General features: G+C 39.3%; 1 long non-coding RNA gene across 3 annotated transcripts; it reads right to left on the bottom strand.

Annotated features, from left to right (window-relative positions):
* Positions 1 to 34401: 34401 nt before the first annotated feature.
* On the bottom strand, positions 34402 to 120601 carry LOC119516876. 3 transcript variants are annotated; one of them, XR_005213395.1, is made up of 11 exons: positions 120309 to 120601; positions 78744 to 78916; positions 68298 to 68880; positions 66387 to 66463; positions 57165 to 57318; positions 53504 to 53610; positions 46977 to 47228; positions 44831 to 44935; positions 39061 to 39167; positions 37826 to 37952; positions 34402 to 36410 (listed from the first exon to the last, which is right to left on the bottom strand). It is a non-coding gene; the product is annotated as an uncharacterized LOC119516876 (long non-coding RNA). The 3 variants fall into 3 exon arrangements; XR_005213393.1 differs by having other exon boundaries at positions 44831 to 47228; XR_005213394.1 differs by lacking the exons at positions 34402 to 36410; positions 37826 to 37952; positions 39061 to 39167 and adding an exon at positions 41879 to 42592 and having other exon boundaries at positions 44831 to 47228.
* Between the last annotated feature and the right edge of the window lie 23578 nt (positions 120602 to 144179).

Raw genomic sequence — 144179 nt, 5'->3', positions numbered from 1 at the left:
CACTCCATCACTAATTCCATGACACGTATGGAGAAATAAACTCTGGCCATTTCAACATTTTTAGTCACTGAAAGATAAACAAATCAAACTCGGGATCTACTCCACCCAATCCCCTTCAACAGCCCCATTTCTTCCCCCAGGCCTGGCTCTGCTCTTGCAGGGAATGTCCACGAGTGGAGCCCACCTCCTGAGCTGGGTGGCTTTCCTATTGATGACATCTTTTTCTGAGATTTCAGACTTACGCTTTCAAGTGGTTTGGCCATGATTAGAATGAAGTCGATGGGGATAAGAGGCGCACTGCCGCTAACACTGCTGAATGCTCGTTAGATTGCATGCCAGGACTCCGTCTGTGAGGACACACTATTTTCTCGTGGAAACCCAGGCACACAGCTGTTTGGGAGGAGAGACCACAGCTTACAGACTCGCTCTCAACAAATCAATTTAGCAACCCAAAATATCCAGCAAGGGAGAATGAGTTTGGAGATTATGAGTAATAAAGGGCCTGTCTTCCTTTGCCAAGGCTGTTGTGACAAATTCCATACCAAGGGTTTGCGCAAACAACAGGAATGTATTATCTCACATTTTTTGAGATTAGAAGTAAAATGTCAAGGTATAGCAGGCCTTACTTTCTCCCCCTCTCCGTGTGTCTACTTCTCAGATTTCTGCTGACTTTTGGCTTCTACTTCAGTGTCCAATTTCCTTCACTCATAAGGAATTCAGTGACATTGGATTAAGGCCCACCGTGAATAAATTTGGCCTCATCTAAACAGGAATTTCAAAGATCCTATTCACATTAACCGATAACATCTCCAAAGGTCTTATTTACAAATGGATTCACACCCACAGCCACATGAGTTAATAAATGAGCATGACTTTTGAGAGAACATTAATCAATCCCCAATGACACCTTATTAGAAGAGCAGATTATTATAGTATTTAGGACCATGGTCCTAGAAATAGGATTCCTGGATTCAAATGTTGGGTTTATTATCTACCAGGTATTGCTTAATCTATTGTGTCTTAATTTTAGTATCTATAAAATGGGCAAAATATCAACAATGCCCTACTCATTTGGGTTAGATAATGCACATATTTTGCATTATGTAAGTATTTGCCAATACAGGGAGGAGCTCTCTGATATAAGCGGGAAAAGTTGCTTTTACAAATATATAAATTATATAATTTGTAGTAAAAATGAAAGAAAACCATCTCTTTATCTGGAAAACCTGTGTTGTGTTTTCTCCAAATTTTCTTATCCTGCCATCCCCCACAGCAAGCGCCTCTGGAAAACTGAAGTTGGTCTGTACACGGGTTGCTTGACAACAGAACCACATCTTATATATTGCTTTCCCCAACTCTGATCTGTACAATGAATATCTTTTACTCTCCCTTCTTTCTATTATCCTTGACTTGTAACTGCTGTGATGACCAAGATAATGGTACATACTTTAAGAACTGAGACTCAGAAGACCGAAGTACCACTTAGGTTGTACATCTTTCTGTAGCCACTGTAACTTCACCTGTGTGTTTCCTTATGAGGAAATTGAATTGATAAATCTCTGCCCTGCTTATTTCAGTGAGCCTTTAATGAAGGAACATGTGAAGTTTCTTAGAAACAATGTGCAACAATAAATAAATAGAACAGATAAACTTAGGGAATATATTTACTTAGTCATAAAGACCATCCTAATGCAATTTTGCTGTGAGTAAAATTAGTTATACACATAAATTGTGTGATTTGAGAAACATGGAACAAATGTTTAAACGTATCTTAAAGAGCACATAATTTAAGAGGTACCACTCTGAGTTTTTCTCTAATAAAGCTACCATATTATTACATTATATTTTATTTAAGACAGAGGGAAAATATGAGAACATTTTTAAATCATTTTTAATGAACATTGACCATTATACTACTAATGGCCAAATCTTGAATTCATCATATATTAAAAATTCCAAGGGCCCTTTCTTCCTGGCAGCATGGAAAAAACAAAGTGGAAAAAGGGCATATATGGGCAAGGCTCTTCACATTTTTATCTTCTGCATCCTTAAAAGAAGACTATGGCATGGTTTGAAAGGCATCTTGTAAGCAGGGCGGTATCACAAAAGATCAGGAGAAGTTTCCTGCATTTCCCACTGGGTTTAGGGACAGGAAAGTGGGAAAGTTCAGAGTCTTCTGGTGATGGTATATTTGATGGCATATTATTTGAGGTTGAATTGAAAATGGCAGTAGGGCTGTGACAATAATTTTGCTTTTGTGCATTTCCTCTGTGTAGCAATCTCAAGAGTCAGAAAAGATCAGGAATCATATATTTGTTATCAGCATATTAGAGTTTTTCCATCTAAAAATCCTGTTCTTTTGCTTCAGTGAGAAGCAGCTGGAGCCTGAAATGGAAAAGGTGCCCTTATTTCTCACGAAGCATGGTATAAAATTGAGACACTCTTAATAGACAAATTGGAAAGGTCACTGGAGCTAGACAGGTGCCTGCACAGAGACTTTAAAGACAGAATACCAGATTTGAATTTTAGAATATAGGATTCAAGCTTTAGTCTTAATAAAGGTACTATTTGTTTGGCTATGGAAAGTCACTTAACATCTTTAAGTTTAAATTCTCTAGCTTAAAAAATAATATTAACTAATACATATACAATACATAACCTATAGCAGGCGTCGGCAAACTAAGGCCTGCAGGCTAAGTCTGGCCTTCTCCCTGTTTTGTAAATAAAGTTTTATTGCAGCACATTCATTAAAACATTGTCTCTTGCTGCTTTCATGCTACAAAGCAGAGTTGAGTGGTCATTACAGAGATGGCATCATCTGCAAAGCCTAAACTATTTAATATCTGTTTCTTTACAGAAAATGTTTGCTGAGCCTTGATCTCTAGAATACTAGCTCATCTATTCCTTGAGACAACACTTTGAGGCAGTTACTATTATTATCCATGTTTTATAAATGAGAACACTGGGGCCCAGGGATGTGTGATCACCAAAGTCACCAAGCTATGGTGTTGAGGTGGTATTGTAATACCTCAACTCTATGATTAAAAAATAACATTATAATTTGTGGGGAAGTATGTATTAAAGCATGAAAGACACATGAATAAGCTCCTGTTCCCTAAAAAAATAAATTCCAATGCCATGTAGAATTGGGCTCAAATCCTGGTTTGTCCATTTTCATCTCTATGACCATGTGCAAGCTATTTAAACTCTCTCAGTCCCAATCTCCTTATTTGTAAATTGGGGTAATTATATTTCATAATTGCTGTGGGAATTAAAGAAAAAGAATGTAAAACACCCAAGAAAGCATTGTACCTAGTGAGTCCTGCTATCACAGATTTACGTAACCTTCCTTTTCACAGTAATTTTACTCCATGCATTACAATATTTAATGCCATGTTTTATTTCCTTCCCTAACTTCCATTCTTGTTCACTGAACTATGAGCATCTCAGAGGGAAGGAGCATTTCCTACCTGTCTTCATGTTCCTGGAATCTTGCAGAAACCTTGGTACAAAGTAGGAGACAGTAAATATTTGCTGGCTAGCTGACCAGTTTCTAAAGCACAGAGGTAATCGATCTTGTCACACTCATTCTTTGCTTGGCCACGTTAGAGAGGAAAAAAGGATGTTCCTTTTGTATTCTAATATTTTTAAGATATATAGAATGTTGCTTCATTTATTGGTTCTGCATTATGGGTAGGCCTGGGATTTATTGCTGAATTGGATAGGCAGCTTATTATAGTCATTTTTGTTCCTTCTTGGTAGAATCAGTTAGACATTAAGATGAAAAATGTGTCTATGATTGAACTCAGAAATGTACCATATTATTTCTTGCAAGACACTCCTAAATCATCCAAGAAGATGCAACCAATCAGAATGCTTAATTGGCTGAACCTGATTCCTCTCACGAGGAAAAAGCTGAACTCCTGCTAAGGGTTGTTGCATGATTCTCAAATACTTCCCCAGTGAAAATTTCTTAAAATAGTTTCTCCCCTATCACCTTCAGGCTACTCCGTGCACGTCAGAGTGACTGCTTCTCTCCTGCTCGGTATGTATTTTCTGGGTTCCCTAGACTTTGTCAAGGCTAGTGAGGTATCCTTACTCTGGATGTTTCCATCCACGAAATGGAAATTGCAGGTCCTCCCTCCAGGACTTTTTGGAAGGTGAATTGAAGTCACAAATGTATGGCATCCAAAGAGTACCTGGGGAAACCATAGGCCACAGAGTTTCGTGATCCCCTTCCATTGCTTTCCTTTTTGCATCAGAGATCAGGATGGATGTATAATTAATAACTGTACATAGTAATCCTCGCAGGGAAAGCAGACAGATGACAGAACACAACAGAACAAGTAAAGGTATACTTTGGGCTTCATTTCTGTTAGTCACACCTTTCTTAGTTCTGGCTGCTGGTTTTCAATCTCAACTCTGACAATGATTAGTCTATCCTCTCAGGGGCTATTGAGGAAAAGTAGGTAGTAAGGCTGGCAGGGAGTACACACTCAACAATTCTTATCCTGAGTTATTGATGTATTTAAAGTATTACCGACTTTCTTAAGCTGAGGCTCTTTTTCCTTTCGTTCATTTTTCATGTTTCTTTTGTCTTTTAATTTTTCTCCCTCCTTTCTATCTCACTTGAAATGTGGTTAATTTGCATGGCTTAAGTAAAGTAAGACTGCCACCTGAATGAGGTGTTGCTGGGAGCAAACCCTTTCCAAGGAATGACAGAGACTACAGAAACAATTGGCTGCAGGGCATGCTGAGACAACGGAATGCTGTTAAGCAACACCTGGTGATAAGCCAGTTTTGGTCCAGTAGAGATAGTTGATCAGAACGGACAAGCATCATAGTAATCAATGTTCACCTGCTCTGCACTTGGTAAGATACCCCCCGCCTTGGCCCATGTAATAAGGAACTTCAATGTTAGCCAGTCCTTGGAACCCCCACTTGGAAATTCCCTAAATGTATTTACAGGTAGCTGTGACCAGCAGCCACTGAGACTCTCACTGCATTTTGGTTTGAGATCTCCATAGTCGAAACAGTTTTCTCTCTCAATAAACCCTTCTAGAACTTCAATTTACAAATGGTAAATTGTTTCTTTTGGCACACCATACATACATCAAACACTAATACGGGAACAAGAGTTACAGAATGATTGTTATAGTTCTTGACTTCAAGAGATGTGAAAATTAGTCACCTCAAATACATTTCAGACAATAGCAGAAGTAAGTATAGACAAAAGAATAAATAAATAAATTATTACATAGGCTACTTACTAAACAGAAGAAAGTAGATAAATCCCAGTGATGTGAGAAATGCTATTGTATTTTTAAACAAGTAGCTTTAATAGTGTAAAATATAGATTGAGAGTTAAGTGTCAAGAATTAGCACCAATTTGGTAAACAGGATCTTTTTTTTTTTTTTTTTCCCAGATCTAAGGATTTCAGACTTGATCCTGTCAATGGAGAGCAAATGAATAATTTTAGGCAGTGTCATGGTCTGGTTGCATTTACGTGATGGAAACATGATTTCAACAACAGGAAAACAATTATACTTGGAGGACTTCAGGATAAAAGCAGGAGGAGTCGTGTGGAGATGTTTGTAGTGACTGGTGGAGAGCCAGTGGAGACTGGAAATGATGGTAAATGGACACGGAGGGGCATTCAGTAGTCTGAGAGTTTTCTTTATGGATGACCATTAGTAGATGTGATGACTAATTAGACATTGAGGTAATGAAAATAAGGCAGGTAAGACTCTCTGGTTTTTGATCTCCCTACCAACTCTCAAAGCCCTTATACCCTACGCGGTACTAGCAAGTTCAGGTAACTAACTTTCCTGCTATCTGTAAGCTTCTTCCTGGTAGCAGCTCCATCTCTAAGGTTTTCCATAGTGCCTACTGCCCAGGGGTGGACAATAGATACTGGCTGAGGGGATAACCAGTAAAATTTGCAGGGGTAGGTAATGCAGGAAAGGGTAGGTTTATGCCTGAGAAATAATGAGTTCCATTTTGAAATTATATGATATGCCTGTGATCCATGTCGTAGATGCCTGCTGCTCTCTCTTGGACGGAGAGCTCAGGGGAAAGAACTGGTCTGGAGAGAAGAGTCATTAACACATAAGTGATGATTCAAGGTAGGAGAGAGTTGACCATTTACAAGAAATGTGCACTTTCTCTCTTATAGTCAAACTGTTCCATGGGTTTGCGCCTTACCCGCCCCCCTCTCCTTTGCTTCCTCCAGCCTGGCTTTCATTTCACTCTACCTGAAGATGAGCTTGTGAGTAGAGACCACGATCCAGGACAGGACATTATTATTTCATCGCCATCTCACTCCTTTTCCAGTGGCAGTTGGCGTCCTTAAAGCCAGCCTTCCAGGAGAACTGCTGTTCACGGTGAGATCTTCTTGTCATCGTTGTTAACACCCAAGATCTTACCCACAGGAAGGAATGGAAAGAACCCCATTGTTTCTTCAATTCCCTTTACTTTTCTTAACTCCTCTGTTGTGTAAGTCCATAGAAGGAACAATTTCTTTAGGATTTAGGGTGCAATGATTTACATTGAAATTTTTGGATCATCAGTGTGTCTAACCGAGGATAAAATTAATGCTTCATGCAATCATTTCTTCATTTCTGAACTACTTTGTGGTCAAATAGCAAAGAACAATTAAATCAATTACTTTTTACAGTGCTTTAGGAACACATTCATTTACATTCATCATTCCATTCAATGGATATCTAATATTACAGGTTAGTTTTACAAGCAATGGTAATTCTAAACCAATCAGTTAGACCTCCCCACATTGAAATCCTCCTTTATTCATAGGTCTCATTATTGCAAAATCAAGGAAAATTATACCAAAACAATTAAAGTAGTAATAAAATATCAACCATTTGCAAAGTACCTCACATTCATTCATTTTTTTCATAAGCCTCACAATAGCACTGTTTTATGAAAAAGGATTATTTCCCACTGGAGATAACTTTGAGAGTCAGTGATTTATTTACCCAATGCACAGACTTAGTAATTGTGGAGCGTGTACTCTAATAGACCCACGTGCTGTATTCTGTTCTTTTCGTTTATAATGGAGCCTCTTAGTAGAGATCTGTGCAAGTTTGAATGTATTGTGTCCCCCAAACACCATTATCTTTGATGTAGTCTTGTGGGGCAGACGTTTTGGTGCTGATTAGATTTGCTTGGAATGTGCCCCACCCAGCTTTGGGTGATGACTCTGATGAGATATTTCCATGGAGGCGTGGCCCCACCCATTCAGGATGGGCCTTGATCAGTGGAGCCATATAAATGAGCTGACTCAAGGAGAGGAACTCAGTGCAGCTGTGAGTGATGTTTTGAAGAGGAGCAAGCTTGCTAGAGAGGAACGTCCTGGGAGAAAGCCATTTTGAAACCAGAACTTTGGAGCAGACCCTAGCCACGTGCCTTCCCAGCTAACAGAGGTTTTCCAGACGCCATTGGCCATCCTCCAGTGAAGGTACCCGATTACTGATGTGTTACCTTGGACACTTTATGGCCTTAATACTGTAACTGTGTAGCCAAATAAACCCCCTTTTTATAAAAGCCAATCCATCTCTGGTGTTTTGCATTCTGCAGCATTAGCAAACTAGAACAAGATTGCTTGTCCACTGGAAAATCTCCCTGAGGATTAGTAACTACAGATACCCTTTGGCTGTTCTGATAACATTTAATCACAAGTGTAAATTCATGATTATGACTTATTTTTACTGTGTGGAAATTCTTAAAACTTTTGATGAATGTGTCTAACCTCATTGCATTTATATAGTTTGACATGAAGTACAGATTGAGATCCTAAAGTCGCCCAAGTGTAGCAGCATTTCAGTGAGAAATTGAGAAAAGGTTGAGAGGAGCTGCCATTAGCGAGATCAGGCAGTGCTGGACATGAAAAAGAAGAGACCTCCGGGATCAGCTAGAGGAAAGGGCAATCCATCTAGAAATCTGTCCCTGACAGAAAGAAGAGTACTGAGGTCCTCAGCAGTGGCAGTTTAGGTCCCACTGCTTAATACTTCTCCTTTCAAAATTTATTAATTTCAAAAATAGTTTCTGAAAATTGATTAAATCATAAAAATTAAACCATTTCTAAAAGCAAAAAGGCATGGTAACCTTGGTTTTAAATAAATTGTTGTACTTCCTATGTGTAGTTGGGTAGCTAGTGTCTTCAACTTCTGAAATAAAAGATCAGATCTCATGTTTTCATCTAACCCATGTGGCACCACAGCATCTGGCAATAGGTAGATATTAATAAATGCCCCATGAATGAATGAAGTTGTGCATCTTCTACAAGATTTCTGGAGCATTACTTACCCATTCTACAGCTTGCATACACATGCACACCCAAACATGCAACGCTGGGTACAGACTCTTCCTAAAGCTTGTACCCAGTCCATCTAGATGAGCAATCCTCACACTGTTGAAAATGCCCTGATGACCGTGTGCAGAGAACACAGGGAAACTCCATAAACACGGCAGCCTCCAATCCCATGGTGACCTGGCAAAAGATGTTTGAGAAGAACTAGGGAGAAACCCCAGAACATACTTGGGTTCTTTTAATGTTGTGGAATGGTCAATTGTGTTTTTCAAAGGGAGCATCACTTTTCAAAGATAAGCACTGTTGATAATGGACAATTATTTCTGATAATGGCTTACTCAAGAAAGGAATAAGACAAATGGATAAAATTTTATATTAATGGCAGAAGAGGAAAAAGAAAGCAAGAAAGATAAGTAGAGTGAGAGTGTGTGTGAAATACCATAGAAATCTTTCAGATGCTCATAATGATGGCTTCATCTGTTAAGATCTTATTTTCCTTATCTGCAATATATTCTTCACAACTATTCTTGATCCACTTTTCTATGAACTTGATTTTGCCAAAATTGACCATTCTTGTGGCCTATTTTTAGATAGGAATACTTCAGGATATAGAAAAACCTGCTCTTATATAGGAATATTTACAATAATTATTTGATGTGGGTACCAAAACAGAAACAACTATCGTTGAGTTTGGTCCTATTCAAATCAATTTCTTGTCTCCTACTATTTGGAAGATCCAATATTATAGGTTATTGATTATTTAAAGAAGGAATAAAAATTAATAGGAACTTTCTACAGCCTCACAATATAGTGGGAGAGAATGAAGGCACTGCAGTTTAAGACAAGATATTATATAGTGTGATGTGTTGAAAGACAGAGAGAGAGAGAGAGAGAGAGAGAGAGAGAGAGAGAGAGAAGCAGGAGGAAGGCAGCCCCGACCCCGGGGAGCTCATCACCGGCAGCTGGACCCGGTGCTGCAGCATCTGCCCGGTGTTCTCAGCCCCTCCCGGTCCTGTGTTCTGCACACGAGCAGCCTCACAGACAAGCACATTAAACAAGGCCGCCTGGACCGTGGTAGAGCCCGACAGCAAACACCAGGCCGCTCTATAGCCATGCCCCCACAAACTCACAACCAGAGCACTACCCAAAACCCCTAACGAACAAACATCCTCTTTCGTGGCGAATATGGGCAACCACTGCTGCTTGTTTTTAAACCCGTTACAGCTTTAGCACTCTCTGTTCCCCCTGCCTTTCAGATAGCATAAAGGAAGGCACATAAGCCTAGAGTAACCCTTGCTTCCAGGGCATACCAAATTCAGAGCAAAGCCCTTTTTCCTTAAGCTGTCCCCAGCTCATCTGAAATTTCCCTGCATTTTCCATTTGCCCTTGTGACATGGTCTTCCCAAGAAGCCCCGCATCCCCCCGCCGTGCTCGCTCCCGCACTCCACCGTCAGTAATCCCAGCCCTTTGCCTGCAGCTGCGGCCCGGGGGGCTCTGACAGACGGGAGTCAACAAGGCTGCGGGGTCTGTGAGGCTTCAGGAAAGGCTGTGACCAGGCGTCACCCCGGGGCCCGGCCGAGGAGCCGCGGTCCTGGGGGAGGGTCTCTGCAGAGTCACGGCAGGTTAGTGACTGCACCCAGGGACCGGGGGCTTCTGTCCCAGAGCAATGCTCTCTCTGTCCGGAACGAGAGCACTCTGGCTATGTTTTTGCTTTCTTTACACATTAGACAAGACACTCCGGGATTAAAATAAAATGTAAACCTACACAACCTAAAATGCTGTGGTAGTCAGTAATGTAAATGTGATAAAAATGAAATTCAGGAATGTGAAGACTTGATGATTACAAAGTAGAAATCAACTACTACCTGCGTTCTTTAATCAGAAGGTCAAAGCTGGAAGGGTGACTTATCCCGGCTTTCATGCAGTCCTGACTCAAGGCACAGAGTTACTTTATCAGATCCATCCAGAGGGTGAACTTTTTGTTTCCCACAGTGACATATATACACACAGATATGCATACGTGTGCATGTTCATACAGGTGTGATCCACATGGACATGGACAGCTGAACATACATGTATCCACTTGCTTATACAAATCTTTTAAATTTGTTAAGAGTTACAACAGTATCTTCTCTGATTTTCTATTCTTTGACTCTGTATCCGATAGGAAAATCACACTAAAGGGTACTCAATAAATATATCAGTGGTTCTCAAACGTGTTTCTGTTAACAGATATTAAATTTAAAAGAGGGGCCAATAATCAAATAAACTAAGAAAATATCAACATCTTTATCAGAATATTCCTGAGAGCCTTTAGTTTATTTATGTCTATTTTGAATACAAAGGTGGAGAATATATTACAAAACATTTTCAAAAATTATCTAGGATTCTCTCTGAGTTCCTGAGTCTGCCAACTCCCCACCATGGGGCTTGGTGTGGGATTAGCATTTAGCAGAACAAAATTTCAAACACAGCAACTACTTCATTAATTCATTTGCTTGTTTGCTAAGCACTTCTTCCTTTTATTTTACTTCTACTGGTAGTTATTGAGTGCCCACAATGCTAAGTTCCAAGGTGGCAAATAGGGAAGAGAGTTAATTAAAAAAGATGATGTGGACAATGTTCTTGACCTATTGAACTAGACAATTTGAGCTAAAAACAAGAAAGTTATTACTTAAAATGCTTTTTAATTTCTCAGTATACACAAGTGACTATGTGTGTGAAAAAGGAAAAACTCATTATCAGGAAGATGGATGACAAAGGAAAAAATACTGAAAAATAAAGGGGCATGAAAAATATTACTGGCATAGAAAAAATATTTGAAAAGTAGAGGATCAGTGTTTTGTGAGATGTAAAAATGGAGAGAGGGTGAGGACAGAGTGTAATTGTTTGGTAGAATCCAACAAAGGAAATTTTTCATGAATTATTTCTGATGATAAATGAAGAGTAAGCTTATGGTAGAAAAAATGGAATATATGAACAATAAAAATCATGGTAAATCTAATCCTATTCATCATATAATCTGCTGTTATATAAAGTCATATCTTAGTTCTGCAATTATTTCTCAGGTTTGCCATTAAATTTTTCTGGTTTTGTTTGTTTGTTTGTATTAAGGAAGTGGTGTTGCTATTGATTTGTGTGTTTTTCTCCTACAAATTTGCCTCTTCCCAAGACTTGAAGTCTTTAAGCGGCAGAAATCATGTAATATTCAATTTCGTAGATGAGGTGTCCATTACAGTATCTGAATAATAATAAGTAAACATATTCAATGAAGGAAACAATGAAGTATTAATGCAATTCAATTTTTCAGGAGGACTGACGTTTAGGTTAATATAATCTTAGATTAATAGCTATAATTTATCGTGTTAATTTAAGTAAGTTTTAATGTACAGAAAATTAGTTTATATGCATGTATCCCTCATAACACACTCATGATAGATATCTAATAATCATCCCCATTTATTGATGAGCAACTGCAGCACAGAGCTGCTAAGTAATTTGTCCATTTGTATCTGGAAGGTCCTGCATCTGGAGATTAGCGATTTACGTCTGGAAGGTCCTGCATCTGAAGATGTGCCCATTTGTGTCTGGTATGACCTGCATCTGAAGATGTGCCCATTTGTGTCTGGTAGCACACGCATCTGAAGACACTTGGTTTCAGAGCCTTGGCAGTTGACCACGATGCATCCCACCATTTTTTCACCATTAAGAGAGATTGAGAAATTGAAATAGAAAAAATGAGTTAGGATAGAGCTTAGGGGGTGTATGTAAGGGACAGTATGAAGGTAGAATTAATGGGTCTTAAAATCCAATGGAATGGTAAAATGAGGACAGCTTCAAAAAATAAGTCCAAGGTGTAGATTTGGAGACTTTCTTTTTAAAAAGTATTTCTTGCCACCTGCCATGTATCAGCAACTTTGGCAAGCTCAACGACCTGTGAATGAAGATGTCTCTGAATAAGGTAGATAGCACCAGAGAACAAATTACAGACTATAAATATGAAATAAAATTATAGGGAAAAGGATGAGTACATGATTGGATTCATTATAATTTTTTATGTATAGCTAACAAGTTTTTCCAATGTTTCTTCAAGAAATTTTCAGTTTTATTTTCCCCCAAATATCAATAATATTGATATTATCAATATTGAACCATTGCTATGTGCAGGACACTGTGCAAAGAATATACATATAGTATGTATTTAGTTTCCAAATTTTGTTAGTATAAAAATTTTGTAGAAATGGAATTTGAGACTGAGAAACTAAGAAAATTTACTAAAAACTGTGTTGGAAACAAAAGAGGTAAGAACTGTTGGACTTAATATCTGGGTTCTAACCCATGATTATTAACCTGGAAATATGTGATTCATTCAACTCCACCTTCCCATAAAAATGCACCTTTAAGCATTCAGATGTCACAAATCAATTTAAGATTTAGGAGATTATAGGCATCTGAGATCAGTCAGAATTAACATAGAGGATATCATAAATTCTAAGTTTCCTTGCTGTCAAAATTATGAGAGAAATACATTTCTTCACAATCACCTTCTCTTAGATCATAAATATAATAAATTATTTTGGTGTAGAAATATTCCTTTTGAAGTCTAGAAAACATTTTATAATATTTGGGTGCCACTTTATTAATTTGCATGGCACATTAACTTGGCCTATATTAACCAATAATTCTGAAGCAAAATGGGTAACATCCGTTTAGGTAAATTTATTATAGAAAGCTATGATAAATGATAACGACCAATGGGTCACCCAACCTAACTGAAAAATGCAGCCTGATGGGAAAGAAGAGTTTCAGGGGAAGATAATCACTCTCCACCCTCCTGAATTTCACTGGGTTGAAAAAAACAGTAGACAATGGCCACACTTCATATTGTGCTGTCCAGGTCTCACTGTCCAAGTGGCCAAGATCTCCTTTTTCTTTTTAATGGGAAGATGATGGAGTTCGAAGTCTTCACAAGCAGCGCAAGAACAGGACTGTCTCAGTCTTGCCTTTGTTTCTGACTTTCTGTGTATCACGAGCAAGTGGCCACCTCTGCACTTAGGGGCTGTGTCTGGGAGAGCAGAGAAAAGCGGAGCGTGTTAGATAGACTTTCTCTCAGAACATATCCTCCTGCTAAGGCACGAAAACAGGAAGACTATCAAGGAGGATAATGCAATAAACAAGGCAGCAAGAGATGCAAATTGCAGTGGTCCTCGTGATGGTGAGAAATGATCAGATTCTAGAGGGATTTCAGAGGTAGAGTTGATAGGACGTTTTGGTGGATCGGATGTGAGGTAGAAGAGAAAAAAATATATAAAAAGGGATTTAACCTGAGCAGTGGGTGGGATGCAATTTGCATTTAGAGATATAGGGGAGACTTGGGGACAAGCAGCTTTGGGATGCAGGAAGGAACAAAAAAGTTGGTTTTGAATATTATCTTCTTAGCTATCCAAGTAGAAGTGAAGAGCTAGCAGGTGAATAGAATGAAATACTTCCAATACTATACAGAAATTAAAATAATAATTGTGATTATTATTTAGCCACATGTTAAATACTTAGAACTCAATAATTGATTAAAGCAGATTAAATAATTATAAGTACAGTATGATTATGACAATGTGATAAAAACAAAATTCTAGGAGAAAAGCACTAAAACAGTAATAGGACTTTCCTTCGAGTGGTGATTTTTTTTTTTTTCTGTTTTCTATCATGTAACATTTTGCTGATTTAAAAGTCACAGTTATGCCTTACCGGGAGTACTACAAATTCTCCCTTAATAGCACCCCAGTTTATTTCCCCATTTCTAATCTGTTACCCATGTGGCAACAACAATGACACTTTAAAAACAAACAAACAAAAATATGATCATACATGTTCCAGCCCAACAATTCACACACTAACCTGGATGAAAATTTTCATCTGCATTTATAAAAGATCCAAAATATTTTATAAAGTGGGAAAGCTCCTTAATCTGGCTCCCATCTTCCGCCCATCTCAGGCAGTGTGTGCTGCTCCCTCCTTCTCCCGTCCCCTTTGGTTTACTGACCTCCTTCCACACGCCCTTCTCAAAACCCCTGGCGACTCCTCTCCTGCGTGTTTCCCCACATTTTCCCAAACCCTGGGGTCAACTTCCAAAGTCCTCCACGATGTCACTCCCTTGGGTAAATCACTAGATTACCAGGCCTAAGTTATTTAGCACCCAGTAATTATAAAATCGGGTATCACTCTGCACTTACATTTCATAGAATTTATCGTGGTTGTGCCTGAACAGTCACTTATGGAATTCACATCGTGGACACCACTCACCCTTCTGGGTGAGAAGGGTCACGAGGGTGAGAGCTGCAGCTGTCGAATTTCAAATTTCCCACAGCATCTTGTACAGTGATTTGCACGTAATACACAATAAATAGTGTGGGATACACGCACAAGGAAAAGAGGAAGCAGACATCCCTCTCAAGATAATGCCAGGAATTGAGGAAAGACGATGTGGGGTGACTGACGCAGGTGGGGATCTTCCAGATAGCTCAGTCTAAGAAAGGCAAGGATAGGATGCACAGATGATGTCTTATCCGACACCACCCTAAGAGTGATGATGGTCCTTGCCACAAACAAGGATAGCAGTCACAGCCTGTGTTTTAATTTTTCTATAGGTTCTAGTTTGAAAGTTTTAGAACATATGTAGATTTTTATATTACTTTTATTAAAGCTGCTTCATGAGATATGTTTGGAAGGAAAAAAAAAAAAACCAACAACTCAGCACAAATAGCACAGGGTGGTACAAAGTTCCCAGGCTTGAGAGCCAGTTTTGTTCCCATTGTTAAATACAATAAAAGTGGCCCCCACATTGGGCATTGCCAGGAGAAGACCCCTTTCCAAGGACTTTTGCAGAGAACAAAAACAACTGACAGGCAGGGGTCTTTCTGTTGGGGTGTGGGGGTGTGTAAGCCGAGTAGTAAGGAGGTCGGAGCCAGGCCCAGCCTTCACTGGGTGTAGTGGGCCATGGAACCCAACAGGGGTCACGCCCCCAGTTCTGAGGTGTATGATCTGAATAGACACACCTGCCAGCAGAACTCACAATGGTTCCTTGGCCTGCAGAGTCAGAGCAATTGTGGTGGGGAAGGTTAAGTGAACTTGCCTCAAACTACATCTCCGCAGAGCAGGAGAGTAAATTAAAAGGAATGCTGCATGCTGGGCGAATGGCAGAGAGCTGTGGAACCCTTAAAGACCTCAATTATTCGGCATTGGTGGTCCTATTATATCTCCGTTTAATTCCCTCGTTGGGCCCCTCTACAATAAACCCTGATCGATCCTGGGAGATGACTTGCATCATCTTAAATGCACCCAAGTGGTGGTCCTATCTGTAGCCACTATTATAGAAATAGATTCTTTGCTAGAGAAGATTAAAGAGCCTCGGGTAACTGGCATTTGGCCACTGACACGGCAGAAGCATTCTTTATCCGTAAAGATGAGGATCAAGACCAGTTTGTAATCACTTGAAATGGACATTTATGATCTTTCTCCAGGGCTAGGTAATTTTCCAACTTTCTGTTTCTAAGTAGACTAGAAAGAATTGGACCATTTTAGATTCCCAAGAACTTCATTTGGAGCACTCAGCAAGGGGCATCATGATTCAGACCAGATGATCAAGAAATAACCAGAAGACCATGGGGTTAATTAGACACACTCCAGACTGGTAGGGAATAAACCTACTACGATTGCCACATTTGTGGAGTTTTAGAGATCTAGTGTTCTGGAAGATGCTGAGACATCATCTCCAAAGTAAAGGGCAAGTTACCGCTTCTCATTCCTCCTACCAGTGAAAAAAGCAGGACTCCTGTTGGGCCTCCTTGCATTTTGGGGCAGTATATTCCAGGAGGAGGAATACTGCTCCCACTCATTTGTTAAATGACATGAAAGGATGCTGTCCTTGAATAGGGCCCAGAGCAAGAAAAGAATCTGGAGCCCGGTGCCAGAGGCCCTGCCCCTTGAACCTGTCACTCATTTGCTAGCTGGGGCTGAGAAAAATCTAGAGGAGCTGGTAGAGGAAGGAGAGACTGATCATCAGTTGTGGCTTCAAGACTAGCTGCAGCTGTAAGGGCTATAATTTGTATTGGTAATCTTCTCCTTGTATGTGTTTCCAGGAATAATACTAACCAGAACCCTGGAGGAGCTATTTCTAGAACAGATTTTTCTAAATAAATGGATATGAGTAGCTCAAGTGTGTTGTGCTACCCAGATCTCATTTCAAGACTGACTGGCCATCCTCCCAGCTGTGGACCTGGTCCGGCTAATGTTCTCCTCTGTCCTTGAGAGCAGCCCACATCCAGTAATGGGTTTATTGGGTGGAATAAACCACTGACCACCTTGCCTCAAGTCCCCACAGTTCTGAAGGGCCATCCCTGCTCCGTGGGATCCTCTGAGGCCTTATTGCAATTATGTGGATCTCAATATCTCTCACTTGTTTTACCCAATCTTATTACTTTTCCTCCTTATAAATATTGATCAAAAAGTACTTCCCAACTCAATAATGTTGGTGCCAGGAACCATTTTCTCAGTGTTTTCCAAGGAATCCAAGTTAAGATAACATAATTTTATGGAGTCAGGGTAGTTCTGGTCTGTCCAACCTTATTGCTGACTGTTGGACAAAAGTTTTGCTCTTGCTAGCTATCCCCCAAACAGAGAAGCAGAACATCTTGCCTATCACATATCATACAGGTACTCGCATCACAGATATCCAAACCTCAATCCATTGTTAAGCAAGTTTCATGATTTTTTATACACTAAGTAATAAATGTCAAATTTGTACTTTCTTATGTGCAAAAATAAATAAATAATTAAATAAATGTACCAAATGTCTTTCAGAGAGTAAGATTTGAATTGAGGAAACCAGGCCCTAAGACTTGTCTTGGGTGTACTTCCTCACTTTCTAATGGAAAAATCATTAAAGCATCTTTCCCTTGATGGCCGAATGAGAATAAATTGTCTCTTGTCTTCAGAATTTCTTTCTGAAATGGGGAAAAGGGACAGTTGTCTAATGCTACCATATAGTTGGGGAATTCTTTTTTAAAATGTTGTAACTGAACAAGTATGATCTATATGAATCTCTGCTACCATCTGTCTTTTCAATGGTGAGCTCTCTGAAGAGTTGGCCAATTGACAATGACCTTATAGTTTTGTTTTGTTTTGCCTTTTCCACAAAAAGTTTGCTTTGAAAATCTAGGTACACAGCTGCTCACAAGAAATATTTATGAGAAAATTATTTAATTAAGGTGATCGGAAACTTGCACAGATATATTTGATGTTAAACTTTCTCACTAATCACTGTAGTAGCAGCCAGATTTCAGTTGGTTCTACGCAGATATTTTTGACTTGACTGAATGATTTTGAAATATACAAATTTACATCTACAGAGAAGAGATGTCAAAGACAAACAGGGCATCAGGTTGGGTAATCCTAAACGTGAATCTCCCCCAGCTAAGCCAGCGATGAGCCAGGCTCTGATGAGCGAGTCAGGTGAGGCACTGTCAATGTGTACTCGTTCAGGAACCAGAATGCCGATTGGCTTACATTCCGAGGTGCATCTAGCTGCAGGGAAAATCTCATCAAGTCATTTCTTGTCCAAAACTCCTTTGTTTCCCAGAGCCTAAAGGTAAAATCCATGTTCTTTTGTGTGGCACACAAATTCCCGCATAACCAGCTTTCTACCCACCAACCACAGGTCCTTCTTCCCATTCCCAGGCACAGTGACGACTTCTTCAGAACCAGCCGTGATCTCTCTCACCTCTTTATTTTTCAAATGTGTATTTTTGCCTCAATCGTTTGCCTTTTGTTCACTCCTCCTATCCACTACAGGTCCCACAATACATGTACAATTTATCTGGTTAACTCACACTTTTCTTAATTCAGACAACTTTTCTTCTACAAACCCTACCATGTTTCAAACTGCATGAGGTCCCCCCTCGATGGACCATCCTACTGCTCTGCTCTTCACCAAGAGAAGTGATGCTTTGCAAGAATGCATTATTCCATGAAGGAGGGTGATACGGAAACTTCCCTTGGCTCTACACTCCTTGAAGGCAGGGACTGTGGCATATCATCTGTATCTTTAGGGCTAAGAATAGGACCTCACAGAGAAGCACGGCATGAATACGCGAATCAGTACATGGCAACAAGCAGTATCCATGTTATTAGTCCCTGCCTTTTATTGTCAGTCCAACCAAGAGTCCAAAAGCCGATTGAGGGTCTTAAAATGGATATTTTCAATGTTAGCCTGGTAGATAAAGTCCCTTCTACTCTGCCAATAATTTTATCAAGATATTTTGGCCATCCTTAATAAATAGCAACAATCTCGTATTTCTCAACCTTCTTTACCCATCACACCTCATGCAGGGCAGGTGCCAACACCATCCACCGAAGCCAGAGTGTTCCCCAGTGTCTACACAGCAGGCCGTGGTGATTCCCAGGAGGGCTTGGCTTGCGGGCCTTACACAACATGATCCCTTTATAGTTCATCCGTTGGAATGAGCTGTCTCCTTATATGGGCATTATTTTTTTCCATTTTGTGGTTACTTTATTGTGTTTATTTTCAGAGAGTAACTTTGCTGTGATCTGACTATACCAATCGACAGTAGAGGCAACGAGGTGGTATCTGGAGACAATTTAGAAGAACATAATAATAAAAGCAACTTAGAGTTCTTATTTATGTTTAAAATATAAAACAGTAAAAAGCACAAAGTGTAAGGCATACTATCTTTGCTAAATGCAAATTTTAGTCTATATGTGAAATATTTTACTGAATTTGAACTATCTTTAAAATAAAAGTTTGCTCTTTTTAAAAATTGTTATTTGATTTAAAAATTGCTTTAAAATGAAACAATAAATTAAGGAAATAGAAATTATAATGTTATTAATTATTTTGACAGACCCTCTTTTTTCCAAAAAAAAATATATATATTATTGTAATGGCAAAGTCTTAATCAACTTTTCCTTTATTCTCTATAATAATTATTCAGTTAATTGATTTTATTTGTGGCATGATTGCTATTGAAAATAATTTTGTCATGTAGAATAGGGGGTTAAAAATGGTCCCCTCCAGAGCTGCAGACACTGTTACCTGACATCACAGGCATGAAAAAACTCTCCCCCAACAGGCAGACACAAAAGTTCGTTCAGGACCCTGTGATGTTATCAATCCATCTATTCATTCATCAGTTCACTGATTTATTTCATCTTTGAGCTACAATTATATGCCAAGTGCTCCGCTAAGCTCTACAGATACAAATGTGCCATTAACCTCAAGGAGCCTTCAATGTGACCACAAGAGAGAGAAAATCTAGGAAATAAAACAATGAGCAGGGATGTTCATTCTGCTTACTGCTTTATTCCAAAGGCCTGGTCTAGTAAGCCCTCAGTAAGTATTTGTTGAGTTATTTATACTGTGACAAACACGTGCACAGGCTACAGATGGGCATCTGGGGGAGGGGTTGTGTGCTGTCGAGAAGGCGTGGGGGTGAGGAGCTTCATAGAAGTGATCTGAGCTACCAACTCTGACCCACAGATGGGTGAGAACAAGTGGTTGCAGTTTTAACTACTGAGTTTTTGGTGACTTTTGTGTAGCCTTATTGTGTCAATAGTTGAGGAAAACAGATGTGGAAGAGGATTTGGAAAGGGGAGGTGGGAAACGGGGGTGATGACGTACTGTCAAGCAGCTGCAATAGAACCGGCAGAATAGGACACGAGTGTTAGAGATTGAGAAAGGAGATGACAATTCGGAAAGGAGGCCCAGCCTGCATGGAGCATACACCTTTCCAAAGACAAGAGTATGATCAAAGTGACACCTTACATAGCTCCAGTTTTAGAATTCTATAAAAGTTAATAATCCTCTCCCAATAAAAAGCACTAGCTCATTCTTAGAGTTAGTATTTTCTGGAGAAAAGCCAACACCTATGAGAAAGTCCAATTACAGCTTCACCCTCTGATCATTATAATTGATCCAGGGACACTGGATGTGTTCCTGCATTCCTGGATGTGAACATTAATAAGACGTGACTTCATAATTATTACTAAGCCAGTTATTCCATATTCTGCTAAGAATATAAAAATACCAGACCTCCCAGCACTATAAATATTTTTATATGTCAAAGAAAGAATGAGGCTATTAAAAGAGAAATGCAAATTATAACCCAACACAGATTTTTATTTCCTAGGGGGAAAGTAAATTATAGCCTTTCATAAAGAAATTAATGTTTAATAAGCAGTAGCACTAAAATCAAATTCATAAACTAAATCTTTTACAATGGAATACTTGTTTGATTTATCAAAGATTATTATGTTCCAGTTTTAAAAATAACCTCCTGGTGATTTCAAATGGTTCCTCATTTCTTTGCAGTATTTATAATTTGTATTATTCTTTCCAAAAACGTCAAAGGCAGTTTTTCAGTTTGGTCAATATAACAAGAATAACATCCGATTCATTGCTCTTATATTTGGCATTTTCTTTGACATTTTACAGCTGTGTAGTCATTTTTTTCTGATTATTTTACTTTGCACTTTTCTTTTTGCTGCAGAACCCTGTTTCTGGAAGAAAGTTTATAGTGACACAGTGACATGAGTTCCTGCCAGTGGTCTGAAGATCCTAAGTGTGTGGAAAGGTAATAGATTCAAGAGCTATGTTCCAGAAGGTAAAACCTTAAATAAAATTTCACAAATACGTAAAATAAGACAGGTCTGCCTAAAACTGGTGCTTGATTTGAACTGTATTCGTATTAACCAAGCTTAGTCACACTGATTATCTCATTCTTAGCAGAATTGTAGCATTGCAATGATATATGCAGTTGAAAAATAGGATAAATAAAAGTTAAAAAGCAAATTATGTAAGGCTTAAATGTAGATCTTACAAGCTGCTGGGGAAACTCACCCATCTTAAATTATTTAAAAGGAAACTGTGGTCAAACTGATTAAGTGAATTACCTAAATACTTGATATTGAAAGATGAATTATCTTACTGATTCTTGGTTCAAACAGAACCTTTCAATTTGGTAAAATGTATTAAGTATATTCATACATGCAGATCCCCCTCTTAAAACCTATCCTGAGAAAGAAATCTGAATTACCTAATAATAGTTAGAAAAAAAATTTTCATTATAATAATGCAATGAAAAGCTAGAAAGCTATTAGCTAAAAAATTAAAACAGAAACAAAATAGAAAAAAACTAAATTTATAGGAAGTTGCAAATGTAGATTATGATATACTCAACTGGGGATGAAATAATGTTTATTTTCCTGGGTGCATATTCATTAATAGTGTAGTATAATTAAGTATATTAACTTAGGAGAAGCCCATGCTATAATGTTAAGGGAAAATTACAAAATGTGAAATAATATTTACAATTGAAAAAGATTAGAAAGAAATATATATATGTATATACATTACAAATAGCATCATCTCTTTTTCCTTTTTCTATTTTTCTATTTGTAATAGATTGATTTTAACTTCCCTTGTATTAAAGATAAAATAAACATTTCAATAAAATATTTCTCTCACATTTTCATATCTAAATATTAATGAAAGAATGGTGTTATTTTGCTATATATACATAATACTCCTAAAATGACTCTTCTACTATTAATTTTCATAAAGAATTTTCTAGTTACATTGTAAACATTTTTCTTATGCAGAAAATGACACAAAAGTGTCATCATTGCATTTTGATACCTATTGTCAAGTGTTTAAAACTTAGAATGCTTATGTCATAATTTGAGTTCTACACCAAATAGATTCTCTGATCATATGCCTCACGGAATTTTCTGACCTTATGATTCATTTTTAATACTCAATTTTAATATAATTTTTGGACTCTGTAAACAGAAAGGCCATCTTAGATTTTGTGTCCATGCCAATATTTGCTAGTTAAGCCACTGGCCAAGGGTACTCTGGAGGTCTCACAGGCATGTCTCATTTTACTGCTCTTCTCTTTATTGCACTTTGCAGATATCACTTTCTTTTAACAAATTAAAGGTTTGGGGCAGCCCTGTGTTGAGCAAGTCAGTTGGTGCCATTTTTCCAACAGTGTGTGCTCACTTCATGTCTTGGTTTTAATTAAGGTATGTATACTGTTTTTTAGACACAATGCTACTGCACATTTAATAGACTACAATATAGTGTAAATATAACTTCTATATGCACTGGTATACAGAAAATATCCTGTGATTCACTTTATTGTGGTTGTCTGGAACTGATCCTGCAATATCTCTGAGGTTTGCCTGTAATAAAAGTTGTATTTAAGATAAAGGATGGTGGTGAAAACTTATTGGAATTTTTAATCAGGCAGAGCTGACTTTAAATTTTAGCTAAATTATTGGCCACCGAAATACCATAGGCATAATAATAGCAGACCACCATAAGCTGCATCACCCCTTTCTTTCCTCCCAGCAACCCTATGGGGAACTTATTACTATTACTATTATTCACATTTTACAGGTGAGGAAGTGTAAGTTTAGAAAGGTAAAGCAGGTTGCCCAAATGGCATCCATAGGTGTGGTGAACAGGTGTGATACCACTTTTGATTTTACAAGTGACGTGCTTACCTGCCTTGTTCTGATGCCTCCTAGCTTACTTGAAGTATTTGAGCCTTATTTCCTTCATATGAAAAATCATAGACACACTACATTTTCAGTAGGTCTTTGTGAAACAGTCACTGTAGGTAAGTCACCAGCCACATGTCCACAGTAGTAATCCTAACAATAACACTCTCCTCATTTGAATTTGACTTCATATTTTAATATTAATTTATCAGCCTCAGTTTTATGACCCATCTGGGTACAGACACACTGATAGAAATTCTTCGTGTTTTTGCATTATTTTAACCACAGTCCAGGCTAAACCTCAGGAAAGTCCCTCCATTATGACCAAGATGGCGGAGAGGGATGCTCCAGCTCCATCCTGCCACAGAAGTTTTAAACGACAAACAAGAACTGGCAGAGGAGTTAGAGGGTTGCAGAAACCAGGTGAATGCTGAATTGAAAAAAGGCCACTTAGAAACGGAAGGCTTTTGTGGGGCCCCGTTCCCTCCCTGGCTTGGTGAGGAGCATGTCCAACTCCCAGGGCAGGCCCCAGTCCCAGTTCCAAGGGGGCACATACTAGGGTGTACGTATGTCTATGCAGGGCTGACAGATGGTAGCCCCAGGGAGTGAACTGGGACTCTCACTGCAAGCTCCCTTCCCAGAGCTTGCCTTATGCATAGAGGCAGCTCAGAGAGCCCTTCTACAGAATGCTATGGGTAACAGTCAAATTGCAGCTGCCTGGGCAACAGAGAGACAACTGTGGGACACACAGCCTAGCACCTGTAACATGAGGAAACCTGTCTCCCAGGGCAAAGGGAATCTTCAGATCCCTGTACATGAGGGATTTCCCAGGCCCCCACACACATGTTCAGGACAAGATGTGTGAACAGACAAGGCCAGGAGAACTCTGTGCTTTTGCTTCAGGCTGTTCTCTAAACTCATGGTTAGGACTGCTGAGCTCTGAAGGAATCATTCACAAAGGTCAATCTGCAAAGACTGGGAAAAGAATTTAATTAAAAACTATATGTCTCATTAGCTCCTGACATTCAAGGAAGTCTCTGAAATAATGCCACTTGGGTACAAGCTTCAAGAACAGATGCCACAACATCTAAATTCCATAGATAACACATTAAAACATCAAAGTATCCAGGTTGCAACAAAAGATTACAAATTACAACAATAACAGGAAATGACGATCCATGCAGAGGAGCACGTAAAGCAGTGGTGCCCATCAACAAGGAAGATCAGACCTTGAGCATACCAGAAAAAGACTTTAACAATGGACCCAAGAATGCACAAAGATCTAAAGGCAAACACTGACTAAGAACTAAATGAAGTAAGGAAAAGTACAGGTGAGTACAAAGAGAGAGGTAAAAACATATAATAAAGACATGGAAATTTTTAAAAGGACCCAACCAGAGCTGAAGATGATAATATTGGAAATAAAAAATTCCCTAGAGGGGGTCAACAGCAGATTAGAGCTGGCAGAAGAAAGAATTAGTGAATTTGAAGATTAAATAATAGAAGTTATGCAATCTGAAGAATAGAAAAAGAATAAATAAAAGTGAACAGATCCTAAGAGACATATGGGACACCATCAGTCACACTGATATATGCATTGTGGGAGTCCCATATGGAGAAGAAAGAGAGAAAAGAACAAAGGAATATTGAAAGAAATAATGGCTGACATCCAAAAATAATGCATATCCAAAAAGTTCAACAAACTTTGAACAGGATAAACCTAAACAGATCCCCACTGAGACATAAAATAATCAGATACTTAAATGCCAGATATGAAAAAGAGAATTCGGAAAGCCACGAGAGAGAAGTAACATGTTAAAGGAGCCTCACTAAGTTTAAGTGCTGGTTTCTTGTTGGAAACCATAGAGGCCAGAAGGCAGAGGGATGATATATTAAATTGCTGAAAACAAAACATTGCCAACCAATAGTTCTATATCTACAAAAATGACTTCAAAAATGAGAAGCAATTAAGATATTTCCACGTAAACAGAAGCTGAGGGAATCTGTCATCACTAGACTGGCCCTGGCCCTGGAAGAAAGTTAAAGGGATTTCTTCAAGTATAAAGGAATGGACACTCGAAAATGGACCAAAACTGCATGAAGAAATAAACATCTCTGGTAAAGGTAACGACACGGGTCAATATAAGTACCCGTACTATTGTATTTTTTGTTCTTAACTCCATTATTTACTTCCTACAGGTTGTAAAATGCAAATGCCTACAAGTAACAATAAAATGATGGTTTTTGAGCTCATAATATGTAGATATGCAATCTGTGACATAAAGCTGAGGGGACAGAGGGATATAGGATATAGTTTGCATGTGCTATTGGAGTTAAGATGGTGTCAAATAAATGATATTTTATAGATTTAGCATGTTGAATTTAAGCCCCATAATAACACCAAAGAAAGTATAGGAAAAGTAATATACATATAGGGAAATAAGAAGTGTTCTAAAGGGTTCACTGCAAAAGATCAAGTAAATAACAAAAACAGGCAGCAATAGAAAAAATAAGGGACAGAAAAGATATCAAACTTACAAAAACAAAAGAGCAAAATGGCAGATATAATCCATTAATTATCAGTAGTTATTTAAATGTAAATAGTTGAAATCTCTGGACAAAAGAAGAGACTGCCAGAATTGATTCTGAAAAATGCCCTTAGTATTTGCTGTTTAAAGAAACTTGTCTGAAATTCAAAGACACAAGTAGTTTGAAAGTGAAAAGATGGAAGAAAAAAAGTATTCCATGCAAAGTATAATCAAAGGAGACCAAGGATGTCTGTATAAATATCAGACAAAATAGACTTCCAGTGAAGAATTTTAAAGGGACAAAGAAAGGCAATAAAAGTTGATTAAAGAGTGAGAGTAGCAAAGCGTTGTTTACGTGATTCACCACACTGAATTACATGCTTGGGAGACGTTGAGAAGGAAGATTGTGTATGGGTTAAAATCAGTTTTTAAGAGGAGAAACTACAGAGACACTGACATTTAAATACAATATATGATAGTGCAATATGTGATAGTGGAGTGGATCTAATGGTGGAGTGGATCTAATGGTGGAGGAGAAAATGTCCAAAATGCTATTAATCAGGACATATGAGAAAAATGGAATATGGATGGTAAGCTCCATGTCAGTATCAAGAACTGGAAAACTGAAATTAAGGTGGGTACAAAAGTGAATATCTTGTTCAGAGGAAATGTACGTGGCAGTAATAAGGGTGGAAGGAGCATGCCGTGTGCTGTGTTCAACCTACTATTTTTTCCTGCAGACACTTGTTTGTATTTGTAGTGCTGATCTGTGGGATACACGCCTTCAAACAACCCCTTTCCGTTCTGCTCGCCTTCAGCACTGCACTGATGCTCACAATCCCGTTAACGAGCAGTCGTCTCCCCTGTCCGTTCCCACACGTTTCAGTTCACCCTCCCTAACAGGTCTGCACACACCCGTGGAGGAGGAGTGAGTGTTGTCACCACAAGTCCCCGCATCCCCAGTTCCCTCGTGGGAGCTCTCGGCCGTGGGGGGGTGAAGGGTCCCCTCCCCAGCCAGCTGCAGAGAAGGGTGCAGGGGCGTGGAAAGCTGCTCCCTCCTGCGCTTGGTGGTGGCCGCAGCCGCCTGTCCCCGGGGCTCCCAGCGGAACACACTCACCCCATCCTTCCAAGCAGTCTCTCAGCCTCTCCCTCTCCGTCCCCACGACGCGGTGCTGAGGTCCCTGCCCGGCCGGTGGCGCCCTCCAACTGCTGTTCTGGGGCGATTTCTGCCTGTTCTCTAGTCTTTTTCACGGAGAAGTTTGCTCTGCCCAACAACCTACCTTTAAATCTTTAGAAAATAATAGATGACAGACGAAGGATGGATGGATGGATGGATACTTGGATAGATGGATGGATGGATGGATAGATAGAAAGATAAGCAAAATGTGGCACAATGTTAAAATTAGGTGGATCTGGGTATCCGAATGAGGTGTATAGTGGAGTTCCCTCTATGGGTTTACATTATTTCATTTTGAAACTATGTCAATACAGGAACACTTTAAGTTTCTCTATCACTGAATGAAATGAGTAATTTTCCCTTTGTCCCTATTTTCACTGAGTTTATGGATATCTCAGGTAGGGTCTTACCTCAAACTCTACATCGTCAAGAGGCTCTACAACTTATTTCCCATGTGAATATAAAGCCCAAAGCTCCTTTGTTAGATAAAACAATAGTCCCCTCGAAACTGCCTGCGTCCTTTTACTTATTGCCTGGTTTTTAGCACTCTTTTCATTGCTGAAGGGAAAAGTATTCCTCATTTGCACTTATGTTGTCTTTTTTACAGTACCCACACAGAAACACAGCCAACAATTTAGGTTGGAGCATACAACCTTTCTGATAATTTGAAAGCAAAACTCAGTGCTCAATTTTAGGGACCTTTGCAAAGTGACATTTGTTGCTTGATTAATAGAAAACCAAATAGAAAGAGTATTTTACTCTGAGTTCATAAGCAGACACTCCAAGTTTTAATCATGCTTTGTAAACTTAGAGAGTTCTGCTGGTAGAGATTTCCTTCTACTTATTCATTGAAGTCAAAATTCTTTTAATTAAGACAAAGTTTTTCATTAGACAAGAATATGCATAAGATTAGAAATTCCTTTGAGATAAGAAGCTCAGTGATATTATAATTACATAATTCTTTGACACACACACACTTCTTTATGGTCCACTAAACAGTTTCACATTCATTATCTCATTTTATCTCAAATAGTACTCAAATCAGTACTAAGAAATAACCAGGATAGGGTTTGCACCTCATAATCCAGACGGGAAATGCAAGAGTCAGTGGGAATTAAGTAGTGTAAATTGCTTTTTCAGCCAGGATGCACATCCAGTCATCAGGCTTTTTATTACACATTTTCCCTTTGGATGACTATTGAAAGAACCTTTTCTGATGGGAGATTTTAAAAATGGGTTGGCCAATGGAACAATGGAACACAGAAGATTAGAAGGAAATAAATAACAGAAATAAAGGGGAGACGAGCCCTTAGACAACCACTAGCATTTGCTTTTGACTCATGATTTTCTAAAGAGATGATTATCTATTAATTAATTCATTCAATAATTCACCTACTGAATATTTATAACTATGTATTGAGTTTTTACAGTGTGACGAGCACTGGGCTAGAAATCATTTATACAGTTACTGCCATTTAGCCATTTAGATGCTTTGCTCTACAGGTAGGTCATGAACTACCAGAGGGAAGAAAGCACTTTATTCAGTTCTGCTTCCGCATTGTAGAGAACGTTGTCACTCACCACAAAGAAGAATAAATGAAAGCAACTGTTGTTTGGTGCTATAGGTGAATTATGTCCCCCCGCGGAATAACACTGAAGGATATTACCGTATTTAACTCCTGCACAACTCCTATTTAAGTCTTACTCTCGCAAGAGGGCTTTCTCTACCTCTTCAGCATTACCCAGATCAACATCAGGACACAATTTGACGTAACAGATAGATGTGATACTCAGGAGAATATTTGAAGCTGGGACTGTCCAGGAGACTAAGTGGACATAGTTAAGTATTTATTCTATTTTATACTATTGAATGGATTCCTTTAAATAAATTCAATTGTTAATGAGATTTCCTTATTTCTTTATTGTAATGTTCAACCCCAGATTTGAATTCCACTATAGCCACACATATTTTGTAAACATTGGTGTTCTGTAAACATAGCTGCATCTTATTCATTTATTTTACCACCTGTGTACTTTTAGAATAGTTTAGGGTATTTTTTCTTCTTTTTGACCTGAATATATTTGATCAAGTTGCATAATCTATATTCTTTTAATACATTTTTAATATAAATGTATTTATTGGATACTGTCAACTTATTCATAATATAAGTTACTATTAGTAATTTATAAAATTTTGTCATATTTCATTTTTTATAATGAATACAGATGGGTGGGAGGTAAAGGTGAAATCACACCCACAGTGTAGAAGGTAAGTAAAAGAACTCTTATTAGGGCACATGCCCTTCAATCAGAATTTTTATTTGATAAATGAAGAGATTCTTGTTGTGAAATGGAATCTGAAAATTCTTGTCTGAGGCCTTGAGTCCAGGCACATACAGATTTGAATCCCATTTCCATTCCTCTCTAACTGTGTGACTTCTCCGAGTTTCGTTTACTCACAGGTATAATAGTAGATTTGCCACCATCTTGAGGGTTTCTTTGGTGAATAAACATGATTTATACTAGTCTAGCAATGTGCTTGAGAAAGCAAGATACTCATTAAATACTAGTTATTACATTTTATTCTGTTTCTACACTGCTTAAGTACTCTTTACAACAACATATGCAAAAAGCAGATAATAGTAATTCCCTCTCAGGTTTATGTGACTTAAGCAGCTTAGAATTTTTGTGCTACTTTCCCGTGGATACAATAAGTCAGAGAGGTTACTTTCTTTAAGAACATCTAATGATTACGAAAAATTTCCATTTTATGACATTATCGTTTACAGCATTAAGCCAGAAAAAAAAAGAACAGGAAATATTACCTGATTATAATCAAAGTGGAACAGTTTAAAAGTTATGAATTTACTCAGTTTAGTTTGAACTTTAGGAAAGACACTAGGGCTGTTAGCGATAAATGCATCAAGATGCCATTTAAACAAATCTGGTTGGATGTAATAAAAATAAGCTATCATAAACTTACCAAAATTTCTCCGCAAATGGTTTTTAAGGTCACATATTTCAGATCAGACCCAAGGAAAAGGCCACTTACCAAATATGAACAATGGTTGTAATGTTCCTTATCGGGTAGATTATATCATTTTGTTGATGATAATTTACTTCACTGCATTGCATGGGAGTCAGGTGGAGCTTACTCCTCTCGTCTGCACAGCCTCCTGACACGCTCGTGCCCCTGTGCAATGAGAGCCACTGAGAGCATGATCAGTTCTTTACATTCAGCTATAACAGAAATATGTTTCCACGAATGAAAACTCTGCTCCAAATCACCACCACACACCAGTTTCCAGCTCTAAGTTCAGCGACTGCTCCTCGAACAGTGGCGGACGGCAGCCGTGGTGCCATCTGACAGCCCAGGGGCGCTCAGGCAGCCTTGGCACCAGTGAGGAAGTATCCCTGCAGACCTCTGCCCCATCCACCTGGGGATTCCCTCCCACCCCCTAGAAAGACACACAAGAGGCACATCCCGTGGTTTCTCCATGCCAGTCAGCGTTCCAGACACGTGTTAACCTGAAAGGGAGAACGACTGAGATTTCTTCAGTCTGGAGAACATTAAAAAGAAATCCCACTAAACTGAAAGAAAACTGCTAACAAATTCAAGAGGTATGTGTGCATGTGTGTATGTGTGTGTGAGAGTGTGTGCATGAGAGAGAGAGAGAGAGATTTAAAATTTTTTGCATCCCTTAATCCATATTTAGATTGCTAGAGGCTTAGAATCTTGAGAGATACTGAGAATCTATAGGACTCGACTTTCTTTCTAGCATTTCGTTTTATTTGTAGGCCTCCTTTCTTTGTCTCATCTGCTATTTCCAATCAGTCAGCAAATTCTTTTGCATCTATTTTAATTTAATAACCAGCCCCTTCTCATCAGTTCTGCTGCCACCCTCCTGGTCCAAGCCTCCCTGGTCTTTGTGCAGTTTTAGAACGGCCTCTTGACTGGTTTCTCTACTTCGACCCTTGTGGTCTCTTCACACAGCAGCCAAATGGTCCTTTAGAGTATCAGTCTAATTTTGACCCCTCCAGTGGCTTCCTGTCTCACTCACATACAAAGACAAAGCCCCAAAGTCACAGGTTGGACACAAATGCATCTGAGTTACCCCCAAGTCTGTATCTCCCACCATCCCCCACACTCACTTTTCCCCAGCCACACTAGTTCCTGACATAGGTGAACACACCTGTCTACTCCTGCCTCAGGCTAGACGGACAGTAGAGCAACACCAGCATCCTCATCCCCTTCTTGTCTTTTAAAATTCAGCTACTCAGAGAGCCCATCAGTGATCACTCTCAATAAAACATGTGAAGTTCCAAGTCCACCCTACTTTTACTCCATAGTGCTTATTATGATGGGATACACCATTTATTTTACTTATTTATTTATTAGGGGGCTTTCTCTGACCTTCAGAATTTAATTTCCAGGAAGGAAGGGATTTTCTTATGTTTTGATAATCTACAACAGTACCTGGGATATAATAGGTGCTCAATAAACATTTACGAGAATGAATAGTGAATATATGTTCATTTTAGCATTTTCTTTAAGAAGAATTTGGATACAACCTAAATGTTCAGCAAAGGGGTACAATTTATGAATAGGTGCACTATGTTTTAGTTTACAAAATATTTAAATGCATGAAGTAACTAAAATGATATGCAAAGATATATATATATATTAGTTAGAATGATTACAACACATTTAATTGATAGTTTTCTTGTCTGTATCAGTTTTGAAAAAGAAAGAAAAAATTAGAAAATAATTCTCATTGGAAAAGATTGTATTGCGTACTCTGAATGCAAATTTTAGTTAAAAGTGTCCCTGCTGGGATGAACAATTTACTCAGAAATGATATCTTGACTATCCAATAATTTCTTTTGTATTGTTCTGTGATCTTTATTTTTTGCAGAGAAGGAACTAAATTACTACTAAGAACTCAGTTTTGCTGAATGGGAAGAGAAATTTGGTTTGTTCATGGGGGTTTAATACAATATTGTAAATGAGAAAATATGAAGTATGTTCCTGCTTTTAATCAAAAGGCAAGGTGCAATGAATGAGCTTGTAGAGAAAGGCTGTTTTGGTGTCTTTATTGACATCTATTGCTTTAGTAGACTACAGGGTTTGTGCTTCCAATGGCATGAGACAACCATCAGTGCGTGTGGATCCAAATCCCCAAAGCCAGCCTCAGGTCAATATGAATGAGAAACAAAAGGTTCTCGGAAGGTTCTAGCATGTTCCATGTACACAAAATATGTTTGCTCCATTGGACATTTAAGTGCATGGTATTATCCCCAATATGTGTGCCACCAAGATCTTTAAATCTCCTGTTACTCCCGTGTCTAAAACTGGTAATAGTTTCCCCCGACCGGTAGTTAAAGTTTCCATGACCTTTCTATGCTCTGCAGGATCTGACTCCAGCCATCCATTCCATTTGTTGCAAACAAATTAATTCTCAAATATAATCAGCTTTGTATTACCTCTCTGCTAACCTCTGTTTGAAATGCCCTTTCTCTCTTGCCCCCATCCCTGCCTCCAAAACAAAAAACAACAAAACAAAATAAAAAGCTGCTTATTCTTTTAACATCCAGTTTGTACTGCTTTTACCAAACTTCTTATGCAGAATCTGCACAATATTCTACTACATTTATTTTCCTAAAATTGTCTCCTTAAGCTTTTTGTTTTCCCTGTCCTTGAAATGAATGAGTTGGAAGGTTTTATGACACTTGTTAACATATTTTTCTTGAGAACTGCATTCTGATCTGTCTCACTTTTGGTATCTGATATTTATCATAGCTTGGCACCGAGATCAAGACATTCAGTTCAACATTCTGTAACAGTAATTACCCCAGTGAGGATAGTTTATCTTTATATCCCTATCTTCTCCCCCAGACCATGTCTCCATCACCTTATTCTCGTCAATCACTTCCAGTCTTGCGTCCCTGTCCCAGAAGCACCTCTGCGGACCACCTCATCCACGACGGCGTCCCGGTCAACACCAGCTCACCTCTTCCCAACGCCAGGCGGAGATGGAGACAGCTTGTTATTGTGGAATATAAACTGCACAAAGGCAGGAAACCTTACCCCCCCCCCCCTTCTGGTGTTTCTAGCCCATCATAGTGCATAGTATAAATTACCAGATAAATAATTATACATTGAAAGAATAACAAACAAATAAATAAATAAATAAATGGCTATAAAAATAAGTGAAGGAGTTCATCTTTGTGGATAATAAATATTCAGTAAATGTTTGATAATGAATATTCTTGGAATGCTTTTAGGCAGCAACAATACAAGGAATTTTGTATTGTTAGGAAATACAAAATCTTAGGAAACGAAAGGATCAAAGGAAGAGGGGTAAATTTTAGGCAGGAAAAATCGGATTTTCTAGCCTGTGCAATTACTTACTGTAACACTGCTACTTCTTACCATTATCATAAGAATAAGCTTACTCTACTAAGGCTTACTATGTGCCCCCAAAGATACTCTGCTCTATTTTTCACGTGCGTTTTCTTCAATGCTTCTAACAGCATGACAAGGCAGGCATTTTTTGTTTGTGTGGATAATAATAATAGCAGTTGTAAATATAGATGTCATTGATTATTTATTGCCTGTCAGTCTCTCTTCTGATTGCTTTTCATACATACATTAACTCATTCCATCTTCATAACAACTCAGTGAACAAGATACTATATCACCCTTTACAGATATATAAGCTGGAGCTCAGATAAAAAACACAATTTGTTTAAATTCCAAGGGAGGCAAATCCCCATTTCTGACTGAAAATTTCTTTTCTGACTCCAAACTTTCAAACCCTACTATAATAGGCTGCTTTTCAACATATGCAGTAATTATAGTTGAAATTGTACACTTGTGGAAAAAAAATAGAATGCCTCTAAATTTCTGAGGTTATGTTACCATAGTGTCTTGATGTGATTTGATGAATAATTGTATTTGGGAAAGCTGAGACCCACTGTTACTCGGCTGACTTGTAGAGTGCCTAAACAATTAAAGTTGCCACTTGACAAGCACTTCCATTAGACATTTCAGACAACTTGCCAAACTCATAAAATAGCCACGTCTGGAAGCTTCCCACTGTACCCAGAACCTTGCCATGTTTCCTAGGATTTGGTCAAACAAAGCACAGTTCATGTAAGTAAAGAAGCGTGTGAAAGTTAGACTAGGCAAGAGTGTAATACAAATAAAACCAATGGCAAACTTGATCTTAAAGATGTGGAGAATGGAGAGAAAATATAGAAGTTAATAAAAGTTATGTAAGATATATAAATAAGTTATAGAAGTATTTCTTTAGTTGCTACAAGTTAGGATTGCTGTGAAACAGATGTAAAAAATATATATTATTTTAAAAACTCTCTAGAAAGGTGCTCATTCTTTAGTCTCTATTATTATGATATAGAGCAAAAAATAATGGGAGGAAAATACTGTCTATTTAAATGTGTCTTTACATTTTAAACATGGTAATATCATGCATAATATTTTTCATTTCTCTTTATTGTATGAGTCTCACTGGAACAAGCCCTTTTCATTTCCTGGCCTAGTTCTGATCAAAAGACAAAATAGTATTAAAAAAATAATTTGTGTAACAACAAAAAATTCCCAACACAACTGTAACCACCACCAAAGGCAGATTTCATTCCTCTAACGTCTTTGATATCAAAGTACTTTATGCATTCATTCATTGTATCCTTATAATAAAGTACAATTATATGTACAATCATTTATTCAATGAGTATTAATTTAGCTCCTATTCTGCACCGGACAGTCTTCTATTCAACTATAATTTATTGGTTAGTAAAATAAATCAAATCTCAGCACATGAGGAATTTTCATTCTAGTAAGAGAAAAAAATTAAATACATGATACATGAATGAACAAAGAGTCAGCACTGATAAATGCTGTAAAAACATAAAGATAAATATAGTGATGTTACAGAAAGTAGCAGGTATGGCTGCTTTAGGTCTCCAGGAAAGGATGACATGTGTGCAAGTTGCCCTCTACCTGATGTCACGTCAGGGCAGGAACCAGCTTCCGTGTTCAGATGACAGAGTGGGGCAGCAGGACTTAATCATGGTGAATGGGAAGGACAAAGGAACAAAACTGGGTGATGACACAGGGCTTTGTGGCCCACGGTAAAAGTATTTGATTTCCCTGTATTTCCAATGAGGGTTTTAAGGAGGGAAGTGATGTTATCTGATCAATTTTGTTGACTTGAATTAAGCCTATAGCAATGAAAATGGTGAGAAATGATAAAAAGGAACATAGATTTTGGAGACAGAGGCTTTGGTATTTATTGATAAAGAGGATGTAAAGCTTAAAGAAAGAGAAATCAAGGATGAGACTTAGTCTTTGCGCCTGGACATCTATGCAAGTGGTGGTTCCACTTATCACAGGTCAAAGAATCAACAGTTCTGTTTTGGTCAGATTAATTCTGAGATCTAACAGGTGAGATTTCAAGTGGGCAGTTGAATTTAATGGGACAGAGATGAAGACTGGGCTCTTAAAGTATACACGTGAGTCATCAGTATATAGATAATAGTTATAGTGAGTGGGCTGGATGAGATAATTCAGGGAAGAGAGGTTTAAAAAAATGAGAAGTGCATAGCACTGCAACCTGTAACGTTCGGTGGGAGGGCTTCCAGTTCTGCCCATGAAGTGTCAACTGCTCCAGGAATTACAGCCACCCTCCTGTAAATAATTAGAGGACTAGACAGAATATACAACACAACTATTTTCAGGTATTACACAAGAGGCAGTGAGAGAAGATGATCCCTAAGAAAAGAGAAATTCATGAACTGAGCCCTGCAGTTGCTGGAGTTTACCCCTGGAAGCAGTTTCCAGAGCACAGAATAAGGGAAACTCAATAGGGCCCAACGGTCTTGCTAAGAGATTGCCCAAAAGGGAATGAAGGGCAGGAGAGTGGAATTACTAGTAGCAAGAAAACATAATTTTAGACTGATCTTATCTATTTTCTCTGAATTAGTGGCAACGTTATTAGCTGACACTGAGAGCTGGGGAAGTGTGGCTGAAGTTCTGTGGAGGGAGGAGAGATAACAAAATGATTGTCAACTGTGCCAGAGAACCAGAGGAGCTCCGCTGGCTGGGCTGACTGGTGGGTGGACATCCTTGGTCTCGGATTTGGAGTGCGATGAGTCTGCGATTAGTGATGTTTCCACACCTCGTTCAGGCAGACGAAGCTGGTTTTAAGCAGAGTTGTGGTTTTGGAAGGTGAAAAAGGCTAAGAAAGGGAGATTGTTGGCAAGGGACTGATCATGGTGGAGGCGGAAGGAAGTGAGACAACATTCAAGTGCCCCGGGAAAGGACCTGTCAATCCCTAAGTCTATGTTCAGTGAAAATAGCATTCATGAAAAAAGCCGAAATGCAGACCTTCTCAGATGAAACAAAACCATCAGTATTCACGGCAGCACACCTTGTCTAACTGAAATGCTAGAAGATTTTCACACAGGAAGGAAATGCCATCAGAAGGAAATCTGGAGCATCAGAAATGAAGGGAAAGCTGTAGAGTTTTCTATTTTTACTTGCAGTTATTTGGAATTTGGGCAGTGTCTGTCATCGGAGGTATGTAATTTGTGTAGTTTATTTTTCCCTTCTTGTTGTTTGATATTGTTTTGGGAGGAAATATCAAGAGTCAGTGACTCAGGGATCAGCTTCCGTAGTCTTCAGCCTGGAAATCTGAAGGCTGAAGATTTAATCTTTAATCCCATCACACGAGGGCAGCTTCCAGTCAGCACAAACATAGTGGCTTGACTCTGTGTCTAGAAAAGAGAGTGAGGTTAAATAACACACCTCTCAGACCACTTTAAACACAAGTGCAATTACATTCAATAAGGCATGATTTGATACGCTACAGACCTACCCTCAATTACTATATCGTACTAGCTTCTTCATTGGGTGTTTTATATGGTCAATTGTAAAAATGGTCTTTGATAGATTTTGTACAATAAATCTCTTACAAAAATTAATCTCTAAGTTAGAAAACCCTTATGCTTATCAAAATTATAGGCCCCAGATCCAGCAGTAGGGATGTCTCCACAGGCTCTTCCAAGTGAAACACTACAGAAAGTGCATTAAAAAGACCACACCACACAAGTAAACACATGTGAACTATGACTGAGCAAAGACGTGGAATAGTGAATATGGTTTATTATGTCAGCCTTTTGGGTATAGATCCCACTGAATAAATTAACACATAGGAAAGGTAATATAGATATTTTGAAAAATATTGTTAATTATATATCACTCTGGTAAAATTTCCCCTTAAATAAACACTTTCAGTTTTTAGTAAACAGATATCAAAGATCATGCATAGTGATCAATTCATTGTTTCACTGCTTATCTGGGAGAATTTGAATTTTCAAAACCAAAACTCAATGCAGTATTTTAAAAAGCAATTTATAGGAATACTATTTGGACACATTACAACTAAAGCTGATAAAAATCCATATCTTTTGTAAACTAGTTGAAAAGTCACCACAAACGATGTGTCTTGCTTTTGCTGATGCTACAAGAAACCATGCTCTTATATAAAAGTAACTTCTTGAACAGCTGTAGCAATGACTTGGTAATCCAGACGTGATATTTACATCTTACCATGCGAGTTGTCTTTGTATAGGATTTTCACTTGTACAGCTTTTTCATGAGCAGGTTAGGGCTTTTATGTTTATGCAATACAAATAATAAAGAGTGGGCTTCTGGTTGTTCTTCTGGACAGACTACCTGCTTTTCTGGAGACAGCTGATGGCAAGCCAGACATAAGGGTTCTTCTGAGATTTCTTAACATGTGTCTCTTGCATTGCTTGATGGGCTTCAATTCTGTGACGAGCATTTGCAATAGAGCTGGGATGGGTGTACGGCTTGTTGAAGCCACAAGGGAGAACCCACCAGGGAGAACCCACCACCGACAACTGTGGGTGTCCCGGGAGAAGAATTGGGAGGGCAGTGCCATGGTTTCAGCTGAGTGATCTGTAAGGAGGGTCTGGGAGAGCTGGAGGTGAGGTATGGATTGGGAGTAGTCATTAACAGCTGGGTAACTCATTAATCCCTTCCAGGAGGCTGGAGGATCAAAGGAGCTCGGGATAGCAATGCTAGGAGAGTAGCAACTGTTCTGGATGTTGCGTGGGGGGGGGGGGGGAGGGCTCAAGACAGGTGCTTTCTTGCCTTCTTGCCTTACCTGTGTCCTCTTAGAAACACTGTCCTGGGTTAAATTGGAGAATCATAGTCTGATGACCAGCAGGCTTAGCAACAGGCTCAGGGTTCTGTTTCCTTCGACTCCACAACGTCGAGTTACACGAGGAGCTCTGTGAACAGAACGCACACCTGAGTGCCGCAGCGGGATGGGAAATCTCAGCGGCCTCTGGGGGACAGAGTCACCCACGTGGGCCACGGCCTTCAGACAGGAGTGGGGGCTGCACCCCCTACTCTAGGGGTTTAGAGAACAAGTTTCCCTGCATAACAAAATCCTTTCCACAGGTTCATGCTGCTAGTCTTCATTTATTAATTTTAAGGTATTTTAAATTCAGACAGTTGTAAGAATAAGAATAGTACAAAGAACATTCTCATACCTTTTATCCAGAATCACCTACTGTTAACAATTTACCCATTTGCTTTACCAGTTGTTATCTATTTATATCTATCAATTGATCGATCAATCTATTTAAGTATTTTTTTTCTAAATCATTTGAAAGTAAGTTGCATGCACCAAGGTCCTCTACCCTTAAGTAATTCATTGTTAATTAGCTAAGAATAGGGATTCTTTGAAAAAGCAAGGCAACAGTATATTTTCAACATCAGCAAATTTATTATATAAAAAATACTTATCAAATCTACCACCCATATTCCAATTGTGATTGTTTATAATTTTATTTTTTCTAACTTCTGGAGTCAAATATTTAAAGCAATATTAAAAATTATTTATGAGTGTTAGTAATGTGTTTAAAGGAGTGGAGAGGCTTTAATGTGTTTTTGAATTGCTGTATCACCTTTGGATGTAAGCTTTATAAAATATGTCCAAATATCTTTAAATAGCTGTGCCCTGAATTCTACAGTTATTAATTTGTACGGAAATAATAATGAATCTATAAATGTTTAGGTTAGATGGGTGCCTATACAATAATATTTATAAAACTTTAAATGATAGAAATTATTTAAATATTCATCAAAAAAAGCCTGAGAATAAAATGTTAGCTTTGTTATCTCTATGTGGTTGGAATAGAGAAATTTTTCTTCTTTTACCCATTATCATCATCTGCTAGATTTTATATTATGAGTAATACTAATAAAATAATACTTAGTGAGTGGGAATGTTCATATATGTTGTTCTGGCCCACAGGGGCTGTCTGGCAGGGAGACCAAGGAAAACACCAGGAGCAGGACGAGATGTAAACCTCATTGTGGGAATGAACTTACAGGAGTGACGCGAGGGGTCAGTGATGCTGCTCTGACAGCGGCTGGTTCCGAGCTCAGGGGAAGGTTCTCCATGGTTAAGTGGGAGCCAGCAGGGCCAGCTCCAGGGGCTGCAGACAAAGACTTTCCAGTGGGTAGGAGACAAAGGGGTCTTGCAACATGTAGATTAGCACATGTTAGGAAGGGAGTAACAGTCTCGGTTCTGGGAACCATGGACCTTGGAAAGGTTCAGTTAATACATCACAGGAGGGAGAAGTGAAGACCTACACGCTCCTTCCCTCGGGGAGCCTGGTTCCATCTCGGTTACCTGCTCTGGGTCACGCAGGCTGCTGTGCGCTTAAGTTTCACAGAATTCTAGGGAGAGACCTGGGCTCCGGGCTCCCACAGAAGTTCTAGGCACTTTACATGTATTACACAATACAATTTAATTTTCAAATATCTCTATAAGTTTGATACCATTGTTTGTGTCAAATAGCATGCATTATATTGTAGATGCATTACAGATGAGGAGCATTGGGTTCAGAGATGGTAAGAGAAACAGATAGAGAAGGCTTTGAAACAGGAAACTTGGCTCCAGACCTTGTACTTTTAAAATCTATTCCTTATGAATAAGTATAACCATTGCAATAGGGGGAAAATGTAAAAATAATCTTAGAAAAATTCCAATTTTGCAATATTAGAGCAATGATTTTTAATAATTTCAATATTACAAAATAGTAATCTACCACATAGTTTAGTATTCAGAATATGATTTTTACTTATAAATGTGACTTGTACAGAATTAAATCATTTTTCAACAGATGTGACAGATCAATTTCAAATAAATTCCAAGAATAAAGGATTTGAATGCCAACAGGCTGTTGATGGAAAGAAGTAAAAAATTAAAGCCTATTGATTGTCTACTCTGAAATGTATTAGATACTTTCAAAAAATAAAATGTACTATTGAACGAGCATTAGCTTTCAATTTCCCTCTAAAGTAATATTTCAGTAGATTAACTACTGTTAAGAAGTTAAATGCAAATAGAAATTATGGTCATGCCAGCAGAAGAACGTTTTGCTGAGAAAGCAGTAATTGCACCACTATGCGAGCACCAACGCATCAGCGACCTTACACCTGCCTTACTTTTCATGCGTGTCTGTAGCTGTAAAGTGTGTTTGCAGTTAGGACAATGGAGTAAAGAAAAAAGGATGGAAATGTGGGAAGACAGGACTTTACATGGGATGAATAGGGGCTGCTCAAGGATTTGTAACATACGCCTTCAACATATTAGAGTCCACCCTCAAATGACATCGCACCACGAGGCAGCCGTGTGAGACCTTACACATCCCTAGTGCCTTCCTCCAGTCCCGTGTTCTCCGGGATCGCCTGGCCTAGTCCTTCCGACGTTATTTCCCAGACCTCATGGAATTTCCCCACCGTCGTGAGGATCCCGGCCAGTGGCGGATGGGATGCCCCCGCAGCCTCTCCAGCTGTCTGCTCAGCTTCCTTCCCTCCAGCCCTGCCTTGCAAATTTGGCTCCCTCTGCCTCCTTGATTTTGATCCCAGTCTCCTCAACTCAGGGAGAAAACTGGGATGTGCTTGGGTTTTCCTGCCGACAGGGCAACCTGGAAACAGCAGGCACCACCTCAGCGTCGCCTCATTGTTTCCTCCCTCTCCGGCTCAGGGAGCTGCTTGCGGCTCAGTCCCTGCAGGCGCCCGTCCCTCGGCTTCTCCTGAAGGCAATCCCATGGCAGAGGCGGCGGGACGCGCGCTGGGGCTGGCAATCCTATTCTAGGCTCTGCTTTCTCAGAGCGGTCCCGGCACCCAACGTGGAGTCCGGCTTCTCGAGGGGGGTTAGGCACGGGAAGGTGAACAGGGAGTGCTCTCTGGGGTCGCTCCGTGGGCAGGTGGGGAAGGGGCCACAGTGCCCTGCTGGCCCCATCGGGAGCCTGAAGCTGGGACGGCCCTTCAGAGTTCTCGCAGGTGGGGGCAGGTCACTGGACAGGGCTGTCCCAGCAGGGCAGGTGGCTCTCGGACAATCTCCAGGGAAGGCAGGAGCCGCCTGCACTTTCCCAGCCGCCGGTGGAACCAGTCGCTCAGCCCTGAAGGAGGACCTTGGAGGCAAGTGGAATATTCATGAAAAGATACACAAGAAAAAGGAAGAAAGACATTCAAATACAAGCAAGGAAAAAAGGAGAGAAGAGGGAGAGGTAGAAGGCAAGGAGGTAAAGCTTAGTGTATCTGCAAAGGCTCTATCACTCTGTTGGTAATTTAGACCGAGCATCGACAATATTTATGGCAATATGCTGGGAATTAAGCAGATTCAAATGATTATGACTTGGCTTCTCCCTATAATGAGCTCCAAGTTCAATGTGATGAGCTGAGAGAGGGTTTCTGAATCACAGTCTCACGCACATTAAACAAAATTAGTACTGCATTTCAGATTGTTGTCTATTGCAATGAAGTCAAATATACAAGGAAAAGTGTAATCAATGCTTAAAGACAAAGATGGAAGTGCCTCGGAGGCCTCAGCAAAGTGGATGGATTCATTCTGCCAGTAGGTGCCAAGTCGAAGGCGGCTTGCTGGGGTGGTCACCCCTGAACTGCATTTGTGGTTAGAGTTTAGCCAACAAAGAAAGAGCAAAAGAGCACTGGTTTGAAGCTTGGATTTTCGTGCACATATGTTAGATAAAGGACTGAGCTAGTCTAGCCTGAGAGCAGTAAATCCTGTCACCTTCACATATAATATAATACAAAAGCTTCATCAGAAGGAGAATGTAACTAGTAAATGATGGGGAATAAGGATTTCAAATGATGTCTCAGCTCATCTTTAGCAATGATGACACCAGATTATTCACATTTAAGCCAACAGTTAATGGTGCAAATCCATGGTGACAAGATGACCAAAATAAATTGAACTAATTTAGCATAAACACACCTACACTTGGTGTGTAATTGAATTCCAATGATGTATCTTTATAACAACAAAATATATGTATTTCTCATAATAAGATTAGATTCTATCCTGCTGTTTTGTTACATTAAATCTCAGACCAGATAAAATATCACTTAAAATGGTTGCAGAGCCCTAGCCTGAACAAGATTTTCAAGTTTATGGGTGACTGGGACAATTTTGAGAAATCGTGCCCTGTGCTTCAACAGGGCACCTTCATAAATAGCAGTTACATCCACAAACTGTGTCCCTTCGTCGTCATGCAGTCATGTTTATCCTTCGAAAAATTCATCTGATGACTTTTAAAGAAACTTTTCATCTTAGATCATTACGTGGTTCAGAAAGAACAGCAATATCGTGCAGTGACCCTTCGGCTGTCTTCATTCTACTCTATCCCTGACAACAAGCTGCTCACTCTACTCCCGCTTGAACATTTCACTCCATCCCAAGGAAGCCAAGTCCAAAAGCATTCAGCTGAGAAGATGAAAAGACTATTTGTAAATCTGTTCCTCCCAACTCCAAACACTGGTCTGGACTCACAGCTTGACACTTTATAAAGCAAACCAAAGTTCCTCTTCCACATGTCAGACTGTCAGATATCTGAAGACAGCAGAATGACATAATTAACAGGGATTCCACGTGCCAGAAAACAAACAAATAAAGGGTACCCTCCTTAGTAAGTTAGACCCTGGTTGGTATATCTAAAATGTGACCCATCAGATGTCATTCAGAATCCATTTTTGCTTTGCTTTGAGACATTTTTAACTAATATGAATTAGATGTGTCTCCTCAACAAGACTGTAAGATGTATAAGAAGGGAGATTATAACTCATTCTGTTTTTGTTTATTTTTTCCTCACCAAAGAAATATGGGAGAAAAACAATCTGATTATTTTCTAAGGCCTCAAGCATTTATGAAGCATTTGCTGAGTATTTCAGTTATATTTCAGACACTAGATGCCATATTCAAGAAATAGGCATATAAAACATGGAGCCTATCTTCAAGGGCCTTATGGAGGAAAGAAGTCACATAAATCATCTCAGTTATAGCAAAAACCAATATGCAACATCATAATCCTCCCTGGCTTGTAGCAAAAGGTATGTCAGAAAAGGAGATATTTAAGGCGAGACCTGCAAAATGAGAAACTGAAAAGCAGAAAAAGGAGGGAGGGCATTCCAGAAAGAAGTAAGGATGTTTGCAAGGACAAGGGGACATGGAAGGTATAACTTTGAAGAATGGGGGTATATGATTTCAGTGATTCATAGAACCGAGCATGTAGGAAGAAAAGAAAGATGTGGCCCAGCAGAGAGAACTTCCTGTGTGCCATGCAAAGGAGATCACATGTTAGTTTACAGGACTGGGAAACCACTGAAGGGTTCGGGTTTTTTATCAAAACAGTGACATTCTACATATATTTTAGGAAAATAACTAATAGCTCTGAGAAAATTGAAATGATGCTGGAAGGAAATAAAGTTAAAATAATCAGAAAATGTTTGTAAATAGTAAGACTGACTGACAGTGAATATGAACTAGAAATTTGTAGCAAATATGGAGAGGACAGTGGGATCAGAGACAATTGGTGATTGAATGAAGAGAAAGAAAGAAAAAAAGTGTAGGTTTCATCTGGTTTCTGACTTTCGTGGATGTTTGGAAGGTGATTTTATATTGATATAAGGAACATGGGTGCGGGACACTGATTACGTGCTTCAACTTGGCGGGCCTGGGCTGGGGGACCTGATCAGCCCCTGGGGAGGGTGGTGGGCACGGGCGACAGCGCCCTCCGCAGCCCCCCGGGCCTGGGAAAGTGAGGCCGGAGGCAGGCCCCATTTCCTCACCCAAAATAACACTGTTAGGGGAGGCTTGCCGGAGGGAACCGCCTTTTCCCCACCCCCTTATCTTGCCCAGACACTCCCCGTTGCCAGTGCAACTCCCATTACCACCAGTGCGCATACATTGTTGCCAGACACCGTTACCGGAGCAACTCTCGCCCCTTTTCAATCAACCTCCGCGCCCTCTCAGAACCAATCCAAGCCTTTAACCTCTACAGCTACCCCGCCCTCTAAACGCCCGATATAAGCTTGTACTCTCCCCTAATAAACTCTCTCTTGGCTTCTTCACCCTAAAAGAACCGTGTCCTGCCTGTTCCTTTCTCGCCGCCCTCCATACTTTGCACGCCACCCCGCCGGGGACCTGGCCAAGTCCCCCGCCTCGCCTTCGCCTCCGGGAAAGAGCCCCCGCCGCCGGTACCCTCCGAGCAATCCTGGGAGCCTAGGATTTAGCAACCGGCCGCCACCCCCCACCCCCAGACGAATCAACTGCGACCGCACATGGGGAGAAAGTTTGTTTGGAAGGGGACAGTTGAGTTTTGAACTTTTTTTTGAAGACGTCAGTGAAAATTACAGGTATCCATATTTAGTAAGCAATTAGATAAATGTCTTTCACATACAGCAGAAGTATCTGCATTAAAACATTGTCATGGGAACTAAAGACAAGATATATAGTGAAAACAGAAGGTGACCAAGGAAACAAAATATTTAAGAGGCATGCAGAGAAAGTGATAATGATGAAGATATTAACAGTCATAGGAAAAGATCCAGGTGAAATTGAAATGGCATGCTGAGAATCACAAACCCAGTGAGGGGAAGGTTTCAGATCTAACTGGAGGTCTGTTTGACAGGAATGCACTTCCCTCCAGCCCTATCCCTCTTATCTACTCCATTAACTATCGCCCATCCCTCAGATACCCCTGTGAGAAGTCTTCCTTTGCCAACAGCTAAAGCTAGTCATGCTTCTTTTCCACATACCTGTAACAGTGCATTGCCATTTCTCCTTACTTACCGATCTCCACAAGGTGATTCCAAGATCTACAACGCAGGAGACGAAGAACAGGCTTTCATGGTCTCTGGAAGGCCAGTAGCCACCTCTGTGCCTTATCTGGTTGAACTGGATTGTTTTAATATGAAACGGATACTATTTCAAATATTCACGTCCCCTCCATAAGGTGCACTGTTAAGCTTGAGGGATGTGTTTCTGTGTTTCCACATCTGGAAATACAAGCTTCTTGAACACAAATCACTTAGTGAAAGCTCTTAGAACCCAAAGAATTTTATAGGTAGTAACCATATTTTCAGTAAACTCTTAATGATCCTGCTTGTGATTGTGGAGAAAATGAAGAGGAAGGCAACAGAAAAATGCTCACTTAAAAAAATTTAGGAATATCTATTTATCTTTAAAAACAGCGTTTTGCCATGCTGATTGCATGTGAAAAAATTGTCTGTTACTATTTTAATAACTTCTTAACTTAACTGAACTTCTCCCTACACCTGCAAGATCTTTCTAAACAGTCTTGCTCCCAATTTAACTCCTGGGCTTTTTTATTTTTTGCTCATTTTACTAAAAATAATAAAGCTTACTGTGGTCAGGTGCTGTTATATATGCTTTAAATATATTTACTCATTGAATCTTCACAAAATCACCTGCAACATATAATAGTATTCCTTCCGTTTTACAGATGACAAATGTAAAGCATGAAGAGATTAAATATCAAGTAACTTGCCCAAGATCATATAAATAAGTCGTGAAGCTGTTATTCAAACCTGTGCACTCTGGTTCCCAAGTCCATCCTGACACTGTCTCACCACACTGAGCTTGTCACACCAAACTGCACATTTTCTGGATGTTTATATTCCCCCCACATCTTGCCATTCTGCATGTTGCCCCATCTACCAAGGATATTGGCTTTTCCATGTTCCTTAATAGGGAATTCCATTGTGTGTGTGGTGTGTGTGTGTGTCTGTGTGTGTGTGTGTATTTAACTTCCAGCTCAACTGTGACTTTCCTTTGTGAACATTTCTTCAGCTCTTTGGAAACTCTTGTCAAATAGTTGGTCAGTTCCTTAAAGCATGAAATACACCTTACCATATGTCTGTATATTTTACCAGTAGGTATTTACCTAGGAGAAAGGAAAACATATCGACACAAGGACTTGTATGCTGTTAACTGCAGTAGCATTATTCAGGATAGAAAAATCTGGAATGAACAAACAAATTGTGGAATATAAATTAGGATAAAACTTGGCAATAAAGCAATGATAAAAGGAGTAAACTACCAATATATGGAAGAGTGCAGATGAGTCTCAAAAGCATCATGACACATGGAAGAAGTTAGGCACACAAATTACCTATTGTAAGGCTGTATTTACACTGTTTAAAAAAAAATTCAAAGCATTAGCCTCAGAAGGCAGAGCAGTGCTTGTGTGAGCACATGGGTGGCGGTGGGGATTGGTCAAAGGGCAAGCGGAAACATCTGCGGATGATGGAGCTGTTCCAAAGCTGGATCGTGGTGATGGCGCGATCATGGGAGAAATTTATCACAAGCCTGATTGAACTGTGGTTTTAAATGGGTCAATTTTATGGTATGTAAACTAACCTCAAACTAAGATTTAAAAGGAGAGTATAAGCGCCCCAAATCACAAAAATGTCTGTTTAGACATAAACATGCTCATAGAAGAAAGGAGGAAAGAAAATGCCCAAGGAAAAGTGGAGGCACAAAAGTGGGAATTGAGTGGGTCCTGCAGAAAGCCTGAGGCAGACCTGGGTGGAAGGGCACTGGGAGAAACTGCCTGGGCCCAGCCGGCATTTACAGGAAGTCATCGTCCCCAGCATCTACACAAGCGGAAACAGTTCATGCAGAGTTAAAATTATTTCACTGATCTGTATATTTTGGTGACACCGTTGGGTAGCAGAATTCACACAGGTCTACTAAGATAGCGACACTAGAATTCTATGGGGAGAGAAAGTGGCACTTTTCACTTAGATTAAGTTAGGAGTATTTGAAGCCATTTGTAGGGAAATGAATCAAGAAGGAACAAGGGAATATCAAGATACCGGTTTGCAAAATATTGCGTTTCCCCTTTCCTATTTGAGCAGAAATATGTGGGGCTTCCAGCATTTGTTGAGAAATGGAGGAAGTGAAATGTTCTCACCTTTATTAAAGGCTGCTGTTACCTGGAGGAGAACATGAGTGAGCTCACTATCACCTGCGTGTTGCGGCTGAAGCCTGGTGCCTGGCGGGTGTCTGCAAGGACGGCCATGCTGAGGTGTCTGTGTGCTCCACCGTGCGGTGCACTGCGGCTGTTTTCCGGGGCTGGCATCCAAAGCACTGGTGATTCAAACCATGTTCATCTTCAAGCACTAGCAGAAGCCACTGATGCTCAGACCCCCACTGCATCCAGACCCTGGTGCCAGGTGACAAACACCAAAAAATGTTTGCAAATTTCACTAGGACTTTCACCACCATATAATAGCTCAAGTCTGGATTATGTTCTGCAGAAACATAAATAAAATCAGGAGGTTGAGAGCTTAGCCAGAATCCTATCTGCAACGTTTACTAAATGTGTGGTCATGTAAATTGTGACTTAATATCCTTACTGTAAAATGGGGTTATAATACCTCCCAAAGTTGTTGAGAAGAATGAGAGAGATAATATTGGTATAAAAAGTTAAATTAAAAACCTTCAAATGTCGTCATTGTATAGTAAGTGCTGGACGTCAGAGCTTCTCATTTAACCAAAACCACAACAAATATCAAGAAAGCAAATATTATTTCTCCGACAGGTTTGTCAGCTGTGGCAGGTAACCATCTGCAGGTGCATTGAAGCAATGCACTCATTGAACCTGTTGACGAGCGTGTGCTCACGGCTTGGAGCTGATTTGAGACTCTGGTCACATACACACCTTTGAGGCAGAGTGATCTAACTAGAATAGGAGAAATCAGAAGACAGCTCTCCAGGGCCTACCTACTGAGTCAGACTTCTCTGCTCCTGCCACGAGTGCCAGGACTGACCTTAATTAGAAGCCACAAGGTCACACCCCAGCTCTTGGTGCAGCTGCTGAGACAAGTTGCCCCCAAGACAGATCCTCTGCAACCCCAATTCTCCAAGCTGGAGGGGTCTGCCACTGACCACAAGCCTCTGTTTAACCAGATAAAACTGACTGTGCCATTCGTCTCACATCATTTCTCTTTCCTTCATCTCCATCAAACCTTACTCCTGAGACTATCTGAAATGCAGAAAAAATGATAATACAAAAGACTATGTTGATTTTTGTAATTACCATACAACAGCATTTAGTCAGTGTTCACTGCAGGAGTCAGCAAACATTTTTTTCCTGTTAAAGGGCAGATAGTAAATATTTTAGGTCCTGATGGTTGTACAGTCTTTGTCATAGCTACTCAGCTTTGTTGCTGGAGCACAGAACAGTCACACAAATGAATGAGCATTGCTGTGTTTCAAGGAAACATTATTTATGGACACAGAAGTTTGCAGTTCATACAATTATTACTTTTCTTTCAATTTTTGCAACAACATAAAAATATAAAAAATCAGGCTTTGCTTATGAGACTATACAAAAGCAAACATCAGGCGTGCATGCCTGGCAGCTGCGGTTTGCTGCTTCCTGCATCAGTGCATGAACTAAACCCCCCGCACCGCCTCCACGCTGCCATATTCTGCAAGCCACCTCCTCACCAAATGTTTAGGAAAATATTCCCTTGGCGTCCCAGCTCTCTGTCCTGTTCTGATCCTCCCCTTTCTTTGACCACAGGACAAATCGGCAGTCTTGGTTTACATGTGTCTATTACTCGCCGGAGCGAGAGGGTCCAGAACTCTTTTACTTCAAGTCCCCACTTAATTTTCCTGCAGAAATGTCCCTCATTGGCTTCTTCAGCAGGAAAGTCATGCTCATGTACCTCACCCCGCTCGCTGCCAACAAAACCAACGAGGTATCTGATCATGCTCTTTAACCTGTCTCCAATCTTGTACCACAAAGGCTTCTTGATAATTGTCAGAATTCTGTGAAGGACCTGCCCTGGCGCCATCCTCCAGCTCTGAGCCTTAAACAAAGTGCGGCTGCCTCGCTGTGTTCTGCCGCTGCCTGCTTCTTAATTTATGAGAACAGACATCAGTCTGCTTCTAAAACACTTGTATTACACTAAAATACTCTGTCTCTGTAACATCATGCTTATTGACCTGTTAAGTATTCCAGGAAAAATGTGGAAAAATATATATGCTGAATATATGCTTGGAAGTGTCATGCTTTAGTGAAACTTATAGCTTTCCCCTTCAATGTAAGTGCAAAGAATGATTGGGTAGCACTTTTGCAAATTTTCGAATAAAACCTATGTGGTGTGCACTGTGGAATGAGGGCTAAATGTGGTTTTAAAATTATTGGAAACTATATATCACCAGTTGTACAGGTCATCTGTCACACACTCAAGCTTTTATTGGAAATCATGACACCAATCTCCTTTCTTAGAAAACCTTGAAATATTACTTTAAAAAGAGACTAAGAATATCACAAAAAAGATAAAAATGCCTTTCATTATTGTGTCCCCTAATGAAAATTTATAAATACATTCCAACAATTATTTTTAAGTAGCATATATGTAACTTTACATGCATCTACTTTGTTATTCTTTACTAAATATTTTAAATACAAACAGAATTCAAAGAAGTATCAAGAATGTTAAGGGGGATAGAAGTGGTCTGAAAGAAGAAGGATTCAATCTTGACTCCACAATTAATGCCTGGGTAGTCCATGCTAAATCACTGGCTATCCGTGGTAGAAGGAATTATAGACTTAGTTTAGGATGATCCTAATCTGAACCCACATTCCTGAATGTGCACCCACTGGAGGTGGGACCTCTTGAGGATGTTTCCTTTAGTTAAGGTGTGGCCAACCGAAGCAAATGGGCCTTAATACAGATGCCTAGAGGCCTTATAAAGAGAAGGAACTAGAGCCACGATCAGAGAAGACCACGGGAAAAGTGTGACAACAGTGGGGTCCTGGAGGGAAAGGAGAGGACGTCCCCTCGTGACAGGAAAGCCAAGGAACCCAAGGACTGCAGCGAGCCCCAGAGCACCCCCACATAGGAGGAGGCCTGGTCTTGCCAAGGTACCTGGGTTGGACTAATCGACTCTGAAGCCCTGAGCCAGTAAGTTCTTGTACCGTGATGAATCGCATGAAACTGCTGTCCTACTCCCCGATGCACACATAAAGGCCATCACCCACAGTTAAACCCGTGATATGTTATGATTTTCATGAACATCACAGAAGGAAGGCTGTAGGCAATACAGCAGATGTATTCAGGACTTTGGCAACATTTGTGATTCAGAAGTGTTCACCGTGGTGCTTGTCTAGCTTGTACAATGACTTTTGACAGACCAAAATCCTACTCATTTCTCCCAAAGATCTTTATGATCTAAGTTAGTCTTCTTTCCTCCCTTCAATTCCTCTAATCACATCTTCCATTCTTTGAATTTAGCTAAAGAAAGGAAGATAGTAATTAGATTAGCTAAATTTAAACTAGAGTGTGAGTGTTATCTGGGGTACCATATACAAGGATGTCATATGACAGTATGTGATATTTGAAATTAGGCATTTGTGTTATAACTATCTACATTATTTAGTAGTTACATTTGAATATTATGTCCAAGACTAAAACTTTAAGTAATGGAGGTTTCAGATTCTAGGTTCTAAAATTTTGAAGTGAGAATATGTGAGTCATTAAACCATTTAAAACAAGCAAGGTGATGGTTAATTTCATGTGTCTACTGGGCTAGGTTAGGGTGTCCAGTTGTTTCATCAAGCAGGCACTGAGTTGCTTGTCACTGTAAGTGTATTTCATGGATGGCTTTGCATCGATAGTCAGTTGGTTCTATCTATGGCTGTTTGCATCTACAACCAACAAAGGACTTTGCCCTCAGCAATGAGGGGACTCTCCTTGTGGGGGTTTCAACCTGTGTGCACTCCAGAAAAACATGTCCTTAAATCTAATCCATGCCTCTGGGAGAGAACCCATTGCATGTAGGATCCTTTGATGGGACTGCTTCAGGTAAGGTGTGACCCACTTGATGGGTTTTAATCCTCTTACTAGAGTACTTTATAAATGCATATGTATGTGTGTGTATATATGGAGAGAGAGAGAGAGAGAGGGTCATGGGAGAAAGAAGCTAAAATCAGTGGAACTGGAAGAGAAGGGAGAGACCAGCAGATCACACCATGAGCCTTGCCAGGTGGCAGAGGAGCCAAGGATTGCCATCAGCCGGACTTCTGGAAGAAAGTGTCACCTTGAAGATGCCTTGACTCAGACATTCTCACAGCCTCAAAGTACAAGAAAATGAATTTCCATTGTTTAAAGCCAACCCAGTTCATGTTATCTGCTTTGCAGCCCAGGAAATGAAAACATCTCTCTTCCAATCTGCTGAAGATCTTAATGCCAAAACTGAGGGTTCAAGAATTCAGAAAGAAGAATTTCTGCCACTTCTTCAGCCAGGGAGCTTCTCCTGGGGAATATAACTGCAACTGCATCAGTGTTTACAACTTGCAGCTATTCCTGGGGAAATTCAACATCAAGTTCATCAAAGATTCCAAACTGCAGCCTGCCCTATGGAATTTGGGCTTGCCGATACCTACGGTCACCTGATCCCATTACTATAATCTCCCTCTACCTCTCCCTTCTCTCTCTCTCTCTCTCTCTCTCTCTCTCTCTCTCTCTCCCTCTCCCCTTCTCTCTCTCCATATATATATATATATATATATATATATATATATATATATATGATCTTTTATGTATAATCTGTTATATATTATATATATACATACACACACATATATATAATCCATTTCTCTGGAGAACCCTAATACAATCTATAAAGCATGACAATTTATAAAAAGTGTCACATATGCTAAAGATATGACTAGGTATATCCCCTAAATGCTGGTATAGTCTTTATTTCAAATATTATTTTCCATTTTTCTTGAAAGTACACCTGCCATTGTCTTCCCCATGTCCTTAACTGGTGTTAAGAAAGTGTAATCACATGTATATGAAGAATTTTTATCTCATTGAGAAATAAAGGAAAACTTAATAGTGAGTTATCCTTTGAGGGTGGACTACAAGCACGGAACAACTGAGCTGAAAAGCATGAATGAGGCGGATATTCCAGGCATAACTGGAGGACACTGGGGATGTAGGAGAAATATTTTGGACTGATGGACTGAGAAGAATGGACAGAGCAGCCACATACTATGTTTACTCTACTGATAAACTTCCCGAATATGTTATTTGTTTTACACACTAAGAGTTGAATTTTTGTTAATAGGCAACATTTGAAAATTCACATAAAACTTGGTTATCTATATCATGGAATAATAGCTCTTGTAAGTACTTATTCTAGTTATGGGCAGCCTGTTGCAGATGCTTTAATATTATTTTGCTGGATTAGTTTCACCCTGCAAAATGGAAAAGATCTAGCTGTTACCATTTATATATTCATTCTGATTTCTAACGTTGCTCTGTGAATCATATTCTCAAAAACGTTATTTTCCTACAAATTTAGAAGGAACGTCTACAACAATAAAAAAAATTAGGTAGCAGTGGGGTGGGGAATGGAATTCAGTGGTCTTGGGAAAAGGCTCAGGTGATCTCAGTGCATTTGCATGATTATGATGAGCTATCTTAGGCTAGCAGGGTGACAGGAACATATGGGCATCAAAGGAGATAAAAAGAGAAATGTTTAAAAATTTTAGATGGTACTGAATGTTTGCTTCAGTTCTGATGCTCAATATCCTGCTGATCAGTTCCAAGGAGAATATCATTAGAACACCATGTATAAAAAGTAAATAGAACCAGTAACTATCATTCTTTAAAGCATAACAGAGCTGATGAAAAATGAGGCTGTCACATGGATTCTTTGGGAAATAAATGAGATGATATGACTGATACATAGTAGATTATCACAGATTACAAAGGTGATGCAGTGAACTGGGCAAGAGCCCAGAGGAAGATGCTGTGACTTCAGCACTCAGCTCCACCCCTCACTAACTTCAGCCATGGCACCGACCTGCTCTGTTTCCCTCGTTTCATCTCTGTAATGATGACAGGGGTCCTCCGTGACTGAATTAATGCAAATAATGGTTTTAGCAATTCCTACCACTTAATAAGCACCCACAATATATTAGATATTGTTATATATTAACCCATAACTTGTCTTTTGCAAATAGAAATTTAAGGAAAAGTAGCCAATTTGATACATTTATTTTCGAGTTAGCAGAATGGGGCTAAGGGAAAAAAAGAGAAAATAAAATGAAACCAAGGAAATAGAGTTGCATTCCCTAATGTCTAATAAACTCTAAGGATCACAAATTGGATTCTAAGAGCTCTGCCAGCCAAAGCACAGAAAATTAAGCAAACTTAAGCTGGTTTCTCCAGAGAGGCACATGTATTTCTGGTCCTGAGAGCTCAATACTTCGTATAAATTCTCATGAAGAGTCATTGTGTAATGTATTGCACTCTAGCATCATACCATCATTCTGGTAAACACAACATAAAGTTTCACACAGCTCTTTCCAATAAAGTCCTTTTGTTCCAGCCGACAGGGGCTGGACCAGCAGAGAGACCAAGGAAAACACCAGGAACAGGGTGAGATGTAAACTTTATTATGGGAACTTACAGGAGTGACATGAGGGGTCAGCAAAGCTTCTCTGACTGCGGCCGGTTCCGAGCTCAATGGGAAGGTTCTCCGTGGTTAAGCAGGAGTCAGAGGGCTAGTTCCGGGGGCTGCAGACAAAAACATTCCAGCGGGTAGGAGACAAAGGGGTCTTGCAACATGTAGATTAGCACATGCTAGGAAGGGAGTAACAGTCTCGGTTCTGGGAACAGGTGGATCTTGAAAAGGTTCAGTTAATAAATCACAGGAGGGAGAAGTGAAGACTTACACACTCCTTCCCTCTGGGGGCCTGGTTCCATCTCGGTTACCTGCTCTGGGTCACGCAGGCTGCTGTGCACATAAGTTTCACAGAATTCTAGGGAGAGACCCAGGCTCCGGGCCCCCGTGCCTTTAATGGACGCTGATGATTCAACTGGAAAGAAATTTACGAAAATCACCCAACAAGGTGGGTCTCTACCAATGTGGTCTGAAAATACCTGGGTTAACCCAGAGATAAAGTTTAAAATGTCTGGATGAAAGAAGGATGAAGTAGACGTTTACTATTTTTAATGCCTTCCCTATCCTAAGTCGGGGAGCCCCACCTGCTCCACGTCAGTCCAGGTGGCCCCAGGTGAGGACACAGGTGAAGCTGGTGTCAGCCAGAGTGGGCGAGACCCAGGGCTTCTCAGAGCCCTCCATCTCCCACCACAGTGGGCGGGCAAGTCACAGGGCAAGTCCAAATGCAAGGGGGACAGAACATTGCAGTGCTACTAGGAGCCTAGACAGAGACCAGACGTGTTTGTTGCATAGCACAAAACAATATCACAATGCTAATTTAAATTTTACTATTGCAGTGGTAATCTAAATTTTCTATACTCATTTATCAAGTAATACTCCCTTCCTCACTGATTTGTGATGCTATTCTATCATATACGAATATTATCTTAGAAATGTATTAACCTTGTTCTGAATTCCCTATCATTTTATAGGTTTATTTTGATGGTATAGCAATATTTTAGGGAATGTATCATTTCATATAAATTTTAGAATCAATAAGTCAAGTCTGCTAGGAATTCAATGTCATTTCAGTGAATATAATTTAGCTTTGTGAGAATGTCTTTACAATATTAAGAAATGCTATCCATTTATTTCCATTTATTCCAATCTCCCTTTGGATCCCACAATAGAATTTTGAAAAAAATGTTGCATAAAATATTCTTCATTTTTATGTTAATTACTAGGTAGATTATAGTTTTAATACTGTGGTTTAAAGCATCTTAATTTCTATTATGTTTTCAAATGGCTTATTTCTGTTGTAGAATTGCTAATTTTTTACACGTAGAAATTTTACCCAATAAATTTACTAAGCATTCTCTCATATTCTACTAGTTAGAATGTTGAATCTTATGGATTTAACTACTTTAACATGTGCAAAAAATACAACATTTATTCCTCTAACTATATTTATGCAGTTTACTTATATTTTCTCTCTTATTATATTATCCATGATTGCTGGAATTATTTTTAAAAAAATAGCAAAGATAGTGAGCAGTTTTGCCCCTTATCTTAAATTGAATGGTTATAAAATTTCATCATTAATTATTTTATTTTCTGTAGCTTTTAGCTATATAGACATGATCAAGGAATTAAATTTTTTCTTTACATCTTTCAAAAATCGTCAATAGGTATTGATATTTACTGGATGATTTTTGTGGTATCTCTACATATAATCATACATTTCTGTCTGTAATTTTTTTACTAAAGTATATTAAATGGTTGGACTTACATTAGCTGAACTGACCCTGAATTTATGAGTTAAACTCAGATAAGCTATACCTGACTACGGTACCTAGTATTTTACTTAGAATACTCTCATTTATGTTTTTTAGAGTCATTGGCCTGTATGTTTCCTTGTGAATTCCTTATTCAGTTTTCAACTGATTATATTATTTCTTTCATACAAAAGTAAGGTCATATTATTCCATTGATCAGCTTTTAGTGTTTTCTTAAAAAAGAAAAATGTCTGCGAAACCAGCTGAGCCTCATATCTTTTTTTGTGGGAAGATCTTTAACCACAATTTCAATTTCTTTATAGCATATTGGTCTTCAATTTCCCTCTCCTCTGTGATCAATTTAGAATAATATCTTTTCCCAAAAAATATATCTATTTTCCATGGTTTGTTAAGTTGGTGCTATAGAAGTTATAATACAGCCATACTAATTTTTAGTACTAAATATTTGAAAAAAACTCGGTGGTATACAAAGCTGAAAGTATACTTCAGTTCTTTTTTCTTAACTATAATGAGGAACTTTGTGACTTGCTTCATCATGCTCAAATGCCTTAGTTTGCATTTCCTAAAAACAAGAATATCCTCCTACAATACAACTATGAAAACCAGAAGAATACTGACGTTTACTTGCATTTAAGCCCTAGACCCCCCATGATAGCACGATAACATGAAACAATTATCATGTTTCAATAATTGTACCAATAATGTCCCATGGAGAAAAAGGATACTTCTTTAGAATGTTCTTTGCATTTACCCACCAAGATCAAGTTTTTTAAAAAATCTCCTTCAGCTCAGAAATGGTCCTCATCCTTTCCTTGAATTGATGGCCTTTCCATTTTGGAAGTTACTGAGTGGGCTTGTTTGGTATTTGCTTATGGTTGATTGAGGGTCGCCGCCTCGGGCAGGATTACCGAACAGTGACGCTGGGTTCTCACTGCAGCAGCCCAGGGCACACGGTTTGCATTTGTCCCGTTGCTGATGATGTTCACGCTGACCACCTGATTAAGCTAGTGTCGCCTTCTACACTGCCCTGCTACTCCTCTTCCGCTTGCAATTTATAAGGATTTTGAAGGAGCTATTCTGTGATTGTGTAAATTCCTTTCCTCAAGCTTTCAGTTGATTCATTTATTTATTTATAACACTATGACTTGTGCTTTTTCATTTTAGTCAATGGGCTATCATCCACGCTTCCATTCTTTATTTTGATGCTCTTTCTGATCAAGATTTGGCCAATGGAATCCCCTTCAATTTGGCTTCTACATCCTTTTTCATACTATCATTTTTTTTTTTTTTTTTTTTTTACTTTCTTGCCTTCTTGAAAACAAAATATTTGAGACTTAACTTATTTTCCTGCCCCAGCTCTGGAATCAGCCATTTCTCCAAGAGGCTTTAGCTTCTCTCAATGGTGAATGGATTTAGAACCCTAGATCTGGTTACTGGAAAGTAACGCTTGGTGTTTTCTACTTCATGTTAACCATTTTAATTGTTTTCTTCAGCATTGTGATTTTAAATTGCATTTTCCTGATGACCAGTGGGATTTTTTATGTTTTCCGGTCAGTGGAAAATCCACTGGTGTGAAGTGCTTGTTTAAGTCTTTTGCCAGTGCTTCTCTTGGGTTTGCTTTTATTTTTCATTTTTTTAAATTCCGTTTTATTGAGATATAATCGCATATCCTACAATCATCCATGGTGTACAGTTGCTCACAGTACCATCATACAGTTGTGCATTCATCACCAAAATGGGTTTGCTTTATCAAAATAGAGTTATAGGATTTCTTTATATTTTAGGGATACAAATCCTTTCTTGGTCCCTTTCCATTTCCTATCTTAACTGATCAAAGACTCCCCCATGAACTGTTAACCCCACACCTCTACCCCCACACACAGTCACACTACCTGGTCCCCAGGCAGCTCTTGGGATGTCACAGCTTCTTGGATCCAGGCTGGTCAGTGCCCACTTTCTCTGTCTGTGGGTGCTGTCCACGCGTGCTCAGTGGCTGCCTGTCGGTGATTTCAGCTCTGCCTTCCTTGTAGATCAGACGACGGAGCCCTGAATAAATTAGCTAAGTCAATAAAATGGAATAAATGGAATACCAACAAGCCATGCTAAAAGAATAAGAGAGAGCTGTATGTGATTATTTGGAACAATACCCTGTACTCTTTTTTTTTTTTTTAATTCAGTTTTATTGAAATATATTCACAAACCATACAGTCATCCATGGTGTACAATCAACTGTTCACAGTATGATCATATAGTTATGCGTTCATCACCACAATCTATTTCTGAACATTTTCCTTACATCAGAAAGAATCAGAATAAGAATAAAAAATAAAAGTGAAAAGAGAATACCCAAACCATCCCCCCATCCCACCCTATTTGTCATTTAGTTTTTACTCCCATTTTTCTACTGATTTTTTTTCAATTTTTTAACTTTGTTTATCAAAAAATTAAAAACAAACAGGCAAACAACAACCAAAAAAACCCCACAACATTTCAAACAAAGCAATGGATTAAGGAAAACAAATAACCTAAAATACCTACTTTGCTTCCAATATGTTCCTACCATACCCCAAGAAAATTAATAAACCATGTCCAAACAGAGGAGTAAGAAAAACAAATAATCTAAAATAACTACATTGCTTCCAACATGTTCCTACCATACCCCAAGAAAATTAACAACCCCTAAGAAAACAAAGGAATAAGAGAAAAAAAAAACCTAAAATAACTCTATTGCTTCCAACATGATCTTACTATATCCAAGAAAGTTTACAAACCATAATCATTCCTGAGCATTCCCATAACATTGAGATTACCCTCCATAGTTTATCTGTTCTTATTAGATTATCATTCCCCCTCCACTAATTGGTATCTCTAGGTCCCCTACATTCTACAGTATAAAACATTGTACATTTTTCACAGAATTCACGTTAGTGGTAACATACAATATCTCTCTTTTTGTGCCTGGCTTATTTTGCTCAGCATTTTGTCTTTTTTTTTTTTTTTTTTTTAATCTTCATTTTATTGAGATATATTCGTATACCACGCAGTCATACAAAACAAATCGTACTTTCGATTGTTCACAGTACCATTACATAGTTGTACATTCATCACCCAAATCAATCCCTGACACCTTCATTAGCACACACACAAGAATAACAAGAATAATAATTAGAGTGAAAAAGAGCAATTGAAGTAAAAAAGAACACTGGGTACCTTTGTCTGTTTGTTTCCTTCCCCTATTTTTCTACTCATCCATCCATAAACTAGACAAAGTGGAGTGTGGTCCTTATGGCTTTCCCAATCCCCTTGTCACCCCTCATAAGCTACATTATTATACAACTGTCTTCGAGACTCATGGGTTCTGGGTTGTAGTTTGATAGTTTCAGGTATCCACCACCAGCTACCCCAATTCTTTAGAACCTAAAAAGGGTTGTCTAAACTGTGCGTAAGAGTGCCCACCAGAGTGACCTCTTGGCTCCTTTTGGAATCTCTCTGCCACTGAAGCTTATTTCATTTCCTTTCACATCCCCCTTTTGGTCAAGAAGATGTTCTCCGTCCCACGATGCAGGGTCTACATTCCTCCCCGGGAGTCATATTCCATGTTGCCAGGGAGATTCACTCCCCTGGGTGTCTGATCCCACGTAGTGGGGAGGGCAGTGATTTCACCTTTCAAGTTGGCTTAGCTAGAGAGAGAGGGCCACATCTGAGCAACAAAGAGGCATTCGGGAGGAGGCTCTTAGGCACAACCATAGGGAGGCCTAGCCTCTCTTTTGCAGCAACCGTCTTCCCAAGGGTAAAACCTGTGGTAGAGGGCTCAACCCATCAAACCACCAGTCCCCTATGGCTGTGGTCATGTTAGCAACCATGGAGGTGGGGTAGGCGAATACCCCTGCATTCTCCACAGGCTCCTCAAGGGGGCACTGCATCTTTTTTTTTTCCTTGTTTTTTTTTTTTTTTTAACTTTCCCTTCTTTTTTAAATCAACTGTATGAAAAAAAAGTTAAAAAGAAAACAAACATACAATAAAAGAACATTTTAAAGAGACCATAACAAGGGAGTAAGAAAAAGACAACTTACCTAAGATAACTGCTTAACTTCCAACATGTTCCTACTTTACCCCAAGAAAGTTACCTAATATAGCAACATTTCTGTGAACTTGCTCCTACTATATCCATCAGAAATTAACAGACCATAGTCATTCCTGGGCATCCCCAGAACGTTAAATAGCTTATCTGTTCTTCTTGGACTATCGTTCCCCCTTCCTTAATTGCTCTCTATTGCTAGTTTCCCTACATTCTACATTATAAGCCATTTGTTTTGTATTTTTCAAAGTTCACATTAGTGGTAGCATATAATATTTCTCTTTTTGTGCCTGGCTTATTTCGCTTAGCATTATGTCTTCAAGGTTCATCCATGTTGTCATATGTTTCACGAGATCATTCCTTCTTACTGCCTCATAGTATTCCATCGTGTGTATATACCACATTTTATTTATCCACTCATCTGTTGAAGGACATTTGGGTTGTTTCCATCTTTTGGCAATTGTGAATAATGCTGCTATGAACATTGGCGTGCAGATATCTGTTCGTGTCACTGCTTTCCGATCTTCCGGGTATATACCGAGAAGTGCAATCACTGGGTCGAATGGTAACTCTATATCTAGTTTTCTAAGGAACTGCCAGACTGACTTCCAGAGTGGCTGAACCATTATACAGTCCCACCAACAGTGAATAAGAGTTCCAATTTCTCCACATCCCCTCCAGCATTTGTAGTTTCCTGTTTGTTTAATGGCAGCCATTCTAACCGGTGTTAGATGGTATCTCATTGTGGTCTTAATTTGCATCTCTCTAATAGCTAGTGAAGCTGAACATTTTTTCATGTGTTTCTTGGCCATTTGTATTTCCTCTTCAGAGAACTGTCTTTTCATATCTTTTGCCCATTTTATAATTGGGCCGACTATACTATTGTCACTGAGTTGTAGGATTTCTTTATATATGCAAGATATCAGTCTTTTGTCAGATACATGGTTTCCAAAAATTTTTTCCCATTGAGTTGGCTGCCTCTTTACCTTTTTGAGAAATTCCTTTGAGGTGCAGAAACTTCTAAGCTTGAGGAGTTCCCATTTATCTATTTTCTCTTTTGTTGCTTGTGCTTTGGGTGTAAAGTCTAGGAAGTGGCCGCCTAATACAAGGTCTTGAAGATGTTTTCCTACATTATCTTCTAGGAGTTTTATGGTACTTTCTTTTATATTGAGATCTTTGGTCCATTTTGAGTTAATTTTTGTGTAGGGGGTGAGGTAGGGGTCCTCTTTCATTCTTTTGGATATGGATATCCAACTCTCCCAGCCCCATTTGTTGAAAAGACCATTATGACTCAGTTCAGTGACTTTGGGGGCCTTATCAAAGATCAGTCGGCCATAGATCTGAGGGTCTATCTCTGAATTCTCATTCGATTCCATTGATCTATATGTCTATCTTTGTGCCAGTACCATGGTGTTTTGGCAACTGTGGCTTTATAATAAGCTTCAAAGTCAGGGAGTGTAAGTCCTCCCACTTCGTTTTTCTTTTTTAGAGTGTCTTTAGCAATTTGAGGCATCTTCCCTTTCCAAATAAATTTGATAACTAGCTTTTCCAAGTCTGCAAAGTAGGTTGTTGGAATTTTGATTGGGATTGCATTGAATCTGTAGATGAGTTTGGGTAGAATTGACATCTTAATGACATTTAGTCTTCCTATCCATGAACATGGAATATTTTTCCATCTTTTAAGGTCCCCTTCTATTTCTTTTAGTAGAGTTATGTAGTTTTCTTTGTATAGGTCTTTTACATCTTTGGTTAAGTTGATTCCTAGGTACTTGATTTTTTTAGTTGCTATTGAAAATGGTATCTTTTTCTTGAGCGTCTCTTCCGTTTGTTCATTTCTAGCATATAGAAACATTACTGACTTATGTGCATTAACCTTGTATCCCGCTACTTTGCTAAATTTGTTTATTAGCTCTAGTAGCTGTATTGTCGATTTCTCAGGGTTTTCTAGATGTAAGATCATATCATCTGCAAACAATGACAGTTTTACTTCTTCTTTTCCAATTTGGATGCCTTTTATTTCTTTGTCTTGCTGGATTGCCCTGGCTAGCACTTCCAGCACAATGTTGAATAACAGTGGTGATAGCGGGCATCCTTGTCTTGTTCCTGATCTTAGAGGGAAGGTTTTCAGTCTCTCTCCATTGAGTACTATGCTGGCTGTGGGTTTTTCATATATGCTCTTTATCATGTTGAGGAAGTTTCCTTCAATTCCTACCTTTTGAAGTGTTTTTATCAAAAAGGGATGTTGGATTTTGTCAGATGCTTTTTCAGCATCTATTGAGATGATCAATTGATTTTTCCCTTTTGACTTGTTAATGTGTTGTAGTACATTGATTGATTTTCTCATGTTGAACCATCCTTGCATGCCTGGAATAAACCCCACTTGGTCATGGTGTATGATTTTTTTAATGTGTCTTTGGATTTTATTTGCAAGTATTTTGTTGAGGATTTTTTCATCTATATTCATTAGGGAGATTGGCTGGTAGTTTTCCTTTTTTGTAACATCTTTGCCTGGTTTTGGTATTAGATTGATGTCAGCTTCATAAAATGAGTTAGGTAGTATTCCATTTTCTTCAATGTTTTGAAAGAGTTTGAGTAAGATTGGTGTCAGTTCTTTCTGGAAAGTTTGGTAGAATTCCCCTGTGAAGCCATCTGGCCCTGGGCATTTATTTGTGGGAAGATTTTTGATGACTGATTGGATCTCTTTGCTTGTGATGGGTTGGTTGAGGTCTTCTATTTCTTCTCTGGTCAGTCTAGGTTGTTCATATGTTTCCAGGAAATTCTCCATTCCCTCTACATTCTCCAGTTTGTTGTCATACAGTTGTTCATAGTATCCTCTTATAATTTTTTTAATTTCTTCAGGATCTGCAGTTATGTCACCTTTTTCATTCATTATTTTGTTTATATGGGTCTTCTCTCTTTTTGATTTTGTCAGTCTAGCTAGGGGCTTGTCAATCTTGTTGATCTTCTCAAAGAACCAACTTTTGGTGATATTTATCCTCTCTATTGTTTTTTTGTTCTCTATGTCATTTATTTCTGCTTTAATCCTTGCTATTTCTTTTCTTCTACTTGGTTTAGGATTGGTTTGCTGTTCATTTCCTAGCTTCTTCAGTTGATCCATTAGTTCTTTGATTTTGGCTCTTTCTACCTTTTTAATATATGCGTTTAGTGCTATAAATTTCCCCCTTAGCACTGCTTTTGCTGCATCCCATAGGTTTTGGTATGTTGTGTTCTCATTTTCATTCGTCTCTATATATTTAGCAATTTCTCTTGCTATTTCTTCTTTAACCCACTGATTGTTTAGGAGTGTGTTGTTTAACCTCCAGGTATTTGTGAATTTTCTAAGTCTCTGATGGTTATTGACTTCTAATTGTATTCCATTGTGGTCAGAGAATGTGCTTTGAATAATTTCAATCTTTTTAAATTTATTGAGGCTTGTTTTATGTCCCAGCATATGATCTATTCTGGAGAAAGTTCCATGAGCACTAGAAAAGTATGTGTATCCTGGTGATTTGGGATGTAATGTCCTGTATATGTCTGTTAAATCTAATTCATTTATCAGATTGTTTAGGTTTTCAGTTTCCTTATTGGTCTTCTGTCTGGTTGATCTATCTATAGGAGAGAGTGATGTGTTGAAGTCTCCCACAATTATTGTGGAAACATCAATTGCTTCCTTTAGTTTTGCCAGTGTTTCTCTCATGTATTTTGTGGCACCTTGATTGGGTGCATAGACATTTATGATTGTTATTTCTTCTTGCTGAATTGCCCCTTTTATTAGTACATAGTGGCCTTCTTTGTCTCTCAAAACATCCCTGCATTTGAAGTCTATTTTATCTGAGATTAATATTGCTACACCTGCTTTCTTTTGGCTGTAGCTTGCATGAAATATTTTTTCCATCCTTTCACTTTCAGTTTCTTTGTGTCCCTGTGTCTAAGATGAGTCTCTTGTATGCAACATATTGATGGTTCATTTTTTTTGATCCATTCTGCGAAACTATATCCTTTAATTGGGGAGTTTAATCCATTTACGTTCAACGTTATAACCGTGAAGGCATTTCTTGAATCAGCCATCTTATCCTTTGGTTTATGTTTGTCATATTTTGCCCCTCTGTCTATTAATATCCTTTATTGTACCCATACCGAATCTCTTTAGTACTGAACCTTTCTCCAAGTCTCTCTGTCCTTTCTTTGTTTCTATGTCTGTAGGGCCCCCTTGAGTATCTCCAGTAGGGCAGGTCTCTTGTTAGCAAATTCTCTCAGCATTTGTTTGTCTGTGAAAAATTTAAGCTCTCCCTCAAATTTGAAGGAGAGCTTTGCTGGATAAAGTATTCTTGGCTGGAAATTTTTCTCACTCAGAATTTTAAATATATCGTGCCACTGCCTTCTTGCCTCCATGGTGGCTGCTGAGTAGTCACTACTTAGTCTTATGCTGTTTCCTTTGTATGTGGTGAATTGCTTTTCTCTTGCTGCTTTCAGAACTTGCTCCTTCTCTTCTGTGTTTGACAGTGTGATCAGTATATGTCTCGGAGTGGGTTTATTTGGATTTATTCTATTTGGGGTTCGCTGAGCATTTATGATTTTTGTATTTATGTTGTTTAGAAGATTTGGGAAGTTTTCCCCAACAATTTCTTTGAATACTCTTCCTAGACCTTTACCCTTTTCTTCCCCTTCTGGGACACCAATGAGTCTTATATTTGGACGTTTCATATTATCTATCATATCCCTGAGGTCCATTTCGATTTTTTCAATCTTTTTCCCCATTCTTTCTTTTATGCTTTCATTTTCCATTCTGTCATCTTCGAGGTCACTGAATCATTGTTCAACTTCCTCTAGTCTTGTACTATGAGTGTCCAGAATCTTTTTAATTTGGTCAACAGTTTCTTTAATTTCCATAAGATCATCCATTTTTTTATTTAGTCTTGCAATGTCTTCTTTATGCTCTTCTAGGGTCTTCTTGATTTCCTTTGTCTCCCGTACTATGGTCTCATTGTTCATCTTTAGTTCTTTGAGTAGCTGCTCTAGGTGCTGTGTCTCTTCTGGTCTTTTGATTTGGGTGCTTCTACTTGGGTTATCCATATCGTCTGGTTTTTTCATATGCTTTATAATTTTCTGTTGTTTTTGGCCTCGTGGCATTTGCTGAACTTGATAGGGTTCTTTTAGGATTTGTAGACCAATTGAAGTCCTTATCTCTAATTTATCAGATCTACAGCTTCGTGGAGTACACTTTCTCTAACTAACCAGCAGGTGGCGTCCACGAGCCATCTGTTCTCCACAAGCCAGTTCTCCCCTGCTTAGCCTTTTTGGTGAGTGGGGGAGGGAGTCTTGTGGGGTCCAATTGGTGTACCAAGCTTGCATGTGTAGTTGGTGTTGCCTGCCCTATATATGGGGCGTGTTTCTGGGCAGTCAGGGAGGGGGGGGTGGCTCTAACAATCAAATCTCCCTGGTGATCCTAGAGTTTTAAAGCTGCTGCAATAGTCTAATCCTTCAGTTCAGTCCTGCCACAGTTTGTCTCTGCCACTGACCCACAAGTCCTTGGTATTGGCGTATGGCTCCTGAGACTTGGAAGTGGGCCCCTCTTCCAGGCCGTGCACCCCGGGTCCTCTGTTGAGGGATGACTGTGCTATGTCACAGGTGAGTGCCATCCCCCCAGGGCAGTTCTGGGCTGCTGGGCTGTGTAGGGAGGCTCCCAGTCTGCTGAAATGATGGCTGAATGGGGCTTTGTTAATTCACACTGCTCTACCTTCCCAACTCTGGGACAATCAGCTGAGGTTGCAGGGAAGGCTAATGTCCATGCCCAGTTTTGTGGTGTGTGCCTGTTATTTGAAGCACTTCCGTCACACTGGGTTGTCTGGGGCAGTTCTGGGCTATGGGGCTGGCGATGGGCAGGAGTGTTTCCTGTCCACCAGGATGATGACTGTGAGCGGACACCCCCCTTTTCTTGGGAAGTTGTGGTGTTTAGTGAATTTTCTCAGCCACTGGATTATTGCGTTTTGTCTCAGAGCTCTCCTAGTTCTGCTCTTGACTTGACCTGCCCAAATAGCAAGTCTTTGAAGCTTTCTGTATTGGGCTTCTTAGAGTAATTGTTTTAGAAAAAGAAAAAAGGATTAAAAAAACAAAACAAAACAAAACAAACAAACAAACAAAAAACGGGCCCTCCTCAGAGATCTAATGGGTTATTGAAATGCTAAGAGACAAAGCAACCAGGGCCATTAAGGAAAGGTCCACAGGGCAGAGAGATCAGCTTTTCTTCGGGATTTGCATATGCGCCTCAGGGCCCTTCCCCTTTCTATGTTCACCAGAACTCCAAAAATCCTCCGCTTTTATTTTGGAGTTTTTCGTGTTGTTTTTTTTCTATGCCTGTCTCCTCTCTGCTGGGCTGGCTGCTCTCAGATTCTCTGGTGTCTGGTCTCAGTCTATCTATGGTTGGAGTTTGGATCAGCAGAATGAGTTTCCGATAAGGGCTGCCACTGCAGTTCTCCCTTCTCCTTCCCGGAGCTGACAGCCCCTCCTCCCCCGGGACTGAGCCTGGCAGGGAGGGGCGCGGGTCCCCTGGCCGCAAAAACTTACAGATTTCGCTGATCTCAGCAGTTCCACGTTTTCATGAGTGTTGTATGAAGTATGCCCAAAGTCAGATTGCTCTGTGGTGTCCAGTCCACGCAGTTCCTGGCTTTCTACCTACTTTCCTGGAGGAGTAACTAAAACATACAGCTCACCAGTCTGCCATCTTGCCCCGCCCCACCCTGTACTCTTAAAAGGAGAGAGAGGGAGTGAGGGAGAGAGAGAGAGAGAGAGAGAGAGAGAGAGAGAGAGAGAGAGAGAGAGACTGAGAGAGAGAGATGAGAGAATATCCCTGGATGAGTTTTCTCTGGGGTAAAGGATTAAGGAATTAGCATTTTGTATTTGAAGGAATATTTCTTTTCTCTTTATGACATTCTACAAATTTAAATTAATACCTTGTGTATGCATTTCATTTTTATTAAGAAAATTCACTTCTCCATCCTTTCAGTCTTTTATTCAATAAACATGTTTTTGAACTTACAATGTGCCAGGAATGAAGCCAGGGGCTGAGATCTGGTGGTGTAAATGTACACAGGCCTTGTTCCCAACACAATTATCCTACAAAAGGAAACAGGTAAATGAACAAACAAATCAAACCATTTATGGTTTCAAGCTACTTCAAAGGAAAGGATTGTTTTTTACCCCATTTCGACATCAGACTTATCTCCTTGGAGTACACTGCTGGGGATGAACATCTACCATGGGTATTTGTTTCAATCTGGCTGCTAGGAAACACCAGCTTATTGGCACTAATACAAAGGAAAGAGAGCGTGAAAACACTCACACACCTGGGGACACCAGGCAACAGATGGTGCACCTGAAACCACCCGCTTATTCATCAATAAACAGTCACAGACTCTGCTATCTCCTGGTCCTCGCTGGGTGAGCCTGTCGGCCTGGCATAAGCCAAAGAGCAGAGAATCGCTGTTGGGCAAGTTATGGCTGTAATGACAATAACAGAATGGGTATAGTAATGGTGAGATTTGAATTTTAGATAATAATGGCTCCATAATATAACGATGATGCATATAAAATCAAGTATTTATAAAACACTTCTAAGTTAGAAAGTAGTTCAATTCCAAAGGAATGTATATCATTGATTTTTTAAAACTATATCCCTTTCTGAATTCTCTTATAGTATCATTTTTCTCTTAGTTACTAAAGTCCAAAACTGAGGAATCATCTTGGACTCTTTCCTCTCCCCTCTTTCACATCCAGTCACTGAAACCATATTTCTTATCCTTCTAAATCAGCTCCCACCTCCTTCACTGCCCTAGGACATACTCTTATTAACTTTCACCTGATATTTCCAACAGACTTTAAATTTATTTCTCTGCCTGCAGTCTCTTATCCTCTGATTCCTTCTCCATAGTTCACCCAGAACTATTTCCTGAAACACTGACATGCTCACGGCAATTCCTTGTAAAAATGCAGCTGGTGTTTTCTCACAGCTGGGCTGACATAAAACCCAGTAGATGCTCTTCTCTGGCAGTGCTCTCCAGGAGGCTCCTGATGCTGAAATTATACCATGTTTGAAGAACGGCCCTGAGGCTTTCAAACCCCTTACTAATGCTTCTTTCAGCCTCTCCTCACCCTGGCCATCACCCCCTATCTTTGTCTGATCCCCACATACAGCCTCCACCCGGTCCTCTTCTCACAGCCTCCACCCCGTCCTCCACTCACAGCCTCCACCCCGTCCTCCCCTCACAGCCTCCACCCCGTCCTCCTCTCACAGCCTCCCCCCGTCCTCCTCTCACAGCCTCCCCCTGCTTTTACACAAAGAGCATTGGACCGTGCTACTTCCTGCTAAATTCCCACTTATCACTTAAGACTCCACTTCTACATTCGCTTTTTGGAAGACTTTCTTAAAAACTTTTATATACAAGGTTAACCTTTTCATATGACATACCCATACCTCAAGTACCATTTTAAGAAATTTAGGTAACTTTTAATTCACTTCTCCCATAACCCTATCAAGCAGGGACTCTAACCACCCTGTTTTAAGGATAATGATAAAGAGCCACAGAGAGTTTAAGTAAATTTTCAAAATAATACAACTGGTAGGTGATAGAGCCAGGATTTGAACTTGGGCAGTTGATTCTAGAGTCCAGTTTCTCACACACTATCCTGAATTCCTGTCATCTATAACATTGGGACTGACTTCTTTTTGAAGTTTTGTCACATAATTATTTACTGATTTGTTCATTCATCTAGAAAATGTGAACTGATAGAAAAAACAAATATTTCTCATGTTTTATATTACATTCAGCCAAAATAGTCCATGGTACTTAGAAGTACTGGATGAATGAACAATGAATTCCAGAATGTATTGATCTGCCTTCAAAAAAATCAAAGTCCTTAAATAGTGAAATGATTTCTGAGATTTACTTACCTCTTATCCCAGTGTACCCAAGTATTCTTTGTTGGTATTAATCTAGAATGCAGGGGCTGAAAAATAACTTGTAATAGTTTGGGACAGGAGTTCTTTTAATGTGCGGCAGTAGTCTCAGTCTGCTAGGGCCGCGATGACAAAAGCCACATGGGGTTTGGCCGAGACGACAGGAGCCCCATGCCTCCCGGTGTGGGCAGCTGGAGGGCCACACCCCGGGCTTGGCCTTGCTGTCCTCCGGAGCCCCTGGCAACCCGCAGGCCTGTCACACGGGGGCCTCTCCTGGCCTCTGCTCCTTTGGTTTCTGCTCTGGCTTCCGGCCTCTTCTGAGCACATCCGAGTCTCCTCTGCCTACGAGGATGCGAGTCTCATGGATTTAGGCCCACCCCGATCCAAGCTGTCCCCAGCCAGATAAGCGCCCTGGGGATCCTGCTTGCAGCCGTGTCCTCGGGGTAAGTGACGGCTGCATCCTAAAGGTCCTGTTTGCAGATGGGCCCACACGCAGCTGGGGGATTAAGGCTGGAGCACGTCCTTTGTGGGGCTGGTTCAGTGCCCGGTAGCGGAGCTTGTAGTGGAGCCCCAGGACCTGAAGGAGAATCGTTTCACTAACGAGTACATCTGTAGAGTTCATCCACACAGACTTTAAAAACCCAGTTGAATACCATGTCGTGATAATGTCATCTTCATTCCTTTTTGCCCTCACAAAGTTTAACCAAGACATTAAAAACTACTTTTTGGAAAATATAATTATTGTCATAAAATATTATATTTGCATTTTTGGGTTTATTACAGTTACTTTAAATAACTTATTAAATATGTATCTTTTTTCAGCTTTACTTTCTAGTAATGCAAATATAGATAGAACCCACTAAACAAAAACTTTTGGTGTCTTCTATAAAATATTATAAGTATGAAGGATTCCTAAGATCACACCGTTTTAGGAATATTGGCATAGAAAATATGTGGTTTTGTATACCAACGGGGTTTTTACAATTAATTATATAGTTGACTGTGAACATAGTCTTGCCTTTTAGATATTGCGGGGAACATTTTCTGATTGTGATTTAATAGTAATCAAAACTGACAAATGCTATGACCAAAACATCTTGACAGTTGAGAAGATCAGATGCACCTACATTACCTTCAGATCAAAAAGGAAACCAAACCAAAATCTATCTAGAAAACTATGAAAATGAGAATATTTAATCTCAAATGTGGTGGGACAAACCTACTGTTCACCTGAAGGCGTAACCTTTCCATGCAAACTAATCATTCTATTTATTCAGTTTATGTAATATTCTATTTCCCCAACAATCTGTTGATTCAAAAACTTTTTTCTATCATGTCTTCAGATTACTTTATCCCATTGCTTTTGCCCAACTTTTTTTGAAATTTTAGTTATTTTTATAACAAATCATCTGAGGGCAATGCTGAATTAATTCATTATTTAAAAACATATGTTTTATAAATTGGATAGTTTTATGAATAAAGCAGTGGCAAATTCATGCTTTCATTCAAGTCTTCAATAAATAGCCCTATTGAAGCCCCCTGGCTTCCTAAGAGGTCAGTGCATCCATATATTGAAATATTACACATTCCTGAAATAATCATTGCAAAGAGCTCACTTCACCTCAGAAAACATATAGTATAATTCCAGATTCTGACCCTATGAGTTTGCTTATTCTGATTATTTCATATCAGTGAGATCATGCAGTATTCGTCCTATCGTGCCTGGCTTATTTCACTCAACATGATGTCTTCAGAGTTCATCTTTTTACAGCCGAACAGTATTCCATTGTGTGGATGCACCACATTTTGTTTACCCATTCATTGGTTGATAGATACTTGGGTTGCTTCCATCTTTTGAGCTGTGAATAATGCAGTTATATTTTTGAAAATGTATATGGATTCCATCAGTCGTGGTTTGTAAGCACAGAGGCCACCAAAGGGAGGGAGCTACTGTCAGGGAGTGATGTGAACGTGTTGTGAGATAATAAGACTACAGCAATCGGGAGAATAAATGAACCTTCCATGGGGTGATACCGCTCCGGCCTAAGCAAGTTTTTATCACGGGGGAATGAGTTCCAATTTTGATGGATCTAGAGACTCTTCAAGGAAAGCTTAAATAATGATTTATTTTTTAGATGTAATCTCCCAACTTTTAAATTCTAACAATTAAATATGTGCGTTTTTTTCCATCCTTTTGGCTTACTCATGTACAACTTTAAAGATAGGAAAAATTCTTTCTATATTTCTGAAAAGGTCTATATGGAATAGAAAGGTTTGAAATAAATTTATACTAAAAAGGAAAAATTTCCCCAATTCTATAATCGAGAAATCAACATAATTTGTTATTACATAATAAAATAATTAGTTCCAATGAAACATGAAAGAAACACTAAGATAAATGAAAAATAGAAAAATAATTTCATCTGTCAGATACACAGACACATACATGCACACATGTAAAACAAATGTGCATTTGAAGTATGTATACAAAAAATGTATATGTAAAAAAAAATTGAAACTGCTTATTTAGAAAGTGACAAAATCTTTCAGGTTTTCTTGGCATCATGGAGATCCCCCAGATATAAGTTTCCTTTTCTGAGATCTAATTAAAATGCCTGATAGATTTCTGAGCCGAGTTACCAGGCTTCCAGAGTGGATTTGCTTACAATCAAGGCCAACTGAAATGATACAGGATGGGCATGAGTGGTAAATTTCTCAGGAGTGAAAATGGATTCCATAATTAATTAATACTGTCTAATAAATGGAAGGAGGCTGAATTTTGCTTTTAGTACTGTTTGGCTTTCCCATAGGATTATTTCCCAACAACTTCTATTTCCAGATATCCCTATCAGCTTGAACTATCAGCCTCTGGAAATTGAAGGTCAAATGAAGGTCCAAAGAACTTTCATTCAAAGAGGAAGAGCCCACACACAATCATTTTAGTCTTTGAAAAAGATGTCAGGGTTGCATTCATCAGAATGTCTAGAGTGTAAAATGTGGGTGTTTTCACAACTTGAGTTTCCAGGTTCAGCAGGAAATATGTTTAATAATACTCTGATAGATACAACAATATGTCTCTTTCTGAGTAGAATGGAATTGTCTGTACTCTTTCTGGATCAAGTGAAAATGGCATGAACACACAGCATTAAAATGGAACAAAATGGAATTAACCTATGTGATAATTTCATAAACAACAAGGAAAACACATTGTGCAGTATTTTTTTGTTTACTCTTCTGTGTTCCCAGCTAGAATAAAGCTGGAGCAGATTCTTCAGCATCTCTGCATCCGTGAACACCTGGCAGACTGCCTTCCTCATAATGATGATTTAATATTGATTTAATAAATTCAAGGACTCTTTTCACTTCAGATGAGTGTCACTGCATCCTTTAGTGCCACCTTATGTTTAATTGGGCAATGTCTACAACATGTTTGAGTGTTTTCAAACTATGACTTACTGGCTTTTGTATCAAAAGCATTTGGGAAACTTGTGGGAATACATATTTCTGGCTCCTCCAAAAATTCAGACTTAAGTTCTAATCCATCTATTAAGGAGTAGAGGGTAAAACCTCCAATTAATACTGCAATCTTCTAATAATTTAGAGGTTCTTCTGTACTAGATTCTGAAGCTCAGCACAATCCCTTGATGGCTCTATATCAGTTAATACTTTGGTTTTAATAAAAATAGACTGTTTTTAGTAGAAGGCATAGTTTATATTTTTTACCTTTTTTCCAAACAAATTATTAAATGAGTTTCTAAATGGCATTTTTAACCTGGCCTAGATTGCTATTAGAAAGTAATTATTTCCAGTTAAATTCTAATAGGGACTGATTTAGATGAGAGCTATACATAGATAATTGATGACAGATAGATAGATAGATAGATAGATACATGGATTTTTTTTTAATCTGGGGAAATGGATGATGAAGAAAACCAACATACTGAGCAGCTTCACTTTGCTATGTCTTAACACTCTCATACTTGAATCTCATTATAATCTGAAAGTGTAAGCATATTTAGTCTGTTCTGCAGACAAAAATGAATCGAAGAGGGGATGTGCCTCATTCAAGGCTACACAGTTATAAGAAGAGCTGAGATTCAAACCCAGGTCTGGTGGATGTTTAATTTCTCACATTTCTTCTAGAGTATATCTTTAGTTTTTGACTGCCATTGTCTTAAGACATGTGTAAATTACAAGGATTTTGACCTTAAAATTCATCTGGATAAATTTTATGTCTGCTTATATAAATGAAAGAAAGTGCAAACTTTTAATTTTTTTTTGAAGACCAGGAGATAAAACATCCACTGGACAGCAAGCTACCGTCTCCTTTACAAAAGAGGGTAGCAATATGCCTGCTTTTGAATGAAATGTCAGCTGCTCATAAATTGTAATATAGTACTTGATAACCACACATGTGACATTTACTTAATAAAAGTTTTTATAATAAAGCTAAGGAAAGCTACCAGTGCCAGGGGGAAGGAGAGCTACTATTAGCAGTTAGTAGCTGATGGTGCTTTTTGGTTTGTTTTGTTTTTCCTAAAAATTGCTATAAAATGCTGCTGAACTCCAATGGCTATATGATCATATCTGGGACAGGATGTTTTCAAAGAATAACCAATTTCAAGTCTTTGTTATGTATAACATTTTTAATATAACTATTCACAATTGGTGAAATTACTAAGCTTATTCTAGGAAAAATTGTCTCCATTTTCCTCAAAAAATAGAAACACATTGCATCTGTTAACCTCTGTAGTCAGCAACAGAAAATAAAAACAAAGCTAAACTTTTGATGTGCACTGCGTTTACTGAAAGTCACTGCAAGAAACATTTAAAACAGCCTATTCAGGGAAACGGCCCATGGATCTGCTTGGGCTCCATGCAAGGCAATTTTTTCAAATTATTCACAGCACCTCCAGGCCAGGACCTTGGTGCCGAGTCCCTCTCAAACAGAGCCTCTTAGACAGGTGCTATGCAAATACAAAATCTCATTCTCCCCCTGATAGGCGCTTACTGTTAGGGAACACAAAGACACAATCCCTTTGAGGACTTGATTTTCTCCTCTCATATGTATTTATATTTTAGAAAGGCAATTTGGGTAGCTTTTGAAAAGTGTTCACTGAATATTTATGTACCAAGTTTTCATATTACATATTTCTATAGATGGGCCTATGTAAGAAAGATGAATATTCTTTATAGGCACGGGTAATAAAAATCTAGGTACTATGCATGGCAAGCTGTTTATTTAAAACTCAGGTAAGATTTCTGTTTGCCTTAAAGTTGTGCTCATTTTTGAAAATGTGTTTTTGCTGAATGCAAATAAAATGCTGAGAGATTTGCTGGTGATTTCATGTATTAGTAAAATTTATCACAATTCACAGAGGACTGTCACACACTTGGGTTTAGTATCCTTACAGCAACTTTGTGATGGAAAAATCAGTATCTACAATGTGGAAACTGAGGCTCTGGGAGATTAAGCAAAGCCCTGGAGTCACCACCTGGTAAATGGCAGAGCCGGGATTAAAACCCAGGCCTTCTGCAATGCAACCCTGGGCTGTACTCCCCACGGCAGAAGTTAGCCTCTCCAGAATTACTCTGCTTGGGAATATATAAAGACATTTGGTGTGCATCAGTTGATTGATTTATTAATACTTATTTTCTAGTCAAGTATCACCATGTAGGCCTGTAGAAAAGCCACCCAAGGATTGACAAATTTTGTTTTTCTATGAGATGCACTGGGGTATACTAAGTAGAATTAACTATAGTTCCTTCCTTATTCTGATGTCCTGTTTCCCAGGAAATCTTATGACCAAAAAACTTATTCCCATGCATTTATTCTTGGAAGAGATTGTGCTCAGTAGAATGTGTGAACTGTGTGGATTCTGAAATGTTTCAATCACCTCCTTGAGTAAGTAAATCTCTTGAGTAATTATTACCTCCCACCACAATATTCTAGGAAATGCCAGTCCAACTCCAGTCCAGGATCTGTTTAAATGCAAATGATGAACTTCTGGATCTGGACACTGAGAGCAAGATCATGGCTCAAACTGACCCAAACAAAAAAGTGACCCTGCAATCTGACTACAGCGTGCTCCAGGGTCATGGGTTCTCTCAGGGATACAGTGGCTATGGGATACCCCGGGACTTGAAGAGCCTCCTGCCATTCTCAGGACTCCCAGAAAACCAAGGTCCTAAATGCTGGATAAAAAGAAAAGAAAATCTGCTGGACAAGCATGACCTCTCTGGTGGCCACAGAAAAGCGTACCTCTCATGGAGCTCAGATTTTCATCCCAGGCACAGATGGAAACAGTGGTCCCGCCATGTTCCTCTGCGGTGGCAGGATTTTCAGAAGGCAAGGACTCAGTACCCTGCTCAGACACTGCTGACAAGGGCAGAGGACAGAAAGGGCTGCACAAAGCAAAGCCAGGTGGACACCCAGGGCCAAGGCCAGCTTCCGACACCGGGACACGGAGTGAACGCCTGTATGTTGAGGGTGAAGAGCAGTGCGGCTTTCTCTGCTCTGCTTCCAGAGGCAAACTTCCATCCTACTTGATGTCAAAGAGCCCACATCCCCAGTAATTTACATTCCAATCTAAAGAAAACACTTAATTGCATTGTCAGAGTATGTTTGGGGGATAGCTCAACTAGTGTCATGCTTCCCTTCTTTTCTAGCTTATATCGATTTCCCCTCAATCACCGTGTTTGGGTTCACTTGCAGCACTGAGGTCAAGCCTGATTAAATACCCTCTTATTTACTCTTGAAGGCTATGGAGAGAGTCTTTCACATAAAAATCAATTCTATTGCTCAGGACTGCAATTTGAGGCTCTCCCTGCTCACTGATTCTCTTTCTGCTTGGAAACCAAGGGGCACAGGATTACAGGAGTTTATTTCTCAAGTGGTTGCATAAATCATGCTGACCAGAAAAGCACTTCTTTACTTTCTTTCAACTCAGCATTATCTCTCCAAGTTTCCAGTATTGAAAGAAAAGTGAATATGTAAATGAATATGCAAGGTTTCCAAGTATTGAAGCTGTTATTTAATCATTGCAAAGATGGATTTCTCCTCTGTGTTTGCAAATCTAGAAGTGCTTCCATTTCCCGCTCCATAAAAACAGGTTGTTTAGTGGCCATGAGGAAGGTGGAGCTTTGTTAACAAAAAAGTCATTTTCAGTGTTTCCTGTATGATACTCTACAGACTCTTCTTTCCAGTAAGCAGTACTAAGTTTTCAACATAAATACATAGGGAGTTTGGGACAGGATGAAAAGTGTCTGTCATGCGTCAGATGCTGAACCAGAGACCGATGAGCAATCCCGGCCCTGCCCTGCCTCTGGAGGCCCCCGATGCCCCGGCCCGGCCCTGCCCGGGGCTGGAGGCGCCGTCGCGGCAGCCCCCGGGTTTCCACCGGGCCTCTCCCCGTCCTGTAGGGACACGGGCCCCTGCGTTAGGGCCCAGCCCACACCCAGGCTGAGCCGTGCCCTGATCCTTAACTAATTCACCTGCCGAGACCCTATTTCGAAGTCGGGTCCCCTTCTGAGGTTCCGAGCGGCCCTGAATTTGGGGGGCGCTGTCCACTCCCCCGCGGGCGGTTAAACCCGGCTTCAGGGCGCAGCGTGCTGAGAGCCTGGTGTCCACTCCGAGGCCCGTTTAGTGGTGGTTGCGGCTGTCACTTTTGTCTCGTCTGCTTTTTTCTCCCACTGCATATTTATTAGGCACTTACATGGCTCTAAATTATTGTTTGGCAAAAAAAAAAAACAACAACGAAAAACCAGACCTCGGGCGCGTCCCGGCCCCCCGAAGCCGCGGGCACAGGCGCCGTGAACTGCGGGCGATGCCCGACCCCCCATTGCGCCTGGACACGGGGGCCCCGGGCGCTCCCCCCGGGGCGGCTCTCCCAGGAGCCCCCGCCAGATCGCTGCGTCTTGCGCAGACTTCACTAGGATCCCACCAGATTTACGCTTGGGGAGACTGCTACTGCATGGGACAATGGAAGGCTCTTATATTTTTCTCTGTTATCAACGTTTAAATATAAACTGAGTTAAATTGGCAATGCGCAAAATACACCAGCGGGTGTGCTTAACTGCCTTAGAGAAGCTTCAACAGGTGGCAAACCCAGCTGGTAACTGGCGTCCTTTTGAAATCTAATAAGCAAACACGATAAATGGTTCACAGTCTTTTGTAAAACCTGAGTCCAATAATGTATGGTTTCTTCACTGATGTCTTTCTTTAATTTTTTTCTTTCTATGATAGATTTTCCTTTAGAATATAAGATCCGGGAAGAAAAAAACAACCTTGTCCTTGTCAAACAGGGGTGCCCCCCTTAGTGTAAGTGCTACCAAAACTGAAGCCAGTGTGCTCCCCCTCAGATGAGAAGCCTTTGACCATAAACCCTATTTCAGTCCTCAAACATGAAATGGCTAAAAACTTCTCAATTTTGTCTGTTAAATTTCAGTTTTCCTTTTCTTTTTAGTTTCTAATCACATTACAATTTTTTCACACAAACTGTAATACAAATGTACACAAGCTAAAATAAGGAAATTGGGCAGTTGTGAAGCAGCCCTTCTTGTGTTCTTTTCTCCGAGGAGCCTCCACTATTCCTTCAACACCATGAGACGTGTAACTACAATATTCAGATGCTGTTCCTCTGCTCCAAACATCTGTAACTAAAAATAAAGTGAATAATTCTGTGAAGAGTGCTGAGTGGTAAGTTGGGATAATCCTCTGACAGCCCAGAAAGAAAACTCAGGTGGCTCTAATGGTAGGATCCCCAGGACTTTTCTGACTAACCGCCTGACAATGTGGTATGCACTTTCTAAACGTAAACTCATTTTGTCTTCACAACCAGCCTGTCCCCTGTGCACTAACATTCTCATCTGCGTGTTTCCGATCCAGGAATGAAAGCAGAGAGTGCAAATGACATGTCAAAGTTCACGGGCTTTGAAGGAAAGGGATCCGGGGTTCAGCCTGGCCCAGACCCCATGGCCAGTGAGCAGTTAAAATATCTAAAAATCAAAGACTAGAGCAAAAATAAATGGCTAATCCTGGTTTTAGTATTTGAAAAAAAGCAATACGTTTGAATGGCTTCAACTTTTCTTCCTTGCCAAAAACCCTTTATTGTTTACGTATGTGCCAAGCATTGGAGCATGAGGGAGGGGGGAGAAAATTTTGTAGGCAAATGTGTTGTTTCTTTTGATAATGAGATGGAATTATTCAATTGCAATTTTAAAATTCCCATTCATTTCAAATAAGACAATTCAGAATTTAACTTTCTTTTCACATTGTCATTATGGTTCAGAAGTTTTGGAAAAAAAAATAGAACTTCAAACTCAATTTGAGGGGAAAGGGGTGGTTAGCAGAACTGTGGGTGGTATTCAGGGTTCATCTGCATTTACTGGGAGAAGCTGCAACCACGTGCCACTGGGGTGCTGGCTTGGCAGCAGCTGGGCCTCCCCAGACCTTCTCTCGCAGCTGCTGTTCCCAAACAGGTGGTATTTACGGGGACTATTAGAAATGCATGAATTCTCCTCAGAAAATGTCAACTGACACGTTAAGAAAGAGCAACTCAATATAGTCTCTAGCAGTAAAATCCCTCTAGCTTTTACCCCTTTCTGCTTCATAGATACAATATATGTAAACTTGTACAATTTCAGATGGGATCATTGAAGATACATTAAACTTTCACAATAAGAGAGTAAAATCTCAAAGAAAAATGAAAATGGCATCAATTTCCCATCTTCAGTTCAAAAACAAGGTCATGGATTATGAATTTTAAATAGTCCATGTATCACTCAAAAAATCATTCTAGATAGATGGCATCTTTATTCAACTTGCCTTTTGCTTTTAAAGTGCATTCTCATGTAAGAGTTGTCTTTTTTTTTCTTTCTTTTTGATTTGGATAACATTTACAAATTGGACATAAATTAAAAAACAAGAAACCCTATCATAAAGCAATTGAATTTAATGGGATTTTTGTTATTGAATTTTCTGTTTACTGATGCTGTCTTCCACTAAATATAGAAATTAAAATAAGAGAAAATTGAATACTTGAAAAATAAAATTCTTGCTTAACGTTTATGTAAACCTTTCAGTATGCCACAGTTTATGAAGATTTTCCCCATATAAAATGAGATTTCCTGCAAAATTGGTCCCTGCAGCACATAGACTTACACGGGCATTACTCTAGGCACAGCCAAATGCAACAGCCGGCTCACGTGGTTTCACTTATGCAGCTCATTGCGGCCTAAGAGGGGGTTGTTCTGCTCCTGATCCAATGCCTGCTACCTCAACCTCCCCGTCACGTGGAAGGCTGCTCTCTGTGCATCTGCAACGTGCACATCTGCAACTGTTTTTCCATCCCATTCAACCCCCTTCTATCACCACAGTTTCCTAGACTCCCTTTGTTAGAAACAGAAACAAACAATCCCATCTTTAATAAGATGACTTACCAGGAGGGATGATGTAGCACAAGTTCTCCTTGGCATGCAAGTAGCAAATGAGATTGATACATCAACTTAAGGCAGTTCATATTAGCTTTATTTCCTGGTAGAAATAATCTTTTTGTTGATGAAAGTGAAAAATGAAAATGTTCTCTTAAAGTAGGAAGTTCAGCTGAGGATGCCTGCAGAAAAGTTTGAAGTTACGTCACTCCACAAGTTTCCACAGAAATATATCACCCACTGGGGCTAAATGAGGATTTTCTTCAACTGATTACTCACCACTTGTAAGGCTGTCATTCGTGAATAATTCAGAATTTGAATAATGTGGTATAGATGATAACTACAGTGTTAATCAGTGTTCATTTCCTTGGTGACTTACCTTTGTCAGTTTGTCTTTTTTGTTGCTGTTATTCTTGAAAATAGGGATTTATTTATACTTTAGATGGGATTTGTTGGGTAAGAAAGGAACAGAAATGGACTTAAAATGGAAATTTTTAAAGCCATATTTAATGGTGCCCTGACTCATAAATTAAAAGCGTATGTTTATTGCATTAAAAAGGGGGGGTCTAATGTATTTAGAAGAGATAATATCTTGAATCTTTTATATGCTATTAAATTATAGGGAAAATAAACTTATCAAAATAAGTCAAAATCTGTTCATCATTTTAATTTCTTCTTGAATTTTGGAAGGGATGCTTAAAGAATCCCAAATTTTGTAACTGATCACCCACTGCACTCAGGACTCTGTACTGAGCACGTTTAGGGGACATGAAGCATAAAAAAGAGACAATATGATAGAATGCCTCAAAATTTGATTTCTGGAGTCACGCAAACTTGTGTTTGAATCCTTATCTTCCAATTACTAGTGAGTGACCATGAAAGAGGTACTTAACATATGTAATGTTTCCTTTCTCATCTGCTAAATGTAGATATAAGAATTTTTTTGAAATATACTTGTGAATACATACATGACATGTTTAATAATATGTATAGTTGGTATTTACTGAATACTCAATATTTTAATATTATTAAGTTAATAATATGGCTATCGTTATTCAGTTGCCTTTTTCTAGGGACTTCTTGAGAAGCTAATTCAGTAGAGGAACATGCACTAACAAAAATAGAGATTACAGAAATGTTCTATTGTAGAATATTATCTCAAGACAATTCTCATAATACAAGTAAAATTTGAATTAAACTTAAATATAAAATAAAAAATAATACATTGGGTATTAATTAGTCTATTCCAAGCCTGAAATTAATTTCCTAATTAAAAATAAGAAAGAGAGTATTTTTCTGCTTGGAAAAATAGGAATTAATGTCTAATGACTTTTTAAACAAGAAAGTTTTGAAGAAGGATATGGCCAGCCCCTTCAGTCCCAGCACTCACAGATGACCGTGCTCATTGGTTTAATGTGTTTTCCTCTGGTCTTTATGACATATTTTTGCAAGGTTGATATTATATTGTTCATTAAATTGTACATTAAATTTTATGGTCTGCATTTGATGTTAAACATTATAGCATAATAATTTCCCACATCTTTGGAAACTCTTTATTAGTATCACTATTACTATCACCAATAATTTTACTTTTCACACACACACGGAATAGTAAATGTTATAGCACCAAGTCTGTGTTTTTTCTGACAACTAGAATATGACCAGACACAAACTAATATAATTGTGATGTTAAGCAGGAGATACTGTTATTAGTCCAAGTCATTAAGAAAATCTTCCTTAAAATTAGAGAAAACATTATTTTTAACTGGTTTTTTGAAGGAGAAAGGAAGGTCTTGGGTTCTGCGGGCTGGCAGGGTGGTCTCATGAGCCAGGAGCCTGAGGTAGAAAAGAATGCAGGAGGGGGCCGTGGTGAGACAGCTGATGGGAAGAGCTCACTCTCAAAACGGGGTAAATTAAGTGGGACCGATTGTGGATGGTGTTGAGGGGGCCAGAGAGACAGATTTTGTCTTCTAATTGATTTTCTGTCTCAACCACAAATCACCTCATTCTGGATGGTGACTGGGAGAGGAATAAATTCCCACAGAGGACAGGGAACACTGTGTGTGGGTTGTGTTTGCAGGGCACCAGTGACTGAGGAGAGAAAAAATGTTCACGTTATTTATCTGAACAAAGAGCTGAAAGGTAATGTTCTTTTCTTTATATTAAATGAACTGATGAAGTCTCAGAAAGCCCTTTCATATTTAAGTAGTTTTTTAAATTTTTTCACACATGAACAATTAATCAATTGAGAATAAAACACATGGAACATTTTTTTTCCACCCTCAAATTTGTTTGCATTGCTCCATGGCTTTGTTTTGATTGTTTTATTAGCTCTTAATTAGACACAAAGGAATTTTTCAAATAAAATATATCAGACACTGGACCTGTAACTATGGATGTATGGACAAATAACCCACAACTTAGTTGTGTAAAACACATGTTTATCATGCTCATGAATTCTGTTTCTGAAATTCAGACTGGGCACCGTGGGAAAGCCTTGTGTCTGTTTACAGTGCGTGGGGCCTCAGCTGGCTTAAATGCTCGTGCTAGATGCTCACTCACTCCCACGTCCGACCTGGGCTGGGAAGACTCAGAAGCTGGGACGGAAGCAGCTGGAGATCTGGGCACCTGTGTTCCCTTAACATGGTCTTTCTAGCATGGAGGCTTCACGGTAGATAGAAAAATAGGTGGTGCACTAGGGCTTCAAGGGCACACTGAGAGAGAGAGAGAGACAGGGAGAGAAAGAGAGAGACAGGGAGAGAGAGAGACGGAGAGGGAGAGGGAGGGGCAGGGCAAAGAGGGGGGGGAGGGGGAGAGAGAGGTGGGGGTAGAGGGAGAGGGAGGGAGAGAGAGAAAGAGAGGAGAAGGCAGGGTCCACACCAACTCTTATGACCTAGCCCAGAGGCCACTCGGCATCACTGTCAGGGTCTAAAGTCCACTCACGTTCAGACACTGAATATTGACAGAGTGTCAACATCATGTTGTAATATGAGCTTGTAGATTGGGATGTATATTAGTTGTGGCCAACTTTGAGAAATTCCATCTGCCTCTGTCACAACTAATGACAATACAACAATTGAATACCAATTAGCCAAATTAAGAAATATTTACCATTACCTTTGTAACCCTCTGTGTTCCTCTCCTTGCACATATACATCCCCTTCTCTTCCTTTCACAGCCCTCTACTATCTGCATTTGGACCCTCTTCTCTATAGTTTTACATGTGATTCCCTCCTAGGATGGCTGTGTGTGCAGTTTGGGGTTTTCAAGTAAAATAACACACAACACATTCTGTTGCAACTTTTCCCTTTAAGTTTCTGTTCTTAAGATCCACTCATACTGTTGCATGTAAGTTGAATGCATATACTTTACGTGCAGAATATTATTCCACTGGGTATATATTCTATAAGCTATTGATTCTATTGGTTTGAATAAAATTTGGGTTGTTTCTAGTGTTGCCTTTTTGCTGCAATAAATGGGGCAGATTGAATATTAAAATATTCTTGTACATGTTTCTTCATGTACAAGAAAGAGTTTCTCTAATATGTGCATCAGAATGGAATATTTACAGAAGAAAGTTTATTTTCCAATGTTTATATTGTCATATAGACATCTATTTTTTTCTCCTTTCACAATTAAGCCCTTAATACTTGTGAAATTATGTACAATGAAGAACAAATTCATTTTTAAATGAATTTAAAATTTATTCTAGAGGGAGAGGAAGATGGTGGCATGTATGATGAGGGGTGGAAACTAGTTAGTCACCCTGGAACAACTAATAAACAACAAGGAACAACTAGTAAATAATCTGGAATAACTGTGGAGGGACAAATGTGACTGTCCACTCATCATACACTAACTTGAATTGGGAGGAATGTCCAAGATCACAGCCTAAAATCTGTGAGTAAGGACTGCAGACCCGAGCCGAGAGCCCCTCCCTCATGGCCCAAACTGCAAAGCCTCACAGTGCTAGAGAGAAGCTCTCTCTGACAAGTGAATATAGCTCAGCCTAGCTCCAACTGGGGCTTTAATTAACAAATGTGGACTGCCCGATACAAGATACGACCCCCCAACAAGCAGACAGAGGCTTTTGGTGACGGCTGACCATGGAGAGCTGGAGGATGGCCAAGGACTGGCCCTGAAGGGGGCTTTCTGTCCTTTCTTGGCTTAGTGGAGAAAGCCTCAGTCATTTTCAGTTCCAAGCACTCTGAGCCAGACAAGGGTGGAGATAGCACAGGCAGAGAAACTATTCAAATGCTAATGACCTCTCCCTATGGGATGTATCTTCCCCAAAAGGAAAGAGGCAGTACCAAGCTCTACTACCCACCTTTGATTCAGAACTGGACCCCAGAGCCTGGAAGAAAACAGCCACAGGCCACACCTCCTTACACCAGTCTGGAGGTACAGGCTGACAGGCACCACCTGCTGGGCAGAAAAGCACAGTGACCGGATTCCTCACAGGGTTACCAATTTTCTAAGACACACCTTCAGGGAAACCAGATACTACTGCCTCCTTCCAAGACCTGAGCCACTTCTGGTCTGGAAAACCTGATTGGGGTAACCAAGGAAGCCGGATGCCTAGACATCAGAAAACTACAACCTCCACTAAGAAAAATGAAGTTATGGCCCAGTCAAAGGAACAAACTTACACTTCAACTGAGATACGGGAATTTCAACAACTAATGCTAAATCAATCCAAAAAATTTAGGGAAGATATGGCAAAAGAGATGAAGTATATAATGAAAAACACTGGGTGTACTTAAGTTAGAAATTGAAACTTCGAAAAACCAACTGGCAGAATCTATGGAAATGAAAGGCACAACACAAGAGATGAAAGACACAGTGTAGACATAAAACAACAGATCTTAAGAGGCAGAAGAAAACACTCAGGAACTGGAGAACAAGACACCTGAAAGCCTACACACAAAAGAACAGATAGAGAAAGAATGGAAAAAATATGAGCAATTTCTCTGGGAATTAAATGACAACATGAAATGCAGAAATGTACATGTCATGGTGTCCCAGACGGAGAAGAGAAGGGAAAAGGGGCAGAAGCAATAATAGAGGAAATAAACAATGAAAATTTCCCATTTCTTATGAAAGACATAAAATTACAGATCCAAGAAGTGCAGCACACCCCAAACAGAATAGATCTGAATAGGCCTATGCTAAGACACTTAATAATTAGATTACCAAATGTCAAAATAAGAGAGAATCCTGAAAGCAGCAAGAGAAAAGCTGTCCATCACATACAAAGGAAGCTTGATAAGACTGTGTGTGAATTTCTCAATAGAAACCATGAAGGCAAGAAGGAAGTGGTGTGATACATTTAATATACTGAAAGAGAAAAACCACCAACCAAGAATCCTATATCTGGAAAAAACTGTCCTTCAAATATGAGGGAGAGCTTAAAATATTCTCTGACAGACAGACAATGACAGAGTTTGTGAACAAGATACCTGCTCTACAGGAAACACTAAAGGAAGCACTGCAGACAGAAAGGAAAAGACAGGAGTGAGAGGTTTGGAAAACAATTTTGGGAGATAGTAGCACAGAAATGTAAGTACACTGAACAGAGATGACTGAGTATTGTTGAAAGAGGAAGGTTAGGAGCATGTGGGACACCAGAAGGAAAGAGGAAAGTTAAAGACTGGGACTGTATAACTCAGGGAAACCTAGGGTGTTCAATGATTGTGATAAAAGGTACAAATGTGTTTTTGCATGAGATAGAACAAAGGAATGTCAACATTGCAAGGTGTTAAGAATAGAGTGGGATTGGGGGAAAATACAGTCAATGCAAGCTAGAGACTAAAATTAACAGAAACATTGTACTATGCTTCCTTAAATATGACAAAGGCAGTACACCAAAGCTAAATGCATATGGGGAGGCACAGGGGAGGGTATGGGACTCTTGGCATTGGTGATGTTGTCTGACTCTTCATTCTACTTTAGTTTAATGCTATCTTTTCTTTTGTTGCTTCCTAGCTGTCATGTATTGTTTTGTTTTGCTTTGTTTTGTTTTTTTCTGTCTCTTTCTTTTTTCTTTTTCTTTGTCTCTCTAGCTTCTTTGACTCTTCCTCCTCCTTTGTGGAAGAAATGGAGATGTTCTTATAAAGGTAGTGGCAATGGTGGTGAATACATAAATATGTTCCTATACAGGAAACCTTCAGTTGTTTACTTGGGATGGAATGTATGGAGTGTGAACAGAACTGTCTTAAAAAATGGGTTGATGAAGAAAACTTGAGGGCACTATATTGAGTGAAATAAGACAGACACATCAGGACAAATATTGCAGGGTCTCACTGATATGAACTAATTATAATATGTAAACTCATAGACATAAAATATAAGTTACCAGGATATAGAACAAGGCTAAAGAATGGGTAGCAGTTGCTTATTATAAGCAGAACATTCAACTAGGGTGAACTTAAACATTTGGAAATGGACAGAGGTGATGGCAGCATGTTTTGAGAATAACTAACAGTGATGAATGGTCTGTGAATGTGGTGGAAAGGTTAAAGCTCAGAGTCATGTATGTCACCAGAAGGAAAGTTGGAGGGTAAAAGATGGGAATGTATAAAACTCTTGTGGTGGACAATGTCCTTGATTAACTATGCAAATGTTAGAAATCACTCTCACGAACTAGAACAAATGTATGACACTATAACTAAAAGTTAATAATAGAGGGGCATATAGGAAAAAATATATACCTATTGCAAACTATATACTACAGTTAGTAGTATTTTAACATTCTTTCATCAACAGTAACAAATGTACTATACCAACACTATGAATCACTATTGGGGAGGGGGTTAGGGGTATGGGAGGATTTGAGTTTCCTTTAATTTTTTTGTGTTTATATCTTTTCTGGAGTAACGAAAATGTTCTAAAAATTGAAAAAAAATTTTGGTGATGGATGCACAGCTATATGATGGTACTATGGGCAATTGATTGTATACTTTGGATCTTTGGGTAATTTTATGGTATGTGAACAATCTCAATTAAAAATGCAAGAAAGTAGGTAATACATTTGCAGGAAAAAAATTTATTCTAGAATTATTTGTTTTTTTTAACTTGGACATAATTTCAAGTTTATCAAAAGTTGTCAAAAATACACATAGCACAAAGAAAAGTTAAATACTTTAACTTTTTAACTATTGTTAATATTTCCCAATTTTATATGTGTATATACATGTACACATATCCATAGACACACACATGCATTTGCAAATTATGTTCATCATGGCTCATTACCTCTAAATTCTTCAGAGTTCATTTTCTCAGGGAAGTGATGTTATCTGACATTGGTTCAGTATTGCTCCCTGGTCTGTCTTCCATATTCCAATTTTCTCAGTTTCCTAACCATGTCCTTTACAGCATTTTCCCTTCACTCCAGAATCCTGTTGTTCTGGTTTGCTAATGCTGCCATTATGCAAAATACCAGAAATTGATTGGCTTTTATAAAGAGGTTTTATTTGGTTACAAATTTACAGTCCAAAGGCCATAAAAGTATCCAAACTAAGGTATCAACAAGAGAATGCCTTCACTGAAGAATGGCCGATGGCATCCAGAACAACTCTGTCAGCTGGGAAGGCACGTGGCTGGCATCTGCTGGTCCTTTTCTCCCGGGTTGTGTTTCAAAATGGCTTTCTCCAAATTGTCTCTGGGCTTCTATGTGCATCTCCAAGCATCTCCAAGCATCTCCAAGCATCAGCATCAGCTCCCGTGCATCATTCCAAAACTCTCTCTCAGCTACTCTGAGCTCCTTCTGTCTCTGAGCTCTTTTTTAGGACTTCAGTAATTTAATTAAGACCTACCCTAAATGGGTGGGATCAGATCTCCATGGAAACATTCAAGCATGAGTTCACTCCCTAATCACAAAGAATTACTAATTCTGCCTCCACAAGATTGCATTAAAGACTGTGACTTTTGGGGGGACATAATATACCCAAACTGGCACACCTGTCTCTAGGGTCAACTGTGGTGTATGGCCATAGTGTCTCTTTAGCCCCCTTTAAGCTGTAGTGCCCCCACAAACTTCTCTGTCTTTTATTATACAGATGTTTTTGGAAAACATAGAGTCCCTCCCCTTTTATTAAGAGAAATGTCCTCATTTTGTGTTTGGCATTTCCTTGTGACTGACTGAGGTCTGCCTATGGGATTTCTCCTAAGATTTCACATCTGGAGGCTGCTGATATCCACCAATGACATTAATTTTGATTCTTTCATTGCTTGTCCTTTGGGTGTAAGGTCTAAGAAGCTACTTCTTATCACTAATTTTGAATATGTTCCCCTTTATCTTTTTCTAGGAGTTTTATAGTACTACCTTTTACATTTAGGTATTTGATATCCTTTGAGTTAATTTTTGTATAGGATGAGAGGTAGGGGTCCTTTTTCATTCCTTTGGATATGGATATTCAGTTCTCCCAGCACTATTTATTGAAGGGGCAATTCTGTCCCAGCTCAGTATATTTGAGGGCCTTGTCAAAATTCAAATGACCATAGACCCGAGGTTCTGTTTCTGAAATCTCAAGTCAACTCCATTGATCAATATCTCTGTCTTTGTGCCAATACCATGCTGTTTTGACCACTGTGGTTTTATAATAAGTTTTAAAGTCAGGAAGTATAAGTCCTCCCACCTCATTCTCCTTTTTGGGATATTTTTGTTTATTTGAGGCCCCTTTCCTTTCCAAATAAATTTCATAACTAGCTTTTCCAAGTCTTCAAAGTATGTTGTTGGAATTTTCATTGGTATAGGGTTGAATCTTTAGATTAATTTGGGTAGAATTGACATCTTAATGACATTTAGCATTCCTATCCATGAATGCAAAATGTCATCTTTGATTTCTTTTAGTGATGTTCTTTGCAGTTTTATGTGTAAAAGTCCTTTACATCTTTGGTTAAGTTTATTCCTAGATACTTTATTATTTTAGTTGCTACTGTGAATGGAATTTTTTTCTTTATTGCCCACTCAGTTAGTCATTAATACTGTGTAGAAACACTGCTGAATTTTGCACATTAATCTTGTATCTGACCAGTTTTCTGAATGTATTTATTAGCTCAAGTAGCTTTGTCATAGATTTCTCAGTATTTTCCAAATACAGGATCTTATCTGCAAATAATGAGTTTTGTTTCTTCTTTTCCAATTTGGATGCCTTTTATTTCTATTTCTTGCCTAATTGTTCTTGCTAGAAAACCTAGCACAATAATGAATAGTAGTGGTGATAGTGGGCATCCTTGTCTCATTCCCAATCTTAGGGGGAATGATTTCAGTCTCTCAACTTTGAGTATGATGCTGGCTGTGAGTTTCCCATACATGCCCTTTATCATATTGAGGAAGTTTCCTTCAATTCCTACATTTGAAGTGTTTTTATCAGGAAAGGATGCTGATATTTGTCTAATGCCTTTTCAGCATCAATTGAGATGATCATGTGATTTTTCTCTTTCAATTCGTTAATGTAGCGTATTACACTGATTGATTTTCTTGTGTTGAACCATCCTTGTATGCCTGGAATAAACCCCACTTGGTTGTGGTGTGTAATTCTTTTAATATGTCTTTGGATTTGATTTGCAAGTATTTTGTTGAGAATTTTTGTATCCATATTCAATAGGGAGATTGACCTGTAATTTTCCTTTCCTATAGTATCTTTACCAGGTTTTGGAATTAGAGTGATGTTAGCTTCATAGAATGAGATAGGTGGTGTTCCCTTTTCTTCAATTTTTTGGAAGAGTTTGAGAAGGAATTGTATTAATTCTTCTTGGAATGTTTGGTAAAATTCTCTGTGATGCCATCTGGCCCTGGGCTTTTTTTTTTGTAGGAAGGTTTCTGATGACTGATTGAATCTCTTTACTTGTGATTAGTTTGTTGAGGTCTTCTATTTCCTCTCAAGTCAGTATAGGTTGTTTATGTGTTTCTAGGAAATTTTCCATTTCATCTATGTTGTCTAGTTTGTTGGCATACAGTTGTTCATAGAATCCTTGTGCTGGTTTGGAGCTGTTATACATCCCAGAAAGATCATATTCTTTTAATCCATTCCTGTGGGTGCAGACCTCTTGTGGGTGGGACATTTTCATTAGGTTGTTTTAATTGAGATGTGACCTAGCCCATTCAAGGTGGGTCTAAACCCTTTACTGGAATCCTTTATGAGAGGATAAAAGACAGACACATTTAGAGAGAAAGAAAGAAAAATTCCCAGAGAAGCAAGAAGGACCCACAGGAACTGAGAGCCATTGAAAGCAGAACCTGGGAGCAAAGGGCCAGGAGACGTCAGCATGTGGCAGTAAACCGGTTGCCAGCTGCCTTTCTCCAGAGAAAGTATTGCCCTCTTGATGACTCAATTTGGACATTTTCATGGCCTAAGTACTATAAATTGTAACTTAATAAATGCCCATTGTAAAAGCCAATCCATTTCTGGTATATTGCATTTCAGCAGCTTTAGCAAACTGAAACAATCCTCTTAGGATTTCTTTTATTTCTCTGGGGCCCATGGTAATTCCCCCCCTCCCCCTGCCTCCCATTTCTGATTACTTTTTATTTGGGTCTTCTGTCTTTTTCACTTTGTCAGTCTATGTCAGGGCTTGTTAATTTTATTGATCTTCTCAAAGAACCAACTTTTGGTTTTATTGATTCTATTTCTTTCTCCAATTCATGTATTTCTGCTTTAATCCTTGTTACTTTCTTCACCTTGCTTCAGTGTTAGTTTGCTGCTCTTTCTCTAGTTTCTTCAATTGTTCAGTTAAGTCTTTGGTTTTAGCTGCTTTTTCCTTTTTGAGGTAGTTGTTTAAAGCCATAAATTTCCCTCTCAGCACTGCTTGGCTGCATCCCATAGTTTGATATAATGGTTCTGGCTTTCATTCATCTCCAAATACTTACTGATTTCTCTTATAATTTCTTCTTTGAGCTACTGATTGTCTAAGAGTGTATTGCTTAACCTCCATGTATTTGTGAAAGTTCCTGTTATTTGATGGTTATTGACTTCTAGCTTCATTCCATTATGGTCAGAGAAAGTGCTTTGAATAATTCAAATGTTTTAAAAATTATTAATAACTGCTTTGTGACCCAGCATATGATATCCTGGAGAATGTTCCATGAGCACTTGAGAAAAATGTATATCCTGGTGTTTTGGGGTACACCGATTCATATATGTCTGTTAAGTCTAATTCATTGATCGTATTGTTTAGGTTCTCTATTTCCTTACTGATCCTTTATCTGGTTGCTTTATCTATAGAATAGAGTGGTGTATTGAAGTTCCCTACTATTACTGTAGGAACATCTATTGGTATCTTCAGTTTTTCCAGTGCTTGCCTTATGTACTTTGGAGCTCCTCGATTGGGTGCATAAACATTTATGATTGTTATTGCTTCTTGAAGAATTGTCACCTTTATAATATATAGTGTCCTTCCTTGTCTCATATGAAATCTTTCCATTTAAAGTCTGTTTTGTCTGATATTAATTATTATAGCTACCTCTGTATTCTTTTGAATACTACTTTGTATGGGATATCTTTTTCCATCCTTTAATTTTCAATCTATTTGTATCCTGGGGTCTAAGATGAGTCTTTGTAAACAGCATATAGATGGATCATATTTTTTAATCTGTCTGCCAATCTGTATCTTTTAATTGGGAAGTATAATCCATTAACATTCAAAGTTATAACTGTAAAGGCAGTGTTCCAGTTTGCTAATGCTGCTGTTATACAAAATACTAGAAATGGATTGGCTTTTATAAAGGGGATTTATTAGGTTACATAATAGTTCTGTAGCCTTAAAAGTGTCCAAAGTAAGGCATCAACAAAAGGACACCTTCACTAATGAAAGGCTGATGGTGTCCGGAACACCTCTGTCAGCTGGGAATGCACATGGCTGGCATCTGCTCTGGAGTTCTGGTTTCAAAATAGCTTTCTCCAAAATGTCTCTGGGCTTGTCTCTCTTAGCTTCTTCAACTCCTGTGCACCCAAGCATCTGGGGATCTTCTCTTAACTTCTCCAGGGCAAACTCTGGGCTTCATCTCTTAGTTTAGCATCTCCAAATGTCCTTCTGTCTGCATCTCCAAGCATCCCCAAGCAGCAGCAAGCATCTGGGTCTGTGTCAGCTCTTAGTTTCTCTCTTAAATACTCCAATGAGCTATTTATGATCCACCCTGAATGGGCAGGGCCACACCATTATGAAAATAATCTAATCAAAAGTGTCTCCCACATTTGGATGAGTCACATCTCCATGGAAACACTCAATCAAAAGGTTCCACCCTAAACAAAAGACTAATAAATATGCCCACACAAGATTCATTAAAGAACATGGCTTTTGTAGGGGACATAATATATCCAATCTGGCACAGGCAGTTCTTGATTCAATCATCTTATCCTTTGGTTTTTTATTGTCAAATCTATTTTTTTTCTCTCCCTCCTTTTATCCTTTAACTTACCATTACTTATACCCTTCAATTCTGTGCCTTCTTCCAGACCTCTCTATCCTCTCATTTTTTTCAGCTGATAGAACTCCCTTTTGTATTTCTGGCAGGGCAGGTCTCTTGTTAACCAATTTTCTCAGCATTTCTTTATCTGTGAATATTTTAAACTCTCTCTCACTTTTGAAGGACAGTTTGCTGGATAGAGAATTCTTGGTTGGCAACATTTCTCTTCCAGAATATTAAATATATTGTACTCCTGCCTTCTGGCCTCCATGGTACCTGATGAGTAGTCTGTGCCTAGTCTTATGTGGCTTCCCATATATGTGGTGAATTGCTTTTCTCTTGCTGCTTTCAGGATTCTCTCCTCTTCAGCATTTGATGGTCTGATTAGTATATGTCTTGGAACGGGTCTATTTAGATTTATTTTATTTGGAGTTCATTGGTCTCCTTTGGTTTGCAGATTTACATTTTTTATAAGGGTTGGAAAGATTTCCCCAATTATCTCCTGTTTCAGTTTGCTAAAGCTGTCATTATGCAAAATACCAGAAATGGATTGGCTTTTATAAGGGGATTTATTAGGTTACAGATTTACAGTTCTAAAGCCATAAAAGTGTCCAAAGTAAGGCATCAACAAGAGGATACCCTCATTGAAGGAAAAACAGATGTTGTCCAGCACACTTCTGTTAGCTGGGAAGATGCGTGGCTGTCACCTGCTTGTCCTTTGCTCCTGGGTTGCATTTCAAAATAGCTTTCTCCAAAATATCTCTGGGCTTTTGTCTCTTTTAGCTTCTCTCAGCTATCTTCTTTATTCTCCTGGTAAGTTTCTCTCTAAGCTTCTGGGATTCCTCTCTTAGCTTCTCTGGGGCAAACTCTGGGCTTCTTCTTTTAAGTTAGCATCTCCAAACATTCTTCTATCTGCATTTCCCAGCATCTCCAAGCATCTTGGTCAGTGTAGGCTCTCAGCTCTCTTAAGGCCTCCATTGATCTTATTAAGACCCACCCTTAATGGGTGGGTTCACATCTCCATGGAAATAATCTAATCAAAGTTACCATCCACAATTTTGTGGGTCACATCTCCATGGAAACAACCTAATCAAAAGATCCCACCCACAATAGGTCTGCCCGTACAAGATCTCATTAAAGTACATAGCTTTTTATGGGATACATAACAGATTCAAACCAGCACATCTCAAATAATCTTCCTAGCCATTTACTCTTCTCCAATAACTCTTATATTTGGGGGCTTCATGTTGTCAATCATTTCCCTGTGATCCAATTCAAAATTTTCCATTCTTTTCACCATTTGTTGTTTTGTGCATTCAAATTCAGTTGCTCTGTCCTGTATTTCACTTATTCTTTCTTCTGCTTCTTCATATCTGCTGTTGTGTGTCTCTAGTATATATTTAATTTGATCTCCAGTATCTTTCATTTCTGTAAGATTTGCTGTTTCTCTATTCTTTCAAATTCTTTATGCTCTTCTAGTGTCTTCTTGTTATCCTTTATGTCTTTAGCTAGCCCACTGAAATTATTTAGGCAATTTGTTTGAACATTTTGATTAGTTTTTCCACATCCTGTGTCTCCTCCAGCTTTTTAATTTGCTCATTTGGCTTGGCCATGTCTTCTTGTATCTTCATGTGCTTTGTGATTTTTTGTCAGTTTCTCAGCATTTGATTACCTTGATAAGATTATTTTGAAAGTTGGTTTCCCTTACTTGTCTAATATTTTGTTTTCACTTGGGTTTTCACTGAAGCTCTCCTTTGGCACTTTTTTTGTCAGTTATTCCCATCAAAACCAAGACTGAGACCTCCCATAGAAGATGCAAGTCTATTTGGAAATCTGTTGAAGATTGGACAGAAAGCAGTTTGCCAGACTGCACTTTCCTTGTCTTCCCAGCAGATGGTGCTCTTGGGCCACCTCTTCCCCTCAAGCCCACTTTCCCCACCTGCAACAGCCCTCTGGGCAGGATCCAGACCAGGTGCAAGTTCAGTCAATGCAGCAGGTCTCTGTGTATGCTGGAAATCACCAGCCCTGGGGCCGAGTGGTGGGCACTGTGCCCCTTAATTGAGACCCTATCTGTGGGCATGATGGGTCTGGTGATTCCCAGGCTCCTATATGGAAAGACCTTGGACTGCAGGACTGAGACGTTCAGCTTCCCCAGCCTCAGCTGGCCCAGGAGTGCCTGCTTTTTGCCAACCAGCTAGACCCAGGCCAGTGGGCATCTGTGGGCCTGGGGGATAGGGGATGGAGGGGGGGTCCTGGTGCTACAGTGCAGCTACCTCCCTCATCCCCTTCTCTCCACCCATGAATGTCATGAGTGCTCCAGGTTTCCATGGAGAAAGGGTACAGGCACCAGGGTCTCACCTGCTACTTCTCAGGTCGGCTCTGCTGTGTGTCACCCTCTCCTCCTGAGGGGCACTCCTGTCTCTTCCAAGTCCAGGTACCTGCAGCCACCTGCCTCAGGGATGGGGTAGACACTGGGCACCCAGCAGGGTTCATGTGTGGATAAAACGAGTCTGCTGGCTCCTGGGCTCCCCCTCGAGAGCTCCCAGCTGCGGGACTGAGTGATGATTCCCAGCTGGCAGCCGAGGTGGGAGACCTGCTCCTCTGGCATTCACTCTGTCCAGCACATAGCAGCTGGACCCAGGTGTGGCCATGACTGAGCACACTCACCTCTACCTCTCGGTCGCAGTTTCTCTGCTTTTTCATCCAGGTCCTCCCTATACAATGCAGAGGTCCCTCTTTAGTCACCCCAGCCCTGGAACCGCTGCCAGGTCATTCACTGCCTTTTCTCTAGTTATCCCATGGTGGAGGGTCTCGATCTGGCTGAGGCCATGCGCCACCGGGAAAACCCAGTCACGGTTTTAGCAGCACCTGGCTGCTGTGATGGGAAGGCACGTGGCCCGGAGACACGATGCATGCAGGTGAGCAGGCGCAGGCCTCACCATGTATTCTTACTGCATATAGAATTTCAGTCGGCAGTTACTTTCATTCAGCAAGTGCAAAATATCCTTTCATTTTCTTCTGACTTCCATCGATTCTTTTGAGCCATAATCATTATCATGTTCATACTTTTCATATCATATGTCCATTTTCTCTATTGCTTTTAACATTTTTTCTTTGTTTGATTTTCAATGGTGTTACTATGCTGTTTCTAGTTGTGATCAACTTTATATTTAGTATTATTCATGTTTATAGGGCTTCTTGCATCTGTGAGTAAATGTCATTTATTAATTTTTTTAATATCCTCACCCTTTGTTTTTCAAGTATTTCTCTACAAGTTTTTATATCTATATATATTTTGCTCTGAGAGAACAAGTTTTCTGGATTGTAGACTGGACCTGCATTTCTTAATTTGATACCTGGCTCTGGGTCTCCCACCCCAAGCCTCCCTTGTGGGGTGACACAGTGAGGGAAGATGGGCCCGCACAGCCTGCAGGAGAAAAACCTCAAATTCAAGACTGTCAGCTTATACAGGAACTTATGCTCCACAGCTGGGATTGGGAAAAAGACTCTATCTTCCCCAGGCAGACAAACCACCTTGGGAGAATAGGGGGAAGGAATGTAAATGTCTCCAGATCTTTATAATGTAAGGATGACTCCAGGTTTTATTACCTTTTGAAACATAAACACAGGGCTTCAGGTCTATCACCCAGAAAATGTGAAGAGCAGATAGTTCTGGGAAGGAGACATCCTCCGTTTTTAGAGCATGTCAGTTTTCTTTCCTCAGGAATCCCTGACCCTGAGGAATCATGAAAATATTCACATCGTTTTATGACAACCTCTTCTCTCTTTCCTGAACTCAATTTGCTCATTTTTAGAACTTTTCACCAGGCTGAATATTTCACTTATGCTCTTTTTTGTATTGTACAAAATACTTTTCCTTCTCCTTGTTTGAGTCTTGATATTTTCTTGTTACCTAATTTTCATCTAAATGTGCTCTTCACTCTTTCTAACCATTGATTTCTCACCCTATGAGCTCTTAGCTTCAACCAGTGTATTCTTAAGTTCAAAAATTTCTATTCGATTATTTCCATTTCTTTGCTGAATTTTTAAATATTACAGTTTAATTACTTGAAAATGAATTATCATTATTATAAAGATGTCTGTTAACTGCAGTATCTGTAAATTATGTGGGTCTGTTTCTTTTTTCTTTTTTCTCTTTTATTGGTATTGTCATTTTTCTTTTGTCTTGTATGATTGGTTACTTTTTAAATTGAATGCCAGGTATCATCTCTGGGAAGTTACACAAATAACTTGAATGTCTGAACAGTGCTGTGTTTCTTCAGAGAGAATATTCTTTGTCTTGTTTGAGACAGCTAGGTGATGGGTGATTGTCATTATCAAATCAGATTGAGCTTTTTTGTCTTTAGATTTAGGTTGTCAAGAGGCTTATATCTTAAGGTGGGTTAATTTCTGGTTCACGTTTTCTCTGAGAACTTGGCCTTTTTCTTTCTTTCTTTTTTTTTTTTTTTAGCCTGGTTTCCTTCTCGCTGGAGGACTCTGAACTCCAGGTTCTGCTTGTTTCCCTATGTTCTGTGAGACCTGAGGAAGCAGTGCTCAGCTCCCCAGCTGGCCAGCTCTTTTTCACTAACATAACTGGAAATCTCCTCGTTGGGAAAAGCCACGGAAATACCTAGGTCCCCGCTCCTGTCTTGCCTTATTCTGGATCTTGGCCTCACAAATCCTCAACACCGTGGTGGCTTTCCACCGCCTTCAAGTTGATTCTCCGTCTTTACGTTCTAGTTCTTGCAGTCATTTTCAGTGAGAGAAATGGTCTGAAACAACCAAGTCAGTAATTTCTAGAACGTAACGTCAGATTGTTCTGAATTTGATGTAAATAATCTTCATATTGCTCCGATTCAAATTTAAGCAACATGTTCAACCTTACCCAAGCGTTCACTCAGACAATAGACCCTCGGGGGGCACTTTGTTTACAAAATACAAGACTACTCTGTGGCACAAAATGTTGAAAATGACAGGAAGTTCAACAAGCATCTTTACCAATTTACTGTGAAAGCTTGGAATTGGCATTTAGATATGAATAAGTATTAGTATGGGGATAAATGCAAGTATTAGTCCATTAGTGTCAGATTTATCTAATATTGATGGAATGCCCTGTCAAATCCATATTTGGCACTTTTAATATTATTCATAAAAATTGTGAGGCAGGTTTTTTTTCTATTTTATAGTGAGGAAATTGAGACTCAGAGAGGCAATGTTTCTTGCTTAGTATCAGTCAAGTAGAAAATATTGAAGCAGTAATTTGAGCCCATATTGTGGATGTCTGCTCCTGAAACCCTAGAGTTCTGTTCACTGTGTGACACTGATTCCTCAAGCTACACACATTCAGAGTTGTTGAAAATGTATTCCCTATTTGGTTTTTGAATTAGTCAATGTTTTGTCTCATAGCAATTGTTTAGAACAGAATACATATGTATTTTTTTTTCTTTTTTTCTATCTATCCATAGGAATTGTTTAGGGAGGGTCTCAGTGGGTCCTTGGTTAGAGCCATTCCTCTAAAAGCTTTTTTTTTTCAAGGGCTTCAAGCATATGTTGTTAATTAGCTTATAGATCAATGTGTCCTTCTTCTATTTCTATATTTTCATACAGGTCATGCATTAAGTGGTTTCTTTCTTGTGTAGCTCACAACTCAATCGATCTACGTTAAACCAATTTCATTTGTTCACTGCCATCAAATCTGAACTTTTTTTTTATCTGAATTTAAAAAGACAGACACTAGTCAATTTTTAAAACAGAATCTAAATCTATCCCTACAATTTGGTAAATTGAAATTACTTAAAAATACCAGTAATTTTGCAAATCATGTAGGAACCCATTCAAGTTCTATTACAAATGTATGTATGTATCTCTCTAGCAAAAGTGGTGAGTGCAAATGATCAGATTTGGGATATATGTATTTAAATTTAGAATCTATTCTTGAAAATCATGCCATGCTAAGCTAGAGGAATAGATAGAGGATATTACAACAATGGTCATTGGCCTGAATTATTGTTAGGCATTTTGCTAGATTTTCTCTCATCGTGTAGTTTTAATTTGTTAGAATTAAATGTTTTTACAAAACAGATCAATTTTCTAATAAATTTTCACAGTTCTATTTCTTGCTCTCTCCTGCTACTTCAGCATATTCATTAGGCAAAAATCTAAAGACATGTTCTTTCATCTTAATATTTTAGTTCTAAAAAAATCTCTCCCTTACTTCCACTCAGTAATTCCCTTCCTGCCCTCACAGATACTCTCACTAGGAATCATCCCATCTAATATTCAAAATTCAAATAAAGTTCATGTGTTCCTAAAAGCCCTCCCTTGCCTTTGGCAATCAAACTGTGTCATCCTCATTAGATTTTTCATAAAATGTGTCCATACTGTGGTGATAATGTCATCTTGTCTCATTTTGCGTTCCACTTACTTATTCCTAATTCTACTTAAAGGACTTTTTTTCAGCTTTATTCTTCTTTTTGACCCAGGGTTCCTAAGGAGTGTCTCATAAATGTTTACTGGATAACACTTTACACAAGTCTGGGATATAAAGGGTACAGCTTCATATGACTGAATTCCTGTCAGCTCAGGTGTGCCTGCTTCATCCATTCGCTCGTTCCATCATGATTTCATCCATTTGCTCCTTTGTATCTGTTTATGCATTGGTTTGCTCTATGAAATTTATTTATAACATATCTGATACAGTTTGTGGCATTTTACGTGAGGCTTAAATTGTGAGTGGCATTTGGAAATATAAGGATATGGTGATACATTAAAGCTGGAGAGAATGGAGTGTTAAAAAGGGCATGAAAAAATTAAGACATGGGAAAATATGCAGTTTATTTTGGTTCTAGTAAACTGCTGACTCCCATTTTACTTCTGTTCGTTAACCTTTGTGCACTCAGTGAGGTGAAGGACTGAAGCAGCCTGATCAGGTGATGCTTCTCGTGCTCCAGCACAAAGCCGGCCCACGCAGGGTCACATCCATGAGCCTCAGCTGTCTCCCATGCCAGTCTCCTGCCAGGTGGGACAGATGAAGCCACGTGTATGTGAAGATATGGTTTATCACCTATGCTGACTGTGACCCCTACAGTGGACAAGCCAACAGGTGGGCATCAGCCTCAGAAGCTATCTTATGTGAAAGGCTCACATGGGCTATTTTATATCTTATTCGTTTCTCTCTTTATCTACTTCCTTTGGGTTCAAACCCTTCCAAAAGTTCTCCCCAGGTTGTGTGCCAAGGTTAATTAGACAATGTGTCATTCTAGCAAAAATTACTGTTTACATTATTTTAACATGATTTTTCACGCCATGAGTTACACTCTCCTTGATTAAGTAAATAAAGTGGAATGTGCAGACCTGAGTCATCTTCAGTTGAACTCTTTGTTCTCTGTGACCAACCTTACTTTCATCATTCCAGGAACACAAAATATTAACAGTCCATCAGGGTTTTCTTTATACTTGGTCCCATATCTCCATAAGTTCTTGTTGACCTGCTTACTTCCTTCTGAACTCACTAACCCAGATATATTTCTCTTCTTTGATGCTAGTGATCCTCTAGGATCTCCCTCTGGCAAATGATGCCAACTCAACCCAAATGAAAAGCACACAAAAGGAGAGAGGAGGTTAGAAAAATTGATTAGAGGTAGAGTGCAGAGGGCATTAGACAACACGGTAGGGGATTTGGACCCTTCTGAATAGGCTCTGCTGATGTCATTACATAAATGAGGGATGGAAATAGATACTCAGACATGATGTGACAAACAATAATCTGGCTATTGGGCATTCTGCTGACTGGACTGGGCATAAAGGGTAAATAAGAGAAGACTCTTAAGATCGTCTGGGCGAGAATTTGTGAGTGCTTGAATTAATCCAGTAATCAAAGGAACAACATGGAGCAGACACATATGAAATATTAAAGAAACAAAATTGACAGGCCAAGACCTAAAAAATGAAGATGGAAAGGAGTGGGACACTGAACAAGAGGCTGTTTAAAAATATGTATACCCAGGTGGGTGAGAGAGTAGCAATGTCATTTACACATGTACAAAATGCAGACATTTTCCAGTTTGGACTTTGTGCTTCAAATACAATGAATTTATAATGAGCATGTTGTTTTTGTCTAGTTGGATAGAAGTTTGGGGGAGAGGTTGGAGCTAGAGATTCAGATCTGTGTCCTTCACACATAGTTGACAGCGTTAGTGATTTTTCCAAAGAAGAAACAGCCAAGGTTAAGCCAATGTTCCCTGATTTTATTTGAAAAAGAAGGTCCCCCTAAAACATAGTAACTATAATAAAAATAATAATTTTCAATGTTCTCCTTGAAATAATGTAAGGAAATGCTACTGTAAAATAATTTATTATATGAAAAGGGTTACGTAAGGACCTGTATTAGAAGACCTATAAAACCCCTTTCCTTTTCGAAGTCGACCCATAATCTAAGCTTTTATGGGAGACAGCGTCATCATGTGCTGGGCATCCTTCTCCTTCCACAACTAGAGCTTCGATCTCTACTTTAGTTTTGGCCACGTCCATGTCATCCTTGAGCTGTGGAATCTTCCAGTTTGACCCTGGCTTGGGGCACTGGCTCTCGTGGCTGCCTCAGCCCTTTGACCTGTGCTCGTTCCTGAACCAGTTCTCTGACTCCTCACATGCTGGCTCCTTCGGGGGGTCGAAAGCTCTCCCACCTGGTGCCTCGTACGCCTACTCATTTTTCTTCTTTATCTCTTTACTCTATTTAAGTTACGACAGGAATAGAACCTGTCTAGGTTGATGACTCTTTGTCAATAATGCTACAAATCCTATGAAATCTACCTGTGTTTACAAAAATAATCCCACCTTTCCACAAACATGTTTCATCAACATGATAATGTATTATCAGATTTCTCTGGAACAGTTATCTATATCTCATTCTTCTGTTTATGACACTACATTCTGTCTGATTTCTATTGTGGTATCATTTTTGTGGTCACAAATTGTTTTGATTCTTTATATATATTTATCTACTATAGTTGTATTATTTTAAATCCGCATTTAGGGAGCATTTCTTAAATTTAAAAAAAAGATAAAATAAAACCTACTCTTTAATCCTCAAACAGATTCCTAAATAAAGCTTAGTTTTCATACATATTTGCAATCTCCCCACCAGCCTGTGCTTTTGAAGCTAATAAGTCCAATAAGCTTGTATGATGAATTTCATTTTTCTCATGATTCTGAATAGTAATAGATAGCTATTTAGAGTGAGTTATATCATGTTACAAAAATGTTTCAAATTATGTACTGTCTATATTCAGCAATTGTTAACTACTAGATATTTTCCTTATTTTCATTTCATTGAAATTTATTTTCTCCTTAAAATATAATGTACATGTTTATAAAGAAGTTGATTAAAAGTGTATATTCATGTACTTCATATTTTCATAGGTGGAGTGTTTATATTTTTGTGCAAATATTTTTCCTGAAATAACTGAATGTAAGCTAGTTTAGTTCAAGGCATCCGATCTAAATTTTTATTTAGCTTTTATCTGATAAAATTTAGTAAAGAAATTTAGGTAATTATACTTCTCAGGTACTTTCCTACTGTGTAATGAAACTTGAATACCAGCTACCGTGAATTGCTGAAGTAGCACTGCCTTTTATGGGTTCTTACCTCCATCTTGTTTATTTTATAACACTTTCTACTTGACGCTGCCTTTACTTTCCTCTTACAAAGTCTTCAAAACAGTTCTAACACTGCGTCCGCTGGGAAATCCCCTGGAGGCTGATCTTTACCGGGCTGGCTTCACTTGTCCTCAAGTTTGCTTCCATAGCACCGGTACCCAAGCAAAATCAGGAACCAAACATAGTTTTTGAATTTGAGTTAATGATTTTGTTCAACATAAATTTTCCATTTTTGTATTTCTTAAAAGCCTATTTGTGGTTGCATACTACATTAATAGTCAAAGAGAATTTTGTCACTGTCTCATAAGGAGAATTAAATCAAATAATTATGCATATTAATTCATGATCAGTAAGCTTCAATTGTATTTAATACTAATTACCTGAGGGCCTATTACGATTCTCAAGGGTTGTGTGAGAATTAAAAAGCTATGATCTTATAACATAGAACTTCGTGACAAAAAGCATAGGCTTTGGAGTCAAATTGGCGTTGGTTTGATGTTTGGGAAATTACTTGAACCCTTTGTGACTCAGTTCCCTCATCTATAAGGTGAGGGTGGTTAATAATTAAATTAATTCATAGGCAATAACCACATGACACTTGCTTCTACTAACTACAGTTAGTGTAATTAAGAATATAAAGAAGGATAAAGTCTCACTGGGACAACAAAATTGGGAATTCCAAATTGGCCCATCACCAATACATTCAGGAGACACAGTTAAGATGTGGATTTTACGTGCTGTCATAGCAGGCGAGATGCTCACAGACTGCCACGACAACAGACTTTACACCTGCGTTTCCCACACTGCTTTCCTGGGCTATGATGACAGGCCACGCTCTGCAGCACGTCTGTGTTTGCTCATTTGCATTTCTTCATATACCTGCTGTACCCATCTCCATCCACGGCTTCCCTTATTTATCTACTACTCATTCTTAAAAGTGGGGGCAAGCGTCAGGCCTTCTGAAAGTAGACATTGGTTCTATGCCATGCTGGGAGTGGGACACTGTGCCACTGACACTACATTTAGATGACTTGTCAATGACTTACTCTCATCCCCTGTAGTGCGTGAAGTCCTTCAGGCCAAGGACTGCATCTTACGGTTTCTCTGTCCCCATCCCAGCAGCGTCTGACACCTAGCAACCATGCAGCAGAAGGGTAGAGTGAACAGATGGATATGAAATTATTAATGCTCATGAGGAGGAAGAAAATAATCTGTAGAGCTGTAACTATTAGGAACTATTCCAGGAAAAGATGAAAGTCAAGCTTGACATTGGAGGGCACGAAGGAGAGGAAAAAAAAGAAAGAAAGAATACTGAAGTTATGCTTTCTCTAGGTCAAAAGTATGTCTTGGTTGTAATTACATGAAAACATTTTCTGGTCATAAATCCTACAAAATATTTCTTAATAAACATGCCCATAATAATTTTCTCTAAACATCTCAAACCTTGTGTTTGCCTAGCCTAATGAGTAGTGGCACTTTAAATTTCTAGTCAGTTTGCCTGCAATGCTGGAATTTAAATAGTTGGGATCTAATTGATTAAAAATGTTCTCTGCCTGCTTTCTTTCCCTCTCCTTTGCCTCGCCCATCGCCAAGTCAAGTATGAAGCTCCAAGTGTAGCGAGAGAATTGGTTTCGTGGGTCCTCGTGCCCTCTTGTGGCGAATCCAATTAGCTGCAGAAATGCAGCCAATTCAGGCAAGTGTTCATCCCCAGCCCCACCTGCCCGGCTCAGGTGAAGACACCTGGAACAATGGCTGCACAGTCAACAGAGAAACTCGGTGGAACTAACAGAAACAGGAGTTCAATTATACCCATATTTTAAAAACATGCTTGTCTTTATTAGTTAAGTTGTGCATTTACAGAAAAATCATGCAGAAAATAGTCTCCATATGGAGATTTGAGGTCTTCAAGTCTAAGAATGTCTGGTAAAGAAAACTGTCCTAGCTCAACATTATAAGAGAAATGAGCTGCAGGTGTATAGGGAGGAAAGAGAAGTACTGCAGTCTACCGCAGCAGCAGGTGGAAGGGGAGACACGTTACAGGAGGGCAAAGTCAGAAGGCAGGAGCCAACAGGTGCTGGAAAAGGGAGCGAGCGCATCAGGTGTCAGGCTGGGCGGAGGCCACAAGCACGGGGCCATCAGCGGACCTTAACTCTTGATTCCTTGAGCTTCTAGTTTGAAAACTTCTATTGCATAAAGGTTTTTCTGGAATTTTGTAAAATAAAAATAACTTTGAAAAACATCTCGGAATAAAGAGGTCATTCAAATGTACAGCAAGAACCTTTAGGTTAGGGTCTTCTGTAAATCACCACCAAACATACCTACTCCCCAAAATACACCCTTCTTTCTGCTGTTTATGCCTAAATAAATATGTTAAAAAGAAAATTGCACTTAGCAATGTCTTCGATACTTGAATAGTCAAATTCTGAATCGACAGTGCTTTCGGCGTGGCCACCTGTTCTGTAGGAAATCCGTTTCCCGGCTGCTGCCCTGGTGCTCTCCATGGTCCCCGGCGCTGCGCTCCGCGGGTGGCCTCACCCTCGACCTGCTTCCTACAGTCAGAGCTCCAGGACGCTGGTGAGATGCGCCCGTGCGCTGGCGTCCTCCCGGGGCCTCGGCCGTGCTGGCTGTCCTCCCGGACCTGAGGACGTCCCCAGCCCCGGCGGGAGCTGCACCCTCGACTCGCGGCCCTGGAGGACCCGAACCCCGTCCCACCTGCAGGGAGCTCGGGGCCCCTCCTGCCCGGTGCCCTCCAGAGGAGAAGGCTCCAGACGGCACCTCACCGCCGCATTGTATTGGGGTGACCGTCCACCCCTGTTTGTCCAGAACTTGGGTTTCTGGGCACTTGAGACTTTCTGTTTAAAACCAGGAGGATCCTGGGGTACCAAGATGAGGAGATCCTCCTGGGACAGAGGCTCTGCAGAAACTGGAAAAAAGTGTGTTGTTTTCAGCTGCTAACCTGGAGGGTCATTTTCATACAGAGATGGAAAATGAATATACAAATTCCGGATTCAGCTCGCATGTTGGCTCTTCCAAGAGAACCCCTGATTCTCAAATGACAGCTCGGGGCTCAGGCGCTCGCCTGCTGGTGATCCCCACGAGGGCCCAGCTCGGAAGGCTGCTCTGGGCTGTCGTTCTGTCCCTCCGGCCATGACCACGGGGCTGGGGCCACGTTTACTCCCCACGGGAGCCTTTTAACCCCACCAGGGGAGCTCAAGCCCCAGAACAGAGCACATGTGCACGTATGACCTAACCCCCCACAGACTTCAGGAGGGCACTGAGGAGCAGAACCTTCTAGAGCTGAAAATAGGTAAATTCTGATCTGTGTGGAGTTGGGACCAAATGATCATGAAACCTACTCCTACTCCAGTTTTTAAACTAAAACTATTTTCACAAGTCTGAGCCTCTTTTATACATTTCAGAGGACCTGATTAAGAGGAAAAGGGCATGAAATTTGTGGTCAAGGTTATTTTTTAATAAACTGAAGTCTGCATTTAAATAACAATAAACAAAAAATTAAGTCAGTATAAATGGTTGTTCTCATTACATTCACATAGAAATATCTTCAAACTCAGTTGTGTTTATTTCAATCAAAAACATGAATAATGAACTTTGCATATCACTGATTTGGTAAAGGAAACAGATATGACAAAATAATCACATTTTGTAGAATTCCACTTTTGTCTCTCTGTGAAGACTTTCCTAGACATCTGGAAATCAGGCTGTAGAAGAAGCTACTGAATCCTGTTACTTTCATTGGCTAAAATACCAAGTTCTCGCATCGGTTTTAAGTCCAGCCTAACCCTTTTCTCTATTTCTTGGCTGTGGTTTGAGCCCTGGGCAGTTGCCACTCAAGTCTGAGCCCATGATCATGTTCCAGCAAAAGGCTCGAAAGCCTGGGTATGCAAGGGGCTGGTGCCGTATTTCTGCACACAAAAACACATTTTAATTTTTATTCTCCTTAGCTCCTAAAGCATGTTTGATATAATCTGGGCCAATTTTTATAGTCTTTCCAAATGAACTCTAATTATTTCTTCACTTTTAAAAGTGCATTTTCTTCAATTCTTAAGCAAATGATTATCATGAGAACCATTTATTGTAAGAAATTTTAATATAAGAACTCTGTCCATCCACAAACCCAGACCCCACTCTGATTGTGAGACTTCCCTGTGGACTTGGTGATGTTGGCCTTCACCTGGTTTGGTGTGAGTTTTCTTCTACTTTTTGGTGAAATGATAGCAGAGGATAGATTCTGTTGCTGTTAAAATTACTGAGAAACAGAATGAAAATGCATGTTTTACTAACATCAGAGTACCACGAGCAGTTGGAGGAAGATAGCATCCATAGGGACGCAGCACATTTGGAAAAAGAGAATGGAAATTTTTGTCCCCAAAATGTTAAAGAGAGTAATTACTATACTAAATAGTATAGTTACTTGATACTTATATATTAAGTGAGACGTTTAATTCAGCAAGTTGTCTAAAACCAAATAGAGTATACCTTTTGAACTCTCCAGAGCATAAAATATAAAGCATATACATCACTAGCTGTTTCATCAGAGACAAATATTTATGTGTTTATAAAATCTATAAACACATAAATATTTATTTTCAACCTTAGATTGAAAATAGGAGTTTGTTTGTCAGTGTAAATACTTACTTTAATGAGTTTTTGAGACATGTTACAAATGCTGTCATGTGTGAAATAAGTATTTTTATTTTTATGTTTTGTAAAATTCTAGAGTTTCCAGTTCCCAGTAGAAAAATTGCATGATGCTGCTGAACCGCTGTTTGTTATTCTGATCCCTTTCATTTTCCATAGAACTTGTCATCTCTACCTCATGCAATTTATGAAAACTGCCAGAAGATTGCCAATAAATTAAACTGTGAAATTTACTCATATCTGAAAAGGCTGTGTGCAAGCTTCCTTATAGATTAATTCTTTGGTCAGAGAGCTATCTGTTTCCTGGTGTCAAAATAACTCATATTTTCATGCATAAGACAGTAAATATTTTATATAGTATCTCCTATTTAATTGGCAGTTAGGCATCAGTGATAACATGAAAGTAGCTATGTCTTATATTTAGAAAGTTAGAATTTGAATCATTAAAAAAGAGTCTGTTATATATTCTAAGACTTGTGACCCCACCATAACAAAATAACTTATGTTGGGAAGTTGCACTAACTTGTGTACATATTCTAACCATGGCTAACTAAGCGGGAAATTTTTTAGCTTCCTCTCTATGTCTTGCATTAAATGCCTTTTGTATTGCAAATTTATGAATTGAATCTAGTAAGCAACGGAAAAGAATTATCAAAACCATGAATTATTTTTCATTAATTTAAAAATGTTATATTTATTAAAAGTGTTAATATAAAATTGTTGCCAGAGACTGGGTCCATGGTAAGAGATTAAAGATATTCAAAATTGAAACACATTCACGAAATTTTCACACATTATCGTGGTTACTCATGAGATAAATATCATTCAAGGGAAATAAATGATTAGCTGTAACAATGGAAAGATGTTTCATGATTCTTTTGTTTTCTCTAATTATCCAAGTGTCGGCTAAGTTGTTAAATCTGTGTGCATTCTGAATTCCACAAGAAAAAAGCTGTGTCCTTACTACTCCCAACTACTTGTACCAATTTTGTTCTCACCCAGTTCCAGTCCAAAGGCTGCTTGCTTCATAGAAATTTCTCAGGAGGTACAGTGTGTGGACACTTGCATGACCTTGTTCTCCTGTCATTTCCATGATTATTTCAGTTGCTTATTGGCTTATCCAACAATTAGGAAGACTGGTGCTCAAATTTTCATGAGCATTACATCACCTTGGAAGATTGTCTAAAATGCAGATTCCTCATCCATATTCCTGGTAAAATTTAATTTAAAGATCTAGGATAATACAGAGAAATCTCTGTATCTAATAAGACATTGTAACCATGTTAACAGATTCAGCTGTTTTTATTTCATTCAAGTAGAAATCTGTATTGTTTCTAACCTTTCATTTCAAACTAATCTGAGGACTTAATTTTCCTTTCCCAGAACAGAATTTTCATTCATTTTTCACAATATTTTCAATGTCTTATAAAGATTCCTGGCATCTTAGAAGCACTTAAAAATATTAAGCTTGTAGGTATTTATTTTATTTAAATATTCATTTTTGCACTATACAAATTCTTTCTTAAATATACCATAAACATTACATATAATGACCATAATTTCCTCACTGATTTAGTTTAATTCTATAATTAAATGGATTTAATTCTTATAACAAATATTTTTAAACAATTCATCCACAAGTGTTCTTTACTTTCAATGTTGTATTGTTTAATAGGATTATGTTTTAAAGTAGATTTTTTCTGGAAAGTTACAAGACTAATAAAATTCCTGATGGAATACAAAATTTAGGAAACATACCCTTTATTACCCTCAATATTTTCTAACTATTCCTTTACTGTTTTCTTAAGGTGTTTGTTCTGGTTTGCTAATGCTGCTGTTATGTAAAATACCAGAAATGGGCTGGCTTTTATAAAGGGCGCTTATTTGGTTACACAGTTACAGTCTTAAGGCCATAAAGTGTCCAAAGTAACACATCAGCAATCTGGTACCTTCACTGGAGGATGGCCAATGGTGTCTGGAAAACCTGTTAGCTGGGAAGGCACGTGGCTGGCATCTGCTTGCTGCCAGGTTTTGTTTCAATATGGTGTTCGCCAAAGCATCAGCTTTCAACGGACATCTTCAAGATGTCTTTCTAAGTTACAACACTAAGTTCCTTCTGTTTGTCAGCTTTTTATATGGCTCCAGTGATTTAATTAAGGCCCACCCTTAATGGGTGAGGAAACGCCTTAAATGGCAATTATTCAAAGTTCTTGCCCACAGTTGATTGAGTCACATCTCCATGGAAACACTCAATTAAAAGATTCCAACCTAATCAACACGAATATGCCTGGCCTCACAAGATTGCATCAAAGAATATGGCTTTTTCTGGGGGACATAATTTACACAAACCAGCACATTCCACTGCCTGGATCCCAAAAAGTCATATTCTTTCCAAATACAAACACACTCATCCCATCACAATATCACAGAAACTTAAATCATTTCAGTAACAATAGGGAAGTACAAGATCCCATCAAAATCAGTTACAGGCATGGTCTGTCCTAGGGCAAAATTACCATCTCACTGTGGACCTGTGAAACTTAGAACAAGTTATCTGCTGCCAATATATAAAGGAGGGACAGTCATAGGATAAACATTCTCATTGCCATAGGGAGAAACTGAAAGGAAAACAGGGTTCACAGGGCCAAAACAATCCCTAAAACCCACAGGGCATACTTCATTGTATTTCCAATCTGAAAATCATTTATAGAATGATGTTTTATCCTTGGGACTGTTTGCTAATGCTGCTTGTATGCAAAATAGCAGAAATGGGGAGGGGCAGCAGAGAGAGGGATGAAATTTAGTTAGTTCCCTGGAGCAACTAATAGACAACCAGGAACAACTAGTAAATAATCTGGAATAACTGCTGGGGGACAGCAGTGACTGTCCAAACTTCATACACCAACCTGGATTCGGTGGAATGGTTGAGATCACAGCATAAAATCTGTAAGCAAAAACTGCAGAACTGTGCTGGGAGCCCCCTCTCCCCATGGCAGACTGAGCTGCAAGACCTCACTGTGGGAGAAAGCAGCAGTCCGGGAGCAAGTGAACAGAGCTCAGGCCAGCTCCAACTGGGGTTTTAATTAACAGATGTGGACTGCTGAATACAAGCTACAAACATGGACAAACCCCTAACAAGCAGACAGAGGCTTTTAGATATGACTGACCTTACAGAGACAGAAAACTCCTGTTTACCAGGAAAGGGAGCTCAGAAGACCAGGTGCTCTCTCTGACAGATGGGTGAAACTGGGGGGCTGTAGACTGGCTCTGAAAGGGGGCTTTCTTTCCCTCTTTCCCTTTCTCCATCTGAGTGGCTCAGTGGAGAAAGCCTCAGTCATTTTCAATTTGCAGTTTTCTGTCCCAAACAGGGGTGGAGATAACAAAGTCAGAGAGACAAAGGAGAAATTTGAATGCAGAAGATAACTCCTTAGAGGGTGTATCTCCCCTAAGAGGAAGGAGGTGGGGCCCAGCTCTAGTGCTGCCTTCCTTTCAGAATTCAGACCCCAGCGCCTGGGGGAAAACAGCCAAAACAGAAACAAAAGGGGCCAAAGCTCCTTACAACAGTCAGGGGCTACAGGCTGATGTGCACCACCTGCTGGGCAGGTTAGGAAAAGCACAGCAGCTTGCAGCCTCACAGGAAAGTCTGTCAATCTTCTAAGACACACCCTCAGGGGAACTCAAAACTGAATATAAACCCATTCAGAGACCTGAACCCATTCTGCTCTGGGAAAATCTGATTGGGTAACTGAGGAAACCAGATGCCTACACAACAGAACAAATTAAGCTAGGAAAAATGAAGATATGGCCCAGTCAAAGGAATACACTTACACCTCAATTAAGATAGAGATGAGATATTGTTACACTTCAATGAAACAATTAAAGATTTTCAAAGAAATATGCTGAATCAACTCAAAAACCAAATCAATGGGTTCAAGGAAGACATGGCAAAAGAGATGAAGGATATGAAGAAAACACTGGGCAAATATAAGGTAGAAATAGAAAGCTTGAAAAAACAACTGGCAGAATCTATGGAAATGAAAGGCACAGCACAAGAGATGAAAAACACAATGGTGACAGAAGAAAACTCAAGAGACAGAAGAAAACACTCAGAACTGAAGAACAAGACACCTGAAATCCTACACACAAAAGAACAGATAGGGAAATAATGGAAAAATATGAGCAACATCTCAGGGAATTGAATGGCAACATGAAATGCATGAATGTACACATCATGGGTGTCCCAGAAGGAGAAGAGAAGGGAAAAGGGGCAGAAGCAATAATAGAGAAAATAATCAATGAAAATTTCCCATCTCTTATGAAAGACATAAAATGGATCCAAGAAGCGCAGCATACCCCAAACAGAATAGATCTGAATCGGCCGACGCCAAGACAGTTAATAATCAGATTATCAAACATCAAAGACAAAGAGAGAATCCTGAAAGCAGCAAGTGAAAAGCGATCCATCATATACAAAGGAAGCTTGATAAGACTATGTGTGGATTTTTCAGTAGAAACCATGGAGGCAAGAAGGAAGTGGTGTGATATATTTAAGATACTGATAGAGAAAAACCACCAACTAAGAATCCTATACCTGGCAAGACTGTCCTTCAAATATGAGGGAGAGTTTAAAATAATCTCTGACAAACAGACAATGAAAGAGTTTGTGAACAAGATACCTGCTCTACAGGAAATACTAAAGGGAGCACTACAAACAGTTAGGAAAAGACAGGAGTGAGAAGTTTGGAACACAATTCTAGATGATGGTAGCACAGCAATGTAAGTACACTGAACCAAGATGACTGTGAGTATGGTTGAAAGAGGAAGGTTAGGGGCATGTGGGACACCAGAAGGAAAAAGGAAAGATAAAGACCAGGAATTTACAACTCAGTGAGACCTAGAGTGCTCAACAATTGTGATAAAGTGTACAAATATGTTTTTACATGAGGAAAAACAAATGAATGTCAAACTTGCAATGTGTTAAAAATTGGGTGGTATTGGGGGAAAAATACAATCAATGCAAACTAAAAACTATAGTTAACAGAAACATTGTATTGTGCTTCCTTTAATGTAACAAAGGCAATATACCAAAGCTAAATGCTTATAAGAGGGGGACATAAAAGAAGGGGTATGGGACTCTTGGCATTGGTGATGTTGTCTGATTCTTTTATTGTACTTTAGTTTAATTCTACCTCTCCTTTTGTTGCTTTCTAGCTGTCATATTTTTCTTTCTTTCTTTTCCTTTTTCTTTTTTCTCTGCCTTCTTTGACTCTTCCTCTTTCTTTGTGGAACAAATGGAGATGTCCTTATACAGATAGTGGTGATGGTGGTGAATGCATAAATATGTGCGTGCCAGTTTGAATGTTTTATGTCCCCCAAATGCCATTATCTTTGATGTAATTTTGTGTGGCCAGACATTATCAGTGTTGATTAGATTGTGATTCTTTGAGTGTTTCTGTGGAGCTGCGCCCCACCCAGCTGTGGGTGATGACTCTCATTGGATAATTTCCATGGAGGTGTTGCTCCGCCCATTCAGGGTGGGTCTAAGTTGAGTCACTGGAGCCATATAAATGAGCTGATGGACAGAGGGCACTCAGTGCAGCTGTGAGTGATGTTCTGAAGACGAGCTACAGCCAGGAGGGACACTTTGAAGAAAGCACAGGAGCTGCAGATGAGAGACAGTTTGAAGACAGCCATTGAAAGCAGACTCTTGCTCCAGAGAAGCTGAGAGAGGACAAATATCCCAAGTGCAACTAAGAGCGACATTTTTGAGGAACTGCAGCCTAGAGAGGAACATCCTGGGAGAAAGCCATTTTGAAACCAGAACTTTGGAGCAGACACCAGCCACGTGCCTTTCCAGCTAACAGAGGTTTTCCAGGCGCCACTGGCCATCTTCCAGTGAAGGTACCCGATTGCTGATGTGTTACCTGGGACACTTATGGCCTTAAGACTGTAACTGTGTAACTAAATAAACCCCCTTTTATAAAAGCCAATCCATCTCTGGTGTTTTGCATTCTGGCAGCATTAGCAAACTAGAACAACATGATTATACAAGGAAACCTCAACTGCTTACTTAGGATGGAATGTATGATGAGTGAACAAAACTTTCTTTAAAAAGAAATTAGGTTGATGAAGAAAACTTGAGGGCACAATATTGAGTGAAATGTCAGAAACATAAGGACAAATATTTTATGGTCTCACTGATATGAACTAATTATAATATGTAAACTGACAGACATGAAATATAAGTTACCACAATACAGAATGAGGCTAAAGAATGGGGAGTGGTTGCTTATATGAACATAATGTTTAACTAGTTGAACTTAAGTGTTTGGAAATGGACAGAGGCGATGGTTGCATGTTATTGTGAGAATAGCTAACAGTGCTGAATGGTGTTTGAATGTGGTGGAAAGGGGAAGCTTAGAGTCACATGTGTCACCAGAAGGAAAGTTGGATGTTAAAATATGGGAATGTATAAAACAGTGAATCTTGTGTGTGGACAATGTCTGTGATTAACTGTGAAAATATTAGAACTCTCCTTCATGAACTAGAACAGATGTATGACACTGTAACTAGATGTTATTAATAGAGGGGTATATAGGGGAAAATACATGTATTGCAAACTATGTACTACAGTTAGTAGTATTTTAACATTCCTTCACCAACAATATACTCTGCCAATACTATGAGTCAATAATGGAGGGGATGGGGTTAGGAGTATGGGTGGATTCAAGTTTTCTTTTTTGTCTTTATTCCTTTTCTAGTGTAATGAAAATGTTCTAAAAATTGCAAAAAAAATTGATTGTGGTGATGGCTTCACAGCTGTAGGTTGGTACCGTGGGCAATTGATTGTGCCCTTTAGATCTTTGGATGATTGTACGGTTATGTGAACAATCTCAATAAAATTTAAATAAACAAAGAAAATAAAACAGAAATTCATTGGCTTTTATGAAGGGGGATTATTTGGTTACAAGGTTACAGCCTGAAGGCCATGAAAATGTCCAAATGAAGGCATCGACACAAGTATACCTTGACTGAAGGAAGGCCAATGGTGTCCAGAAAACCTCTTTTAGCTGGGAAGGCACATGGCTTGTGTCTGCTGATCCTGGGTTGTGTTTCAGCTCCAATCTTAGCTCCTGTGCGTTCTTCAAAGTGTCTCTCTTTGCTGAAGCTGCATTGAGTTCCTCCAGTTTATCAGCTTTTATATGGCTCCAGTGATTTAATTTAGACCCATGCTCAATAGCAGAGCCACAACTCCATGAACAAATCTAATGAAAGTCATTACCTACACTTGGGTGGTTCACATCTCCATGGAAACACTCAGTCAAAGGATTCCAACCTAATCAACACTAATACATCTGGCCCCACAAGACTGTATCAAAGAATGTGGCTTTTTCTGGAAGATATAATATATACAAACCAGCATAGTGTTTTCTTAATTATAAAGAATTTACTCTTCCAAATAAACTGCAACATTCCTTGAAGTGTACATTTTTGCATTATTTTAGCTGGAATTTCTATTGACTACATCAAATTTATTTTGTTGTAGTTGTTAATTTCACTCTTCTGAAGTACAAATGCTTTCTATCTGTAGATCCATCTCTTCTATTTCAGTTACAGGTTTCCATATATTTATTATTTTTAGCATTGCATTTGATAAGTTATCTTAAAGTTACACCAATTATCTCTATGTAGGTGTCTGATTGTCTATCTTCCGTTTCTTTCTTTATATCTCTAATTACGTTAATTGCTTTTGTGCATTTCCTCTGTAATTGGTGTGGTTTTCAGGAGCTCTTTCAGGTCATTGTTCACTGTTCTATTCTTATAGGGCCACTTTGATTTGAGTATTCTAAGTGTGTTCAGCAATGGCACTACTTTTTACTTTAAACTTTGAACATAGCTCTATCACTCATGTTTTTTCCTTACTAATTTTAATTTTTTAATTGTATCTATATCTCCATATCTCTAATTTCCTTGACAGGGAAAAGCATTACATTTTAGATATTTTCTATATTTCTTAAGGTTTATGTTTTGTCCTCATTGAGTTTTCTCAATGTTTTGAATGTTATTCTTTGTGTGTGTGTGTGTTTAACAGAGTTTTTGGTGTTTTTACTTTATGAGAGCATACGTGTGTGTACACACTTGCATTTGTGTGTATATTATGTAACCATTTTTGTTAAATTGGTTTTATGTGTGTTCAGTTTTGCATATCTTTGCCTTTTTATTTGATAGAAAAAATGCATAGGGGCTAGAATCTCCTTTATTTTCTTCCTTCTTTACCTGAGTACTTTAAATTTTTCCTCTGTATATTTGAGTTGCAAAGCTGAATGCATATTATTTTTATGCTATTTTTTCCACTTCCACCACAGAAAAGGAACATGGCTCTGGCCACCCATCACCTCAAAGGTGTCCCTGCCCTTTCCTTTGCAATGTGCAGCTGTGCTGAACCTGCTGGAGAAATGTCATTTTAGCTGTGATGGAGAGTCCTTCACTTTCTCCAGTCACTTGCTCTTCTTTTGAAAACTCTAACTCTCATGGTTATGGCCAGTCATTCCAAGTCAGCAAACTTTTCTCTTACAACTTACTTTTATCTGCAACTACAACCCTGGCTCCATTGCTTTTGAAAATAAATATTTAGCCTCATTGCTCCCAATTAGAAGACTAGTTTTATCAAAACAAAAATAGCCCATGAATGTGCCTTTAGTCCCACGTTCCATTACCATCAAGAAGGAAGAGACGTTGCATGTCATCTCAGACTGAAACTGCAAATTACGGGTTCTTACTAAGCTCTTACGCCCTTACCCTGCCTCCTGGGCATCCTCGTGGCCGTGTTTGCAGGACACATCAGTGCCTGTGTCCTTCTCTTGCTCAGCTTGCACCATGTCTCCGGAAAGCAGGATTTTCAGAATTGCTCTTCAAAGCCTGTGATGGGAAACGCTGGTCCTCCCTCACACTGAGCATAGATAAAGTTTTATTTTCTAAATAGGTTTCTAGTGCTGTTTGCTTATGTAAGTGGTTTCTGGGAAAGGATTTGGTAAACTTGAAACTATGGCAACATCTTTCTTGACAGTTCTAAAAGCAAAACAACTGACTTTCCCTCCAAATTAAATGAACAAATAAAAACAAAAAAAGTTACTTACAAAGTACTTTGATGAAGTAGTTTGTGTTATCTTTAAGATCATTGAGTATGTGCAACATTTCAGATGCCGTGCTAGTATATTTTATAGATTATTTACTTTGCATAACTACTTTGTAAAAGATGTGTTAATATTCTATTTTGTGCATGAATTAAATGAGACGTTAAGTTATAAAAATCATTAACAAATTACTGGCAAACCAAATTGAAGAAGTTTTACTATTTCCTTCCTTTCCCAATTTGGATGCCTTTTATTTCTTTTTCTTGCCTAATTGTTCTGGCTAGCACCTCCAGTACAATGCTGAACAGCAGTGGGACCAGCGCACATCCCTGCCTTGTTCCTGATCTTAGAAGGAAAGCTTTTAGTGTCTCACCATTCAGTACAATGTTACCTGTGGGGTTTGTATATATTTTTATACATGCCCTTTATCATGTTATGAATGTTTCCTTCCATTCTTAGTTTTCTGAGTGTTTTTATCAAGAGAGGGTGCCTGGTTTTATCAAATGAGGGTGCCTGGTTTTATCAAATGTATTTCTGCACCAACTGAGATAATTCCTGTGATTTTTTCTTTTTTTTCTATTAATGTGGCATGTTAATTTAATTGCTTTTCTTTTGTTGAACCACCTTGCATACCTGGGATGAGTCCCACTTGACCATTCTGAATAATTCTTTCAATTATATCCTGTATATTTTTCTATTGCATTTAAGTGAATTTAACAAGATCCTAGCTAAATATAACATCAGTACACAAGTTAAGCGTATTTCTATTGACTAACAGTAACAACTGGAATCAGTATGTAGAATACCATTTTCAAAAGCACAAGTACATAGCATACTGAGGAATAAATTTAGAAAAAGACGTCTATGACCTTTACCCTCAGACCTATAAAATATTGCTAAAAAAATTAAAGAAGTCCTAAATAAATGGAACTAGATACTATATTTACTAGGTAGAAAAAACAATATTGATAATTTGTCCATTGTCCCCAAGTCAATCTATCTAGTCCACAAAATTCTAATAAAATTTTTAACAGACTTTCTTTTGGTAGAAAGAGATAAGAGAATACTGAAATGTACATGAAAATGCAAATTATCTAAGACAGTGAAAACTACCCTAGAAAGAACACAAAGTTAGAGGACTCATGCTGCCTAATGTTAAGCATATTGTAGAGTTTTATCTATTAAGACATAATATATTGGCTTTAAAATTAACAAAGAGAAGGAGAGAAAATATTTCAAAAATAGACTCACAGATACCCAGTCAATTGTTAATTAAAGCAAAGAAAAAAGAAAGTCTTTTCAGCAAAGGGTGTTGGAACAGCAGGATGAATAAATGGGAAGAGACTGAAACCCAACCCCTACCCCACATCATAAACCAAACAACATTAATTCAAAATGGAACCTAGTAAAAGTATGGAAATGCAAGTTTTGGTGTTTCTAGAAGAAAATATTAGAAAACTTATTTTTGACATTGATGTAGGCAAATACTTTTTTAGACGGAATATAAAAATTTGTAACCATGAAGGAAAAAAATGATAAATAGGACTTCATCAAAATTAAAAATGATTATCAAAACACACCACTAAGGCAATAAACATCAAAGTCAGAGACTGTATGATTTATTTCTGAAAAGAAGACTTATATCCAGAGTATATTTTAAAAATCACACAACAAACTATAATAAAAAGATGAGGAAAGTAATAAAAATTAAGAAAAAGACTTGAACAGTCACATCACAAAAGAATATATACTGATGGCCAATGAGAACATGAAAATGTCTCACCATTATCAGACAACATGGAAATTCAAATTAAACAGAGGGAGCTAATATTACATACCTAGTAGATTAACATATGTAACTGAATAAAAATATACATGAATAAAAATACTGGAAGCACCAAACATTGAAGAGGACATGGAGCAACTGGATCCTTACACATCACTCATGCTAGAATAAAATAGATCACAACTCTGGAAAATATTTTTGCTTCTAGTAAGTATCCAAGAGAATTTTAAAAAATCACAAAAAGACTAGTATTAGTCAATTTATGGTCTCTTTACTTATGAACTGGAAACAACCCAAATTTCCATCTATAGGAGAAAGGGCATATCTAGTTTACAGTATTTATTATGTGCATTACCGCTCAGGATTTAAAAACAAAGGAAAAATTAGATAGCATAGCAATGCGAATGGCTCTAATATACCTATGCTGAGCACAGGAGGCTCGCTTCTGTTTCCATGAAGCTCCGGAACAGGCAAACTGACCCATGTCAGAAGTCAGAACAGTGCTGCCGGTGTGGATGGGGACGTGTTAAAAGGCGGCTTTGGGAGCTTCCTGCGGTGATGTAAACGTGCAGAGCCTCGAGTGGGGATTCTCCTGGTGGGAAGGTGGAGAGGTCCACCACGGGCTTCCTGCCAGAGCAAAGTTTCACATCCCAAAGGCAGGAGGACTGTGTACTGAAGAGAGCACATCTCCTAATTTGGACCTGGGAGTCATCAAACGACAGGGCTTCTCTGCGTACCAGTAAATGTCTTATAACCTCTATTTCCACCCAAAACAAAGCAAGTACTTTGCTAACCACAATGATGTAAATGAGTCTCCTGAGTAAACGAACCAACAAACCAATGACGGTATCACTTACAGAGCCAAGAGACCAAGGTGAAAATTTGAGAGTGACTCCTGGGAAAAAGAAGGGCTGTCATGAGCTAATAGTCTAAGACGTGTTTTTGTTCAGATAACTGAAGGTGCCATGTACACATCGATCCTGAAAGATGACACCTGGCAGGAAAAGGAGCTCTGAAGTCTCCAGGGCTCATTATTTCCTGGTGAATCTACTTCTTAGGCATTGGAGAAAAATTTAGAGTGAGCCTGACTATCAACTTAAAGCGAAGGGAGTTCAGTGTTTCCAGAGGTGTTTTTTTCTATTAGGGTCATGACATGTCAAGTCTGTCTTAAGTCTAAGAATAAGACTATAAATTTCAAATTTCATGCCCAGTTATTTAATCTCTTTGATTCAGTCTTAGACGAGGAGGGATACACAGGAGAGAACAGGTAAAAATCTCTGCTAATATTACCTGAGAAATACATTTTCAGTTGGGGAAAAGAAAATTCTCCGAACAGTTCTTAGATGGTTGCGCTCTCTGCATCTAAATGAACGTATTCAAGGAAGTATAACCTCCTACTGAGCCCTCACTTCAGAATGTTTCCTCTCTATTAACAGCCTCTCCTTAGCTCAATACTGGGCTGTCATTTTTTTGGTGACGTCTGCATTTCAAAGACATTTTCCAAACACTGCACTCAATAATGGGCCATTTGTCTAAGACGGCCAGGATTAGTTCAAACTTCTTACTGTGCATAAATGTGTAAAAGTGAGTTAATATTACTTTACACCTGTATAACTGAATACAAGTTATCACGGCTATATTTCAAGGGAGGTTATTCTGACCTTGGTACCAAAACTTTAACAAATTATTACCATATTCAGTAGCTAAAATTCAAGCATTTGATCAGAGGTTGTACCTGAATTTTCATTTTAATCTAGGAGCTAATATGCTTTCTAATATTCACTCTCATTTGTACTCAAGTACTCTAACTCTTCTAATGCAGGAAAAATAGGATTCTTTAGTTTCTCAGACTTGACGTGTCGGCCTTTCTAATATGTTTGTAAAGATTTATAAGTATAGGTATGTTGAGCTCTCTTGGACAATAACCAACTTGTGTTATGAAAAATAACTTTCTGAAAATGAGTATATTTCAGTCTCGAGGAACTGGAATGGAAATACTATCTCTGTAGAAGAATTAAAAGAAGCAACATATGTATAACTAATAACATGTATATTCCTTTAATTCTCTCTGACTTCCCTCACTGGAAGGATATATAATATGAAATCATGGAAATAACAGCTTTGCTCATCAATCAAATATATGACCAAACGAAAGCTTAAGCCCTTACTAGGGTCTGTGCATCTTGGGCAAGTTACCAGGATTGTTTCAACCTCAATTTCCCAAATAAGGAAACAATATTACCATCTCTTTTTTTGGGGGAGGTGAGGGGCGGTGGGGACCAAGCAAGATTTAAGTTTACATCTTCTCTTCCCTTAACTAAGCCCCTATAAGGTGCTAGCATTCCTTGTTCCCGTAAGTCTCCAGTTTCATGGGCCTTATTATTACTTACATTGGTTCTACCTCACTAGGGAGCATATTGTGGTACTAAAAATATTGAATTTAGATTTAAGGGTCCTGATTCCAGGTTCTGCCTCTGTCACTCTTTGCCTGTACAAATTGGACCCACACGTTGCATGATGCCAGTTAGGTGCTGGGTCTCAGGTATCTGTGAGCTCAAATGGTAACACAGAGGCAAGGGCTCCTTAAAGTATACAAAGTGTTGTCAAAGCGCAAGAATTTTTAGTCTTTATTTACTCATTATTTTTGATTTTAAGGAGCTAAAAATATTAAAGATTTCTACATTGAGACTGAGTAAATAACTGTAGATAAATCACTCAGTTGCTCTTCTTATCTACCCTAGAAATAAAATGCAACCAAGCTCACCCATTCCCAATAGCCCTTGATAGCCACAACCTGACCAAAGAATGACTGTGACACCTGGAGGGCTTTCCACCACCCCACGGCGTCAGCTGTTTGGCTCAGGAAACAGATTTCCTGGGTCCTGAGGAATCCTAGTGCCAATGTCAGGGACTTCAGAAGAGCACTTTCCAAATTTATGCATGATTTTTAACATTTGGAAGATATAAAATAATAATCTTCTAGAATAACTCTAGCTTTTCTAAATAAGCATTTTAAATGTGATCTTCACTTACGAGGACCCTCTGAAATAGACATCCTCCTCCTCAATAAAGACCAATCTGAGACTTAGAAATGGAAGGAGGCACAGGTGTGTTATTGGGGGGGGGGGGTGGCGCTTAACAATAGAGCCCTTCTTACCTGTTCTTAAACGCACACAACATTTCACCATGCGGACCTCTACCGTGACACTCGGGACATTTAGCTCTAGCTCCCGGTAGATCCTGTCTCGCGGTGATTGACGTCTTTGCCCTCACAGATGCCCAAGGATGAGCCTCTGGGGCGCAGGGAGGCTGGGTGGACAGCTGTGCACGAGCAGATGAAATGTGCTTGAAGTCAAAGGGACAAACAGAAGAAACAAGAGAGGGTGGCAAGCAAAAGGGCCTCAGGTGTAAGATACCGAACTTTTACTAGGAAAGAAAGAATCAACAAAAAATGAAAACAGGGAAAAGTATTTGGAACAGAGACACCACCACACCATTTCCTCACCCTGACAAAGGATTAAATTATGATGTTTTCTCCAAGCAGGTAGAGATTTGAACTGCATGAATGCATAACCAAAACTCAGGGCACTTATATAATTTTAGAAAAGGTAGATTTCGGAAAATTTTTAAATCCATTATAAATTTAGCATGATATTTTAGGGAGACTTTCCAATGGGAAACATGAAAATAGCTTGGATTCTGTTAATTATTATAATTTATTTCTAGAGTCATGTAAAGAGGGAGATACGTATGTGTTTTTAGGTTCCAAATATGGTTTTCATGAGCATTAATAATTTACATCTATAAAAATTTCTCGGATACTAGAGGCAATTTAATAGTTTCTAAGACCTTTAACTGTAAAAGAAACAAAAGACACCCTACTCCTCCCTCCCCTTGCACCCACCCACCCACAGCCGCCCTGTCACACTCACCTCCTGGTGGGCGCCACGGGGGACTGGGAGCAGAGAGTGTCACAAAGGTGGTTACTCCAGAGAGCGGGCAGTTCTCGAACGAGGTGAGCCAAAGCCTGTCCCAATGAAACGATGGGACCCAGAGGGACGGCGGCTGCTCCTACATCAGTCAGGAACTGAAAGTGTTAAGTATTCCTATCTGATTAAACTTAGCCACACAGGACCGTGTTGATCCCATGGTGAGCCTGGTAACCAATCATCCTGTTCATCATCCGAACCCAAGCACGGCCATATGTCGTTCTTATCAAAGGATATTTTTCATCAGAGAAAAAGAACTTGGAATGTCGGCCTCCGTCCTTCCTGTGAGCACAGTGGGAACATCTTAGCAGGATCACGGACCCTAGTCCCTGGGGAGTGTTGCTCAGCTGAGAACCGGGAGAAGAGCTGAGGAGGAACTTTCGCCAGCTGTATCATTGCTATGTTCAGAAACCACTGCCAAAATCCAAGAGCAAAGAAAACATTTCCAGAAAAGTGTTACATAAGCAAAAAAGGCACTTTTTGACCACAGTTATTATTCTAAAGATCTTGGATAGGTAAAAGTCTCAATATAAAAATAAGGGAGCTCCCACATTTTATACAGAAGAAGAGAATAGGAATATTTCCATATCCTAAGTTTCTTAAGTAATTACATAAGATACTGTTCTGATCAAACTGGGTAAGGCAAAAAAACCACCAGAGTTGCACATATTAACTCAAATGTTAACCTCCACATCAAGTGCTGGAGTTTCATAAGGAACAGGGAAAGAATATATTTTCTTTGTCTCCTCCCACATCCTACTACTTTAAAAAATGCCTCCCCTATCTTCTGTTACACTCTTAAAACTTCTACATACAGGGTCAGGGACCAGTACTAGCTGAGAACGACTGTTTGACTGATCCTGGAGTCTAACCCAGGCGTTTCTTCTGGAATGGGAAGGGCCTCAAGCTCTGGAGAAGGAGCCTCCTCCTGGCTCTAAGACAGCTGATGGCGGCCTGTCCTGCATGGGTTCACACTACCCGGAGTCCGCTACCAGCTGAGACAAAGCCCTCCACATTCTTCTGCGCCCTCCTGCTTCCAGCATCGTCTCCTCCTTGGCTCCTTGGGGTAAGGCTTGTTCACGCCAGACACGTTCCCACACTCTATTGCTGAAACCCCTCACAGGACGCTTTACCCCAGTCTGCTCCCTGCTGCTCACGTGTGCTCGCTGTTTGCCTGATACGTCATTTTCCATTCTTTAACGCCCATCCCATGTGTGCCTTTCTGTTTAAAATGCATCTCATGCTTTCTTTCACTTTTTAAATGGGTCTGACAATTAATTGGAGTGTTTAGCCCACTTATATTTATTGTAATTATAATAGTTTGCATTTTGATTCTATTTATCTCATCTTTTTCTGTTCATTTGGGCTTTCTTTCCTGCATATTTTGCTGCTAACAAATTGTTTTGGAGTTCTATTTTAATTATACTATTGCTTTTTGGCAATACCTATTTGTAATGTTTCTAGTGGTTGCTCTTGGGATTACCATATACACCATTAACTTATCATAGTCTACATAAAAATATTTACCACCTCACCTAATGTAAGCATGTTGCAGAAGAAAAAATATATATATTCTATAATATATATATGTATGTGTGTATATATATATATGTATATGTGTTTGTGTGTGTGTGTGTGTATAAGTTTCAGGAGCTCTTCATTTCTTCCTTTATACACAATTGTCATCAGTGGTCATTTACCTTCAACCCTAACTACTTTTGTTAACATTTCTCTTCTGTTGACAAATCCTCTCAGCTTTTGTTTATCTGAAAAAGCGTCTGTATTTCACCTTCCATGTTGAAGAAAATTTTCCCCGGATATTGCACTCTGGGTTTACAGCTGCTCACAGGCCCCAGCTCTTCAGTGATCCCTTTCCTGGGCTGGGTTGGAACTCCAGCGTCTCCCCACACTCTGACTTCTGGTAACTCCGTCCCTGGCAGCCCCCAGCAGGGGTCTTCTGAGTTAGTGCTTATCGTGTCCAATGTCGTAGTTTTCATGTGAGTGGACAAACACCCTGCTCCTAGATATCATGATTGCTCGCAGAAGTTCCCCATTTCCTTTACATTTAAAGGCATTTCATTCATTTCTTCCAGTAATAACCAGCATAGTCATCCAATTATTTTTCTTTCACACGTGATTAAATATTTTTATTTTAAAATGGAGCCTCTGGTGACATTTATGGAAAAAGTCTTAGACAACAAGCTAAATATTTTGATAAAAGTAAGTCTGTCTAAAATTACTGGGTTCTTACACAACGCCGGGCCTTGTGCTGGACCCTGTGTGAGGGTTCCTCATTGGACCTCACAGGAGCACTCACGGGAGGTCCTGGCTGGACTCCAACCAGGAGAGAAACGAAGCTCCAGGGAGTCAGAGCACAGCGCACTGCAGCTGGGGGTCAGCAGAGAGCCGGGGGTCTGCCCGAGAGCCCATACTCTGGGCAGCTGTATCAGGTGAAGATACTGACCTGACAAATGAAACTGAGAAAGGACACCTCAGAAATCAGTGCAAAATAGACAATGTTTACGGAGAAATTTCTAAAAGTTACAAAGTGGAAGAATATTACACCAATTAGTATGTGTAAGTAAAACACAGGGACAAAGAGAGAGTATCTATTTTGCAAATATGCCCTAGTTAAAGTAGCTACCAAGGGGGAAAGGGGCTTTGTAATTAATGCGTAGAAGTGTGAAGTTAATGACTCTAAATGACTCAAAGTTTAAGCTAATTTCTTTTTCTGTCTTTAAAGTGACAGGCAGGAAATGCGAATCCCTACATTTGGATGCAGAGAAGGGAGATGAGAATCTCTGCTTACTGAGGCCTTGTGAACCTGCAAATTTGCAACAGGCTAACTGAAGTTGTTACGGGAATTAGCAATGGCAGCTGGGGATTCAACTGTTAGATAAATCGCTGATTCCTGGCGGGAAGCCGAGGGGAAAGTGAGCCCTGTGCCTTGGAGGAGGATGAGCGGCTCTGGCCCAGCCTGGCCACGGCAAACCCACCGACCTTGGGCCCCTCTCCTCTCGGGCCCGCTGCGCTTTCATCGGCCGGACGGCCCCTGAGCACACCATCCTTGGCGTGGTAGTCAGCTCTGCCTTCTGTGTGCGTTTCACCACTGAAAGGAACAAAGACTCTAAATAATGTCTATCGAAAGTAAATTTAAAAAGTGAACACCACTTTATAGAATTCTGTGTGTTTTAATATATTTGGTTGCAAATAAAGCATTAATAAATTAGCCTTCCCTGGGACTTAAAGGCGATCTCACAGCGAATCTAGGGAATTTTAGCATCTGGTCGATTGTCTGTCTCCGTTGGTGCTTGTGAGCAGTCGGCCAAGTGACCGCAGGACGTGCACGTAGGACAGGGCTGTGGAGAGGCCCGAGCAGGTGGACGGCGGAGAACCACCCAGAGCGAGAGGACACCTCCCGGGGCTCAGCCAGTGCACCTCACTGGAAGCCTTGCTTCCCCCTCAGAATCGGTGTGACCTTTGGCAAGTTATTCTAACTTCCTGAGATTACATGTCTGCATCTTTAAAATAGAGAAACAATGTCAAATCTACATGGACATTGGGGGAAAACACATATTAAATTAAATAAATGAGACTGCGCATACCCCTGCAATGTGTGAAGTACTCAGTAGTCGCTAGTTATCATCCATCCTCTTGATGTGAATGAAAATAAAGATGCTATTTTGTTAACCATTTTTTACTTTTTAAATTAAGAGACTATTTTTGGAGCAATTTTAGGCTTACAGAAAATTAAACAGATCCTACAACGTTCCCGTATCCCAGCTCCCCCCACCCACAGTTTCCCATGATGAGCATCTTCCGTTCGTGCGGTGCATTGGTTGGAATTGGTGAATCGGTGTCGGCGCATCGTCACTAAAGCCCGTGGTTCACGTCTGGGTCCACCCTTTGTGTTGTACAGTTCTATGAGCTTTGACAAAAGCACAACGTCCTGTATCCACCTTTACAGTGGCATAGAGAATAGTTACCCTGCCCTAAAAATCCTACGCTCTGCTTACTCATCCTAAACTCTGATTCCCACTGGCCTTTTCACTCACTCTACAGTTTTGCCTTTTCCAGAGTGTTGTAAGTTGGAATCAGACAACATGCAGCCTTTTCAGACTGGCTTCCTTAACTAAGCAATATACATTTAAAGTTTTCCATACCTTTTTGTGGCTTGAAAGCTCATTTCTATTGTAACACTGAGTATTATCATTTTGTGTAGATGTACCACAGTTTGTTTATTCATTTATGTATTAAAGCACATTTTGGTTGCTTCCAGTGTTGGACAATTATAAGAAAGCTGCTGTAAACATTTGTGTGCAGATTTTTGCATGGATGTAATGTTTCAACTCATTTGGGTAAATAGCTAGAAGCATAAGGTATGTTTTTGTTTTAAGTTTCTGTACATCCTTTAATTTACAGCAGAAATTAAAACACAACACAAGAAAAATAGCAATATGTTTATAACAATTTATATAATTAAATAAGAATTGATAAACTGGTAGTGTATACATAAATATTGGATTTTTAAACCAAACTATCTAAGAAGAATTTCTAAGAATGCAAAGTTCAATAGAAAATATCCAATATAGTTTCAATAATTTTCTGGAAAAATAGATGCAAATTCACTCACATTAAAGCATGGGTTGAAAATTGACTGAATAATTTGTCAAATTATAACCACTAGAAGAAAGCTGTCTTTATTATATTTTTTTACTTTACTCAATTTCAGATTTAGAACAAATATAATATTCTACTGGTTTTCAGCCTTTATTCTTTCATTCACTTATTTAATGAAAACTTTTATTGTTTACTTCCTCTTTGCAAGAATCTCTGCTAGATGATAGAAGGGTACAGAGATGAATATAATATGGCTCTTGGCCTGAAAGGACTTTATAATAGGGAAGTGCGTTTATAAAGGACATAAGAGTATCCTGGTGCTGGAGACAATAATTCTGTCTGAGATGTTGGGAAGTGACGTCCCAGAAGAAGTCACATTTTAACTGGAAATCGAAATAGTGAAGTGCTTTTACAGTTGAGGAAATGGAAGAAGCACAGTCACAGGTGGCTGAAAAGTGTGGGGCAGTTTCGAAAACTATAGTTGAGTGTGAATAGAGAGTAATTACATAAACATGCCAGTGGAGATAACATGGGAGCTGTTGGCTGGTGCTGGTCACGGAGGTGGTTGAATACAAGGTAAAGGAGCTTGTGCTAAATTGGAGAGTAATGTGGAGCTTTGACATTTTCTCAGAAGGTAAGAAGTTAATAGAATCTGGTCTCAGGAAATCACTTTGGTTGGAAGCAGACCGCTGAGGGTGTAGATGATTGCTGACGAGATGCCAGGGTACTGGTGGATGCGCGCTTTAACTAAGATACATGAAAAAGTGAAGCGGAGAAGCACGTTTCTGTCTTCCTTCCTCTGGAGAACGGTGCTCCCAGCGAACGTTCTGTTCTTCAAGTCCCGCCTTGGCCAAGGGCTCAGCAGCTCTGCCTCCCTCTGGGGCTGCTCTGGGGCCTCACCCACCTGCTGCTGTTTCCTTGGATCCTCTGAATCCCACTTCCCTCCTGAGCTGATCGCCAGAGCTCCTCTCCTCACCGCACCTGCCACCCAAATCCCACATCCTCCCTGGGCACGGACGGCCTGATGACCTGAATGTAACACAGGATGCCCAAAGCTGGCCAAGTGCTGCCCAGAGGTTGCTCTGTCTCAGATGCCACCTGCCATATCCCTGTCACAAAAGGCTCATTTCTCAGATACCCATGTGGACAACTTCCTGAACAAGTTTTTCCTCAAACATTGCCTTCTTTCAAGGAAGTCCTGATTTAAAACTTGAAAATGTCTACCCCACCTCCAGCTCCCAGTTTTCCATACAACATAGAATGCTCTATTTTTTTTTATATATCCCCTCCCTTGAGTATTTTTTTGCCTTCTAACATACTATATAATTCATTATGTTGCTTTTTTTAAAAAAAAATTTCTCCCCTCTGTCCCAATTGTCGTAAAGTATTCAATGGGTGAAAAATACTATAGAGTTAGAGTTAAGAGCTAGGTAGCTTGTGAAGGAAACTGAGAGAGGCTGAGTGGGAGTAGAGGACTGGGCTTAGGATGGACTGGGGAGAGAATACTCACACCTTCAGGGAGCAAGGCAAACCATGCCCTAAATGCTAACCTTCCTTCCCACCGAGAGCTGAGAATCAGCTCCCCTCAGCCAGACACCACAGACCTCCCCTCGGGCAGCACTTCTCACGGACCGGACTGAGAGACTAAAACTCTGCTTGGCCTCCGTGCTGGACGAATAATGGTCCCTGAAAGCTGTTGATGCCCTACACCCCGAAACCTGGGGACACGTGACATTACAGGGCACAGGGGCGTGAAGGATCCAGGTGGAAGGAAGGCTGCCAGTTGGCTGACTTAAACTGGGAGTGTGTCTTGGATTATTTACATGAGCTCAATGTAATCAGCAAGATTCTCAAAAGCAGAAGAGGCATTTGGGGAAATATGATGTTGTTCTAGTTTGCTAATGCTGCAGAATGCAAAACACCAGAGATGGATTGGCTTTTATAAAAAGGGAGTTTATTTGGCTACACAGTTACAGTCTTAAGGCCATGAAGTGTCCAAGGTAACACATCAGTAATCGGGTACCTTCACTGGAGGATGGCCAATGGTGTCCAGAAAACCTCTGTTAGCTGGGAAGGCACGTGGCTGGGGTCTGCTCCAAAGTTCTGGTTTCAAAATGGCTTTCTCCCAGGACATTCCTCTCTAGGAAGCTAGCTCCTCTTCAAAATGGCACTCACAGCTGCACTCAGTTCCTTCTCTTTGAGTCAGCGTGTTTATATGGCTCCACTGATCAAGGCCCACCCTGAATGGGCAGGGCCACGCCTCCATGGGAACATCTCATCAAAATCATCACCGACAGCTGGGTGGGGCACACTCCAAGCAAATCCAACCAGCACCAAAACGTCTGCCCCACAAGACTAATGTAGTTATCAAAGATAATGGCATTTCAGAGACACAATACATTCAAACTGGCACATTCCACCCCCTGGACCCCAAAATGACATTATCTGTCGAAGTACAAAATACATTCATTCCATCAAAATATCACATAAACTTAAATCATTTGAGTAACAAAAGCTAAGTACAAGATCCTATCAAAATCAATTACAAGTGTGGTGGATCCTAAGGCACAATTCTCCTTTAGCTTTGGATCTGTGGACTTAGGACAAGTTATATGCTTCTAATATACAAAGGAGGGACATTCATAGGATAAACATTCCCATTGCCATAAGGAGAAAGAATAAGGAAAACAGGGTTAACAGGACCAAAACAGTTCCTAAAACCCGCAGGACAAACTCCATTAGATTTCAGTCTGAGAGTCATTTTACAGAACAACGTTGCATCCTTGGGGCTTGAGAAAGTGGGAGTCTAACCATTCCTAAGGGCCTTTTCGACAGCACTTTCCTCTCCAAACTCTGCGGTGAGTTCTCCAACATATCCACACATTGGGGAGACCACCTTCTCGGCCCCACCCTCCTCAAACATCAGGGCAGCTCCCGGATTCCCTTCCATCTCCAGGGCACATGCTCAACCCCTTCAGAACAGTGTGGTGGCAGCCAGGCTCTCCCCAATTCCCTGGGAATGTGCTCCACCCTCTTTGGGACCTCGGGTGGCAAAACTCTTCCAGAGCATTGAGGTGGAATGCCCACCCTTGACCTCCAGGGCAAACTCACCCTTTCCATGCATGTGGGCTGCTCCACTCTCCCAGCCCAAGGCCTCTTGACTCCAGGCCTCAACCTCCATGGCTCTGTCTTTGAAGAAATTTTTCCTTCAATTTGTTCCTTGTCTTTCTCCTCCAGTCCCGACTGGCAGCGGCTCTGTCTGTAAAGATCTCACAAAAATTCTGTTGGCTTCACATGAAGCATGCAGGGGTCAAAGCCATCAGACAATAGGACTTTCCACAAATCCTTTCTGGATAATTCCATCTCCAATCTTGGCTTGTACTGAAATGGCGGCTGGGTTCCTTGTTTGGTTACATCCTCATGTTGGGTTGTAACTTCTGGGATTCCACCCCCTGGAAGCCCATAATTTTCCAAGCTATCAGCTTCTGGTTTCTTTGAACCCAAGAGTTCAGTTCTAAGTTTATCTCTCTCTGCTCACATTTTACTATAAGCTGCAAGGAGAAGCCAGGGTACATCCTACACATGTAGTCTGGAGATCGCCTCAGCTAAGTATTCCAGGTTGTCGCTTTCAAATTCTTCCTTCCATCTGACACCAGGACTCAATTTTGCCAAATTCTCTGCCACTTTAAAACAAGGATCGCCTTTCTTCCAGTTTGTAACAACACATTCATCATTTCTGCTCAAGTCCTCATCAGAAGTATCTTTAGAGTCCATATTTCCATAAACAGTCTCTTTAAAGCAGTTTAGGCCTTTTCTATCAAGCTCCTCATAATTCTTCCAGAGTCCTCTCCTTATCCATTTAAAAAGCCGTTCCAACATGTTTGGTATTTGCAGACTCAGCAGCCAAAGCACCCCACTTCTCTGGCCAAAATCCATTCTAGTTTGCTAATGGTGTGGAATGCAAAACACCAGAGATGGATTGGCTTTTATAAAAAGGGGGTTTATTTGGCTACACAGTTACAGTCTTAAGGCCATAAAGTGTCCAAGGTAACACATCAGTAATTGAGTACCTTCACTGGAGGATGGCCAATGGTGTCCGGAAAACCTCTGTTAGCTGGGAAGGCACGTGGCTGGCTTCTGCTCCAAGTTCTGGTTTCAAAATGGCTTTCTCCCAGGACGTTCCTCTCTAGGGAGCTTGCTCCTCTTCTAAACGTCACTCACAGCTGTACTCAGTTCCTTCTCTTTGAGTCAGCAGGTTTATACGGCTCCACTGATCAAGGCCCACCCTGAATGGGTGGGGCCATGCCTCCACGGGAATATCTCATCAGAGTCATCACCCACAGCTCTGTGGGGCACATTCCAAGCAAATCTAATCAGCACCAAAACGTCTGCCCCACAAGACTAATGTAGTCATCAAAGATAATGGCATTTCGGGGACACAGTACATTCAAACTGGCACATTCCACCCCCTGGACCCCAAAATGACATTATCTTTCGAAGTACAAAATACATTCATTCCATCAAAATATCACATAAACTTAAATCATTTGAGTAACAAAAGTTAAGTACAAGATCCTATCAAAATCAATTACAGGTGTGGTGGGTCCTAAGGCATAATTCTCCTTTAGCTTTGGATCTGTGGACTTAGGACAAGTTATATGCTTCCAATATACAAAGGAGGGACATTCATAGGATAAACATTCCCATTGCCATAAGGAGAAAGAATAAGGAAAACAGGGTTAACAGGACCAAAACAGTTCCTAAAACCCGCAGGACAAACTCCATTAGATTTCAAAGTCTGAGAGTCATTTTACAGAACAATGTTGCATCATTGAGGCTTGAGAAAGCGGGAGTCTAACCCTTCCTAAGGGCCTTTTCAGCAGCCCTTTCCTCTCCAAACGCTTAGACGAGTGCTCCAACATATCCACACATTGGGGAGACCACCTTCTCGGCCCCACCCTCCTCAAACATCGGGGCAGCACCTGGATTCCCTTCCATCTCTGGGGAACATGCTCAACCCCTTCAGAACAGTGTGGTAGCAGCCAGGCTCTCCCCAATTCCCTGGGAATGTGTTCCACCCTCTTTGGGACCTCGGGTGGCAAAACTCTTCCAGATTATCGAGGTGGAATGCCCACCCTTGACCTCTGGGGCAAACTCACCCTTTCCATGCATGTGGGCTGCTCCACTCTCCCAGCCCAAGGCCTCTTGACTCCAGACCTCAACCTCCATGGCTCTGTCTTTGAAGAAATTTTTCCTTCAATTTGTTCCTTGTCTTTCTCCTCCAGTCCCAACTGGCAGTGGCTCTGTTTGTAAAGATCTCACAAAAATTCTGTTGGCTTCACATGAAGCATGCAGGGGTCAAAGCCATCAGACAATAGGACTTTCCACAAATCCTTTCTGGATAATTCCATCCCCAATCTTGGCTTGTACTGAAATGGCGGCTGGGTTCCATGTTTGGTTACATCCTCATGTTGGGTTGTAACTTCTGGGATTCCACCCCCTGGAAGCCCATAATTTACCAAGCCATCAGCTTCTGGTTTCTTTGAACCCAAGAGTTCAGTTCTAAGTTTATCTCTCTCCACTCGCATTTTACTATAAGGTGCAAGGAGAAGCCAGGGTACATCCTCCACATGTAGTCTGGAGATCGCCTCAGCTAAGTATTCCAGGTTGTCGCTTTCAAATTCTTCCTTCCATCTGACACCAGGACTCAATTTTGCCAAATTCTCTGCCACTTTAAAACAAGGATCGCCTTTCTTCCAGTTTGCAACAACACATTCATCATTTCTGCTCAAGTCCTCATCAGAAGTATCTTTAGAGTCCATATTTCCATAAACAGTCTCTTTAAAGCAGTTTAGGCCTTTTCTATCAAGCTCCTCATAATGCTTCCAGAGTCCTCGCCTTATCCATTTAAAAAGCCGTTCCAACATGTTTGGTATTTGCAAACTCAGCAGCCAAAGCACCCCACTTCTTTGGTACCAAAATCTGTTCTAGTTTGCTAATGCTGTGGAATGCAAAACACCAGAGATGGATTGGCTTTTATAAAAAGGGGGTTTATTTGGCTACACAGTTACAGTCTTAAGGCCATGAAGTGTCCAAGGTAACACATCAGTAATCGGGTACCTTCACTGGAGGATGGCCAGTGGTGTCCAGAAAACCTCTGTTAGCTGGGAAGGCACATGGCTGGCACCTGCTCCAAAGTTCTGGTTTCAGAATGGCTTTCTCCCAGGATGTTCCTCTCTAGGAAGCTTGCTCCTCTTCAAAATAGCACTCACAGCTGCACTCAGTTCCTTCTCTCTGAGTCAGCTCATTTATATGGTTCCACTGATCAAGGCCCACCCTGAATGGGTGGGGCCATGCCTCCATGGGAACATCTCATCAGAGTCATCACCCACAGCTGGGTGGGGCACATTCCAAGCAAATCTAATCAGCACCAAAATGTCTGCCCCACAAGACTAATGTAGTCATCAAAGATAATGGCGCTTGGGGGACACAATGCATTCAAACTGGCACAGATGTGAAAAGAACTCACCTGCTTTTGTTGCCTTTGAAAGTGGAAGGAGAGGGCCTTGAGCCAGGAATGCAGACGGAATTCCAAAGCTGGGAAAGGCAAGGAGCCACAATCCCCCCTGAAGCCTCCAAAAAGGTGTGCTGCCCAAGTCAGACAGAATAGTAAGCTAATGAATGTGGTGATTTGTTACAGCAAATGGAAACTAACACAGCACCTTCCACGAGCAATCGGCAATGCCAAAGTGCTCAGCTCCCTTTCCGTGAGCCCGTCCGTTCCACGGCTATTGCTTATCAAAGAGCACCCAGGCGATCCTCCATGCCTGCAGTTCTCTCTGGTTTCAGACAACAGTTGCGCTGAAAGTGTGGGAACATCTCTCCTGATCCTGGGTAACAGTGTATCTAGAATGTCTATGGTTACTTTTAGAAAAATAACAACACACAGACTGAGAATAAATTAGAGAGCCTATTTTCAATCCCAGATTCCTCTGTCTTATTTCCCTTCAGCAATTTTTACTACTAGAAACAGCTGTGAGGAAAAGAGCCAGATGTAAAATTGCATGAAAAACAGTTTGCCGAGAGGTGTTATGAAAAAAAAAAAAGGCTACATCAACTTTTTTTACTTAGGAAAAAGTGATGGTAAGCTTTAAAAACTGCACAGGATGCATTTAAAAATATTCTTCAAAGTGTATTTTACTTTGGGGTATATTTTTTTGTTTTCATTAGATGAAAAATATTACTGTATTACAGAAAAAGCATTAGATTGAAAATCAGAATGATTTTGTTCCTGTTATCAGTTCTGTGTTTTGGGGGCTGCATGTTGCCCGCAGTTTCTGTACCTGAAAGTTTGTGAGACTTTCATGAACTGATGTATATGAGTGTGTGACTTTGAAGTATAAAATGTGCTCTTTAAATGTGAGGGAAAACTATTATTAGTAGTAGAAAGAACATTAATTTGAATAGTCAAGAGACTGGGTTGCATTTGCTCGAAAAAAAGGCACAGGTTTTAGAATTACAAAGATCCTGATGTAAGTCTTCATACCTCCATTGCCTATTTAGGCTTAAAGTTATTCACTCCATTTGGTTATTTGTAATTTGGATAGTAATTCATAGTTTTAAGGACTGCTTTAGCAATGTACTGTAATAATGTTTTAAATTTCCTAGAGCAATTGCTTGCCTTTAAAAAGTGAGTGGTGCTAATTTTAATAGGTTCAAGTAAGTTTTCCTGTACCTCAAAGTCTTCTTTCACGCTATGTGGTGGCAATTGAATAAGATAACATCTGGATTTGCTTGACTCAGAAGAAGTATTCAATATTATTTATTTAAAAGTATAATTAGAGTCAAAATCTATAGGCCCCTCAAGTGCAAGAGTGAGGCTGTGCCTGCAGGAAGGAACTCGGCGACCCGCGTCTCTCCCCCAACCCCAGCCCCAGCCACACGGTGCACTGGAGTCTGGGGTAGGTTTGATGGTGGCTCTGGAGGAGATGGTCACCCAGTGAAGGACAAAGGTGGAATGCAAGCAGAGGGAGCCCCTAGGGTTGGGGGCAGCTACCACCTATGGAGTTACAGCAATAAGCAGGTTGCAGGGAAAATACAGCTCCGTCCTAAACTGAATAAAAGGAGAGCCCTAGGGAAGAAAGAAAATGCTTCATGGCCTAGCTGATGTAGCTTTACAGGGAAAAGTAAGGATTAGAAAGTAACAGCTGATGAGGTTTTCATGCCAGTACTTTCTCTGTAGGCCAAGGGTACTCACCGTGTGTGGCATCCCGGACAAACGGGAATTTAATACAGCCTGCGGACTTCCCATTACCAGATTCAAAGGAACACTGACACATGCAGAATTGGAGCGTGTTTAAGGGTGCCCTGAAGCCCATCCATGGGCTCTAGGTTAAGAACTCCGGCTGTGAAGGTACATTTCTAATCAGAAACTTGCTTGATAAGCATGGAGTCAGAATTCAATAAATGTTCAGTGAAATCCGCTCAAAAGACTAGTGCGTCTTCCCCAGAAATGACAGCTCCTTCCCCAGGTAAGAGCGAAAGGTCCGTCTTCAGGCCAGCGGCTCTCTTTTGAGAGACTGCCCATTCGACTTCTGGCACTGTTTTATTTTTTCTCTTTCATGTTTTCATGGCTTCCAAAATTCCAAGCAGTAGACGTGATAAAAATTTAGTCGATTTCTTGCCAAGTTGTGTAGATATATCTTTATTTAGACTCCAAGTCACGCTGGAGTTAGATTCCTGACCCCTCTCCGGCTGTCACTGCCTCAGCATTTACTCTCCACACGGCAACCCGGCTGCTCCTGTAAACCTGCATTAGGCTGAGACCTACGGAGTTGATATTTTCATGGGTCAAACAGGTTGAGTATTGAACAATTCATGTGGTTCAGGATAACTCTTAACACTTTACTCCTCTGCTCAAAACTCTCAGTTAGGTTCTTCTTTGTAATAGACTTTATTTTTCAGGCAATTTTAGGGTTCACCAAAAAATTGTGTAGTAAGGACAGAAAACGCACCTCACCCCACCCATCCCCACAGTTTGCTCTATTATTAATATCTTGCATTGGTATTTTATGTTTATTAAAATTGATGAACCAACATTGATACATAATTACTAACTAACTAAATTCCATAGTTTACTTGGGGTTTACTCTTTGTGTTGTAAGGTTCTACGGATTTTGACAAATACATACTAACATGTATCCACCAAACAGAAGAGTTTCACTGTCCTAAAAGTGCACAAACCCCCTCCTCCTGAATCCCTGGCACCATTGATCGACCATTGATGACAAAACACTGTTTTCCAATAGTTGGACTCATAGTTGGCAGACTGGCATCTTCCACTTAGCAATATGCACGTAAGGTCCTTATCTTTTCACGGCTTGTAGTTCATCTGTTTGTGTCACTGAGTAACACTCCATTGTGTGGATTTACCACAGTTTGTTTATCCACCCACCCGTTGAAGGGCATCTTTGGGGCAGTTATGAATGAGGCTGCTATAATAAATGTGCACGCATTTCTGCATGGGCACAGGTTTCCACCTCATTTGAGCAAATGCCAAGGAGGGTGGAGGCGTCATCCTATGGTGAAACCATGTTGAGCGCCGCAATGAACCACAAAACCATCCTCTGGAGTGTCTGTGCCATTTTGTGTTCCAACCAGCATTGAGTGAGGCCTGTAGCTCCCCACACTCGCCAGCATCCGGGTTGTATCTATACTAGTAGTTTTGTATTTGTAACTCCTGGTTGTTTTAGCTTGCAGTTCCCTAATGACTATGAAAACCATCTTTTCATATACATATTTACCATCCATGTATCTTCTTTGTTGAGGTAGATCTGCTCAGATTTTTAGCCAATGTGTGTTTTCTTATTGTTGCGTTTTGAGAGTTCTTCTCATATTTAGGATACAAGCCCTTTATTAGATTTGTGTTATGTTTATTTCCTCATATTTATATTACAAATATATTCTACAAATTTGTGTTGTACAAGTCTACTGTCCGTCTGGCTTTTTGTAAATAGATGGTCTTTATTTTAATGTAATCAGATTTACAAGCTTTGGCTTTAAACTTTGGTCCTCTGTGTTTTACATAAGAAGTTCTTTCCATGCAAGGTCATAAATATATTCTCTAATATTAATATTTTAAGTTTTGCTTTTCACATTTAAGGTCTTAATTCTTTTGAAATTTATTTTTGCATAGAGAATTAATAAGAATCAATTTTAATTTCCCATATATATGACCAATTGCTCTACTCTTTTAATTTGTCATTTCATTCCCCACTAAAATTTAATGCAAGGTCTATCAGAATTTAAACATGGATCTATATCTCTAACTTCTATTTTCTATGATTTTTGAAGTATCTATGCCTGCACAAAACCAGTGTTTTAATCGCTGTCTTCATTATGGGTTGTGATATCTGGTAGGAAGTCCTTGTTTTCTTCCTTTATGAGATTACTAGTAAGTACTGAACACTTGTTTTTCTGAGAAAAAAATTAACTGGCTAGTTAAAGTCCACACATACGGACCAAAAAACAGGTATTTTGAATTTATTGTAATTGTAATTAATTTCTATACAATCTTCCTGTGTTGGGGTAAACAGCCTTATGATTTTGAGTACTGCTATATATGACCTTGGTGCAGCCTTCTATTTATTTATTTATTTAATGGCTATAAAATGAAATTTTACAATTTTCTCTCTAGATATCTTGCATCACATTATTTTGTTTATTCTAAGGCATTCTATTTTTTGTTGCTATTATTGTGTCTTCTTCTAAAAGCACATGTTATAGCCATTGCCATTGCTGGTGAATAGACATGCGATTTGTATTTTCATATTTATCACATATCAGACAGTCTTGTTCAATCCTCTTATTAAGGTCAATAGTAGTGTATAATTTATTTGGGCTACTATCTATAAAAATATTTTCTAGGCATCATAACAGAACATCTTCCCCCAAATCCTTATAACTTTTATTTCTTTACATTTTTCTTTCTGTTTTGCATTTTATTAAGACTGTATACTACACACAACCTGTTCTCAACATTATATGTGTTAATATTTGAGCCTGAGTTTCTTTATCTTGTGACATGTATTTTCTATTACCATGTTTTCTATAAGGGTAAGTATACACAAGAATTAACTGGCATATAATAATTGTTTAGAAGCTCTTTTGTCCCATCCTTCCATATATGCACAGAAAATAATAAATATTTATGTTTCAGCTGCAAGAGTTTCCCCGGATTCCTCCAGGTTAGGTACAGTTTAGTTGTAAGATGTATCCATGGTTAGGACAGAGGTAAAGAAGGGTTAGACTATGCACACACACACACACACGCAACAATGCACATTCACATCCACACATACAGTGAATGGGAAGAAGGAGAATTTCCTAAAATTGCCTTTTTTAGTTTATCCAATTAGAAATGTTTCATAGACAAGTGCAACAAAAACTGACTTTGAATTATTTTAATTAGCAGAAGTACTCATTATTGTCCTAAGTCTGTTAAAAGTATTTGTGCCCAGGGGTGTAATGAAGTTTGTATCCTATGAATGAAAGAAAGGCATGAATTTTCACAGGAAATTGCAAAATTATGGAAGCCAAACCCCATTTACATTGGCTTTCGTTATAAACAGGGCCTTTGAGGAAAACCACTCTGTTACTTATTTCTTTCTGAGTGAATCGTAAGTAATGCTATAATAAATTTTAAATTTGTAGGATTATGAATTGAATTTTTTCAGGTAAATTCCTGTGGTTTTCTCTGCGCCAACTCTGATTGTACACTTTCAGGGCCTTCTATAAATTTTCAATTTTACTACAGCTTTGACTCTTATTTATTTGAATATTAAAGGAAAGACTTTTCAGAAACCAACTGAGCAAACTGTTTTTACAACCCCAACAGTGCTATTGATTGTAAGAATCAAAATCCAAGACTAAGTGAGAAACATATTGGAAAACTGAAAATGTGTAGGTATTTCAAATCACAGCATTTGCAAGCCAATATTTCCCTATGAGCAGAGTTATCGCACTGAAGCTATTTGACATCAAAAACTTAGGAAAATTTTGGAGTGCTTTTGCATGTAAAGCTTTTTATTTGCTAAATGATTTATTCTACTTTCTATGTGTGCCTGCTCTAATGTCATCCTCTTACTGTAGAAACATGAATTTTTGGTGATAATTTGAAAAACTTCTAGGTACCAGAAGTATCTGGATTGATTCTGATTCTGAGGATAATAGAAGAAGAGAGGGCATCTGTGAGCGTTAGAAAGCCTGTGTTCTGCTGCTGTTGTGGACGCTATTTAATTGGACAATCTGGTTAAAAGTCACTTTTCTTCTCTTGGTATGTTTTCTCCAACTGTGGAATGAAGGGGATAGCAAAGCATTTCTTTAAAACTATAGATCAATACAATGTCCACACTCGCAGAGAAAAACCCTCCAGCCAATCAGGTGACGCTCGGCCACATGAGACCCAATGCCCAAGTACCGGAAAAGTGGGTCAACTGCATGTGTACTTAGAAAAGCAGAGGCCCAAGTTTTACATCACTCACTTTTATTTTCCTCTTTGCATTGTTTCTTTCTTGGCTTTCCTATCCCCTCATTCCAGAAGAGAAACTTAGGGCTGGTTCTTACCTGTCAAAAATCTCTAGTCCTTGGTTCATTTTGAGTGTTCATCCATTTTATTGGTCGCAGCAATTAAGTTGGTGTGTGATAGCTGTGTGACATTTAGTTTGCTCTCCTGTAAAGTAGTATTGATAACCGTAATAATCATAGCTCTTTAGAGGTGTTCTAAAAATTGGATAAGATAATATATGAAAAACAAGTGCTCAATTAACATTAGCTGCTACTGTAATTACATTAATTACTAACATTTCCTTGAGCACTTGTAAAACTCGAAACCCTTGGCTTCATCTCAGAGCCTGGTGCAGGCACTTTTTAGCAAGTTCTCTGGGTGATACAGATTCACACTCAAATTGTTATTAATAGCCAAAGAAACAAAATGAACCTTTGGTGCTTCTTTGTGGTCCGGCCCACCTCACCAAGACAAATGATCTGATATAGCCCGAAATCAGAGTGCTACATTGTTTGGCTTTACACCCTGCTAATATGCTCTTCAGGAACTTAGGAAAATAGCAGTAATGAAAAGAGATGGCTCTGTGGCTACTCCTAAGTGCACAAGCACGAATCAATATTGATATTCTAGCATTTTAAATAAAAATACGAATGTGCCATTTGTCTCTTGAATACTTCAATTCTTTTCCAAACTCATCCACTTAGCAAACTCAACTACTTAGCTTGAACTTTGTAAGGTTTTGTGTTTGTTTGTTTTTTACCTCTCAAGGCGTATTCAAGTTTAAAGAGAAATTGTTATTACTTGTGTCTGGGCTCATTGGATGGAGAGAATAAGTTAACACACATGTGTGGAATATGTCCTGAAGAAGTCCGCCCCCCCCCCCCCCCCCCCCCGATTTCACAAAGCCATTGAGACCATCTCCCATCCTACCATCAAATATTTAGTCTCAGTGTGGGATAATTTATGATGTTGAAATAAGTGTCCTACAATCATGCTGCTGGCTAAAGTGATTCAAGTCCATGCAGGCTGTTTGGCCCATGCGAGAGGATTGTGTAACTCGTTTTTTAAACATCTCTTTTGAAATGGGAAATTATTAAATATTACAGGTGGTGTCATGTCATTTTCAACCAACACATTTTATTAACTAAAGCTACCAAAGGATAAAGCAACGGAGCTGAATCAACTAGATAAATACCTTAGGTAGATAAATTCCTTGATAATGCATTTTTCTTCTCAAAGTTGTTCCTGTATCCTAACTTGTCTGCCCAAAGTGGAGAAAACCACCCCACACCGGTGTTCGCAGCAAGTGACATCTGTTGTGCAGAGACGAATCTGCTGAGATTTAATATGAGATTCCATTAAAGCTGTAGATCAGCTTTGATAGAACTGACACCTTAAAATGATGGAATCTTTCAATCCATGAAAATTGTATAAATTTCCATTTATTTGGGTTTTCTTTAGTTTCTCTGTGTAATGGTTTACAGTATTTGTAAAAATATAAAAGTACAGAGTTCATGAAATTATAGCTGTTTTGCAAATCTTGCACTAGATTTGTTTCTAGATATTTGATATTTTGAGTCTATCAAAGATGGAATAATATTTAAATTATCATTTTCTGTTTTCTTTTTTGCTGTCATGTTAGCACAAATGTCTCTGCTGTATTGAACTTGTACCCAGAAATCACGATATATTCACAGATTATGTTTAATTATTTATCTGTAGATTCCTTTAGATTTTCTATGCACACATCGGGAAAATAAAAGAGAGTTTTGTATTTTTCCTTTCCAAATGTACCTTACAGATGAGTCTCAGAAAAAAAAACGCTTTCAATATTTCATGACTTTATGAGACATTTGCTTTTTTTTGTAGATAACCATTAGAATATTAAGGAAGTCAGATTTAGCATAATCACTATTAAATTTTGGCAATTGATTTCCTTCATTCACTGAGATGGTCATAAGAATATTCTTCCTTTTGTCCATTATAGAATCATGTTGGTAACTTACAGGAATTTATATTTTTATAAATACTAACCATTTTGTGTTCCTGGAATAAATTTCACTGTGTATTGATGTATTACCCTATTTATAAACTGCTTTCTAGGATTTTAAATCTACATTTATGAGAGAAAATGGTTATAATTTCATTTTCTTTATTTTGATGTCAAGTCTCATATTGTGAATTGGAAATGTTACTTAAGGATTATGTTTTTAAGAGTTGTATTATTAGTTCTTTAAATGTATGTAAGTATATATAGAAGTAGCCATTTAGACCTGAAGTTTACTTGTTTGGAAGGTTTTGATTATAGAGTAGAATTTTTAATATAAAACAAGAGACTTTTATTTTTTACAGTGTCACCTTTAGTAAATTAAAAGATTGGATGACTCATAATATTGTAAAAAAATTCATTCCCTGCCAACCATTTTAAAGAGAATATATTTTCAATTCTACTCTAATAATTAGAAGATTTATCTTTTGTGGAAATTAAGAAGCTGATTCTGAAATGTCCTTTGAAATGCAAAGAGCCAAGGATAATGTAGAAGAATAAAAGCAAAACTAGAGGGTTAAACTTCCAGGTGCTGGGAACTTTAAAAACTTTTAGGTCTTTTAAAATACTAGGGAAGGGAGTGTGTTGTGGTACCAGATGGGCAAATGGAATGAGGGAACAAAACAATGTAGACATGGACCTACAGAAGAATGTAGACATGGACCTACTCATAAACGTTTCCCTAAAGTACGACAGAATGAAACTCAGCAGAGCCTCAGAATGGAATCTGCTTCTCTCTTCATGGGTGCTCAGTTCTCTAAGAACAGGGTCAGCTCCTGGCATGCAGAAGGCTGTAGAAGGTATTTGTCACGTGGACGAGCAAGGCTTTGATGGACCTGGAGGGACCAGAAGCCTCTGTTCAAACACGAGCTTAGCCACACTCCAGTGGTCGGAGACTTGTGACAAATCACTTCACCTTTTTTGGTTTCAGTTTCTTCACCCTAAAATAGGAGTAATAATGTAACAAATATCTTATCATTTCTGAGAGGATAAAAGCAAAAAGTGTCCATCCAGGACTTGGAACCATGAATAGCTCACAGCAGTGTTTAATAAAATTTGGGTATAACATTGTCTGCAATTATTGCTTGAAAGCTGATCAGCCCTCTAAGTTTAGGGACCTTTCTGTCCGGTTTGAACTCTGCATCATGATCTCCTCTGGAATCAGCAAACCCACGATTGTTTATACCCTGCAGGGTGTTTTCTGCCCGTGGCCTTCATCGTACAATGCCCTGGAAGAGTATATCCTTGGACTCTCAGATGACTATCCCTGGAGAATTAAGCGTGTCATAAATAATTTAATCCAGGCCAATCTTTGCTGCTGATATTGAAGATGATCAGCAGTTTCCTATGATGCGTATCACAGTTGCACTATTTTGTCTGAAGGAATATTTGCATATCCGTTTATATTAGCCTATTTCCCTTTGCTCACACATTTGATGATGGGAACAAAGGTTCATATTAGGTGTAGAGTTTCCTAAATTATGAACATTCAGAAAGTTCCTGTGGATTTGCATTAATCCAAATACAGACTTGCTAATCTTCACATAATTATTTTCTTTCGTCTTTGACTATCACTGAATTTCAGTAAAAGACTATTGTTCATGGGCTTCAGCTGAAGGTAGAGAAAAGGAGTGTTTTTCAGAATAATAGAAAAATAGTGTTATTTAAAAATTGACTAAGAAATTGGCATTCTGGCCTCAATATTTACCATGGTAACATTATTGGTGATGATATCTTTGAAGACCGTTTTTGTGGGTGCATCTTGCATAATTTTCCAATTAGATCAATGGCTGTTAACAGGCTTTACTTCTATCAACATTTGGAATTTTGACACATTATTTTAGTCTTATAAGAACAATATTTAATTTTTTAATTTGTTTTCCAAGTTACGGTTTCATTGGCAGTGAGTCAGAGACTGATGAAGATATTCTAAAGTAGCAATCAGAATTCCCCGAAGTCTTCCTTGAGTCTTTTCTGTTTCCAGTCAACCCCGGCATTACTTCCAGTGTGCTCATCATAAAAGGTAAATATGATCACTTCATTCCCTGAACAAATCTACATAATGGTTGTCTTTCAGGTGTGAAGATAAGTTCCAAACTCCTCAATGAAATGTACAATGATCACCATGTTTGGCTTCTCTTTATGTGTTGACTTGGCTTTTATCTATGTGCTCAGCCTCACATATGCCCACTTCCTAAAACTCTTGTGCTTTAATTGCCCAAGTCCCACTATACGTCTAATAAAAACTCTTATCCATTGCAGGCATGCGAGAAATTCATGTGTGAGTTCTGAGAAAGTCGGCAGCATAACATTCAAACTTCCAATTCCATCTATAAAACTAGCAAAGCAACCAGAATACAAAACTAAAATCTGTATCTAAATATCTATAATAAAACTAGGTGCTAAGGTATCCTCAAACACTTTAAATATGAGGATGAGGAGACCAATCACCACCACCAAGCTCAGATCATGTCAGCAACTGAAAAGAACAAAACAGAGGGAAGTCCCTGGAGAGCTGGAGAACATAGAAATCTAATCCCTGACTCCAACAGGGGCTACACCCAGTGTGGAAAGCCGGGTGAACCCATCTGAGAAGAGGTGAGGTGGGAAGAGGCTTCGTGGATTTATTTTCCCAGTGAGTGCCGTGCAAGGCATGGCAAGTCGTGGGAACCTGTCTCATGAATATGTGACCCTCATAGTGAGGTACTGTCATAAGACAAAACCATGAACTGAGGAGAAATCACTGAGAACAGAATCCAAACTGGGTAAGACAGAAAAGGAAAGGGACGATCCCAATGAAAGTGTGGAAGTGGGCAGAAAAGCAGACCTCAAAAAGCACAGAACTTATGTTTTTAATACTCTGCATTAGCAACAAAAAAGGAGCCATAGGTTCATGAATCTACGGACGCCATCTGGCCTAGCGCTCTTCTTGGGAATTTGGCAAATCCCATTTAATTTAAACATGGGCAGAGAAAAGGCAGGAGTTAATGAAGGCACAATAGAAACACACACCACAAATACTTTAACCTAAAATTTTCAAAACAACTAATAGAAGCTATGGATATAAGTCATAAATCAGAATTATAAAATTCAAAATTGAGAAGATTGGACAAAAGGATACTTTGAAAGTTAAAGAGCAGAAAGAATTTAAGAAAGAATAAGAAAAAAAAACCATGAAGATAATTTCAGGAATGAAGATTAAAACAGAAGCAATATAAGAGCAAATGAATATATAATGTCTAAAAGGAACGACAATGCAGATAAAAAGAAAATTTTTAAATGAAATTTTAGTAAATGAAGAAAAATGTTAAATGGTAAGAAACAAGTAACAGATTTAGGAAATAGAAAAGGAAACCAAACATACATATAATAGGGTTCCCTAAAGAATACTTCTAAAACAATGAAAGAATACACATATTTAAAAATAAAGCATAATTTAATAAAAGTTTCCTTAAATAATGAATATTCAAACATGAATACTGAAAGGGTAAAGGATGACAACTTAATAGCAAAAATATTGTATTTTTAAAATAACAAGGATAAAATTGTCACATTCTAGGTCCTTCAAAAACCTACTTTCAGGGAACAGAAATCAGATTGACATCATAACTTGCAACAGCAACACTTTGCAACCAATATAACAAATAAGGGATTAATAACACTAGTGGAAAAAGCTTCTAAAGATGAAGGAAATTTTCAACCACCTGATGAAAAATATGCAATAAATAGGAACAGTTAGTTCACCAGTAAAGAAACCAAATAGCTCTGAAACACATGAAAAGATCCTTATGAGCAATGAGAGTTAAAACTGCAGTTAAATACAATTTCTTAATATATTGGGGGTAAAAATTCAAGTTTGTCAGTTTATTCTGTTGGCAAAACTGTCAGGAAACAGATTTCTCTCCTATATTGTCAGTGGCAATTTCACGCAATATAAGCCCTGTGGAGATAAATTTGGCAATATCTGGAAAAATTAGACATGCATTTCTTTTTTGACCCAGCAATTTCTCTAGTAGCCAAAGATAGACTGCCAAAATTATGGAAAGACGTAAACAGTAGTCTATTGCAGAACTGTTTGTAACAGCAAAAAGCTTGATGTCATTGAAGCTGAATCATCAGCACAGGTGAAAATAGAAGTAGATGTCAGATTGAGGGGGTTAAATTAAAGACTGCAATCCTTTATTAAAATGGGATGCATTTGTGCATAGGGTTGACCTCCTAACTCTCTACTGTCAGGGGAACTGACCCAGAAAATTCCGCAGTCTTTCAGCTCCACTGTCTAGAACACCAGGCCCTGTGTGCAGGGAGGGAAGAGAACAACCTGGGACCCACACAAAGCAGCCCAGGTTACCTCTGCTCACCTGTCACCACCAGGACTAGTCCCGTGGCCCTGCCTCGCTCAAGGGCCACAGGATGCAGAGTCCCAGGTAACAAGGAAGGAAATGATCACCAGGTATCCGTAGCAGCAGCAAGATCTGCCACACCATTTCAACAGGTCTTTAATCACCAACACATTATGAAGCAATTTTAAATGTGTTGTCCCATGCTATTCTAAAGTCTGGAGATACTTGTAAAGGTTCAT

Source organism: Choloepus didactylus, chromosome 20 (assembly GCF_015220235.1).
Source record: "Choloepus didactylus isolate mChoDid1 chromosome 20, mChoDid1.pri, whole genome shotgun sequence".
Lineage (NCBI taxonomy): Eukaryota > Metazoa > Chordata > Mammalia > Pilosa > Megalonychidae > Choloepus > Choloepus didactylus.
This window is presented reverse-complemented; position numbering and strand designations above follow the sequence as displayed.